Below are 113,117 nucleotides of genomic sequence, written 5' to 3' on the forward strand. Positions count from 1 at the left end.
AGCTGCCAGAACCTTACCCATGTTGACTCTAAAGGTAAGACAATGCAGGCACATCTTCTGGACAGGTGGCCCAACACTGAACTAACTGGTATAGTATACCTATGATGCATGCCGTTTTGCTTCCCCTCCCCGACTACTTTGGTGCTGGGTATCTGCTGGGCAAGTATGCTGAGCTATAACCACAGTACCACAGTAAAGGAAAAGTTTAGTGAATATATTCTAGCCCAAACCTTTGTGATTATAGTGAGATTAATATGTAAATGTTAAATCTGAATGTCATATCTTCACATTAACTCAAAGCCTGGAAACCAGACTACTAGTATGCTTTGAAAAGTATGACTAATAACAAGACAGTAAAGTATTATCTTATTGAACACCCTTAGTAATTTATCTGCATCAGCAAAACCAGTTTTCAGGTATTTTTTAAAGTTGATTTGAAGTGCTAGGGATTTGTGTATTCTAGGCACGTGTTTTGCCACCAAGCATTCCTTAACATGAGTTGCCAGGTTTTGTTGGGATAAATTAGTTGGCTGCTTTCTGAAGTGTGAGTAGGGTGTGCTAGCTTTGTCCTTCCTGACTGTCTGCTGTTCCTGATCATCCCAGGCCAGAATGTAAACGCTCCTTTAAAATAAAAGTTTACCTCTATGTATCCATTAAGTCATGCTACTCTTAAAACAATCTGTCACTTTAATCCAAAGTGTGGGGTTGGGTACAGTGTTTATCTGGTAGCCACTTAACTTGCCCATAGTCAAAAAACTATAGAGGCAATTTTTTTTTTTTTTTAAAGATTTATGTGTGTGAGAGAGAAGAGTGGTGTGTGTGTCTGTGTGTCTTTGAGCATGTGAGACTGCAGCTGCCCATTTAGTCCAGAAGAGGACATTAGATCCCCTAGAGCTGTAATTAGAACTCTAGCCTCTGATTTTGTTATTTTAAAACAATATATTATAGCTTGCATTAGTTGAATTGGTTTTCATTACAATACTTGGTTTACAGTTATTTCTAAAATTTAGTAGTGTCTAATTTGTAGAAATTTATTTACATACACATAAAAATCTGTGAACTCCAGATTAATTTATTTGACTAGGATTTTCTTTGGGCCTAAATGCTTCTAGTCACTACTAAATGAGACAATTTTTTTATTTTTATTTAATTTTTCACTAAATTTTAGAGCACATACAAAGGTTCTTTTTATACCTGCAATCCACAGAGACCTAATGTTCGGTTTGGATGCCAGTTTCTGTGGGAAGTTCTTGACAGGGCTCTTTTAGTAATTCAGTATTTAGTAATGAATTCAAAAAATAGGTTCAAGAAGATGTTTTAGTGTTCTCCCATCACATACATGAACATGCTTAAGTCTCCATGATGTGAAGTTAAATGTATTTTTAGAGACAGGCAGTTGGGTGGGATTTTAGTGTTTTGTTTATCTAGAGGCAGTGCTTTGCTCAGCATTGCAAGCTAGCCTGAAACTGGGATCTCCAGCTTGGGTTTTCTGAGTGGGTTATAGATAGGCATTACCGTGCCTGGCAGTTCTTTTGCATATTCTTCCCGGTTTTCAGAATTTCTACTAGCTTCGACTTTATTCTATATACCTTTTTAAGTGTTTTCTTTATATATTCATGAAGGGTTTACCTGGGTGTTAACAACTAACATCAAGCAAGACAACTTTGCTATGTGGGAGACCTGGGTAGTTCATTGCCTCCTTATCAGTGTGCGGTGGTGAATCCATATTCTTAGTTACGTAGTATGTGCCTCACATTAATTTTTTCTCTTAACAGTATACTTACTATGCCGTTAAAAGCAGATGACATTTTGTCACTATATCAGAAAGATCTAGGTTAATTTTTCTATTAGTGATAGGCCTAGCTTCCATGAATCTCATTTTAAGAGTTGAGAAGTAGAGGTAGTTTTTCCTGAAGTGGAGGATGTTGCCAGTAAACTAGCACTTCCTAGTTACAGGAGAGCATGGACGCTTTCTTTTTTTCAACTTCATCAATCAGTCTCTTGATATTTAGAGTTTATTGCAGTTTTAAAGTATCACTTTCCTGAGAAAGGCACTTTTCTATTGTTTACAGGAATTGAAAAGAATAAAAATTGAGTTGTCCAATGTTGAGGGAAATTAGTGTTTTATTACAGTTTTAGGTAAAGAAAACAGATGGTCAGTAGTCTTTAATTTGTTGTGATGGAATAAAAGTTGTAACTTCTGTTTCTAAGTGAAATCTTAGAGTCCCATGTATTAGTGAAAGGTTTGATTAAATCTGAAGTTTAGCAAGTGAATAATGAACAGGGTTTTTGTTGCTTATATTCAGTTTTGAAGGTATTTTTATAGTTTTTAAAACCAGGAACTGTGTAGACGAAGACGAAGCTGGCCTTGAGTGGTGGCATTGAAAGCATGAGCCACTGCACTGGATTTAGTGAAAATATTCTGGATGATTTTTGATAAGTTAATGAGAATCAGTCTTCATAATGTTACCTTGTTACCCATTTTTTCTGGAAACGTTACTGCAAAGTATAGCCCGTGATATCTAGAGTGAAGTAAAAGACATTTTTTTTTTTTTTTTACTGACTTTGAAAAAATTATTCATGGCACAAGATTCAGGCATCTTTTTTGACTTAAATAACTTAAGCCACACTTCAAAATGTATAAATTGGGTAGAATTAGGAGGTGGAAGATTATTCTCAGTTAGTGTTTAAAAGGCATGCTAGGCTTGGTGGTTCTTGAGGCTGAGTTTAAAGTTACAAGCTGAAGGTCAGTCTTCTTGCATAGAAGGAGATCTACCTCAAAACCCAGGTCTCTACACCTCCCAAGAAAAAGCATGGTTTATTTTGTTTATCAGTGTGATAGGTTTTTTGGTTTTGTCAAATTGTCACAATCAGAGTTGTCTGAGAAAAGGGGAATTGAACCTATTAAATTGGCCTGTGTGTAGTCAAATCTATGGGGACATTGTCCTAATCTACAGGAAGAGGTGCAACCCCTGTATCTCTGGGTTGTATTACAAAAAGCAAGCTAAGCATGCCAGTGAACAGTTTTCGTGGTGTCTTGCTTTAGTTCCTGCCTCCAGGTTCCTGTTGTGACTTTTCTTCGTAATGGATGAACAGTGATTGAAATGTGTATGACAAATCATGTACTCTCCATTTACTCTCCAGTCTGCTTTTAGGGTTTTACCATAACAATAAAGTAAACTAGGATGCAAGTTGGTACCAGGAGTGGAATAATGCTGTGACAGACAGACCTGGCCTTGTTGCTTTGAGGAAGACTGTAGACATGGCTCAAAGCTAAATGGGCTATTGTGTGGGAGCTTGGAAGTGCTGAGAAAAAGCCCAGAAAGCAGTGTTCCTTCATAGTCTCCACTTCCATTCCTGCCATGGCTTCTCAGTAGTGGTCCATGATGTTTTATCATACCAATAGAAAGCAATCATACAGCAGTTGGTACCAGTAGTAGAGTTTGAATCTACACAGACAGGTCCAATGTACTTGTATGGGCATGTTCACTTCAGTGTGGAAAGCAGGGGCATTGCATTGTGCTCCCCCACCCCCCAGCCAGACTTAACAGGCAGTTTTAAGCCATCCTGTGTGGATGCTGCGAATTAAACTCTGGTCCCCTGCAGCAGCACTCCATGCTTTAATAAAGACTTTTCATTTTATGTGTATGAGTATTTGCATTTTAAGTGTGCACTGTGTGTGCTGTAGCCATGGAGAAACAGCTACCAACTTGGTGTTGGGAGTGGAACCTGTATCCTTTGTAAGAGCAAATTGCTCTAAGCCACTGAGTTGTCTTCTTTATTCTTTATAGTATAGTATGGTATGGTATCCTTATATCAGTTTTATGCCCTGTCTTAATTTTAGGGATATCAAAATGTGAAAGGCTAAGTCCTACGTGCCTCTGGCATGCACAAGGCCAGTTTTATTCTTAGCAGCACTAAAAAGAAAACACCGAGACCAGTGGCACAATGCAGTTTAATTAGGGTTTTGTTTAGAATTCAGAATCAATTCAGATCATGTAGAGTCGAATTCCTTGAACTCCACAGTATTTTTATTGTACAGATAGGCACTGCTAGTTTTTGAAGGGCCACCATTTCAATTTACTGATGAGAAATCCTGTATTCCTAAGATACTAAGCTGCTCTTGGCTATGTTGATGAGAATTGAGTTGGTTATTAGAATTTTGTTGAACATTGTCTAGTTGCCCCTCAGAATTGTCTACTAACATCAATTTCTCTTGATTAATACTGGCTAATTTGCTCTGTAATCGCTGCTAAACTGGTGGAATTACTTAGATAGTACTTAGTTTGCATTTCTTCAATTACAGTTGACCACAGTTAATTATGTACTTTGTGTCATTGAAGTGCAGTCTTTCAGACGTACTTGTTCAAGTGCCTTATTAAGGAACTCGTTTTATTAGGAATTTATTTTGGTATAAGCTATAAATTCCAACTTCTTTCAATCACTCAGATTGAAAAGTTCTACCACATATAAGAACTTGGGAATTCAAGTGGTAGGCTATTGCTTCTCATAGAGCTATGCCTTTTAGTCTGAATTGCTTTTCTATTTGAGGGAAGAAGGAAGGTCTTTATCTGAAGCTCTTTGAAAGTGCTTTGTTCTGGAAGTTTTAAAGTGGACAATGCAGGCTAGAAGAAAAACCTTGAGAGGGCTTGATCTTTGATATTGGACTGGAGGCAAGTTTCAGGTGACTCAAGAACAGACCCTACTTAGAAGAATGGAACACAGAGTAGCTAGTGGAATTTTTCCCCCCTGGCTTCAGGACATGGGTGAGCTGTGGTTGTAGCTATTAATGGGAGATGTAAAGTGATGACAGGGTTAGGACTGGGGGGTTCGGTGTGAGAGAATGAGAGATTAAGTTTGATATCCCACCTGCCTGCGAGAGGACTAGGAAAAACAAACAGAAACTCCTGGCTTCTGGGAAAGGACATTTTCAGGGCAGTGTGAGAATCCCTACCTGAACTTGAGGTCTGGACACAGTAGAGTTTGTATAACAGAATCATGGATCCTACCCCCACACCTTCAAAACAAACCCAAGATTTCTCTGACCTTTAGTGTTGTACACTATGGTATTTAGGTTCCAGAGAATTGTGGAAATTTATGAGTTAGGAAGTAGATTTAGTTGGTGTTGATGGAATATATTTTAGACTTTAAAAATACCAAGGAATGAAAGACTTAACTCTTTGGAGTTTTACTTGGGGAAGAAGAACTACTTGTAGTAGTGGGCAAAAGTTACCTGTTTCTTTGACATTCATCAAGATCTGTCAAATCGAACAGGCAAAGAGAGACATGCTTAATGTACCTGAAAAGTAATGTAAGTCCCTTAATGTGATTTTTTTTTTGTAAAGCTTGTGCTATAATAGCTGGTGGGTGGGAAGCAAGCAAGTTGGGCCAACAGAAGTGTTGACAGGTGACATGACCAGGAACTATACTTGGAAGACCTTGCCAAGTAGGTTGTAGATTAAAGTAACATGAAAATCTTGAGGGAAAAGCATGGAAGAGACGGTCAGCCTTACATAGAACCTTGTCATGGCAATCAACTAAGGGCACTTGATGGGTGCAGAGATGCCAAAACTACACAGTAGTTAGGGTAGAATAGAAATGTAATGGAAAGCCTCATACTTTGAAAAGGACTGCAGATTAAGTCTGGAATAGCAGCAGGAAATGATGTTTATGAGCAAACTGACCAGATACGTTCAGTTTCTAGAGCTGCATAGGAAACAGACTGAGAACAGTTTACAAGACTAGGCTATACGACACATTGCTAATTTAGTAGGTTAGAAAAGGAAGTACAAATTTACAATAGATAAGCAAAACAGCAAGGTTCAGGTTCTTGTGGCTTGAGCTTTTTAGACCCAGAGGGAATTGGTGTTAAAGGCAGCAAGTTCCTATGGTGAAACTAACAGTCCAGAGACAGCTGGCTGGTCTGCAGTTTCTGAAGCTACAGCCAGGTCTGATACTACCAAGGATGGTGACCACTGGAGTAGGAACTGGGTAACTAGATATGTTGTGGTGCTCTTGTGATTATAGTTAATGGGCACACTGACTTTCTAGGTATCAAGCCTCATTACTCATGAGGGAGTCATACCCCATCTTTAACTGATCTAGAGTCAGCCTCTCGCCACAGAAGGTGAGTGGGCGAAGAGAACTTGATGCAAAAATGGAAAGAGAGATGTGTTGGTGCTCCAGTTCTCTAGAATCAGTTGAAGGAGCCTCATGTGGAGAGAAGTCTTCTATGTTGGAGGGTAAATAGCCTTCATGGCTGGGAAGGTAGTCCACTGGGGTGACTGTCAAGGAATTGGTCAGGTTGCCCAGTTTTGAGTCAGGTTCCCTGCTTCCCAGTACCTTGTATAGATGAACTAGTCTTGTGTCAGCTGTGAGAGTTCCTGTAGGTTGTAGACTGGAGGCAATGTATATTGTGTCTTCCTTGGGGGTAGAGTGATCTTGGAACCTTTGTCTTCTTTTGGGGCAATAGGGTTGTCTGAAGATTGGGGTCATTTGGTAAAGGACCTCATTGATGATTAGTGGCTCAGGCTCTTCGGGAGTTGGCCAGGCCATCAGGAGACTGTCCATGGCCTGGGAGAAGAAAGAATGGGTATGTAGGTCACTTTGACAACCTGTATCTCTGAGTTTCCAAAACTTTGCACCCTGCCCTGTCTCAGCCTCAGATGAGAAGCTGGGCCTTTAAATTTTGGAGGTACCAGAGCCAGATATCCATGCCCTACTCATCATTGCCAATCTCCAACCAAGGGCAGATTGATGAGCTTAACCTTCAGTCTCTGAATCAAGCTATACCATTTGCTTTTTCTAGTGGCATAGGCTTGGAGACAGAATGGGAAGGCTAGAGTAGAGTCTGGAGAGATGGAGTATTTTCCAGGTTGGAGGTGGTAGAGGGAAATTAGTGTATTGAGCCTGCTGGTTTGTTGTCTTCCACCATTCATTGCTGAGAATCAAATCCAGGGGATTATACGTGCTAAGGCAAGTGCTTTACTATTGAGTCACATCCCTAACCCTGTTATTTGTTAGTACTGGGGAAAAAACAAAAACAACAGAGTTTAGAAATGGGCGAGACTACTCATGAAGGGCTTCTACTAAAGACCGCATCATCACTATGTAGCCCTGGCTAGCCTGGATCTCTGCCTCCTGAGTGCTGGATTAAAGGTGTGCATCATGTCATTAAGGCCCTTTAACAGCATGCTAAGGGGTTTGGGCTTTGATGGAATTAGATGATTTCAGATAAGGCAATGTTCTTGTCAGTTGGCATTTAAAGAAGTATTTGAATAGCTTTTCTGTAACATTTTCATCTTCCCCTTTAGCTAGTCTTGATAATGCATTACTAAATTTTTCTGTTAACTTTTTCAGCATTTCTTTGGTCATCAGCTCTACCATGTCTTCTTAATAAGTTTACTGCCAGTTCTCAAGTTCAAGTCCTTGGCACTTGATTAACATTTCTTTTACCAGGCTTTAGTTGAGTTCTTCTTACATCTTATTCTGTTGCACAGTTTGTCTGGGCTTCCCAAGGTAGAGCTGTTAACAACTAGGCTTATATGAAAAGATTTCAGCCCCTAGTCTGCTCCTTTCTGCATCTATTTCCCATTTTACTTCCACATAGTTTCTCAGTGGCAGCAACACATCTGTTTGGCACCTGACATTTCCATTAGTTCCCTACTTGCACTCCACTCAAGCAGTGCATTCAGACCACCCAGGAGGATCTGAATATGTAACTTAGAGAATGGGAAAATTCTGAGGATGAGTTCCAGCCTTGATAGTCTTTGGGAAATTTTGATCAATCTCTGCCTTGTTTTTCTCATTTATTAAATGACAAGTTGCACAAGAGGGTCTTGGTATAATTAGCCTCTGATATGGTCACCTTTTGAGGGCATGACAAGTGTCAAGAAAGGAATGATGACAATGTCAAGAATTCATGAAAGGCTTCCATTGTTCTCTTTTAAAAGTTGGTTCTCCCATGGTCATCCTCAAGCTGGTCCTGGCATGTATGTTTGTCTTGGAACATGCATGGCAGCTGTGTCAAAGCAAGGCTACCATGTGGGAGAGATTAACAGGATGGGAGAAGTTGTTTTTTTTCACTAGGTGAGCTGTTCTGCCTCCGTGGGACAGTACTGACAGACTACTCTCCAACACTTCCTTAGGGCTGGCTTCTAGAAAGCCCCAGGGTTCCTTTAGCCTTATGGTTCAGGAATACCATGGGCACCGATTTTAGTGATCCTCTGTGTAGTTTGGCCTTTTCCTTCAGAGTTTTAAGGTATATCTTTATTTCTAATCTATTTTCTGCCTCAATTGGGCACAAAGTGCATTATATAGTTTTTTAGAAACAGACTACCTATGTACTTTAGAAGTCAAACCATCCAGGCTGTGGGACTGCATCAAAGTCTTCATCAACTAAATTTTTAAAGGCTATTTATGGAGATGGCTCAGAGGTTAAGAGCACTGGCAGCTCTTCCAGAGGTCCTGAGTTCAATTCCCAGCAACCACATGGTGGTTCACAACCATCTAATGAAATATAGTGCCCTCTTCTGGTGTGCAGACATAAATGCAGACAGAACACTACACATAACAAATAAATTAAAAAAACAAACCCTTAAAGGCTATTTATTCTTTGTGTATATGAGTGTTTTGCCTTCATGTATGTTCTGTTCCACATGTGTGAAGTACCTGCAGAAGTCAGAAGAGGACATTGGACCCCAGAGGTGGTTGTGAGCCAACTTTTGGGTGCCAGTAACAACCCAGGTCCTCCTAAGCAAAAATGTGTGCTTTTGACCATTGAGCCATCTTTCCAGCCACTAAAAGCTACTTAATTTTTTCCCCAATGGACTATTTTTACAAAGTAATAATTCAGAGGTCAAAAAGAATATGCAATAAAAATCAAAAGGCTTCCTATTCTCAACTTCTCTTCAGAAGCAGCCACCATAATGGGCTTATGTATTTGGCAGGCTTCTGTAAAAGCTATCTCAAGCACTTGTTAGAAACTTTCTGACTTTTTTGTGAGACTTCTGATAGCTCACATTGCTCCTCCTGCTTTAGCCTCCCCAGTACAGAGATATGCATGTACCTTTTACCTCCCACTTGTAAGTGGGTTAAAAAATCTTTAAGCACATACTTTTCTCACTTTTCTTTATGCGTGTTGTTTTATTGCTATGACTAGTGTACTTCTGCCATGTGGCTTTGGGCATCTATTTATATGACAGTTTTTGCTACTGTACTATCTCTAAACTTTTGTGCATCTTAATTTGATGTTTTGTCCAGCCTGTAGCATCTCTGTGTTGCCTCTATTTCCTGGTTAGAGTCCATGGTTACAGTGTGAAGGACAGTGTTTTCACCCAGCACAGAGCTGCCTTCCACTGTGTTTTAGCCTTAGATTGTCAAGCTCAATTGGTTCAAATCCTGGTACTTGAATACTCTCTTATGCCAGCAAGGCAACTTCTAAGGCCTTGTGGCTCATTGTATACTCCGTAGATTATGGTCATCCAGTGAGGACCAGTGTGTGGATACCTCCCTAGTGAGTGTTCAGCTCTGCAGTATGGGACACTAGAAACACTCGTCATACTGTACTTAAAGGTCTGTTGTAAGGTGTAATGTCTTCATATCCTGCTTGGAAATGAATTTAGGATCCATTGTTTATCACTAGTATTGGGCAAATTATTTGGTTCTCTGCTTTAGTTTCCTCATCTGAAAAATCAAGATAATACTATGTCTTATAGCTGCCAATAAATTGCTGATACATGAAATTAAAAGTGCCTGCTACATAGGAAGTAATATGTAGGTTATATATAAATATAATATGTTGATGTACTCTAATTATGTACTTGACTAGTACATAGTATAGTATATGGTGTATAAACATCTATCATTGTCACTACTCTTGCTATTGTAAACAAAAATCCCTCAGTAGAGAGAAGTCTCCAAGTATGGTTGTTCTTGGGAAGAAATGAAAACTGAAAAGAAGTGAACATGGTGGGTGATGCCTATAATCCCAGCATCATGGGAGTCTGAGGCAGGAAGATATTTGTGAGTTTGAGGTCAATCTGAGCTATAGAGTGAAAAGCTATCTCAAAAAACAAACTGCAACAAAAAAGTAAAAAGCATTTGCTTCACATGGCATCTTATTTACACTTCAGTAATAAAATGTGAAACGACGGCACTTGGTACTCAGATAGTTGGGCAAGTTATCCAAGATGCACACATGGTAAACAACAGCAGCAGGCTCTTCCAGAACCAGTTGCGAAGATGCTAAACTGCAGTGATTGAAATTCCTAAAGCAGAGGTGGCTAGGAGCAGTTTCTCTAAGCAGAGGCTGGGCCACTGGCTTTTGGCTTAAGGAGGTGAATCAAAAGAATCTTGAAAAAAGGCTTTCAGGACTCACAGCAGCAAGAAAGATTGGCATGTGGCTTCCTTTCCCTCTTGTTCTTCAGATGCCACAACTTTCCGACCTCCAGAGATATCCCACCTTGCTCCCTCCCGTAAACAGTGGCAAAGTCCCTTTGCTGCTTTATCCCCAGTGCTCTCTCACTTGTATGTTGAGCCATCTCTTCCATAAAGCCTTTTCTTTACATACATAATGACTTCCCACAAAATTCAAAACTAAGGGTTGCTTTTACTTTGTTCTGTCCTCCAACAGGATTGGGAAAGTTAAATTCAATTGCCTGAATTTGGATCAGTTAATTATCAGGGTACTATTCCAAATGACAAAAAACAACCAAAAGTACATACTTTCTTTTGAAATAAGTTGAAGTGAGGGGCATGAAAGCTCCTGGAGTCATAAAGCTTGGTAGGTCTTATGTTCATGGGCTTCAGAAGTTCTCATGCATGGACTGCTCTTGACTCCAGAAGAAAACTGATAACTCATTATCAACTCTGCTCATCTACAGTATCTTATTCCTGGGAGGATTTCTTTAGATGTGGTCATTTACTAGCACTATACTAGCTGCAATGTGACTTTGTACCTTACCTCTGCAATGGGGTACTTCTTTACCCATGTGCTATTTGATGGATCTGGAATGGTTCTGCTGTACCATTGAGGTCTGAGAGTAGAAAGGAAAGCAAATAACCTATAAATAAGAAAACAGTGACGAATAGTTAAAAGTGTGTACAAAGGCACAGTCTCACAGGCTCTCAGTGCAGTTATTTTAGGGGAGAGGATTCTTTTGTATGAAACGAGTAAAAGACAAACACTGAAAGAAACATTGTCCAAGGCAGGAGTTCTTTGGATTGATGACAATAAATCATGATACAACCACTTAGAGTTTGCTAAATAAACTAGAAATTTTTGTTCCATTTAATTTTTAGTAGTCCCTCACTATTTAGCCATGCATTAATTCAGCAAGTAACATTAAACTAAGTATGTGATCAGTACAGTGGCACATGCTGGGAATAGAAGAGCAAAGCAGAAGATCTTGTTCATATGCTTGGGGATCTTGCTAGTGAGCTAATTAAAATATTAATACATTATTATAATGAAGATTTAAAATAGGATATAGAATAGTGTAATATCTTGATTATAATCATGTTTAAAATACCAAGGAAAGGGTATTTTAGAGAAATATCTGTTAACGGTGATTACACTTTGTGATCAGAGGAAATTGGAGGTCTTGTGATGAGAAAAAAATTCAAGAAGCTTATTAAGTACACATGACTTAAAACTATTGGCCGTTAAAGAATCAAAACCAGTCAGGCAGTGGTGGCACATGCCTTTAATTGCAGCACTTGGGAGGCAGGGGCAGGTGGATCTCTGAGTTTGAGGCCAGCCTGGTCTACAGAGTGAGTTCTAGGACAGCCATGGTGGTTACACAGAAAACCCTGTCTCAAAAAACAAAAAAAGAAAAAAGAAAAAAAAATCAAACCCGATATAAAGTATTGTTCAAAGACTGATAAGCTTTGATGAAGAAAGGCCAGCTATGATTTAACTGTTAAATCAGGGATTCTCAACCTTTCTAATGCTGTAGCCCTTCCATATAGTTGCTCATGTTGTGATAACTTCAACCATAAAATTATTTTCATCGCTACTTCATAACTAATTTTGCTACTGTTATGAACCATAATGTAAATATCTGATATGCAGGATATTTGATAAGCAACTTCTGTGAAAGGGTTGCTAACTCACAGGTTGAGGACCACTATGTTAGATGACTAGCTATGCTGTGTGGCAATGGTGGGTAGTGATAGCTTGGATATGATTCTCTTTTACTCCTGAGATAAACTTTATCAAAGTATTTTTTAAAGTTATTTGTTTTTGTCTTTTTATGTGTATGAATGTTTTGCCTGGTGCCCACAGAGGCCAGAAGAGGGCACTGGATCCCCTGGAACTAGAGTAACAGACAGTTGTGAGCCACCATGTGGGTGCTAGGAAATGAACCTGAGCCTACTATAAGAGCAACTGGTGCTTTTACCTGCTAAACCATGTCTCCAGCCCCTTACAAAGTCTAAAGAGCTCTGCTCTGGTGATCTTTGGGTAGATCTGCCAGACAAAATGCACTGTCTGGCAGAATGTCAAGTTTGTTATATTTGAATGCCAATTTGTATTGCTTGGCATCTAAGGAAAGCTTTGTGTTGAAAAATGAACTGATTATTTTTCCTTTGCAAAATAGTATATTTTAAAATTAATTTTTTAAAAAAGATTTAAAATATTATTTTGTATTGGTGTGGGTGCACATGTGTTATCATGCATGGGAAGTCAAAGGACAGCTTGGTGTAGTGGGTTCTAGGGATCAATCTGTCATCAGACTTGGTGACAAGTGCCTAACCCACTGAGACATCTGTCTTGTTGGCCCAATTTTTATAAAATAAGTAGAAATAAATTCACCTATGGTTCCCAAATATAACCACCATTTAATACTGTGTTGTGTATCTTTGGAGCAGTGTTCATTGCCACTTAATATTTTATTTCCTCCTTTTTCCGCAATTCAGGATCTTGATTTATTGAGATGACAGTGAATGCAGCTAAAAGACCATAATGTTAATCACTCTTGCCTCACTGAGTTAAGTCTTTTGAGATAAAACTGAAAGTATCATATGTATGTGACTTTCAAGCTCCTTAAAAGGAAAGAATTGATACCGTTTCCTTTTTCCCCCATTGTAGAATACAATACTGGTAGTTCCCACAGCTGTGAGATCACAGGGTGAAAGGTCATGAAGAAGCTGTAGGATAATAGAGTGCAATATATCATCCAAATCAGGATAGAAAATTTGTTGCTGTCAACTGTGGAGCTACCAAAGTAGCCCTTTACCCAGGTGAGAACATGCTACACAGCTTATATAGATCCAAGCTAATGGAGTACACACAACCAACTGTTTATTGAGAGCTTATTTGGAGGTTCTAACAGGAACACAACTACTCACATACCCTTGATGGAAGAACAGTCCTCTACCTTGGAAAATGACTCGGTGTGTTCTTTTGGGAGGCACTGCATAGAGTGATGAGGAAAGAAGGGGACCTCTTCCTAGTTAGTCAGATGAGCTGAGTCACCTTGGTGACTAGTGGGGTGTCAGATGTAATCAGATTGCCTGCTCACCTCAACTATGTATGTGACATGTTTCTGTGTATTATTTTGAAATATAAATACGGTTTGCAAAATTTAAAAACTAATAGCATTCATTACCTCTTAACTTCAATATTATCTTTAGGGGATAAATAGTAAGACACCCAACATCCTTCTCTGCCCTCCACATACCTATGCATAGTTTCCCTGTATGTACATACACATATGTATAACACACACACACACACACACACACACACACACACACGTATTAAATTGGGGGATGTAACAAACTCAACTCACTTTTGCCGGAAGGAACGGATTGAGAAAAGACCCACCGTGATGATAGCAATGCAAATACTTGATGCCACAAATGCTTTCCAGTTGGCTTTGCCTGCAAAGTTAGCAAATTTTGTTATGGTGTTATCGTCAGTAAAGACTTCAAAAGTCTGACTTTTGTGAATCCTCTGGACCTTAACCCACAGTGCCTGGGTAGTTGGGTTTAGGAACAAAGTCAACTCACTTCTGACTATTCATTTAGAAGGACACTATGGGGACCCAGCTGTATATATTCTAAGAGGCATCCAGCCCTGCAAGGGCTCCCCCAGCTCACAGGTGTGGAAGGAGTATTCAGTGGTGGATATAAGCCTCACAGGGCTTCCTGGATGAGGGGTAATATTTCTACTGCATTTTGAAAACTGAGTTGACAAGTCTTCAAGTAGACAGTGTGGTGGGAGGGCAACATATAGGTTAATGGCAAGTGTGAAGTGCCTGCAAGAAAGTCAGCAGTGAGGTAAGAAAAGTTGAGTAGGAATGTGTCTATGTTAGAGTCCACAGTGGACTGGCTGTCTTCATTTTCTTACCCTGGGGACAAAATTCCCTTTCGTTTCCTTGGGGACTTTCACCAGCAGCAGTCAGAGCTGTCATCCATAGGACGTATGTCACTCCAGGCTGCAGGCTGCTTATTGGATATGAATTTTGGGAGTGTCTGTATGGGATTTCTGAAAGGAAGACAAGGGAAAACAAGGCTGTGTAAAGAAAATAAGCAATGTAGGTACTCACCTATTTTTATTTTTAATGCATCTTTTAATTTGAGAGAAAAGCATATTTGCCTCCTATGTACAATCTCCTGGGTTGCATCCTCAGCATCTGTCAAGCTAGAATGTGAATAGCAGTAGCTGCTGGCTCACTCAGCCAGCCTGTGCCTATGCTGAGGACAATAGTGGAAACGAACTGAGGACTGGATCCAACTTCATCAACGGCCCATGAACAGTCACAGATTAGTGTTGCCCGCTCTGAACACACAGCATCACCTCAGAGAATTCACCATGTAACAGGAAGAACAGACTTTGTCCACTCTTCTGTTCTACTTAACTATGGGTAAATAGTAAGAAGGAGCACTGGAAAATTCCCTCTGCCCCACTAAAAAGGGTTGAGGCATGAGCAGATCATTTCATAGGCTATATTTTACAACTTTTTTTTTTTTTGTATTTTACACACTGTATTTTACAACGTGTTGAGAAAAATATCTTGTGGAAAATTCCAAGGTCTGCTAAAATTGCTTACACAGACTTAAGCAATATGATTAAGTGGGTGTGTGGGGATGCCTATTCCTAAAGGAGGGGATTTAAAAAAAAAAACAAAAAACTTTCTTTTAGGAAGCACTTCTGTTCATCTTGCAGGCACCAGGGAATCAGCTGTCCAACTGTGTGAGGTGTTCTGCGCTGAGGAAGCAAGATGAGACATTGGAACAGAAAGGAAGGGATTTCTATGGTTTGCTGGGCTGGTTCGCACATGCCTATTTGAAGAACAAAAATAGCAGCTGATGTGGGGAGGTGAGAGTGGCAGAGTCAGCAGTTTTATTGGCAAAATAGGCTGAGTTGTGTAATGAGACAAGTCAAGCAAGAAAGACTGGTCCTGCTGCCTCTGGGCTGTGATCCCAGGAGAGATAAAGGGGTCCCTTCAAACCTCAGTGGATGGAAATTTAAACTCAGGTTGTTCAGTAATAAAGGGATGAATTTAGAAGGATGTGATCGCTGCCAACTCTCAAAGAATGTGGCTATGAAGGTCAAGAAGAGTAGACTTGAACAGTTACACTGATTCTGGGAATGAATTCAACCATTTGTTATTCAATGGATACCCTGCTTACTTAGTAAGTACACCTACCATCTCTCTGGTTGTGTTCTAGATAGAGGAAAGAAATGGTGATTGAATTGCTATAGCTTGTGTCCTTGAATGCTCAGAACTCGTTCGAAAAAACAGGCAGGCAGAGGCAAGTGTCCTGCAGAAGGGAGGTTTTTGCTGTTGGAGCACCAGTGCATGTGGCCATGACAGCAGATATCCCGACAGCAGGCTGTGCACTGATGCCAGGGCACTCTTAATTCTTCACCTCACCTGTCCCTGTAAAGCTAGTGTAGTGACAAAGAACTGATACTTCCACATGCATTTGCATTGCTCTATGGGACTGAGTAATGTATTGATATTTGCTCCGCCCATGACCTTGGGCTGTAGGGCCTGAAGAAGGTGGTGTTTCCTGCCCTTGTACATGACCTCTTAAAAGGAGAGGGAGAAGGGTCACATGTTCTTTAACTCTGGCATGATCAGACACCAGCAGGCCTGGGAACTGAATCTGGGTCCTCTGCAACATCAGTCAGTGCTCTTAACCACAGAGCCATCTCTTGTACAATGCACCCATAGCCCAAGGTCATGGGTGGAGCAAATACCACTAGACTTTTCTAGTTCCTCGGCACACTGAAGGCTCTGAGGCTAGGGAATGGGGCTTAGTCACTAATGTGTGCTTACTGGAATAAGTGGGAATTTAATCTAGACTAGTAAAAAGTCAGACTGTGAATCTTGCCTTTTAGCTTATTTAAAAATACCCTTGTGTAGGCTCTACATGCATCAGATCTGTGGGAAAATATAGTAGGTTATTTTCAACATCTACAGCAACAGCTACAAGGACCAACTAACCACACGGATCTTTGTGGTTTTAAATGGGCATTGGCTTAGATTTTGCCAAAAAGAAAATCATTTCTGGGGCAAATATTACAGGAAGGATCCCAAATACCCCATGAAAAGGCCAGTTGATTGGCCAGCCTTTAGGAGGCGTCTCAGAACTGTCTTACCCTGACAGGCCTGGTGACAGATTAGCTAGCAAATGACAGAAAGTCTACAGAGCTGTTAATTAAGAATGAATCAACTCACAGAGACAGATGTGGGGAGATCATCCAAAGTGCAGGTCCATATAGAAAAAGATCCCAAGCACATTTTTGTGTGTGCGTTAACCCCCACCACCACCAGAGGAATATACACAGAACAGCCTGAGAACTTTTATTTTCTCTGAAAACTAATGTAAAAATTAATAGTGAGAGTCATAACTGAGAGAAAGGTCAACAGAGAAGCAACTCTTCTTAAGGTTCCTAGGCAAAAAGCTCTCCTGTGGCAACACTCTGGAGCCTACCACTCAAGTAGTCTTATATTTCTCAGCCAATAATTCCAATGAAGGGATGAAAATGCCCCTTCTTTCTAACAAATGCTCCTGAAAGAAAGCCAGCTGCTTATGAAACAGAGAGGGCCAACCCAAGAAACAACAAAAAATAAAAACAAAGCAGCTCTGATTAGATCAAAGAACTGAAGAGCAGAACTCAAGTGACTAGTTACTTCAAGGAATGATTCATGAAACCATTTGAGATAATGCTGCAGCCAGAATTTATTGTAATTGTTTGCTTTTCCAGCTGTAGAACAATTATAGGTCAAAAAGAGTTATCTAAATTATGCTGTATTTTATCTATTCCAAGAAGAAGAAAATATGGTAATTACAAATGTGAAGAGTTAAGAAGTATCTGAATGTTTTGAGCCTCAAGGACGTATATGATTAGCACTGATGTGCCTTTACTGTTTGTTTCATTAAATTGCCAGCTCTACTTTGACAATCAACATCATCAATGACATTATAATTCTGAGCTTTCTTGAGTGTCATATTCCTCTTGTTTAAAAACTCAGGATAAACCAGGAGTTTGGGGTTGTAAAACTGGATTTTTTTTTTTTTTATCTTTTACCTGTCTTTATGTTGTTTTTTTTTTTTTTTTTTAACCAGTTCAACAAATGCACAAGTGTTATTATTTGTCATCTGCTTTGAGACAGAGTCTCACTGTGTAGCCCTGGCTTACCTTGTCTTGCCTTAGCTATCCTAGTTTGGTCTTTGTGAGCAGGCCCTGTGAGAGCCTAGTCCACTCATTTCATTTCTATATTTTAAACAATTTGCTTAGCATGTAACACATATTCAATATCTTTTCATGTGTGCATTTAGGTGTCTTTTATTTTTCATAATTCAGCTCATTTCACAAGTGCTGACTTAGTGCTAGCACTTGTGTAGAGTGGAGACATGCCTAATCTGTGCTTTTCCAACATCTAAACAGGAGGCCCCACAGCACTTGGTTTTCACACATACCACAGAGCTCAGGCTGGCCAGTAGAGTTTCGTTCTTTCCAGTATATTCTGTAATGGAGGATGCAGCCCACTGACTCCTGGACTGGGATATGGGACCAGGAAATCAAAAGGCTCTCCTTTTTCTCTATGATGTCAGTGATCTGAGGGCCAGTCAGTGGTGCTGGGGAAAAGGACACAAGAGGTTTCTGTCACCCTCCAAATCCAAACCACTAACCGAAGCTTGAGTGAAAGATCCTAAAGGTCACCTTTGTGGCTGGAGTCACCCAGGGTGGAGCTGCAACCCCCTTGGTCCTCTGACAGTGCATGCACCCGGATTTCATAACAGGTGTAGGGACAGATGTTCTCTGCACGAGAAAAAGTCATGTTAATACCTGCATCTAAGTCATTTTTAGTTTTCCTTAGTTTGAAGATTGAAGAGCAGTCTGGACTGAGAATAAAGGGATGGCCTAAGTTAGAATTTCCCAGCATCTTACATCCATGATGCAAGCTTCTAGGTACCACTTCCAAGAAACATAAGGGATTTTATTTATTTTTGTAATAAATTCTTTTTATGTAGCCCAAACTGTCTTCAAATCCACAGCAGTCGCCCTGCCTTAGCCTTCTTAGGCCAAGAGTTCAGGCATACATTACTATGCCTAGTTTCTTCATTTAAGTGACCAGAGTAACTGTTCTTTTTTTTTTTTTTTAATTAATTTTATTTTATTTTACAATTCCATTCAGTTCTACATATCAGCCACGGGTTCCCCTATTCTCCCCCCTCTCACCCCCTCCCCTTACCCCCAGCCCACCCCCCATTCCCACCTCCTCCAGGGCAAATCCTCCCCCGAGGACTGCGATCAACCTGGTAGACTCACTCAGTCCAGGCAGGTCCAGTCCCTTCCTCCCAGCCTGAGCCAAGTGTCCCTGCATAAGTCCCAGGTTTCAAACAGCCAACTCATGCAATGAGCACAGGACTTGGTCCCACTGCCTAGTTGCCTCCCAAACAGATCAAGCCAATCAACTGTCTCACCTATTCAGAGGGACTGATCCAGCTGGGGGCCCCTCAGGAGCAACTGTTCTTAAAAAGGAGATAAAGGCCTTTAAAAAGCTCTAATGAGGATTTAAACATATCCATACAAATACAAGCATACCGAATATTGGATTCGACAAATGAGTCACTTGTTTATATGGAGTTGTTGGAGTTTTACAGGTATAGCACCTCAGTGGCTTTCATATGGTACACTGGTTTGTGACTAAGGGGTGTTTGCAATGCAATCCAGCCCCTGGTTCCTGCTCTCGGCTCCCCTCCAGTTAGATCTCAGTTGTCTTACAGCCTCAAATATTAAGGTGATTTCTAGGAATGTTAATGCTTCTTTCTAGCTTTGAAATGCTATACTTTGCAATTTTTTTTTTTTTTTTTTTTTTTTTTTTTTTTTTTTTTTTTTTTTTTTTTTGTCAGTCAGTGCCTCTTTCCCACCCAAAGTCCTTATTGTACTGCCTGTGAAGGATGGTAAAGTCCTTATAACACTGCCCATGATGTGCCTTTAAAATTCCAAATCTTGCTGGGCCTGGTAGCACACACCCTTAATTCCAGCACTGGGGAGGCAGAGGCAGATGGGTCCCTGTGAGTTCGAGGCCAGCCTGGTCTACAAAGCGAGTTCCAGTATAGCTAGGGCTACACAGAGAAACCCTGTCTTGAAAAAACAAACCAACCAACCAAACAACCCCCAAATTTGCTGGGTGGTGGTGGTGCACACCTTTAATCCCAACACTCGGGAGGCAGAAGCAGGTGGATCTCTGTGAGTTAGAGGCCAGCCTGGGCTACAGAATGAGTTCCAGGAAGGGATCCAAAGCTACAGAGAACCCTGTCTCAAAAACAAAAACAAAAAAAACCCCAGAAAACCAAAAAAAAAAAACCAAAAAACAAAAAAACAAAAAACCAACCAAACAAAAAAAGACCCCCAAACTCCAAATCTCCCCCCATCTTATTTTTAGGTGTGTGTGTGTGGGGGGGGTGGCTTGGTGTGTCCAAGGAAGCCAGAATAAGAAAGGCATCAGATCCCTTAGAGCTAGAGTTATAGGCTGTTGTGAACTGCATGATGTGGTTCCTTTGGGAGAGCAGGAAGTGCTCTTAACTTTTGAGCTATCTCTAGCCCCTAAACTCCAAATCTTGAAGGCACAAGAGAGATGATTCTCACTAGGTAACTATAGTATCAGGTGCTTAGTGCTGCCTGATGGCTTACTTGCGTACTGCTACACTGATAATTGACTAGGACCTAATGTCTTCTTGGGGTGCAGAGGAATTTTACTTCACACAATTATTGATCAAATTGTGTGTGTGTGTTTACATGAAAGCCCATTAAATCATCACACAACCAATGTTGGAAGAGAGCCTGACAAGATAAGATTCACACGAGAGTGGGTGCCAACTGGAGTTTATAAAGCAGAGAAAGTTGGAGAAGACACTTGCCACCTTAGTCTGTAGAGTGCCATGGAATCCATGCTGAAGGCAACGGAGGATATGGAATCACACTTCCTTGGGAAGGGTCTGGCAAGTGGCTCTTATTTCCAGTGTTTGGTTTACTTTCCTGTCCCATGTCTTGAGAAGAGCCAACTGACCCACTGCCCTGTGGAGATCTGTGAGTTCCTGATGAGCCTTGCAAAGCAAAATGTGAGTGAGGGCACTACTATACTGATCAGAAGCTGGGTTTTTTTCCCCCTGTGAATTGCCTGTCCTTAGTCAAGGAGGAAAGATAACGTGGCTATGTGTCTTCATTGACATTTTCTCTTTCAAGAAGAGCAGAGCCTTCCTACCAAACTTTTTACTGATTTTGGCCTTAAGGAGACACATTTTTTTTTTTTTTGGATCATTTTGTATGAACACTCTCTACCCCCCACCCCACCCCCATGGGTATCTACTTCCCACCTTAAGAACCTTTAGTGGAGGAAGCCCACCTGCAGAAGACTCTCATTTCCTTTGCAATATGGCCCAGTTTCCAAGCTCATTTCATGTTACTATGCTGACCTATATGCACAACACCCTTGGGCAAAGGCCTTGTCTTTGTTTATAAGCTATTCTACAAACTTTTTTTTCTCTGTAGAGATTTAGTTTCACGTCAGGTGTGGGAGAATATAGGCAACTCTTCCATGAATAATGTACTCAAGAGTCATTCTGTACACACCAAGACTAGCTTGTGAGGGACACAGCTACCCTAGGTCTCAGGGGGAAAACTTCCAGACACTGAGATACAGTGGGCAGACAGGATGGGTCTGGTAGTCTCTAGCTCCACCGTCCCACAGTCTAGGAAACAGGTTTATTCTGACTCATTCCAGGACATCTGACACTGTCCATACAGCCAGAGTCAGAAAAAGCTTGTAAGGATCCAGTGGCATTAGAAATAACATTTGAATTCATGGTAAGTAGCAATTAGTGAAATTTTCAATTCAACAGAAAGTGATAGCAAACTAAATATTTCCCAAGTGGCAGAACAATCATAATCAGTTATTTTGCAACTTTATTAAGTGGGTTTTATTCAAATGCATAATTCAAAAGTGACTCAGAATATTTTCTTTTACTAAGTATGGAGAACATGCTTGTCATCTACTTTATGGTATTTGTATAGAATTATCTGATTTCCAAAAGAAAGGCAAGGTTCAAATTGTCCATGAGGGATGAATTTTGATATTACCTCCCAGATGAATTACTGCTTTTCCTGTCTGTATGCCATTTAATTTGGTGGGTGTGATATCACCCCCTCACCCTCCCAGGGAGGATGGTACTACTGCAAAGCCTCCAGCTATCCCAGAAGAAAGTCACAAAACTGCTCTCAAATTTGATGCCTCCTTCTGGGGTGTAGTAATGAATACATGTCTTCAATTCCACCACTCAGCAGTCAGAGGCAGGAGGATTTCTGTGAGTTCTATGGTAGTCAGGACTAGAGTGAGACCCTGTTTCAAACAACAACAAAACTTGATGCTTTCTTTTCTTACCAATCTTGCTTTCTTGAGCAACCAAGGAAATACACACATTCTTTTGGGTGTATATATATTGAAACCAGCAACAATAATCAAACTGCTGCCTCATCCCTTCTAAAATCTCTTCTATGGGCTAAATGGTTTCCAAATGAAAAGTTCTAGATTCTCTGTGTCTTGCTTTTCTTTTCCTGGATGCTCAATTTATTTGGCCTCCTCCTTAAGGGTTAGTAAGGAGATCATAACCCGTTAAAGTTTGGGCAGGCAGGCCATAGAAGAGGCACACAGTTAAGGATCAGCCCATATGTTATTGTATAATACATTTTTCTCCAAGTAAAGCTTATCTTAAGCAGATTGTATACATCCCCCTGGAGAGGTGGAATGATTTTCATGGTGGAACAATAATATAGTTTAATGTTTGGAGCTTGTAAACCTATTCAATTCTTATTTCTGACACATTTAATAATAATCACCTGTTAGCTAAATTATTCAGTACTTGAAATATGCTAAGCACTGTTCAGAACATCTTCCATATATTAATGCAGTCAGTCTTCATAGCCACTCAGATGAAAAAAGAGAGGTATAGCAGAAATCTGCCTAAGATCTCTCACAAGTGTTAGTGAGGGAGTCATGACTCAGACCTGCGTAGGTATAGCCAGACAACCACAATGCTGAGCTTACATTTAATATGACATTACGTTCGCTAGTCCTTTTAATATGTTTTCAGATACTTTCTCTCACTTTATTGCAACCCCTGACAGAAACCTCACTTAGGAATAGAGATCTCAATTATGATATAATAGTTCAAATATCAAATAGCAGGATTGGGAATGAGAATCTCCTGGTTTTGTTATCTGTATCATGGGTTTAAAATAATGACTCAATGCACAAAATTATTTTGAGTTAAATGACTTTATAAAGATAAAGGTATTTGTTTCATTGACAAGTTAATTTAGGTTTCTGCCATACTTATTTGGTTCAATTATTATTTCATCTTACTGGGTATGGTACTAGGGGACATAATTCTTCCACAAACATAAGACTTCTTAAGTTAGTTGGTCCTCACATTAGTCCTAAGGACAGTCTTTGCTTTTTCAAGACAAAGTCTCACTATATAGCTCTTGCTGTTTTGGAATTCACTCTAGACCAGTCTGGCCTTGAACTCACAGAGATTTGCCTGCCTCTGCCTCCCAAGTGCTGGGATTAAGGGCGTGCACCACCACATCTGCCTTACAGGGCAGTCTTGATGGACTCCAGGTTCCCACTGTGTAGGACGATAACCCTCTGTAACTGAAGGCAAAATTTCTTGAAATCTCCCCACATGTCTTAGGGTTTCTATGACTGTGATGAAACACCATGGCCAAGGGCAACACGGAGCGGAAAGGGCTTGCTTCATCTTATAGCTTCCACCATCCAAGGAAGTCAGGGCGGGACTCAAGGTGTGATTCTCAAAGCAGTATCCGACTGACGCAGGGGCCGTGAAGAAACGCTGCGCATTAGCTTGCTCCCTACAGCTTGCTCAGCCTGCTTTCTTACAGCAACAGAACCATGTGCCCAGGGGTGCCACCACCCTCTGTGGGATAGGACCTCCCACATCAATTGTTAAGACATAGTCTTGCCTACAGGCCAATCTTATGGAGGCTTTTTCTCAATTGTGGTTTCCTCTTCTCAGATAACTCTTGTTATCGGGTTAACACAAAAAAAAAAAAAAAAAAAAAAAAAACAACTTAGTGGCTCTCTAGAAGGAATGTGAGCAGTGAGGTACCTGAAATCAGAGCAGACATGTTGTAGGGAGGGATCCGCAACCAGTGTGGGGGAGACCTCCTGGTGTTTCCTGGCTGTAGAGCCCTCCACTCCACTATGAACTCCTGAACAGCAGAGGCAGCTTTCTGGGGAGGCTGCCAGGTCACCACAATGTTGTTCATGTCCTCTGACCTTGCAGATACCCAGGAAGGAGCCAGCAACCCTTTGGGGGTGAGGAAGAGGAAGGACAAAATGAGAATGGATAAAGATGAAAACAGGAACTGGGGGGACATCTCAGTCGGTCAAGTTTTTGAGGACACAAGTTCAGTCCCCATATCCCACTGGGCTAGACAGGGTTGGCATGGTGGTGCACGTTGGTCTCCTAGTCCTGGGGAAGTGGGCCAGGAAGATCCCTGGGGCTCTCCAGCCAGGCAGACTAGCCTACTTAGTAAGCTCCAGCCAGTGAGAGACTTTTTTTTTTTTTTTTTACAACAAACAAAAAACAAGGTAGATAGTGCCTGAGGAATGACATCTACCTAAGGTTATCCTGTGGCTGTATATGCACACATGCATCTGTTCATGCATGAACACACACACACACACACACACATACCACACACACACACACACACACACACACACACACACACACACACACACACACGACAGCTTATCCCAGCTCAGTCTTAGAAACCATCAATCTCTCTTTTGGGACTTCCAGGTCAAGGATTAAGTTTATGTTTTTCAGTTCATGGAGGATTAGCCTCAGCAGCTTGTCCTATAATCCTGTGTAGCTTTCTTTGTGGGTTTATTTCCTCTTTGTCTTCACTTACTTCATTCCCTCAAAGTGCTTACTCCGTTAAATGTGATCTATACCCTTTTAATGACCACCCATCTGTCTCCTTAGACGGAAATGTGTCACTGAAATGCAGTGTGGCCCTTTGCTTGGCTGTGGTGTTTTCCCACAACAGACTATTTTGTCAGACCTTTTCACTTAGCTTTCTGTTTCTGGGATAGATTCCTCCTCCTTCTCTGTAAAGCTAGCTCACTCCCTCACACCTCTGCCTATGCCCTTTCCTCATCTGCTTTCCAGTGGCCAGCAGGAGTGTGCTGACACAAAGACATGGGGACCGGTCTCTGCAGGCCCTCTTGGGCATGTACAAGACCATTCTGGATGAACGCATGCAAAACTGCTTGCTTAGGGAGTGTCCTTCTGCTTGATCTCCAAAACAGATGGATGAGAGGAGGATGTAGCTCTTGCCCAGCCTGAGGAAGGCACTGGACACATGCACAGAAGGTAAAAAAATTAACAGCATGTTGACACTTCACCAAAAGTAGCTAGCCCGAGGACTCTCACTCCACCTACACTTTGTATTTCCCTACTTTCTATGTTTATCAATTTGATATACATAAAATGATATGTGATTAGAGGTTTGATTTTCATGTTTGTGAAAGTTTCATAAGGCCAAGCTTCTCATTGACTTTTCTTCTGTGACAATTTGTGGACTTGGCTCATTTTTCTCTGTGATTCTGCCTTTTTATGATTGACAGGTAGCTTTGATGATCCTAATTACTTTTCAGTTTTCTACTCTTAGTACAGTCAGTTAGTTTTCTGACAACTTTATTATCTGCAGTGGTGCTGGTAAATTTACCTCAGTTTTGATTTTGAGTCTTGTTTGTAAAATTCTACCACCCCGGGGCTATAAACACATTCAACTACATTGTCTTCTATTGGCCTTTACTTCTGCTTCTTATGCTTAGGTTTTCAGTCTGAAGCATAAGCTAAAAGGGTTATTTTTTTTTAAAGGGAAATGATACTATTTCTTTATGATTTCCAGGGCCTGTGAGTCTGTGTGGTAAACTGCACAGACATACCTCACCTGCTAGTCCTTAGATATTCGCTTTTCCTTTCAATTCTGGGGGTAGTGGCTTCCCTGGGGTTTTACTTCTCCGAGGGGTAAAAGAAGAATTGGGTAATGGGAAGAGTATGATGAAAGTACATGGTAAATATGTATGAAAATGTCACAATGAAACCTATGAATATACACTAATAAAAATAGCAGAAAAATTCTTCTTAAGTAGAAAGGAAAGAAAGATATTTTATGCTAGCCCTCTAGTTACAAGTAGAAATATTACTAGCTAGAAAAAAAAAAGCCTTCATACCCTAAGAATGAAGCATTTACTTGAAGAACAATAGAAAATTATAAAGCAAAAGGCACTTAATGACAACGAAAGAAGTTTCCTAGGTGCAGACGTTTATTTCTATCTGCAGTGGGGGTCAGGAAGGAGGGAGGGAGGAAGAGGATTATTGCCTTTTTAGTTTGTCTATTCTTTACTGTTTGAGGACAGAGTAATACTTTTCAAATGCTGCATATGCTTACCTGGAAGTTGGAACTATTGGCACTAATTTTTAATATGTGTCTATATAGATTTAAATTGCCAATAATTAATTTAGATTTTGTGTCTGTATGCACAAATGATTTAAACAATAATCTTTCCTGTACTGTCTTTATTTGCCTTTATTAATAAAATAAAATTGATCATAAAACAATTTATCCTATAAAACAGATTGGACAGCTTTCCTTATTTTCTATTTTCTACAGGAATTTTAATAAAATAAGGTTATGTATTTTTTCAGGGTTCAGTTGTAAAGTAGTTTGTGCCTGGGCATATTTTAAAAAGCATAGAGGTGGGGGTAAGGTAGCTCTTGTTTTCAAAATGGTTACCATGGCTGCCTTTATTTTATGTGTGTGTTTTATTTTGTATGTGTGTGTGTGTATTTACACGCTAGTGTCGAAGCATATGCATGAAGGGGAGAGGACACCTTGCAGGAGCTGGGTCTCTCCTTTCACCATGTGATCTCAGGCCTAGAACTCAGGTGGTCAGGCTTGACAGCATAAGCCCTTTCCTGTGACTCATCTTGTCAGCCCGAGGGTATTTTTTTAGAATGAAATTTATTCATTCCATAGATACTGAGTGCTACAGTTTGCAAGACCCTTTGTCTGAGGTTGTGTTAAAATCTCCAAAAAGCCCTTTTCATCTCTACTTTATCCGGAATTTGCCAAGCAAATCAGCTTGCACCTTTCAGGACTCCTTCAGCCTCTAGGTCGCTGTTCTTGCCAGGTACCAGTCTGGAATTTCCTTCTTGAGGATGTCTGCCAGACCACATTCTTCCCTTCAGGACCCTGCTAATAATGCACCTTTTCTCAGTCACCTTTCAGAATCCTCCCTTTGTGATGCATACCTTTAATCCCATGGTGATGCATACCTTTAATCCCAGCACTTGGGAGGCAGAAGCAGGTGGAGCTCTGTGAGTTCGAGGACAGCTTGGGCTACAGAGTGAGCCCTTGTCTGAGAAAACAAAAACAAAACAAAATTACTTTTTCAGCTTCAATCAGAATATCCTATCTCCTTGTTTCCTGAGAACCACTCTGTGGAGTTCTGATGCTTGTAAGGTACCACCTAAGAGAAAGGAGGCTACCTTTTCCATTCTGCTCTGTTGCTTACTGGATGTCTGATCTTGGATTGCTCGGATTATTCTCATTAGTGGTTCACTTTGAGTCACCAGTAATGCATCAGTATCGAACTAAGGAAAGAAATAAAACACTTCCTCTTGGAGTCATTTAACCAAGAGAACGGATTTGAATTCTCTACTTTATGTTCTCTGTCTTCAGTCCTCTGTCTGTCTCTGTGTGTCTGTTTGTCTTGTACGTTTTGTGTGTGTCTGTCACATGAGCTGAATGTGTCTCTGTGTCTGTCTGCTGCATGCCTTGTATGTGTCTGTATGTACTGTCTGTGTCTCTGTGTGTGAATGGTGTCTATCTGACTGTATCTGTATGTGTGTCTGTCCCTTGGGGTGTGCATACATATGTATGTTTTACATAGGTAAAACACATATTCAAGTAAAATAAAAGTAAGTCTTTAAAAAGTCTATGTGTAATACTCATCCACAAAGAAGAAATATTAAATAAAAATAACCAGGAGGTTGTAGGATGGCTGAGCATGTAAGATGCTGGCTGTTAAGCCTGAGTTTGATCCGTAAGATCACTTGGGAGAAGCAGAGAATTTACTTCCCAAATTTGTCCTCTGACCTACAGGCACACTGTGACATGAACATAAATACACATACTAAATCAATAAATGGAAAAAATAAAATAAAATATTTATTTATTCTTTTTGGTTTTTCAAGGCAAGTTTTTTCTGTGGTGCTCTGGCTGTACTGGATCTCACTCTGTAGATCGGGTTGGTTCAGAGATCCTTCTAAGAGCTGGGATTAAAGGCATGGATCACGATGCCCATCTTAAATAAGATTTTTTTAAAGGAAAGAATGTACCAAAAAGTGTGTTTGGGGGGTTGAAGAAAAATCACCTGTAATTCACATGAGGCAAAGATGATCTCTGCTAATATTTCCATGGCTTCTACTAGTCTTTTTGTTTTTAACTATAGAAAAAAAATTCTGCTCACATAAATATAGATTTAAATGGAATTATCCAATATATCTTTTAAAAATTATTTATTTATTTATTTATTTATTTATTTATTTATTTATTTATTGGTGTGTGTGAGGTATCTCTCTATGTATTCCTGAGTGGCCTAGAGTTCCCTGTGTGGACCAGGCTGACTTTGAACTCATGAGGTTCTGCTTGCCTCTGCCTCCCAAATGCTGGGACCAAGTATACTTTTAAAGACTACTTTGTTGCTTATAATGTAAATCTTCCCACTGAACAGTTAATGGCATGCTAGTGTGTGATTAAGACAGGCAAAGGTCAGACGTATTTAAGAGTCTGTTCTCTGTTGGACATTTAGGTCAGCTATAGTGTTATATTGCTTCAAGAAAAATTTTCTTTTTACAAAACATATTTATTTATTTATTTGTGCATATGTGTGTACCATAGCACAGGTTTGAAGGTCAGAGGACACGATGAGGGAGTCACTTCTCTCCTTCTACCTTGTAGTAGATTGAACTCAGGTTATCAGGCTTGGGGCAAGTCCTTTACCTGCTGAGCTACCTCGCCAACCCTCAAGCACTTATTCAACAAACATCTGAATTTACATTTCTAATATTTATTCTATTATTTCCTGAATATACACTTCTCCTTCCTTCCTTCCTTCCTTCCTTCCTTCCTTCCTTCCTTCCTTCCTTCCTCCCTCCCTCCCTCCCTCCCTCCTTTCCTTCTTATTTATTTTTGAGGTTAGTCTTACTCTGTATCCCAGGCTGGTCTGGGATTCACTATGTAGCCCAGACTGGCCTTGAATGCTGAGATTACAGGCAGGAAACAACACACCTGGCCTGACAATACACACTGAATTGTGAAATTCTATGGACAAAAGGCATGATCATATTTAGCATTTTTTTATATATTACCAAATAGTTTTCCAGAAAGTTGTACCAATTTACATACCTACCAACAACACATAAAAACAGTTTCACTGACATGGAGCACACTCATTCTTCTCATTCCATCAGACTGACTTGATTTTTTCATGCTTTTTCAAAATTTACATCTCATTAATTGCTAGCTAAGTTAAACATTTTCATATCTGTATTGCTTCTCTCATAACTGGTCGGTGGGGTCATGGAGATGCCATGGGGGTCAACCTTAGGGTCTTATGTATATTATAAAGCACTCTCTGAGCTATAGCTCAGCCTGTATACTGGTCTCTCATAGTTTCTTTTTTTGAATTGTGTGTTCATATCCCCGATATCCCATGTATTTGAAGAAAAAGTACAGATTAATTAAAAATTAATTTAAAAAGATTAACATAGACATAGGCAATATCAACTCTCTTTATACTAAAATGTGATATATATATATACCACACAATTATATAATATATGATACAAATATATAATATATGATATGATATCATATAATATAGGATACATATATATATATTTAAGCTCTTATTTGTATTTTAAACTTTGCTTGCATTTTTTCTTCTTTTTGAGATAGCATCTTACTACAGAGCCTACACTGGCTTCTAGCTTGCAAACATCTTGCCTAGACCTCCTGTTTGGGTTACAGGTGTGCACTGTCACATCTACCACTAATTAATAGGTTTTTTCGAGACAGGGTTTCTCTGTGTAGTTTTGGTGCCTGTCCTGAAACTCACTCTGTAGCCTAGGCTGGCCTTGAACTCACAGAGATCCGCCTGGCTCTGCCTCCCGAGTGCTGGGATTAAAGGCATGCACCACCACTGACCGGCCACTTATAGTGTTTTTAAGATAAAATTATTTCACAGTGTGTGAACTTGGAAGTGTTTCCCCATAGTTAGAGAATCTATCTTATCCTTCATGTTTCTCCCTTGGTGCTTTTCCCACAGGAGGAAGGCATTATCCATTGCCTAGCAAAGAACTTTTCATCTTCTCCAGGAAGGGAACGTCATTGCCAGAAATGTGGTTCTTGAGCCCTTTTTGCAGCTGAGTGTGTCAGTGTGTGTGTCACAATCTTTGGTTTTATTGTTGAGATTATTTCTGCTCTCTTGTCCTGCTGACGAGAGGCTAACTAACTGAGCCACAGTAGTCAGACTTTCGGTCAGACTGACTCTGCGGAGCAATTCCTAACTCAGAGGCTAACTCAATTCCTAAATCGAGGTGATACCCATGTTTACTGGTATTTTCTTCTAGCTGTTTTCATCATGTGCTCTTAAAATATAACCAAAATTTAATGGTGCATCTAAAACAATAATGTTTTGGGACTGGAGAGATGACTCAGTCATTAAAAGTACTGGCTGTTCTTCCAGAGGACCATGTTAGATGGGTCTCAGCCCCCACATGGCAGCTTACAACCATTAGTAACCCTATTTCTAGGGGATCTGATGCCCTCTTCCAGCCTCCAAAGAAACTGCATGCAAATGGTACATAGACATCCATGCAGGCAAAAGACCTATACACATAAAATAATAAATCAATCTTAAAAACAACAGTCTTTTGGCAGAAATTTCTTCAAATTGATGATTGCTGGACTCATGTATATACAATATTATGACACTAAGTTATAAGAGAGGGTCCAATTACAGTGTTTTACCTTGCTTAGACTTTTTTTAAAAATAGTTCAGACCTTGAGACATAAGCATAAGATCCATTTTCTTAGCTAATTATGGTCTTTTCTTTGAGGAGTTTATTTTAGAAGATATGATTATAAATGTGAGACTTTACATTTAGTTGGGATTATTTTACTGAAGACAATTAGATACATATTTAAATGTGTGTAATAAAGAAAAATTTATCACAGTTTCACTAAGGTCAGAATTTCATTTTAATACTCAGCTTTTAAATATAAGTCTAAATTTTTTGTCTAGAATTTAACAATGTATATTATTATTGAATCTGTAAAAGTTAGTCTAATTGGAAAACATTACTCTAATGTAACTTTACTAATACTTATATGTAAGATTATAATCTTATGGTGATTTGCAAGACAGTAACTATAATTTCCATCTTATAAAGTAATTGAAGCACAGAAGGTTCATTTTAATTCACTTGCTCAAGGTCATCTCCAGGGTAACAGGAAAAGAGAGCTGTTGACTCCAAAGTCTAAACTCTTGGTTATTCACACCAGGCTCTGGCCTGCACCTGCCAGAGAAAAAAGGCGAGGGAGACAGTTTCCCACAGGCAGTGTTAAGGTGACTGGGTACTTACCGGTGCCGCACAGGTCCACTATGTTAATGCGAGTGGGCGCAGAAGTGCCTTTCGAATTGGTTGCAGACAGGGATGCAGTCCAAGCCCCGGTTCTGGGAATGACCCCAGTCCAGGAGGTGTGATTTGTACTATTTTCCAGTGTCATTTCCCTGTCACCTCCTGTAGGGTCACCTGATAGCAGAGGATTCCCCCCTTGCCTCTGATGGACTCAGACTCTGCAAGAAAGCATATGCACATACCCTTACTCCCAGACAAGATCTTGGATGCTCTTTATGCCTGGACCACCTGTCCCGGCTGCAGGTCACTCTATCTTAATGAGTTTTTAATTTATGTCTTCCCATCTCCGCTCCACACTTTCAGTGATTCATCCTCATGCCTTCTATTTAGTTTTTTAAAAAAGGTTAACACCTTAAAAAGATAACTCTTTCTTTATTTATTTTTCAAGACAGGGTTTCTCTGTGTAGCTTTGCACCTTTCCTGGATCTCGCTCTGTGGACCAGGCTGGCCTTGAACTCACAAAGATTCACCTGCCTCTGCCTCCCGAGTGCTGGGATTAAAGGCATGCGCCACCACCGCCCGGCATGCTAACTCTTTAAAACACATTGATTTTCCTTTCTTCAGAATGAAGCTTACCCGTGGTAAACAAAACTAATGAGAGAACTGTGGAATCTGACTGTAGAAGCGCTGGCTTTGAGCTTTGAATTTACCATCACTCAGATCTTGGGACAAGCACTCAGTTCCTCTGGGTTTTTGTTTTTAAATTTCTGAGATATACTCATAGAGAGACACGTCACAGAAACCTAGTCACAGAGACACTCAGAGGGACACAGAGAGAGACACTTTCCCACAGAGAGACTCACAGAGAGACACACAGAGAAGGCTTGGGCATAGGTGGGAGGAGAGGGAGAGGGTGCCTTTTTGTTTGTTTTTTTGAGACAGGGTTTCTCTGTGTAGCCCTAGACTGGCCCCAAACTCAGAGATCCACCTGTCTCTGTCCCCTGAATGCTGGGATTAAAGATGTGTTTCACTACCACCTGGTGAGGGTGCCTTTTTAAATATAGAAAGTGCAAGGCTGCTTAAAACATCAAAACTACCACTTTCAGGAGCTAAACTAGTAAAATGATCCTTAGGGACTTGAATTAGGCATCTGTGCTAGGAACCTAGTTCCAAACTGCCAAATTCTGATTGGGATCATTTGGGAACAAAGCCACAAAGTAAGCAGAAACTGTTGTTTTCCTCTTGTTTTGTACAATGGCCATGGCAAATGCAAGCACAGACCTGAAGAGTTGTGAAGCCGAGCCCTGGCCGTGCCCATCCCTGCCTACTGCAGGAAGAAGGCTTGGCTAACATATTTAAGTGGCATAGTTTTCTGGGCACAGCCATTTGTTCACGGCAGGAAACTGTTTACTGGGAGATCCCCTGAGGACCAGCAAGTGCCCTTGTTCTGGTTCCTTGATTACCAAGAGGCTGAATAATTTGGTTTCCTATGTGGTTTATCTGTCAGAAGAATTTGGACATGAACATCTGGCACACTTCAATTCTTTAACTTTAAGTGAATAAGCTGCCTTCCTGATTATAATTTGGATTCTGAGACAGTACAAGAGAGAGACTGTTCTGATTCGCTGAGTCAAGTCTTCTGATTGGACCAGTAGCTACATTCTTACTGTAGTTAATCAATGAGCTCTCAGCTCTGTATGTTGCCACTTCTAGAGCTTAGTTAATGCAAATCTGTTGGAGGACACTTTTGGTCCACAAGTCCTAAACTAGATCTTAGCCTGGTCCAGGGTACCAGGTGAGAGGTGGTGCTGCTGCAAACCTTTGGAGAATATTCAGCAACTCCCTGAAGTTATCTTTTCAGGTGTCCATTACATTCATCACAATCAATCTCATTGACTGTTGTGAGGATTACTTAAGTATTTGTTTGTTTGTTTATTTATTTTTTATTATGTTCCCCTTTTTTTGTTGTTGTTTTGTTTTTTGTTTTTTTTTGAGGCAGGATCTCACTGTGAAGCTCCAGCTGACTTAGAACTAATTACATAAACCAGGCTGACCTCAAACTTTGGTTAGTGCCCCTGAGTCTGGGACTGTAGGCACGTGCCACTACACCCAGCTACACAAATGTTTTTTCAAGTCTGATGTTCTAACCAACACCATATTAATAAACGTGGCCTTTGTCAAAGGAGAAAGGCAACATAGATGGAACAAACGCTTGTCAGGGAAGCCATCCTCCGGCAGGAATGGGGAGCTATGTGAGCAGTTAACTTCTGAGGAGTGCCTCGGTGGGGAGAACTTGGGACAGTCTATGTTAGATCCATTTATCGCTGAACCAATAGGGCCGTCAGGGAAAGACGGAGTGAGAGACAGCTGAGGGGATGCCTTTCTGTAACCAGCACCTGCTTTCATCTATGGTGTTTTTCTCCCTTTGCTGTGATGTGTGTTACTCCTCAGGCCTGAGGCAGGGAGGAGGTTTGGGCTGCTGCAATTTACAGATGGAATCCCAGTCACCCTCTCAGCCCAAAGTTGCAAAGCACCTTCTCCAGCTGTGGGGTTATGATGCATTCTGACACACAGCGTCAACAGAAGGCATGACTTTAGCAATTTGGGAAGGGTGGGGACAGGAGTTTTTCTCCAAGAGCCAGAAGGCTCTGAGTCACGGGAGACAAGCCGTGAACTCTGAAGATAGCCATCCTGAACAAACAGACTGACTCTGCAGATAAACAGTCATAGGCCAGTGCTACTCATTTGAGAAGGTGATAAGGGAGAAAATAACAGTTAGTTAATCATGAGGTTTACATTCCTTGTCATGTGTAGCTCTTCTCTCTTCACTTTCTGAGGTGTGAGCCCAGTCTTTGAGCAGCTGAGTAACTAGCTAGCTCAAGCCATACCCGGAGAGAAGACGGATGAGTTTATAGAGCGCCCCCTGGGGGATGTCAGGGAGGGGTGTTATCTGGAAGGTACAGTTGCCGATCCTGGTAGGGTTTCTGACACTTGGATCCCTTCTAGTAGCACTGAGTACAAACAATGAAAAGAAGAACTACTAGGTGGCTATGTGGTACAGCAGCCAGAACACTGCCTCTAATGACAGAAAGGGAAGGCCATTAGAGTTTTGCTTATGTCAAAGAAGAGCAGCCGTCATCAAGACCTCTTTGGAAGCTCAGGCATTGAATGCGTTCGTCACAGCTCTCCTTTCCTTTCATTTCAGCTTTGGATTGTGCCTGGTTTGTGCATGGTTGATGCTGGGGATTGAATACAGGCCCTGTGCACGCTACTACGTGCTTTTTGCACTCAACTGTATCCCCACCCTCGATTCTTAGTAGGAAGGACCTTTGATTTTCTCACTTCTCTGTGTAACATCTATTGCACAGAGATATTTTATCACTCTGAGACATAATATCTCTATTTTCAAAATAAGGATAATAAAAACTCCTGGCTTATCCTTTAGCTCTCTATGAAATTCTAATGTCCAGCCTGATCACAAAGTCCATATAATTTGTGAGTTGAAAACTGAATACTGGGCTGGCAGGATGGCTCAGTGGTAAAGGCATTTGCTGGAAAGCCTGATGACTTGAGTTCAATTTTTGAAATGCACATGGTGGAAGGAGAGAACAGATATCCATACTGTCAATGTCACATGCACATGACAAAAAATAAATAAATGCAAAACAAAAACAAAACAACAACCCCTCCCTCGACACACAAACTGAGTATTTCGTTTTGGAATCATGACTTACAGTACAAAGTGGAGAAATAGCAAGAAGTGCTCATTGTTTGTTTGCTTTCCTGAGATGGTCTCTCTACGTTACCGAGGCTAGCCTTAACTTCTGAGGCTTAATGATCCCCCTACTTCAGACTCATTAGTAGTTGGGACTACAGGCACATGCCAACTGTGTTCTAATTTTGATTTCAAGTTTTAAGCATCACTCCACTGAAATCTTTGATTTTTTTTTATTTTCCCCTCCCATGAAGACGATCAGTTCACCTTTGTATCCTTACGGGTTTGCACAATGCTTGTCTTGTAACAGGAATGTGGCCCTGACCTCCATAATTACCTTGTGAATCTTTATGGTAGCCTCATGTGCTATACACTAGTATTATCTTGAGTTTGCTTATGAGGAAAGTATGTCCAGGGAGGCTAAACACCTTGCCCAAGAACACGTGAGGTACCCCACCATGCAGCTGCAACAGAACCACACAGAGAGTCCTGCTTGCTCGTGAGGTCAGAGGTGAGCACTCCTGCCAGCCCTGGCATGCCCCTCAACTGCCACAGAACTGAGCGGAGAACCTAGCCCATTAGGTCAGCAGCCAACACCCTTGTTCCCAGAACCCCAACCCCCAGCCATGCGAAACTGTGTAGAGAAGCCATGTGCTTGTCTGGTCAGTGGCCAATGCCCCTTCTGACCTGAAACTTCACCATCTCCCCAGCCACCACATGGAGATCTGGCCTGCTTTTCAGGTCAGAAGCTGACACTCTAGCGCCTCATCCCCAGCTGCCCTAGAACCGTGTAGCGAGTGAACTTGTTCATCAGATCAAAGGCCAGCACTTCTGATGACCCTGACAGCCCACCACCCTACCACAGGACTGCATAGAGATCCCATGGGTTCATTAGGTGAAAGGCTAGCATCACAGCTGACTGGCACCCTGTCTCTTTGATACTGCAGAATCACATTGAGTGCTAGCTCACGAGGTCAGAGGTCACTTCCACTGCTCAGGCATCTCCCTTGCCAGCTTACACAGGTTATCCACTTATGAGGTCAGAGATTGTGCCCTTCCAGACAAGCTGGTGCCACCTCAGCTACCCTACCACATACCAGTACTGTGTGTTTCCATGAATGAACTTGAAGCAGCACAGCTGACCCCAAACCGGAGAAGCTGGGTTAATTCCAAGCATAGATCCAAAGAGTCACCCAACACAGGTAGGCTAGACACTCAGACAAAAAGACAACCAGTGAACAGTTCCAGATGTAGAAATCCCAGCTCAGAAAAACCAAGACACTATATCTCCTCTCCAAATGGCCAATCCCACAGTGGTGGTCCCTAGTGAGAGCAACCTAGGTGAAATTCTAGACAAAGTGGTCCAAAGAATTATAAATATGTTCAAAGAATTCAAAGAGGACATAACAAACTCCAAAATTAATTTGAAGAGGACTGAAATAAACTCCTAAATGAATTCCAAGAGAACTTGTTTGTACAAAGAGCTTAAATAAAATAAAGAAGTCAAATCAGTATGCAAAAATAAGTGCAAAGAAGAAATAGAAATACTGGGAAAGAAGCAACCTGAAATGTATAAAAAACGAAAAGTTAAGTAAGTCAGATAAAAAGAAACTCAGTGGAAAAACCTCACCAGTAAAATGGACCGTGCAGAGAATGGAGTATCAGGGTTAGAAGACAATGAAAGGACTGGATCCTTCAATTAAGGAAATCAATGACATTTTAAAGACTTGTTGATTTATTTTACTATGAGTGTTTGCTTGCATGTGTGTACGTACACTCTGTATATCACATGCATGTCTGGTGCCCAGGGAGGTCAGAAGAGGGTATGGATCCCCTGAAACTGTAGTTACAGATGGTTGTAAGCCACCACGTGGGTGCTGGGAACTGAACCCATTTCCTCTGCAAGATCAACGAGTACTCTTAAAAACACTGAACCATCTCTTCAGCCCTATTGGTAAACTTTTACAAACATAAGAATAGACATGTGAGATCTTTGTGACACTTCCAGATGGCCAAATTATGCACTATGGGAATAAAGGAAGGAGAAGAATGCTGTGCCAAAGGCATAGGAAACATAGAAACTTTAAAAACCAGAAACAAGAGCCAGGCAGTGGTGGTACACGCCTTTAATCCCAGCACTTGGGAATCAGAGGCTGGAAGATCTGGGCTTGAGGTTAGGCTGGTCTACAGAGCGAGTTCCAGGACAGCCAGGGCTAAACAGAAACTTTGTCTTTTTTTTTTTTTTAAATCTAACTGATATATATATATATAATATATAATAAAACAACACACACAAAATAAAAAAAAAAAATAAACAAAACAAAAAAATAAAAATATAAAAAAAACAACACACACAAAAAAAACAAATATATCCTGCATGTGTGCCTACAAGCCAGAAGAGGGCACCAGATCTCATTATAGATGACTGTGAGCCACCATGTGATTGCTGGGAATTGAACTCAGGACCTTTGGAAGAGCAGCCAGTGCCCTTAACCACTAGCCATCTCTCCAGCCCAAAAGCCTGTCTTGAAACAAAACAAAACAAGAACAAAAAGCCTGAAACACTTATAAAGATATATTTCAAATTATAGAAGAGATTTCATAGGTGGACTTGGAGTGGGTGGAGATGGGAGCACAAGGGATCAGGTAGGGTGGGATGAGAGGAGAATACTGAAAGAGTCAACTGGAAAGGGGAGCATTTCAGGGTGAAGTAGAAACCTGGTGCAAGGGAAACTCCCAGAAGTCTACAAGGGTGACCCCAGCTAAGACTCCTAGCAGTAGAGGATACATAGCCCAAACTGGCCATCTCCTGTGACCAGGAAAGACTTCCATTGGAGGGACTGGGACACCCGCCCAGCCACATAGCCTTCCCACATAGCCTTCGACCTACAGTCTGTCCTGCCTATGGGGTGTGCTGGGGTAACAGTGGTGCAGACTGGTCCACCCTGAGACCCATGCCACAAGAGTAAGATCACCCCTGACACTGCCTGCAGCACCAGGACCCAAAGGCTGGATGACCCAGAGACCTAGGATAGAACCAACCATGACTAGAGAAAAAAAGTCAATGTAATGATGCCTCATGGTACTCTGCTATACTCGTAGATTAGTGCCTAACCCAATAGTCTTCAGAGAGGCTTCATCCAGCAACCGATGGAATCAGATGCAGAGATCCACAGCCAGACATTAAGCTGAACTTGGGGAATTCTGCTGAAGAGAGGAAGGAAGGATTGTGGGAACCAGAGGAGTTAAGGACATCATAAGAAAACCCACAGTTTCAACTAATCTGAGCTCACAGGAGCTCACAGAGACTGAACCAATGACCAGGAAGGCTGCATGGGACAAGCCCAGGTCCTCTGCGTTGTGTAGCTTTGTCTTCTTGTGGGACTCCTAACTGGGAGCAGGAACTGTCTCTGACTCTTTTGCTGACTTTTGGGACCCTAGTCCTCATACTGCCTTGCCCAGCCTTAATAAAAGGTGAGGTGCTTAGTCTAACTGCAACTTGATATGATATCTTTTGTCGATATCTATGGGATATCTGCCCTTTTCTGAATAGAAACAGAGGAGGAGTGGATGGTGGGTGCAGAGAGGAGGTGGGGGAGGAGAGACAGAAAAGAGAGGAGGGAGAGGAAACTGGTTGGGATGTAAAATAAATAAATAAATATTAAAACAAAACAATAAGAAATATATACATGCATACACACACACACATATATATGTATACACACACACACAAATAAAACACACCAAAATGTATAGAATACAATGAAGGTGATCCCAAGAGGGAAGTTTGTAGTTTTAAATGCCTACATTAAAAAATCAGAGAAATTCAAATACACAATTTAACAAGAACAAACCAAACCTCAAGCAGCTGACAGGAAGAAATAATTCTTTCTTTCTGGAGTAGTGCAAAAGTTTAAAATAAAAACAAAAAGCACAATACAAAGAAACTATGTTGCAAATCAAATTCAAGAACATATAAAAAAAAAGAGCATTCACCTTGATCAAGTACAATTTATTCCAGAAATGCAGGAATGGTTCAATAAATGTTATAAATTATATAAAAGGAGTTGAGGACAGAAACCACAAGGTCACTTCCATAAAGGCAAAAAAAAAAAAGTGTTGACAAAATCTAGCATCCTTTCATGTTAGAAGCTCTGAAGAAATTTGAAATGGAACCAACATATCTAACATAATGCAAGGTTTATGTAAGACATACCCATAGACAGCATTGTATTTGAAGTGAGAAAGATCCAAAGTTTCCCACTAACAGGAACATGTAAGCGTGTCTACTTAATCTGCTCTTATTTGGCATAGTACTAGAAGTGCTAGCTAAAACAATAAGACAAGAGTAGGAAATAAAGGGTACAAATAGGAAAGGAAGAAGTCAAGGCATCTCTATTTGCAGATGATACGACTGTTTGCATAGAGACCCTAAAGATCTTACCAGAAGACATTCAGAACTGATAAACACTTATCTGTAGCATGAATCTTAAAAGTTCTTATTAATAAAATCAAAGCTGAGGCTAGTTATTGGGGTGAATGCTGGAAGATCAGAGAAGCAGAACAAGCCACAGCTACCTCACCTCGCCAGTTCCTCAGCTGGTCCTGTTTCCTCAGACTGGAAGCCTCTGAGTCTTCATCCAGAATGAATCTCAGCTGCACTGCTGCTAGAAGCCCGAAAGCTTAACCAGCCAAATGCTTAACTAGCTCTGGTTCCTGTTTTCACGCCTTATATACCTTTCTGCCTCCTGCCATCACTCCCTAGGATTAAAGGCATGAGTCACCATGCTTGGCTGTTTCCAGTGTGGCCTTGAACCCACAGAAATCCAGAGGGATTTCTGCTTCTGGAATGCTAGGATTAAAGGTGTGAATGCCACCATTTTCTAGCCTCTGTATCTAGTGGCTGTTCTGTGCCCTGACCCCAGATAAGTTTATTAGGGTGCACAATATTTTGGGGAACACAATACCACCACACTCATCAAATTGGCAGGATACAAAAGTAGCACACAAAAGTCATTAGATTTCCTCTGTATCAAAGACAAGTAAACTGAAAAGAAATAATGACAATAATCTCGCCCACAATATTCTAAAACTAAGGAATAAACTAAGGATATGAAAGATTTCTATAATGAAAACCTTAATTTTTTCCCTTGATATTTTTTAAACAGGGTTTCTCTGTGTAGCAGCCCTGAATGTCCAGGAACTAGCTCTGTAGACCAGGCTGGCCTCGAACTCTTAGAGATCTGCCTGCCTCTGCCTCCCAAGTGTTAGGGTTAAAGGTGTGTGCCACCATTGCTCGGCTACATTTTTTTTTAGATTACATTTTATTTATTCATTGTGTGTCTGTGTATGTACAAGCCTGTGTAGTATTGGTTGAACATACCACAGTTTATGTGTGGTGGCCAGAGATGACTTGTAGATGTCAGTTTTTTCTCTAACATGGGGTCCCAGGGATCAAACTAAAGCCATCAGACTTAGCAATAGGCACCTTCTAAAGCTACCTCATTGGCCCCATAGAAGAAACTTTAAAACACTTAAGAAAGGGATTGAAAAGGACACTGGAGCAGTGGTTCTCAACACATGGTTCATGACCCCTTGAGACCAAAAGACCCTTTCACATGGGTTACATATCAGATATCTTGCATATCAGATATTTACATTATGATACATAACAGTAGCAAAATTGCAGTTGTGAAATAGCAACAAAAATAATTTAATGGTTGGGGGTCACCACAACGTTAGAAATTGTATTAAAGGGTCACAGCCTTAGGAAGGTTGAGAACCACTGATCTAGAAGATGGATAGGTTTCCCATGCTCATGAGTTAGAAGACCCAATGATGTAAAAATGGTCATCTTCCCAAAAGCAACCTACAGATTAAATGCAACCCCAATAAAAATTCCGTTCACATTCTTCACAGATATAAAAAAAAAAAATCTTGGAATTCTTATGGAAGTACAAGAGACCTTGGACAGCCAAAACAATCCTAGGCAAAAAGAAGACTGCTCGAAGCATCACTGTATCTGATTTTAAGCTATATTATGGAGCCATACTAATAAAAATAGCATGGTGTTGACACAAAACCAGGCATGTATATCAACAGAATAGAATAGAGGATCCGAGTAGATGCTAGTAGATAATAGCACCTACTTATCTTGCAAAGGACCCAAGTTCTATTTCTAGCACTCATGTGGGTAGCTTACAACCACCTGTAACTCTAGCTCCAAGGGATCTGAAGCTTTTTTTCTGGCCTCTGTGAACATTGTAGTTCTCTCTCTCTCTCTCTCTCTCTCTCTCTCTCTCTCTCTCTCTCTCTCTCTCTCTCTCTCTCTCACACACACACACACACACACACACAAATAATTAAAAATAAAAATATTTTTATAAGAAAAAGAATAGCGGACCCAGGCACAAATCCATGTAAGTATAATCACCTAGATTTTGACTAAGATGCCAAAAATACATACACATTGGAAAAAAAGACAGCCTCTTCAATAGTCTAAGAAAACTGGATGTGCAGAAGAAAACCAACTAAATTCTTGTCTCACCTTGTACAAATATTAATATCAAATGGATCAAGGACCTCAAGACCTAAAACTCTGAAAATATTAGAGGAGAAAATAAGAAACAAACTTCAAGATAGTTTTTCCGAGTAAGACTCCAGTTGCCCAGGAGATATGGCCAATGATAAATAACTAGGATTTCATGAAATTAAAAAGATTTGTGAGGCTGTCAAAAAAGTGAAAATGCAGCTCATCTAATTGGAGAAAATGTTTGCTAGACATATGTCTCACAGAAGATTAGTACCTAGAATATACAAAAAAAAAAAAAACTCAAGAAACTCAACATTGAATGGGGTATGGTATCACACCCCTTTAACTCTAACATTTGGAAGGCAGGGGCAGGTGGATCTCTATGAATTTGAGGCCAGCCTGGTCTACAGAGCAAGTTACAGGCTAGCCAAGGCTCCATAGAGAGACTCTACCTAAAAAACCAAAACAAACCAAAATAAAACAAAAAGAAACTAAGCATTAAGAAAATGAACAACTTAACAATAGAACCATGAGAGTTCTTAAAAGAAGATAAACAAATGGCTACTAAGCATTAAAAATATTTAATATCATTGGCTATCAGGGAAATGCCAACTAAAAGTACTGTGTGATTTTATCCCTTTTACTCAGAATGGCTGTGATCATGAAAACAACAACAGTCATAAACTTGACCAATGCTGGGGGGGATGTGGGTAAAAGGGATGCTTATTCACTGATGGTGGAGTGTAAATTTGTCCAGCTACTATGGAAGTCTACATGGAGGTTTCTCAAAAAGCTAAAAATATAGAACTACTATACCATCCAGTAGTACCACTCCTGGACACAGATTCAAAAGGTTCTGTGTCCTATGGAGAAACTTGCACATACATGTTCATTGCTGTGCTATTTAAAATAGCTAGAAAATGGAATGAAACTAGATGTCTATTAACTGATGAATGGATAATGAAAATGTGGTACAAAGGCATAACAGAATTTTATTCAGCTATAAAGAGAAATGAAATTGGTAGGAAAATGGATGGAGCTAAAAAAATATACTAAGTAAAGTAAGCCCAGAGAGACAAATGCTGCATATTACCTCTTATATGTGAATCTTAGCTTTGAATTTTTAGACTTATATGCTTAGTCTGGAGTATCTGTAGAACTCCAGAAGCTGAAAAGGGTCTATGTGAGGGAGAGGGGAAGAGTAGAACATATGTGATCTAGAGGCAGAAGGGAGAATACTGGGGTTAAAGATTTAAGCAGGGATAGTACCAGAGGGACAGAGGAGAACAGCGAGTTTGTGCAGGTTAGCTAAAACTAAAGATGTATGAAGAGCTCTCATGGAAGCCCACTACTTTGTGGGCAATTGAAAAATATAGTAATTTATGATGATATTTTATTTGTGCTGAAATGTGATTTTATTTGTATACTAATTAATAAAGTTGCATGGGGGGTCAGAGCTAAGAGCAAGCCATAGCAGAAGCCGGCGGTGGTGGTGCACGCCCTTGATCCAATCACATGGCAGGCAGAGTCTGTGTGTTCAAGGGAACAGCCAGCATGGAGACACACACCTTTAATCTCAATACCAACCATAGAGACCTGGAGGTCTGTATAGACAGGCAGTGACGAGGAGGTCATGTGGTTGGGTTTACAACCAATGAGAAGGCAGAACAGAAAGTCAATAAAAAGACAGACATACTGGTCGGTGGTGGCGCACGCCTTTAATCCCAGCACTCGGGAGGCAGAGCCAGGCGGATCTCTGTGAGTTCGAGGCCAGCCTGGGCTACCAAGTGAGTTCCAGGAAAGGCGCAAAGCTACACAGAGAAACCCTGTCTCAAAAAACAAACAAACAAACAAACAAACAAAAGACAGACACACAGGAAGTAGGTCTCTTTCTCAGGGGAAGGACGGCAGCAGCAGCGAAGGGTAAGAAGGCGGTTTTAGTCTCAGCTCTCAGCTACTGCTCTGACCTCTTAGGTTTTTAACTCTGCATTTGGCTCTGTGTTTCTTATTTAGTAAGATCATTACATCTACAGTAATTTTTAAAAGGAGCTTGAACACAGGTGCCCTGCATGGGTGGCAATGCTTCCATAGAAGACATTTATTAAATGAAAATCTCAGTGCCAGTTATAGGGTTTTTCCCTATGAGTTCTTGGATAGGGAGGCCCCAGATGTTTCCAAAGCAACGAAAGCTGTTGTCACTGCTCTTGGTTGCCCACCAGGACTAAATGGGAAGACATAAAACACTTTGATTATGGGACACAGAGAAATCAAGCTGGAATTGACTTGAAAACTTTCTCTCTGTTGGCTAGTGTTCTAGTATTGGAAGGTGCTAAGCACGCAGCTTAGGAGAAAAGTCATCCATGCTGTTGACTTATGACAAACCCTGCATGTTACAATGCTGACCTGCTGGTGTAACATGTTCCCTGATGAAACAGTGACTTGAAGTTTATGAGGTGACCAACCACTTGAGGATTTGATTTGAAGCTGCTCCATGGGAGTGAATTTACGCCTGGTACTGTTAACCTGGTCAAAAGCCCATGGTTAAGGGAGGTCAAAGGCCCTAGAGGGACTCTACTACTGTTGTCTTGATAAATGAATGTGTTGTTAAACTGGCTTCTAAATATTTATATACAGATTAGTGCTATCTCAGCCTTGTCTAGGAAAGCATCTCTCTGCAGTGGTCATTAGCTAAAGCAAAGATTCATAACTGGTCAAAGTACTGAAAATATTGAGTACTCAGATCTAAGTGGGACATCTGTATCAACCACATGCTCAAGACTCAGTAAATATTGCAAAAGAGGAGGTAGAAAGAATGTAAGAGCTAGAAGATGGGAATAAATACTGTGAAATGCTATCTTCTGACTACAACATGGCCATTGAACTCATTGTAGTGATCTGCACAAGACCTGCACAAGATCAAGCCAACAATGTCAGTCAATAGTGGATTCATTGGGTTATTAAAAAAAAAAAGGAGAGGACATGAAGTGGGGAGGGAGATGTGATGGGTGCCTGGGGGAAGGAGGAAAGGGGACTTGAGGACAGATAAAATCAAGATACACTGTTTACATGTATCTTAGTCAGGGTTTCTATTGATGTGAAGAGATACCGTGACCACAGAAACTCTTATAAAGGAAAACACTTAATTGGGGCTGACTTACAGTTCAGAGGTTTAGTCCATTGTCATCATGGTGGGAAGATGGTGCTGGAGAGGTCGCTGAGAGTTTTATATCCAGATCTGAAGGCAGCAGGAAGAGACTGCCATACCTGGCCTGGCTTGAGCATCTGAGACCTCAAAGCCTGCCATCTAGTGACACACCTCCTCCAACAAAGTCACACCTACTCCAAAGAGGCTACACCTCCTAATAGTGCCACCCCCTGTGCATTCAAGCACATAAGTCTATGGGGGCCATTCCTATTTAAGCCACCACATTACCCTCCTTGACCCCCATAAGCTTGTAGCCATAACATAATGTAGAATGTATTCAGTTCAACTTCAAAAGTCTCCATCATCTATACCAGTCTCAAACTTGTTTTAAAGTCCAAAGTTCAAAGACTTCTGAGATTCATGCAATTTTTTTTTTACTGTAATCTCTGTAAAAGCAAAATAAAAAAGCGGATCACATACTTCCAACATATAATGGTACAGGATATATATTGTCATTCCAAAAGGGAGCACAGTGAGGAAATACTGGACCAAAATAAGACCAAAAAACCAGCTGGGCAAACTTCAAACCCTGCATCTCCATGTCTGGTGTCAAAGAGCTCTTTGAATCTCCAACTGCTTTCAGCTTTGTTGACAGCAACACACTTCTTTCTCTTGGGCTGGTTCCACTCCCTGTTAGCAACATTCCTTAGCAGGTATCCCACAGTTCTGGCATCTCCAATATCTTGGGGTCTTTGAACACAATCAAGCTTCACCTTCACAGTTTCACTTATGGCCTCTCTATGCCTCCATGCAGGGACACCCCTGAAACATTCCTAGCCTCAGTGGCTTTCCTTAGTTGCAGAGGGAGATTCCACAACCCTTTTCTTCTATCCTTGTCTCTAAACTCAGAAACACATGGCCAAAGCTGTTGCTGCTTTGCTGGGGCTGGAACGTGGTCCCCTCATTCAATTATGTCTTCACCAGCTTTTTGTTTCTGATGGTTTCCTTTATTGCCTAAGCATGGCTGTCCTGGAACTCACTCTGTAGACCTGGCTGGCCTTGAATGTAGAGATCCACTTGCCTCTGCTTCTGGAGTGCTGGGATTAAGGGTCTGGACCATCTGACCTGGCCCTAAGTTTTTCTTTAATTCCTTTTCACAAGTTGTAAACTTAGTTGGGTGGGGTCTTGCCCTAAAGTCACAACTCCCTTTATTATATCTAATATCAGGATTTTCTTTCATCTGTTTATCTCCTTGAACATAGGATTTAGCTCCATTTCACTTTCTGGTGCCCCCTTTCCCTTTGAACTGTCCATTTTGTATTTGTACTTGCTCAGCTTGCTCTTTTCCATTATAGATCTTTGTAAGAGTGAACACTAGTAACCACATGACAGAGTAAACAATAGGCTGTTTTGAAATTTCATCTGCTAATGGAACTAATCCAGAATTCTTCACTTTAGCCTCAGGCAGACTTTTGGAACAAGGGCAAAAAGTAGCCACATTCTTTGCCAAAATATCACAAGAATATCTCTAGGCCACACACTAAAGTTCTTCTTCTCTGAAACCTCTTGAGCCAGGTTGCCAGAGTTCAAGTCACCCTCAGCACCACTGTCTTCCATGCTCTTATTATTTTGACCCATTAAGTCCCAGTTAAAGTGTTCAACTGCTTTTCTAATCAAAAGTCCCCCAAATCCACATTCCTCCAAAACAAAAGCATGGTCAGGCATATCACAATAATACCCCAGTCCCTGGTACCAACTTGTCTTAGGATTTCTATTGTTGTAAAGCAATAAAATGGCCAGAGCAACACTTATAAAGGAAGACATTTAACTGGACTGGCTTACAGTTCAGAGTCCATTGTCTTCATGATGGGAAGCATGGTGGCATGCAGGCAGACATGGTGCTGGAGAGGTAGTTGAGAGTTCTATGTCCAGATGTGAAGTCAGCAGGAAGAGACTGCCAAATTGGCCCTGGCTTGAGACCTCAAAGCCTGTTGCATAGTGATACACCTCCTCCAACAAAGAAACATCTACTCTAATAAGGCTACACCTCCTAATAGTTCTATTCCCTATGACTAACCATTTAATCACATCAGTTAATGGGGACCATTCCTATTCAAACAACCACAACATCTAAGAAGTTTTCAAAGTATAAATAAAAAAATATTCTATTAAAAAAAGGAAAATTGGTGAGATTAATCTTAAACTGTATTATCTTTAGCCTAATATAGTCAACTATTACTTCAACATCTAACAAATTTTAAAATTGAGATATTAAGAAAATAAATCAGTAGAACAGGTTAGTTGAAAACATAAGCAATATTAACAAATCATTAGCTAAATTAACCAAAAGAAAGAAAAGAAATAATAACATTGGAGAAGAAAGGAAGACATTGCAAGAAATACTGATGAAATGCATAAAATCATAAGGACATATCTTTAAAAGTTATATTCTACTAGATTGGAAAAACCTAAGGGAAATGGATGAATTTCTAGATTTCTATGACCTACAAAAGTTAAACCAAGATGAGAGAATTAAGTTAAACAGACCTATAACAAGCAATGAAATTGGAGCAGTAATAAAAAAAGCCCAGGTCCATATGGACTCATTGCAGAATTCTACAGTACCTTAAAAGAAGAACTACAATCAATGTTTCTTAAATTATTCTGAAAAATGGAAGAGAAAGGAGGATTTCAAACTCTTTACAAAGCCAGTTTACTCTAATACCCAAAAGCAGATAAAAACAACAAAAGAAAAGTATATGCCAACTATAGACCAGTCTCTCTGATGAACATAAATGAACAAAATTTTCAACAAAATATTTGCAAACAGAATTCAGGGACACAATAAAAATATCATTCTTAATGATCAAGTTGGCTTTACACCAGTGGTACAGGGATTGTTCAACACATGCAAAGGAAAGAAATCACATGGTCATTGCAATAGATACAGAAATGGCCTTAAAAGTCCAGGAGAATATTGGGATGGAGAAAAAAAAAATCTCTCAACATAACAAAGGCTATATATGCAAACCTATTAAGATCATGAACAATACAAGGGTGTCATTTACCCACCCTTATTCAATATAAGGTCATAGCTAGAGTAATAAGACAAGAGAAGGAAATGAAAGTAAAATTGAATAGGAAAAAAAGAATTTGGTTTCCCTATTTGCAGATAATATGATTTAGTGCATAAGATAAAGACTCTACCAGAAAAACTCCAGGAGCTGATAAGCGTTTTCAACCAAGTGGCAACATATGAAATAAAATATATAATAATCAGTCCTACAGAGTGGGAGAGCAATGAAAAAGATATCTTGATAGAGGGAGATATCATGGGGATAGGGAGAAACCGGGTGCTAGGGAATTCCCAGGAATCCACAAGGACAACCCCAGCTTAGACTAGTAGCAATAGTGGAGGGTGCCTGAGCTGGCCTACACCAGTAATCAGATTGGTGAATATCCTAACTGCCATCACAGAGCCTTCATCCAGTAACTGGTGGAAGCAGATGCAGAGATCCACAGCCAAGCACCAGGCCGAGTTCCAGGAGTCCAATTGAAGAGAGGGAAGAAGGATTTTATGAGCTGGAGGCATCAAGATCATGATGGGGAAATTTACAGAGACAAACGAACCAAGCTCCTAGGAACTCACAAACTTTAGACCAACAGCTGTGGAGCCTACATGGGACTAGACTAGGCCTTCTGCATAGGCGAGGCATTTGTGTAGCTTGGTCTGTTTAACGGCACCCTGGCAGTGGGATCAGGATCTATCCCTGGTGTATGAGCTGGCTTTTTGGAGTCAATTACCTATGGTCAGATACCTTGCTCACCCTTGATGCAGAGGGGAGGGGCTTGGACCTGCCTCAACTGAATGTACCAGGTTTTGCTTTTTTGGAGGAGGGGATGAGGGGTGGTTTGGGAGGAAGGCTGTGAGGGAGCAGGAGGAGGGATGAGAGGGGCATCTGTGGTTGGTATGTAAAACGAATAAAAATTTTCTTAATAAAAAATGAAAATAAAAGAAATCAGTTTTAAACAGGACAGCTATATCATTCCCTTCAAGGCCCAGTGAAAATGGGGAAGAGGGAGCAGAAAGAATGTAGGATGAGGGAGAGTGATGTAAAACACTGGAATGACATGGCAATTGTGATCATGAGGCAGTAGCTGTGGTTACCTGAACAAGATTTGTGTGAGATTGGGCCCATCAACATTCCCCCAAGGACAAGGCAGGGACTCATGAGTACTTACCCCTCCTTAAGGAGCAGTTGATAGTTAGTGGGTTGCTGTGGCAGGGAGCCATTTTCCTTAGTGGTGTAGCCACTGGGAAATTGCTCAACCTTCAGTAAATAACACTACACATGCTTATGCATGCAACCTCAGTTAAATCCAGTGGGTCACATACATATGAAAAAAGGAGTTTAGCAGGGTGGGTGGGCAACAGACAATAATGGGTGTGAGTCTCAGCATGATACAGTGTGTGCATATATGACATAAAAACACCCACATTAAATATTTGTATGAAATTTTCAAAAATAAATTAAAAATTATAACACAAACATACACACATGCACCACACACACACACACACACACACACACACACTCATACACATGCAAGTTCATACAGACACATATAGATGGACACACAAAAACACATGGATCACATGATAGAAACAGAACTTGAACCAGGCAGCACAGCTCTATCTAGACTAGAGTGTGGACTCTTAGCTGGACCAGTTTGCACTTACCTGAGCTCTTCCCTAGAGGCTCTGCTTCTGTGCTGATTGAACCAAGAATGAAATCTCATGGGTGTTTCCCTGGAATAATAATTTCTATCTCAATTTGCAACCAGAAATGCTGTAAAATAAGGGAGCCTTTTATGAAAGCAAAACTCTATTTTCCCTTCTGTTTCTGCTTTCTAATTTGGTAACTCTCTTCCCCTGATTCTCTCTTTTCTGTCATTGGCTACATTCTGCTCCTTAACCAGGACCCTCTCTCTACCTTTCAGATGAAATAATAGATAATTAGCAGTTGGGGAAGAGCAACCTTTCTTCCCACAAATAACTGTCTTTGGAAATGCTGTGTCTGTCTGTGATAGGGCAAGGACTGGAAAGGAAAGAAGACAGCATGGAATCTTACAACAAACCATCAATATTTTACTGTTGTTTTTTGTACTGGCTAGTTTTATGTGTCAACTTGACATAAGCTAGAGTCATCAGAGAGGAAGGGGCCTCAGTTGAGAGAATGCCTCATGAGATCCAACTGTAAGGCATTTTCTCAGTTAGTGATCAGGGGAGAGGGCCCAGCCCATGGTGAGTGGTGCCACCCCTGCACTGGTGGTTCTGAGTTCTATAAGAAGGCAGGCTGAGCAAGGCAGGGAAGCAAGCCAGTAAGCAGTATTCCTCCCTATCCTCTGCATCAGCTCCTGCCTCCAGGATCCTGCCTTGTTTGAGTTCTTGTTCTGACTTCCTTCAGTGATGAACAACAATGTGGAAGTATAAGTCAAACAAACACTTTCTTCTCCAACTTGCTTTTCAGTCATTGTGTTTTGTAGCACCAATAGAAACCCTAAGACAATTTGGTACCAGGAGTGGGGTATTGCTGTGACAGACCTAACCATGTTTTAGGGAAGATTGTGGAAGGACTTTGTGACTTTGTACTAGAAGAACCATTGAGTGTTAAAAATTGTCTGGGATGTCTTTAGGAGCTTGAAAGGTAAGACGCTGAGAGCAGTGCAGAAGATGGAGACCTGGATTGTGAAGTTTCAGAGGGAAGTCTAAAGACTCTTTCAGGGTCATTTGTTATTTTTAATTAAGATCCTGTGGTTCCAGTTAGCTGGAGCTGAAGAAATCAGCTGTGATCAACAAGATACCAGAATTACTAAAGCAATTTTTGCTTTGCTGGGATACTTGATGCTGGTTGGCTGGAGCTAAGAAATTGGTGGTGATTAAGAAGAGACCAGCATCACTGAGGTGAAATCTGAGAAGTGTTTCCTGAGAGCACAGAGAAGCTGTGTTCCAGAGGTGGCCAAGGTGGTATCTTGTGCTGGCAGCTGGACTTGGTAATATACAGAAGTCAAAAGTGGTACTAGTTTTAAAGGTATGAAGGGGTCATTGGAGAGCTGCTGAGGCTTTGTCCTGTGAGAGGCCAGGAGAGGCCTTTGGTGAAGGTGCAGCCTCGATGGCAGTTGAAGGCCCAGAACATTGAGGCTTGGCACCATGAGGAAAGCCTATGAGAGGCTATTGGTGAAAGTGCAGCTCAGTTGCATCAGAAGACCCCAGTGTTTTGGAGATGCCAGCACCATGGGATGACCACTAAGAACAATAGCAGCAGTGGAGTGGAGCCAGCAGGAACCTAGAAGACAACCTGTGTGTGCTGCAGAGGGTAGAGCCAGAGAGGTGACCATAGCCTTTTCAGGAGTCTAGAAGATCATGAGTGAATCCAGATAATTGGACATTGAGTTATTTATACTGTTGGAGTTTGATTTGACTTGATTCAGATTGTGATGGTGCCCTGGTTCTTCCTTCTTGAAGAAGGTATTTAATTTAATTTTGACTTTTAAAGGAGCTCACAGCTGAAAGACTTGAACTCTTAAAAGACATTGTATATTTTAAAGAGACTAAAATTTTAATGTGTTTGAATTTGTGGGACTTTAAAAATTATTTATGATTTTTAATGTGAGAACTTGGGGATAAATAAGAAAGGAAGAGTTGTGGCTCAATAGTGATGGATTTGTGTGTCAAGTTGACAAGGGGCCAGTTGTCCTGCCTGGTTTTATGTGTCAACTTGAAACAAGCTAGAGCCATCAGAGAGGAAGGAGCCTCAGTTGAGGGATTGCCCCCATGTGATCCAGATGTAAGGCATTTTCTCAATTAGTGATCAGTGGGGGAGGGTCCAACTTATGGTGGGTGATGCCATTCCTGGGCTGGTGGTCCTAGGTTCTATAAGAAAGCAGGCTAAGCAAGTCAGGGGGAAGCAAGCTAATAAGCAGCACTTCCCATGGCCTCTGCATCAGCTGCTGCCTCCAGGATCTGCTCTGTTTGAGTTCCTGTCCCATTCTTCAGTAATGAAGAGCAATGTTGAAATGTAAGCCAAATAAATCTTGTCCTCCCCAACTTGTCTTTTGGTCATTGTGTTTGTAGCAGCAATGGAAACCCCAAGGCACACTTGTTGCTGCTTTTTGTTTGTTGTCATTGTTTTGAGAAGGTCTGTAATCTCAGCACCTAGGAACCTGAGGCAGGTGGATTGCTACAAGTTCTAAGCTGCCTGGACTCCAGAGTGAGTTCAAAGTCAACCTGAGATACATAGTGAAACCTTGCCTCAAATAATGAACAATTATACAATCCCTGAAACTAAAAACAATTTCAACATAACTCCCCCCCACCCATCCCCAATATTTACATAAGTTAAGTGGCTTGTTTCACCAAGGTGGTGCTTTCCATAATGAAGTTTCAGTTCCAGGTCTCCCAACAAATGTCCTCTCATCCTTGTCCTGTGAACTCATGCTTCTGGGTCTAGCTCTAGTCTTACTGGCTGTGACATCCTTTCCCTGCTACTCACTGTTTATTCCTGACCTATTGGGTGATGGACCAGAATGCCTTTCTGTTCACACCTGAACTCTTCCTTAACCCACAAGTATCCTTATCACCCTGCTCCTATGTCTGTTCCCATGATGGCCTGTGAACTTTGGGATGCAAGGCCTGGGTGGGGCTTCCATATCCTACCAGGCAGCAAATGTCTAGCTCTGAGTTGTTTGCTCACTTGTTTGGATGGCAGAGTGGATGAGCTCCTGAGCAAGCAGAGCTTTGTCATGGGCTATGACATAAGTACAACAGATGGCAATCAGTAATTCAGGTGTCAACCCACTAGATGAGTAACTCTCTGATGGAGGATCCTCTGAAAACTGATTGCTTCTGTCTTTTTTTTTTTTTCATGTGCCACTACATTTCTTCCCTAAAAACAACTATGGTTATTTTCCCCACTGCCTGTGTGTTTATCTCATATACATGTTCCATCTACTGGGCACACATATATCTGTGGATGGTCAGGAAGATTATTTCTTCTTAAGCTGCATAATTTTGATGAATAGAAATAATACCAGGATATTTTTCATAGCTCAGAGTGACATAGGAAAATGACAATATTCTTAGCTACAAAGACAGTTGTAGATTTTACACAATTAGCTGATTTAAGACCTCAGAGCAAATTCAAAGCAGACTAGTTGCCCCTGCAAATGAAATGCACAAGGACAAGTTCCCAGGTGTCTAATTGTTGAACCAAGGTCAGGCATGAAACAACTTTAGTGCCATTTCTTTGCTTGCAAAAGCCTGGCTGATAACATTAATGACATAACTCCCTGCACAGATTCTCTCAGCAACTGACACTCTCTGCACACACTCCTAATCTCATTTTTGTGATATAAGGCTCAAGGTTCAGCCAACTAACTGTTTATTGTTTAGGTCCCAAATTTCAATGTCCCTCTCTGTTGAGGAATGCTGATCACTCAGAGCTACATGCTTGCTTTACAGAGTACACATAGGGAACTTGGTGGATAGCCGAGAGTTGCCATGGTTACTCATCATGCCCAGTCAGTGTGACTTCTCTAGCCTGTGATTTCTCACATGTTACCAAAATGGCTCTGTTTCTTTATTGTTTACTCAAAAAATGTTATTTAACCCTCAAAATGTAACTCATATATTTGTACAGAGTTTTTCCTGTGAGAGAGATGAAGATAGATGTGTAGGAGAGAGATGTGTAGAATCGAGATGTGTGAAGAGAGGTGTGTAGCTGTGTAGAAGAGAGATGTAGCCGTGTGGAGACAGAGAGATCGTCAGGAGAGAAGAGAAGATTTTTTTCAAGATGAACTAGAAGAGACAGTTACCACCAGAAAGAGTGTGTTTTCTTTCTTATTATCCCCTCAGATAGAAAAATTTAGCTCTCACCATATTCATGATTTTTTTTTTTTGCATACCCTGTGCTACCCTCCAGGCGGCGATAGAGCTTCATTTGGACACAGATGTTGCTCTCCCATATATATCAGTGGGTCTCAACCGTAACTTTTGAGGAAATTAAGAGGCAAGTACAAAGGCCAATGTGATTTTAACACATTGCCATGTTTCTTTCAGTCTCCATCTAAACCCACACACTGAAGACAGCTTTCCCTTAAAGGATGTGTGCTCTGGGAGAAAGGCACACAGGAGTCATGGGTTCAAACAGGTGTGCAGTCAGAGCAAATGGCATGAAGCCTTGGACAGTAGGAAGTGGCTTACAGGATGCTCCTGGTGAAATGGCCACACAAGTGCAGAACCTGCCGCAGATTCTACAGCATTTCTTCTGTACTGCATTTCTTCTATTTCTTAGATTACCTAAAACTTTTGGGCTTCATGATAGGGCCTACTTTTAAAAATAGTTATGAATAATAAAAAAAAAGTACAGGCTATTGGACCAGTGAGATGGTGAAAGCAGAAAAAGACACTACCACCACAGCTGATGAACTGAGTTTGATCCCTGTGACACACATGGTGGAAGGGAAGAACTGATTTCCCCAAGTCTCTGACTTCTATACACACATCTGTGCATGTGCACACATGCAACAATACTAAAAATATTACAAAGTACAGGTATTTTTTAAGGAAGTGGAGTTTTCAGGAGAAAGTGAAATACGAGAAAATGATGAACTGTGGAAACATAACAGTGAAATAAGTCTTTTTCATCTTAGCACCCCACACATTCACATAGACATACATCCACACACTTTATGCCACCTTCTACCCACATATGGAAACCTTCTACCCACTCATCCTCACTCACTCATATACACTTACCTGTATACACACATTCATTCCTACACATAGGTTCACAAGTCACTCCCTTATATATACAAACTTCTATGTACATACTCATCCTTATATCCATACAAACACATTCACACATACGTGACACAATCTCATAATGCACCCACCCACAAATATTCATGGGAGCACACTTACACCTGCACCCACACACACACTCTCTCTCTCCAGGGGTTGCACCCACTCAACATAAACACCCTACAAAAGTGTAAGACCAATTTCACATTTTCTTTCATTCAAGAATAGCACTCTGTCATTGTCTTCACAGGCTGGTGGAATTCTACTTTGGATTTCCTCTTTGCAGTTATGGGGTGTTCCAGTGTTGTAAAAGAACACTCATATGCATGTCCTCGAGCCCTCCCTGCAGTGCAGTATTATTATAAAACATCCTTATTATAAAACATTCAATCTGGATTTTTCATTTACAAATTATGGCTCTCAGCATATCTTACTTTGAACATTGTTCTTGGAAGCAGCTTCATTTTGAACTGCAATGTTAGTTTCAACGTGAAGGCCTTGGTCATGATGCAACACATTATTTTTAAGAGATTCTCTTGTACCAGACATGAGTGGTGTGTGTGTGTGGGTGGTGGTGGGGGGTGGGTGGGAAGGAGCTTTGAGAAATAAAATATAGTACACCTCACCTGGAAACCTTGTCCTGTGAGCACACAGTCATAGCTGAATTCAAACAGTATTTTGACTCAACAGAGATGACTCATCAAGTTGTAGAAAAAGATTTAGAGAGGCTCTCAAGTCTCCATCTCCACCTAGTGACTGGATGACACTAGGCATGTGCTACCATTTTCTGTTTTTTTTTTTTTAGATATTCCTATCTAGTGCCTAACCCACGGGGGTTGAGGGAATTAAATGAGGTAGTGATACTGGCTTTCAGCCCAGATGCAACTTTTTTTTTCATAAGAAAGGCAGGTTCTAGTGTTCTGTTGTTCCTGCTGAAGAGGGTCGCTTTCCATTACCTTTTAGGTTATTTTCAACTTTTAAAAACCTTTTCTCTTTGAATAACTGTGGGAAAATTTCCTAAACATCCACACTCTCAATTTTCTCGTCTTCTCTTCCCTGAGGATGACTCAATAAGACAGAAGGTCTCTGCAGAGCACAGTTTTGGAGGAGCGGTGGCTAAGGGGAGGGTATAGTTTAGAGACAGAAATGCTGGTCATGGAAGTGGGATGAAGTAGGATGTGAACATTAGAAGAGGGAACTCAAATGGAGTGCTGATGACATTAAGTCAGGTATCACAGAATCGTCTGAGCTCCCACGTCCCTAAAGTGCCATATCAAAGCCACAATGGAAGCAGAAGGACATGTTCTCATACTCTGTTAAGTATATACTCTCCTTGAGTTTTAAATTGAAGGCTTACCTTCCAGAAAAGAGAGATCTGTTGTTTGTTGGAGCCGATGTTCTGTTTCATGAACCAGATGTCTAATGTCCCAACAGGCTCTGATGGAGGGAGAGGTGAAAAGCACACATTCACATAAATATATATATATACACAGTAGAAAACCTTTAGAAGTCAATAGATAATTCTGGAAATAGGATTATAGGCTAATTTCAATTTTCACTGTAATCTAGTATTTCCTGTTTTATTTAAAAGCAAACGTGTATACCTTTGGCACAAAAGTAAAAAAAGAAAAGATGGATACTTTGAAGAGAAAAAAATTAAAAATACTAGGAAAATTTATTTCCTCACTTACCTTTAAAATGTATTAACTCACATTTCATTTGTTCATAAGTATTTAAACTAAAAAACTCAAGGTATGTGTGATTCTTTTTTTTTTTTTATTGGAATGTGGAAAGCAAGGATGTAAAGGAAACCAAGGTATTGTAAGAACACAAAACACAAGTACAAATAGCAAGCCTTGTCTTTACTCCAGTCCTAAACTTAGACCGAAGTGTGGTTATTTGGTGTGATCTACTTGGAGTAAAGGCATATCTCCTTTACTTAGAAGCCACAATGCTGAGTAGAGTATCTAGGATGTAGTAAGTGTTCTTCAGTGATGAAGGAACAAACCAGGCAATGTTATTCATTTGATGTCAAAACACAAGCTGAACAAATAGAAGAAATAAACATCAAGCTACAAGACAATGGTTGAATACAGTACAACTGAACTTGAGAAAGGCAAACACACTTGAAAAGGAGAATAGTCAGCCCTGTGCAGGGTGTGTGCGTGTGTGTGTGTGTGTGTGCGTGTGCGTGCGTGCGTGCGTGTATGTGTGTGTGTGTGTGTACATGTGTATGTGTGTATGTATGTGTGTGTTTGTGTGTACGTGTGTGTGTACATGTGTATGTGTGTGTTTGTGTGTACGTGTGTGTGTATGTGTGTGTGTGTACGTGTGTGTGTGTGTGTGTGTGTGTTTTCTCTCCTACTTGACAGATTTGCTTTTAGCCAGGAGTACAACCAGTACAAACAACCACTGAAGTTATCTGCTGTCACCCCAACCCATCTTCCTTCACAGGGAACTTTCAGGGTGTTTGAGGTGAGGCCGCACTGGGGTTCCTTCTGGGGTAAAGTTCCTCTCAAGCAGAACAAACTTTCTAGCATAGTAACACCTACTACCTGGGTAACAAAAGCTAAACAGCTGGGGAGGGACTAGCCATGGGAAAGGGAAGGCAAAGTGGGGCAGCCCTGTGCCAGCGCCCTTCAAGGGCCTACTGGGCTCTTTGCAGCACCACCTTCCTCATGTCCTGCTGGGACTGTAGATGGAGTGCAAGGGGTACCAAGGAGCCAGGCTGTCTACCACAGAACCCTGCTGTGGGATCTTTAACAGACACGCCCTTTAGCCGGTTTCCTCAGCTGTCAAAGGGCGTTGATAGCTCTCTCTCGTGGGGGCTGTCTTGAGGATTTAGATGAAGAGTGCTGCCACAGGGTGTTTGGCTGTTGCTATTTTTCTCATTTGAAGGCTGAGCGGCTGAGTGGCTGAGTGGTTAAGAAACTTACCAATTAATAGTTATGGAAGTCAGGCTTTGAGCATGGGTCTATTTGATCCTATCGCCTGGTCTGGGCTTTGCAGCTTGCAGTGACTTGGCTCTGAAAAAACCTGTGACTTCTCTATGAAATTCACATTCCCTATCGGGTGGACCTCTTCTGTGGTTCTTCTCTCTCTCTTCTGTCTTCTACTTGCGCGTGCGTGCGTGCGTGCGTGCGTGCGTGTGTGTGTGTGTGTGTGTGTGTGTGTTGTGTGTGTTGTGTGTGTTGTGTGTTGTGTTTTGCTTTTTAAAAATTTATCTAAAGCCCTTTTCTCCCTTCTCTCTTCCTATGAGGGGTAACATTGCTCTTTCAGCAAAAACAACAAGATGAGATGAGAAAAGCTTTCATAAAGCATTCTGAAATGCTTTCAGTTCTTCAGGGCATGAAAGTGTGACACAGGAACTGAGCCTGGGCCTTTGTATCTGAGAGTTCATGTCCCAAGAATTAAAAAGTACAGGCAACTGACACTAACCACTGGGAAGTGCAAGGGAAAGTGCAGACACTGCCATGTACATGGTCTCACTGAGCCCTCTTCTGATATAGAAGACTCACATGATGACATCTGCTGTCGACAAAAGACTCAGAGCTGACACCTGGCAAAACTGAGAGCTGTGGCCAGCTCTTGCTATCTCCAAAGAGCCTGCTTTCCCCCTTGCAGTTTGCTATAGTGAACAAAGATCTATACTGAACATTCCACAGATTACATCGTCCAGGCATTGACCATGTAATTAGGATTGGGTGTGTTCAGTATCAAATCAGTTGGCTTGTTCACAGCAATAACACCTTCAACTAATTACATATTGGCAACAGATTTAAAGGTATTGCTCACTAGATTGCTTGTTAAAGATCCAGCACCTAACAGATTATTACAGACTGGGAATCAAATTCTGCACTGACACTCCCTCTACAAACTCCGGAACAAATGTAAGTGAAGTTTTAGTGGTGCTCTCCAGCACAGGACTCAGACTGCCTTCCCTGGATCACCAGTGGCCCCTCCTCAGACCCTCATCATTCTCTTGCAAATGTACTGCATTGGGTCTGATCCCCAAGAGACAAACAAGGAATTTCTTAATAGCATATGCTTTTCTGCTACTGCCCCCATCTCTGTCTTTCACAGAACCTTTTGGAAAGAGTTGAACATTGTGGCTGCCTTCATTCCCGCACTCCACTTGCACTCTCCATCCACGTTATGTGACATCCCTTCCTCCATGCACACTGATCGCACAGCTACAGGCTGTCCCAGTCACCAGGTCTAGTGGATACTTCTCCGCTCTTATTTCGACGCACTTCTTACATCCCAAGTCAAGAAGTTGTTTCTATTCTATTTTTCCGATGCAAGGATTTTTCTGGAGACATGATTATGTGTGAGAAAGTGGTGAGGGAACCAAGATTTCGAGTTCTCTCCTGCTGCTTAATCCACTCAACAATGAAGGGATTAGAGTAATGATGGGAAAAGTGGGTTGTGGGTTATACAGGGAGTGCAACTTTCAGAAAGCTCAAACAAGGTACTCTAGGTGTTGTTTAGAGACACATGGATGAGAAATACACAGCCCGGGACAGTGCAACCAGTGGGAGGACATGACAGGAAAAGAACATGTTGGTAATGTGACAGAATTTAAGACAAGTGTTGAATCTGGAAGTGCTAATGTTATCCTACTTGTGATGAGATCACGGATGAGAACGGGGAAGAGAAAGATAGCGCAAGAGACCAACAAAAAGCCAAGACCATGAGATTTCTGAGAACTCAAGCACATTACACATTTCAAGAGGGCAATCACTCCTTTCCTCACTGCAAGACCTTGAAGACTCTAAATCCCAGACAAAGTACCTTACGTCAGACTGCTGTTAACCAAATCTATAGAATGGATGGCTTGAACAACACACATCTGTTTTTATGGCTCTAGAGGCTGGGAAGTGAAAATCAAGGTGCTGTTAGATCTGAGCCTAGTGAGAGCCTGCTTGGTGTGGCTGCCTTCTTGCTGAATCCTCATGTAGGAAGTGGGCGAGTAGGAGACAGAGCCGTTTTCCTCTCCTTTTGATGACTTCATACTCATAATCCAGTTACTGGCAAAAGTCTCACCTCCTAATTCTATCATATCATGGATCAGAGCGTCATTATATGAATTTTATGGGAACACAAACTTTAGTTTTTAGCAGTGAAGAAATGTAAAAAGGCTCCCAGATTCCTCTTTGGGGTTATGCTTAACCTTGGCGTTGCCTCCCCCAGGAATTTTGCTATATCCTTTCAAGATAAATTGCAATTGCTGGAGTCTGAAGTTCCGACTGGTTGTCATTATGTCCAAGCACAAGCTGTAGCACCTGATGCAAACACATTCCTTGTAGACCATGCTTTCTATTACAACAGAAAGCACTTTCCAGTACTGGGGTGGCCATCGTGTGTCAAATAACTGAGCACAGGCATTTATTTCCTTAGAGACAGGGACAACCTTAGGGAAGACTGAAGAAGAGGCAAAGGCCTGGACTCCCGCTAGATCAAAAATGACTTCCCCCAATGAAATGTTTGTATGCGAATCCTTTTAGTAGTATACGAAGACCTTCATTCTCATTTTCTCCAGCCTTAGGCAAAGAGATAGAAGCATGATAATCTCTGAGCTTATTCTAGGGGTTGACAACTATGGCTTGTGAGCCAATTCCAGTCTGATTCTCATTTTTGTAAAGTTGTAAACAATAATAGTTGCTTGGCATTTTTAAATGGTTATAACATCAGAAATATCAATTTACATGGAAATTATGTAAAATTCAAATGTTGGTACTCATATATGGAGTTTTTTTCAAACCCAGTCATATCTGTGGTCAATGCCAATGGCTGCTTAGCTACTTCAAGAACAACTTTTAATAATTGCAGAGACTACATGGTCTACAAAGCTACAAGTATTTACTTCTTGGATCTGCAGATAAACCGATTGCTAACTCCCAAGCTTCACTGTGATGAAAGGCTTGTTTTCTAAGATGTCAGAATAACTCTGGTATTTAATTGTCACATCTACCCTAATGGTGATAATAGTTTAGTATAACATATGAATGAATGAATGAATTTCCTGGCTTCTCAATGTGAGGAAGGGTGGCTGTAATGGGCTGCTGAATCTCTCTTTCTTGGGCATCTTTCACTCATCTGTGCTGTCAGAACGACATGAGGCACTCCTTTGCCACTCTGATCTGAAGATAAGCATGCCATGCCTCCATAATTGATTCCCCAAATTCACTGAGGCGAGTAGCACTCAAACCTGGAAACAGAGAGTCACATACATAAAAGGAGGCCTATTCATCTTAGTGGAGCCTTCTGCTAGGTGTTGTGAGTGTTGAGTGTGCACAGGTCTGCATACTTTTGAGCTCAAATTTATGAGTGTTCTCTTACTAGAAAGAAAATACGGCTTCAAGTCCCCAGAGTCAACACTGCTTTTGATGGATGCTGAATTAGAAACTGTTTCTCAGAAAGCGACATGGTTTCCTTCCTCCTCCCCTTCCTTAGTGGTCATTTCTCTGAAGACCAGGACAGGAGTCAAATTTAACACCGAAGGAAGGGGCCCACGTGCAGTGAAGAGAGTCTTCACTCAGTTGGAACGACACAAATAGCCACACCTGGGCCACCAGGGGCCACCATGCTCCTCCCAGGTTTTAGAAGTTTAGCCTACAGAAAAAGAACCCTCTCACAAATCATTCACAGTTTCAGGGAGTAAAGCGAGTTATGTATGACTAGACACTTAGAAGGGTTAAAAGCAGGAAGTGTTAAAAAAATTTTCACACGTTTAGGTTTACGTCAGTTGATGTTTCAAAAAGAAACGGATGACAGAAAAGAGTGGTAAGGGGTGTCAACCACAGAGCTTAAAGTAAGAGCAGCGAGTACCCACAGAAAGATCAAACGCAGAGAAGCAAGATGCAGACATGGAAAGGAAGCCTCCAGGCCGAGGTAAAGCACGCCTCAGTTCTCTGAGTGTCTGCCCTGCTCTGAACACACATAAGCCTCACAGTGACTGGTGGCTTATTTATAGCATATTAGAGTCACTAGCTTGCCTGGAGAAGTCTGAATTTATCAGGCAAGTGCTAAAAAAAAATGAATAAATAAATCCTTTTCAATACATCGAAGTAAGCCATTAATCTGTGTATAAATGACAAGGATTCATAAGCCTTGAATTTCTGTAGTTTATAGCTCGGACCCCTGTGATGTAATAATGTAGCTTACAGATGTCTAGACCCATATATTCTTTTGGATTTGAATATCAAATATGACCCATTTGAAAAATCTTATCTGCATTGTCCAAACAAAATCAAGTCCACGATTTGAAATATTACTTCACACTGAGGGAGTGGCGCTTGCCTTTAATCGCAGCACTCAGGAGGCAGAGGCAGATGGATCTCTGAGTTTGAGGCCAGCCTGGTCAACAGAGTGAGTTCCAGGACAGCCAGGACCACATGGGGAAACTGTGTCTTGAAACGAACGAACAAACAAACAAACATTACTCCAACTACATTAAAGAGTGCAAAGAAAAATCTCTGGACTACAGAGGGGCATGTGGGTCACTAATGTAATCTTTAGTCAGAAAACCAGGTATTTAATCATCACTCACTAGATAAATCCATTTTAAATATTTTCTTTACATGGAGAAATGCAATTACCAAAAGACATGAAGATTATTATCCAAACTCTATATTGGGTGTAATAGTCTCATAGTAGGTATCAGGCCTCTCTGGGGCCTTGGATGCCACCAGCTCATCACTGACAAGTCATCAATTACCAAAAGACTATTAAGAAATTGGTTGTGGTGGCACATACCTTTAATCCTAACACTCAGAGGGAGTGGGGTGGTCTCTGAGTTCGAGGTCAGCCTGGTCTACATATTGAGTTCCAGGCTAGACAGAACTACAGAGTGAGACCCTGTCTTCAAACAAACAAAACCAACAAAACTCTCAACTATTAGGAACTCAGAGTGCAGCTAAATCACAAGGCTGCTTCCCATATACACATACTCCCACCTTCGTAAATAATCATAGATGTTCACATCAGTATTATAAAAACTCCAGCTGGGCATGGCAGTGCACATTTTTAATCCTAGCACTTGGGAAGCAGAAGGCAGATTTCTGTGAGTTCAAGGCCACCCAGGTCTATACAGTGAGTTCCAAGCCATCCAGTAAGAATTTGTCTCACAAAACTCTAGATAGTAGTAGGCAATTGATTACATTCCTGTAATTTTTTCTTTGATTTAAATTTACATGAAGTATCATAACAGTGCCTCAGACCTGATTAGGCCCCCAAACTTTAGCACAACTGACTTCATGATGGAAGTACCATTCAGGCTGTAAAACTCTGCATGTAGACAGCACCACTGGCCACAACTAAAACAAAGACCTAATCCATCAAAGCCCATATAGTTCTGGGAAAGTATCAAAATGTTTTGACCTTGCTTTTTAGCTTCTGTAGTTCTGCTTCTGGCTAACTGTTCATGTTAACTATGTCAACCCAGAACATGGTTTTTGTGCTTAAAAGCTCACCCTGAGAAAGGCTCAGGGCTTCACTGGGATCCTGAACTCCCAGTGTAGTCACTGACTGGCTAATAGAGTTTCTCATGGCTTAAACCTGTGTCCAAGCATTCTCTGGTGAATGAATACCCCACAAGAGTATGAAAAGTTCTATACTATGCCGCTACTGAGTGCTTAAAGAAACAAAACAAAACAGGATTCTTGTGTATTCAAGCGTTGTTACTATTGGGAAGGAAGTGTTTTCCAGACACAGCAGAGCAGGTGCCCATTTGAATTCACAGTGGTTGAGACAATGAGCACAAGACAAGCCAAAGTTCCAGCATGGAGAGGGGAGGCAAGCATGGAGTCCGCCTCCTGCTGAGGAGTTCTTGCCAATTGATAACTGCTCGGAGAGGAGAGTCAGGTTTCTCTAAAGGTGTGTGTTGACCACCCTCCAGTGAAGGCCACACATCCTAGAGTATATGGGCAGCATGAATCGAGCTTCATGGGTTTTTAAAACAAACAAACAAACAAACAAACAGGAAAAAAAAGACAAAATTGTGTGGGTTAGTTATGAATCTGGAAGGAGTTGGGGGAGGGAGTGAATATGATCAAAATATATTACACAAAACTCTTAAGGAACTAATAAAAATGAGAACAATTTTTTAATATGACAGAAAGATTATATAAGAATTTCTGTTTCAATAAATGTTTGCTCATGTTTCAATGAAATTGACTTCTCAATAATGATCAAAAGGAAAAGCCCATTAATTAGATAAGACTTGAACTGGTTATGCTGCTCCTAGTCCTGGCACAAGGGGGCTCCTTTAAGCAGGATAACATCATAGGCTTGAAGAAGTGCAGTGCAGCATTTGAAGAAAGAGGATTGTTGGACATTCCTTTTATTTTGGGATACTATCTTCAGAAATTCTTTCAAACTTTTAGTATGGCTTATAGTTTTTAAATAATTGTTTATAATTTTCAAAGAACCAAAGAGATAAAATACATCAAAGAAATGAGCTCGATTACTGGCTACAGCTTTGGGGAATAACAGGCACTGAGACAGAGGAATAAGAACACATTTAATTGGACACTAACAAAGCCATGGTTTGACTGATGGAGAACGGGCAGGACCGGCCACATGCTCAAATTCTTAGCACCATAAATGTACCTTCCTGGGCAGTTTCTGTAGCTCATGCCCTGGAAGAGTCAACTCCAAGTGAGACTTTGCCTCTTCCCACACCCTTTTTCTGCTTCCTCCACCTTGTTTTTGGCTGGATGCCTACCTTCCTCAGGTGTTCGTGTTGTCAGTGACTTACTCCAGTCGCTCCAGCTTCCTTTAGAGAGATGTAGCTTGGAGGAAATCTGAAATTCATAGTCTGTAAACGGTGTCAGATCTTGTAGGCTGTGTCTTCCTTTGGTATTTGTAGTGTTAACCTTGAATCAGATGAAATTTGTTTCACTGAGAGACAATGCTTGTGCATTTTTAGAGAGTGGATTGTGTATTGTGCCAGTCCAGTGTGGGCAGAGGGTATGCAACGGCCAAGGCAAGGAGATAAGGCTCCTCACAAAACAGTAAGCATCGAGACCTGAGAGATGGCTCGGTGATTAAGAGCACTGGCTGCTCTTGCGGGAGGGGAGGGGGGAGACGGGACCTGGTTTCCATTCCCAGGATTCGCATGAAAGCTCACAACCATCTATATAACTCCAGTTCCTGGAGATCCAATCAGATGCCCTCTTCTGGCCTCTGTAGGCACCAAACAAGCATGTGGTACACAGAAATAAATTATGCTCAACAACCATAGGCATTAAAAAAAATCTGAAAATAGTAAGCATTTTCATACTCTTTTGATTGCTTTGAAGTGCATCATAGGTTACTTCAGCTGTTTAGGTGTTAATGTGCTAAGGGCGAGACTGATGTCACTCCTTTCCTCAATCTCCTCCTTCCACTCTACCCTCCACAGGCTCTAGTGACAAATACATGCTCTTACTCATTAAGGCAATCTTGTAGGACAGAATGGAACAGCAGGACAGACAAGGCCACTAAAGTGCCCATTAGTAGTAAAGGGACGTAAAGAGGAGACAGCTCGGCGGTGCAGCGTGTCCTCAGCAAGTACAAAGCTCATATACAGAAAGGATAATACAAAGAATTTTTAGAAGATTGACTTATGTATGTGCGCGTGTGCCTTAGTGTTTGGATGTGCACCATGTGTGTACAGGAGGTCCGAGGAGGCCAGTCAGAAGAGGGCATCAGATCCCTTGGAACTGACATTACATGCAGTTGTAAGCTGGGAACCAAAGCCAGGTCCTCTGCTGCTGAGGTATTTCCCCAGCCTGATACAGAGAATTTCAACTTGAAAGGACAATCTAGATGAGATGACCTTTTAATTCTCTGGATCTACCATTCAATGAGAATGAACAATTGTAAGGTTATTGAATATGAGATGTTAATCTAATATAGTAGTTTCTCTTAAAAAAAAATCTCTAGAGATTAAGAGCCTGTCTGTTGGGTGCTGGGGAGATGTCTCACTGGTTAAGAGCATTGGCTATTCTTGCAGATGACCAGGGTCCAATTCCCAGTACCACATGGTGGCTCACAACTGTCTGTAACTCCAGTCTCATGGGATCCTCCCTCTTCTGGCTTCCATGGGCAACAGGCACACATAGTACACAGCGTGGACAAGCCTAGAACTCTATCCTTTCTCTCAGCCTTCAGAGTACTGGGATTATAGGTATGTGCCATCACACTAGTCCAAAATCTATCAGTTTTTAAATCCACATGGAGAATTTCTACACCATGGACATAAAACTGGTTTCAGGAAAAAAATGTTAGTCCTGTTCTCTCTCTCTCTCTCTCTCTCTCTCTCTCTCTCTCTCTCTCTCTCTCTCTCTCTCTCTCTCTCTCTCTTTGTTTTTTTTTGAGACAGGGTTTCTCTGTGTAATAGTCCTAGCTATCCTGGAACTCACTTTGTAGGCCAGGCTGGCCTTGAACTCACTGAGATCCACCTGCCTCTGCCTCCTAATGCTGGGATTGAAGGCATGCACCACCACCGCCTGGCTTAGTCATGTTCTCTTGAGTCTCAACTATATGTGGAGCCAGTTCTTTAGTATTATCATAAGCCACTGTACTTCACAAAAATTCTTGAAGGAATCATAATCCTACTTTTTTTTTATTATAAAAAAATGGTAGTGCCAGGTTGGGAAAACGGCTCAGTGGGTAAAGTTATGCTGATCAAATGTGAGGGCCTGAGTCAAATTTCCAGGACATGTGTAAATCCAGGCACAGGCACAGGCACAGGCACAGGCACAGGCACTTGTAATACGAGACTCCATCAGTGAGGTAGTTCAGGAGACCGGAGAGTGCTACAAGCTCATGGGCCACTCACCTGTTGTATGCATCTGAGAACCAGAAACACACCCTGTCTCAAATGAGGTGTAATTGAAAGGTGGGGACTGACACTCAAGGTCATTCTCTGACCTCCACGTGACACATATGCACTCCCAACACCCCCCCTCGCAACACACACACACACACACACACACACACACACACACACACACACACATAGTGTAGTGCGTAATATATCAAACTGCAATCCTTTCCTTGGGAATATCTAGTTCCATATAAGCCTTTGAGTACATATTCTAATATTTCTTTCCAATATGTTGTTAATGTTAAAAAAGAAAAATGAAAAAGGGGATAGAAGAATAAGGAGAAACAAATTATTTATTAAAAATAGGTTTATAAAAGCCCTTGGCTTAAAACAGTCAGAACAAGGGCCTGCGAGATCACTCAACAGGTAAAGGTGCTTGCTGGGTATGCCTCATGACCTGAGTTCCACACCCAGGACCCACAGTGGGAGGAGAGGATGGACTCCCAAAAGTTGACCTCTGACCTCCACATATACACTGCGGCACACATGTACCTGCACACACTCACACCAACAACAGTAAAATAAAATGTAAGGGTTGGGAAGTAGCACAGTGGCAGAACACCTGTCTGATACAGGCAAGGCCTTGGGTTCAATTCCCAGCACGCCTAAAACCAACCAACCAATCAACCGACCAATCCTGCTGTTTAAAGAAAAGACTTTAAGGATGTCATGAGATTGCTCAGTGGGTAAAGGGGCTTGCTGACAAGTCTGACATCTTGATTTTGATCCCCAAGAGCTCTATGGTGGAGCCAACTCCCATCAGCTGTCCTCTGGCCTCTACGTGCTTCCCACTCCTTGTTCCATGACCCTCCTTCTCTCTCTCTCTCTCTCTCTCTCTCTCTCACACACATACACACACATATACATACACCACCACATAAATAAGTAAATAAACAAACATGAACAATGAAAATAAAATTCAGGATCAGGGATCAAGATATTTTGTGTGTGTGTGTGTGTGTGTGTGTGTGTGTGTGTGTGTGTGTGTGTACTTGTTCATAAGTGTGCATGTATGTGTGGGGCACATACGTGTCTTTGCATGTGTATGTACACATGAGACCCGAGGTCATTGTTAAGTGTCTTCCTCAACTGCTTCTCCACCGTATTTCTTTCTTTCTTTCTTTTCTCCTGTGAGGAAAGTTTCTCACTGACTGACTGGGATAGCTGACCAGTGCCCTCCAGAGGTCCCATCTCTATCTGTCAGTGCTAGGATCACGTGCACATGCTGCCACGCTCCACTTTTTAGTAAGGGTTCCGAGGATCCAAAGTCAGGTCCTCATGCTTGCTCAGCAAGCTCTTTACTCACGGACCCATCTCCCCTACCCTAATCTTTCTTTCTTTCTTTCTTTCTTTTTTTTTTAATTTGTTTCAAGACAGGGTTTCTCTGTGTAGCCTGGCTGTCTTGGAACTCACTATATAGACCAGGCTGGCCTTGAACTCACAGAGATCCCCCTGCCTCTGCCTCCCAAGTGCTGGGATTAAAGGCATGTGCCACCACTGCTTGGCTCATACTCTCTCTTTTCCTCTCTCCCTCCCTCCCTCCCTCCCTTCCTTCCTTTCTTTCTTTCTTAGAATTTATCAAAATTTAATGATTTATTTTTATTTTATATACAGTGGTATTTTGCCTGCATGTATGTCTGTGCAAGGGTGTCAGATCCTCCGGACCTGGAGTTACAGACAGTTGTGAGCTGCCATATGGTTGCTTGGGAATTGAACCAAGGTCCTTTGGAAGAGCAGCCAATGCCCTCAACCACTGAGCCATCTCTCCAGCCCCTCCAATGTTTCTAAATAAACAGAGAGATGGCTCAGTGATGAAGAGCACATGCTGCCTTTGCAGAGGACCAAGTTTTGGTTTCTAGCACCCATATGGTGTCTCAGAACAACCTGCAACTCCAGCCTCAGGGGATCTGATGCTCTCTTCAGGTCTCTGGGGGCACAAGTGCACATATATGCAAGGGAAACACTTGTACACACAAAATTTTTTAAAAAGCACACAGAAGTATGAAAAACTTTCTGATGGATTTCCAATATGTGTTTCCATGCTAAACGCTCTTAAACTCCCTGCTTTGTTGACATGACAAGTCTGTGCAGCAATGTCGAGGCCCTTACTGATTCTCTCCCTTTGCTCTGAACACTTACCATATTCCAGGACCTGCTGTTCCGAGGCCGGTATCTGAGTCGATTGCGCACCACCTGCTGCTCATCTTTCCACTGCAGGATACATCTGCTCCCAGAAGCATTTAGAAAATTGATTCTGACGTCCCATGGAGGAAGAGGCCTCACTGGTAACCGAGACAAACCAAACTGTTCAAGTCAGCCTTTATGATCGGCAATTGCTTTAAGTACTGACATGAGCTATTTAAAAATGTTGGTTTCACTTCTCAGCCATTGAGATAATTGCCCTTAACCCAACCTCATCTTTACCAAGTAGTGGATGTGTTGACCCCACTTCCTGGATTTAAAGAAAACCAGTATGCCAAGGACTGCAATGGCAGGGGTGGCGAGTTGTGACCACTTCAGGAAAAAAAATGTTAGGAAAATTCAAAACAAAGCAAAAATACAGGAAAACCAGAAAGGCACAGGGAAAGATGGTGGTGTAAACACAAACAGTTTTTCAAGAGACAAAAGGTGGATGAGGAGAATGGTGGAGAGCAAATAGGTATGCAAATAGCAAGGAGATACCATAGGTAGGGAGAGAGACACACGGTGTGAGTAGGAACTATAGGCAGGACAGACACGCAGGTCCATCTGGATCGTTGCCAGTTGGGATGCTTGAGCTTGGCCTCTAATTTAGCTAGGCCAGTTTTAGTGTTCACACATGTGCTGGGACTGGTGCGTTACAGTTTCCAGGGACCAGCACTAGAGGCTAGCATTCTCAGAGCAGATACATCTGTATATTGGAACATTGTATGCACAGTGTGCACAATGAGGGTAGCCAATGGGATAAAAGGACATCTGTAAGACCTCCTGGGACACTCTTCCATTAGTGGTGTCACTGGCAGCTGCTTATGTCATGGGAAGAAGTCAGAAACTCTTGACTTCTCTAAGAGAATGAAGTTGAAGGTCCCATTCTGCAGCCACCTCTACATGGCCACAGGCCATTCCTTCTTTCACATGCATCAAAAAAGCCACGAACTTTGTCTGTACCCATTGGTTGCTTTCCATCAGCTCCTGTCTCCTTTAAAACAACTACACATAGAAGATTTGAGTGAGCTTTAAGGTACTTTTCACATGCCAGTAAACAAACCTGAGAAACTGCAAATTTACCTATGTCCAAGAACGTGAATGTAAATGGAAATGAAGAAGAGTTTCCAAGGTCATTGATGGCAGTGACACTGACTGTGAACGTGGATTCAGCTAAATCAGAAGTTAGAGTGATTCCAAGATTCAAACGACTACAATTCTGACTGCTGCATAGGCCCTGGCAGGTCACATTGTTTGGTCCAGTTAACCTGTAACCCAAACACAAGGCTGTTTAGCAATATACTTTACATTCTGCTTCCTGAAGTCACTACAAAAGAATACAATGTTCTAAGATCAAAATTTTCAGACACATTTCAAGGCTGGTCTTATTACTAGGGGATATACTTGAATCCTGTTCTCATGTATAAGGCCATGTCTCCTCCTTCCCCCTTTTTTTGGTACAACTGAAATCTTTTTAAATGAATGCTCTTGTAGAGGGGTATTGCCTACACTGTTCAATTCCCCCAAAACTGGCTGTCATCTCAGCTCCTCAAAGCAGGTCCAACCTTTATCCAAAGAACCTTTGAGCATCTGACCTCCATTGGATGGAAGTACAGTGTGAGCTCACAGTACAGTGGTAGGAAGACTCCAGTCCTAGTCCCATTGTCTTTTCTATCTCTTGCCCACCTAGACACAGCTGGACTTGTGATGGGATTATGGGATATATTCCAGGAAGGGAGGCTTCCCATATCCCCTCTTGTGGACTCTCACACCAGCCAACTGTATTTTAAAATGCAATTCCTCCAAGGAGGAGTCCATTTCTGTATCATGATGCCCAAGAGTGTTAGATTGCAGAGGAGGTGGGGTTTTACACAGCCAGATTAACCCAAATGCAGGGAGACCATCTTAACCAAGGCCTTAGATGACCCAAAGAAAACCTTGAATGAGAATGTGGGGCCAAGATATCAGGTCTCATAGTTCAAATGACTGGGGCAGCTCTCACTGACAGGCACTGGGAACAGTATTTAAACTCTAGGTGAGGAAGCCATTGCTGTTTCTACTTGGCATATAACAAAAATGTTTGATACTGATGAAAGCCATGTAAGATAGAACATATACAAAACAGCCACATAGTCCCTTACTCACTGTAAAGTGTAGTGGGTTTTCAGATGCGTATACTGTCCAGGGTCCCAGGTGCAGGTCACAGTCCCATGTTCTCCTTTCTGGATGCATGATATGTTTCGAGGTGGCTCTGGAGCAACTTTAAGAAGGAAGAGCAAGACTTGGAGTTTGAAATATTCTGTAGGTGATCTCAAGATCACATTATTATTATTTGCAGTATATTGATAATGCCTTCCACATGCCCACAAATCTACATGAAATCATATTCTAACATGTTCACATTTGCTTCCAAGGCATGAATTTTCTCTAATAATTAAAGCAATAGTGATGAATATTGATCACTTCTTATAGCCTAAGCCCTGTGCCAAGTGTCTTATAGGCAGTTCCCTATAAAGCTCTCCATAAAATAGGTAAGATTATTTTTCACTTTATCAAAGAAGAAACTAAGACTTAGGCAAAACATCTGGCCCAGACTACAAAACTATGAAGGGCAGAATCAGGGGTCCAGTTCAGGTGTGGCTGGTAAGCTATAATTCTACCTTTTTTTGTGTAAAGGCAAACATCTATTATCCCAGGGAGACCCACAATGCCAGAGGAATAGCAACTCATTATAAGAAAATTTAAGCCAGGCGTGGTGGCACACACCTATAATTTCCTCACTCAGGAGACTGATGCAGGAGGACTGTGAATTTGAGAGCAGCCTGAGCTATATAGATCAACCCTGTCTCAACAAAGAAACAAAAACAAACAAACAAAAATAAATCTCTACTCCCAGTGACAAATTAAAAGACAACAACAACAACAATTGTCTTTGTCTCCACGCACATGAAATGGGCTGCTGAGACACTGTATTGCTTGGAGAACTTTATGAGCAGGTAGGTATAGCTTATGCATACAGATGTTTACAGCTTCCAGTCTCCAGACACAGGCCTGGCTGTTGAAACAAAGATATACAAGGCAAAGGGGATCTATTTTCAAACAATGTATTTTTAAAGTGAGCATGAGTGTTTTGCCTGTGTTTGTATCCAGGCACCGTTTGCATGCCACAGAGTGCAGAAGAGGGCATCAAATTCCTTGGCACTGGAGTTATAGATAGTTAGGAACCTCCATGTGGGTGCTGCGAATTGCACCAGGTCCTCTGCAAGAATAGAATTAATGGAGGGCTTTAAGAAAACACTTAGTTGCGCAGCCATCCTATTCTAATACTGTGCTGAGACTCTCATGCAGATAGATGTGCTTTTGGCAAGATTAAAAAGTGCACACTACAAAATCCCCCCATCTCTTCCAAAGCTGTAACTGATGGGATATATATATATATATATGTATATGTATATATATATATATATATATATATATGTTGCTAGCATTCACAGATACATACACAGTAGTGTTCATTGTGTGGTTTTGGGCAAGTTAACATCTCAGCATTTAGTTCTGTCTATTGACTAGGTATAATGATATATAACTCTCATGGTTCTATTTAATAAAATAATAAATTATTCCTTTTGCTAAAATAATAAGCATTTCCTTGCATACATGCATTTAGGCATATATACCTCCAGAACAATGGAGGCTAAAGAGCTATAGAATCCTTCAGTGCCCAACCACGTTCAGCAGCTTGCCTAGCTGGACCCGAGAAGCTGTGGGCTGCTGGCTGGGAACTGCAGGCAGGAGTCTGCTGGCTTCCCTGTGCTCATGCAGTAGAGGCCAGTTGTGATGTTTGAGTTTTTTCCTCTTAGCAGTTGCCTGGAGTGTCAAACTATACAAGCCAGTAGCGTAAAAGAGTTCCTATGGGGAAAACTGGACCGATTAGGAGCTAGGTAAAGGCTTTTCCCCTTTTCTTGCTAGTGTGTTTCCATATGCTTTTCCTGGAAATATCCTTAAGCGACCAAAGTTAGCAGTATTTTCTGCCAAGGCCTTGTCAGCTTAGTAACATCACCATGATGTACCATCATGTACACATAATGGTGTTTCAGTCACAGACCACATTTGTAACAGTGTTTCTGTGAGATGTTGTCACCTGCGATGCCATTTTAGCTTAAGATTACTTTATGTTGTTTGCACAATGGTGAAATTAATGACACTTTTCTAGAACCATTCCAATACTAAATGATGCATTAACTGTATTTCCTAGCTCCTTTCCTCACTCTCAGCTCCCTTCTTGAAGTATTAGCCTATCAGTTTTGCACTGGGAAAATTTCCAGGAAAGGCCCCTAAGTATGGTGGTAGTTTCCTGTTGTTCTCGCGTGACAGCCACTCCTCATGGGTGAGTGGAGATGGAAAAACTACTTGCTGTGCAATAAGTGAGGGAAGAGGAGGTGCTCCCAGTGTGCTGCCAGTCTGGGATGCAAGTTGGAAGAGACACTCTTCCATCTCTTCAGGAGCTTGTAGCTTTGAACCAGTTTCCCTAAATCAAGAGGGTGTGGCAATCCAGCTCCAGAGCCAAGGGCAGAGAGTAAGCAAATTCTCCCAATGGTCAGAGAAAGAGAAAAGGAAGAAAGAGAAGAAGTGAGAGAGAGTGAAGGTCCAGAGCTGGGGAGAGACTGTGAGCTGCTAAATAAGATCCTAATTCTGTTGATTTCTGGCCTCTTCACACCAAGATTCTCATGCTGCTCTCACAATAAAATACTTAATGTTATGGAAGAACAAAGAAATCTGTCTGATGTTTGGGTTCTATTTATGTCATGTCAAATACACACACACACACACACACACACACACACACACACTCACTCACTCACTCTCTCACACACAACTTACTAAGAGTTCAGAAAGGAGTGCTCACCACCAACTGAGATCTCCACCCCACACACTGGGTACCAACTCCCGGAACATTTCCATTTGCAGACAAATAAGGTCACACCAAGGGGAAGGTTGGTGACTTCAAAAGTGAAGGAGTTACCAGAGTGTAAATGGACCTCTTTTTCCAACTTCAAGAGGGTTAAAGTTTGAGAACTGGAAGGAGGAGAACAGCTATGTTTGGGATTCAAAGAGCAGGAAATATTGGCAGCTGACCCAAGGGGAATCACAGGGGAAGGCTTCACAGTCACTGTGCCTCGCTTGCACACATCTGCAGGAAGAGACAAATGCAAAAATCAGCTAGGAGGAAGACATCCATTTCGAGATGGAGGGTTTGTTCAACCCCCACAGCAGGGTGAAATCAAAACTCATCAGATCACAGAACTATTAATAACCTACATTGCTCCAGTAGCATTGGCGATGCTGGAGAACAAAAGAAAGCCATATTAACATGTGTTTGAATTAAATATATATTCTTCTCAAGACATCCATGCTAATAACCACAAGATAATAATAATAATAATATATATTATATATAATAATAACCACAAGAGGAAAATATCAAGAAAGCAGCATTGAAAGAACATTCTGGAATGCAGTTCCTAAATCTCTCATGGGACTTTTTCACATGCAGATTTCACACTAGAGCACTTAAAGAGAGCTTCCCATGATAAATTGCATCTTTATCATTGTCTTTGTAATTTAAAATGCTTATTTTAATACTCATATTAAGAAAAAAGAAAGACAATGTTACAAGACTTTAGAGTCATATCTAGAAATAATTTCTTCTCTTAATTTATCAGTTGTATTAAATAAGTATAACTTGTAACATCATTTTATAATCAAGATAAAATGTTCCAAGGTTCAAAGGTGCTTTTAATTGCATCAGGGTGAAAATCAGAAGCCAGGTGTAACCGGTTCTATGATCCCAGCACTTAGGAGGCTGAGATGAGGCATTACGAATTAGAGGACAGACCAGGCTACATAGTCAGAGAATGTACCAAAGAAACAAACAAAAACCAAAGCAGAGTGGGTCCAATAATCTGCATTTTGGTATTTCTTCAAGTTGTAGGACCCTGGGTAGTGTGGTTGAAGTAAATGACATGTGTGTGCCTCCTTGAACTGCCATTTAACTCACTCCCAAAGCCTTCCATTGACACACTTCAGTAAAAGGAACTACAAAATCCAGATTCATTCTCACTCTCAGAGGTGATGTAAAGTTCCCACTGGAAGTCTTCTTTGGGGATAATTCTGTGATAAGATCAATGTGCATCAGGAGGAACTGGCAGAGAAACTATTTACATCAAGTAGATGAAATGCTGAACAATTCTTTAAAATAAAATACTCCTTTTTATTTTCAAAGCTAAATGGAGCCTATCACCCTCTCCTATTTTTCTTCTATGTTTTGTCTTGGTTTCTTTGATTTTTTAAATATAATAGGCCAGAAAGCCAAAATCAAACTCTTAGTCATAAAGCCAGGAAAATGTAGACACACACAATACATATGTATGTATTTGTGTGTGTGTGTGTGTGTGTGTGTGTGTGTGTGTATGATAGCTGAATTCAACCATGAATACCCCTGCTAAAATACACTGTACCTTTTTATTTTATGAATTATTTATGTGTGTGTGCACATCTGCCATAGCACACATATGGAGGCTAGAGTGTGAGCTCACAGGATCAACCTCAAGTGGTCAGGTTTGGACAGCAAGTGCCTTTACCTGCTGAGCATTCTTTCTGGTCCTAAGATGCACTTTAATGTGAAGTATGCTTCCATTACACTTCATGTTTCTTAGCCAGTTTCTCAAGAGTAAATACATGAGTATATCCTTATATTAATTATTAAAATAAATAAGGGAATACTACAGAGCCTGACTTACCCATTAAATGGTAAAAGACTGACTATAAAATTCACTTACAATACTTACCACAATGCATGGTTCATTTGTACCTGAGAATTTAAACTACAATTCCTTCCACAGACTAGTTTACAGAAATATCTTACCTATTTTTGCTTTAACCAACAGCCACATGAATAAAAAAATAAGTCCCAACAAGCATTCTCTAACAGTGTGTGCCATGAGTCATCAACTCCAGAATACAACTGAAGTTCTCCTTGTAAAAGAAGACAAATTCATTTATGTTAAGTACATTCAGAAAATCCCAGAACCACCACTTTCCAGAACAATTCAAGCACTACTGTTTGCCCATGTTGTTAAGACTGTTAAACTAGAAAACTGAAGAATCATAGCCACTTTCCGAGGCCCCCTCTGCTGACCCCCATCTCAGTGAACCACCTTGGTTCTGCCATAATTTCTTTCAATGATGAATTGTGATGTGCAAGTGTAAGATACAATGGGCAGACACTGGGAAGGGGCTGTCTCTCTTCATTGTGTTCAGGCTACTGCAACAGCTCCAGAGTGACACTGAGGAGCAACTGGAAGCATAAGATCAAGAAGGCAGAAGCTTCAGTGTCTGATGAGGACCTGCTTCTCAGTTCATAGACAACACTTCTGGGCTTGCTTTCCCATGGTATAGGAGCAAGGCAGCTGGGGCACTAATCCTATCCATGTGTGCTGAGTTCTAGGATATGATCATCTCCCAAAGGCTCCATCTCCCCAACCATTGGGGATTAACATTTAAACACATGGATTTTGAGGGGACACGAACAAAGCAAACTCTGAAGTCATTTAAAAATACGGGCTTAAATACTTTGTGACCATATGGAAATTACTTAGCCTGTCTATACTCTACCATACATAAAAATTTGTTTTTCTATTAAAAAGGGGCTGCATCATCACAATGAAATGGAGCTTTTGATTGGGGGAGAATTTCTAATCTCATTGTAGCTCTGAAAACAGATTAAAAATGGCTCACATTGGTGTGATAGCATTAACACTGCATTATATTTTATTCTGCTTATTTTTGCTACACTGTGATTGGCATCTTTAATGGGTTTTCATTATTGTAGTTAAAAGGTTAAATAAAATACACTATCATAAGACATTAGCCATCAATACTACAAGCACTGGAAAGATGTCAGTGACAAGAAGGTCGTTTTTGTACTGAATATGGTGGCACAAGTGGGCAGCCCCAGCACTCTGGAGCCTGAGGCAGGAGTTCCACAGGTTTGAAGCCAGCCTGGGCAAACCCCTGTCTCAAAATACCAACACCAACAGGGCGTCATTTTGATTTTGTCTTGGTTAGTTTTATGTCAACTTAGCATACACTAGAGTCATTTGAGGAGAGGGAATTTCAATTGAGAAAATGCCCCCATAAGATCTGTCTGTAGGTGACTCTATGGGGACATTTTCTTAATTCATGATTGGTGTAGGTGGTCCAAGCTCATTGGGAGCAGGCTACTTCTGAGTAGGTGGTTCTGGGTGCTATTGGGAAAAAAACAAAAACAAAAACAGGCTGAGCAAGCCAAGTGGAGAAAGCCAGCAAACATTATTCTTTCATGGTTCCTGCTCCAGTTTCTGCCATAGCTTATTTCAGTAATAGACTGTGATGTGCAAGTGTAAGATGAAACAAATCTGTCCCTCCCCAAATTGCTTTTAGTCATGGTGTTTTTTTCACAGCAATAGAAATCCTAACTAAGATAAAAATTGGGAACAGAAGCAGGATATTGCTCCAACAGACCTGACCATGTTGTTTTGGGGAGGATTGTGGAAGGATTTTGGAACTTTGTACTGGAAAAGTCACTGAGTATCTAGAGTTTAGACAACTATTGTGGGAGCTAAGAAGATAAACCTGAAGGCAGTCCAGATGATGAAGACTTAGTTTGTGAAGGTTCGGAGGGAAGGAAAGACTCTATCAGTATTGTTTGAATGATATTTTGAATTAAGAACCAGTAAGAGGAAACCTTTGCTTTGTTGGGACAATCAGTACAATCAGCTGTGATTAAGAAGAGGCCAACATCATTTAGGTGAAATCTTCTGGGAGTATTTCTTCAGGATAAGCACACAGAAGCTGTGGTCCAGAGGCTGTATCTCATGCTGGCATCTGAACTTGATAATACGTAAGAGTCACCTAGGTGGTACTGGTTTTGAAGGCATGAAGAGGTCACAGTGAACATCTGAGACTTGTCACTGTGTGGCAGAGCAGGGGTCCCTGAAGAGAGGCAGAAGAGTTCATTAGTGAAGGTGCCCTCAGTTGCAATCTAAGCCCTAGGGTTGAAGGGGTCATGGAGAAAAATTGAGGCTTGACATAGGGTCTCTGAAGAGGCTGTTGGTGAAGGTGTAGCCCAGTTTCAGTGGAGATGCTAGCACCATGGGATGATGAGCAAGGACAGCAGGGACTGTGTGTGAAGTCAGCCTGAATCTATAGGGCACAGTGTGTCCTGTGGCAAGTCCTTTAAAGCCTGGAAGACTGTGAGTCCCAGAGTCTGACGCTGTGATTTACACTGTTGGATTTTGGTTTTGCTTTGATCTGATTGGCACTGCCCTGATTTTTCACTCAGAGTAAGAAAATATTAAACTTATTTTTGATTTTACAGGAGCTCACAACAAAGAGACTTTGGAATTTTACACAGTTTGGATACTTTAAAGAGACTTAACTTTTAAGTGTTTGAATTTTTAGACTGTGAGATTTTTAAAGTTTTATATTGTAATATGAATATTGAGATAATCTGGAGGAGCAAGAAAAGGAAGGTTATGGTTTAACAGTGAAGTGTTTATTTATGAAGTTGACTGGGGTCAATTGTCCTGGTTAGTTTTATGTTGACTTGAGACAGGCTAGTATGGTGATATTTTATTTGTGCTGATTTTATTTGTATGTTAATAAAGTTGCCTGGAGATCAGAGCTAAGAGCAAGCCATTAAGCAGAAGTCTGGTAGTGGTAGCACACGCCCTTAATCCCAATCACATGACAGACAGAATCTCTGCGTATTCAAGGACACAGCCAGCATGGAGATACATGCCTTTCATCTCAGTACCAATCCTAGAGACCTGGAGGTCTGCATAGACAAGCAATGACGAGGAGGTCATGTGGTTGGGTTTACAGCCAATGAGAAGGCAGAACAGAAAGTCAATAAAAAGACAGATACACAGGAAGTAGTTCTCTTTCTGAGGGGAAGGACGACAGCGATGGGTAAGAAGGTGGTCTTAGCTCTTGGCTGCTGCTTGATCTCTGGCCTTTAACTCTGCATTTGGCTCTGTGTTTCTTATTTAATAAGACCATTCAGAATTACATCTACAGGCTAGAGTCATTTGGAAAGAGAGACTCTCAATTGAGAAAATTCCCCCATAACACAGCTCATATTGGCAAGGATGTAGGGAAGGGGGACATTTATCCATTGCAGGTGGGAGTGCAAACTTGAGCAGCTTCAGTTCCTCAAGAAACTAGGACTATATCTACCTCAAGATCCACCTACACTATTCTTGGGCCTATACACAAGGGGCTCCACATCCTACTACAGAGACACTTGCTTATCCGTGTGCTCTATCCATAGTAGCCAAATACTGGAAATGGCCTAGATGTCCATCAACTAATGAATGAATAAAGAAAATGTGATACATTTACACAGTGAAATTATTATTCAGCTGTTAAAAATAAAAGCATAAATTTCACAGGTAAATGGATGGAGTTAGAAAAATTCATACAGAGTGAGGTAACCCAGACTCCAAAACACAAATATAGTATATATTCTCTTAAAAGTGGATTTTGGCTTTTAAGTCTTCACCAGGCATCCTACAGTTCACATACCCACAGAGGCTAGGTAACTAGTAAGGGACTTGGGGGGCAGAGGAGGGTTTCCCAAGGAAGAGGAAATAAAATATATAGTTATGGAGAGAGAGTGGGAAGAATGGAACATGAAGATTAAATGGGGAGGAGGGGAGAAGAGGGGGTAAGGAGGGGGATAGTGAAAGGTCAACACTAAGGGCTATTCGATGGAGTATATGGAAACCTACTGTATATAAGTTTCTTAAATGATATACACACATAAAGTAACTCTAAAGAGAGTCACCAAATAACAGGGAAGACAATGCACCAACTACACACCTTTTGACACCAAGTGTAACTCAAGTGACAGGAATGGGTTACATCTAATTGAGTTGTTGGCCAAAGGGGCCCCATGGGAACACTCAAACAACTCAGGCCAAGGCTCCTGGTGGCTCTCCACAAGCTAATTGTAAGGCTTTATTGCTGAAGACAACACTTACATATCTCATTAAACATGAAGAAGTAGAACTGGTGTCTAACTATAGACTTTACCCCTACTCTCTGGTATTCAGGGTACTAGAAGGTATTCTGCATGGTACCAGAGGAGAAAAGGGTAAACCACAACCCAGTTACAAACCCTGCAATCACAATGGTGACCTGACTGCAAAATATTCTTGTGCAATAAGGGTGCAAATGTTATGAGAGAAAACAACCACTCTGTGTTTGGATTTAAGGCCCACTCCATGAGATGGAACCCATGCCCAACACTGCTTGGGATGCAAAGACCTGATATTAGATAGGGTATGTACCTAGGGGAAAACAGCATACTATTGCTTGTGGTTGGTATATTGTGCACCCCAATAAACTTATCTGGGGGTCAGAGAACAGAACAGCCACTATATTAAACATAGGTTTAGGCAGTGATAGCACATGCCTCTAATCCTGTCATTTGGGAGGCAGAGATTTATCAGGATCTCTTCGAGTTCCAGGCCACACTGAAAACTGCCAGGCATGGTGACACACACCTTTAATCTCAGGAAGTAATGGCAGGAAGCAGAAAGGTATATAACACGTGAGGACCAGGAACTAGGCTTGGTGAGCAATTCAGCTGAGATCCATTTGGATGAGGACACAGAGGCTTCTAGTTTGAGGAAACAAGATCAGCTGAGAAGTTGGCAATGTGAGGTTTGCTGTGGTTTGTTCTGCTTCTCTGATCTTTCAGCGTTCACCCCAATTCCTGGCTCCGGGTTTGTTTTTATTAATAAGACCTTTTAAGATTCGTGTTACAGTTGTTCTGTTAAAGGAAAACAACAATAAAATGACTTCTAATGACATTTTGCTGTACCTGTAGATCAGTGCCCTGCTCAGTCATTGTCAGAGAAGGTTTCTCTTTCAGTAGATGGAAACTAATACAGAGACCCACAATTGGACAATGTGCAAAGAGTGAGAGACTGAGGAACACTCACTCCTAAATGAAATGTCTTCACCAATCCCTTTCCCCTAAGGGCTCTGGGGCTGAGGAAGAGGAGGTAAATGATTGTAAGCGTGATGGAGACAGAAAGGAGACAGTGTCTTCTAGACACAGAAGGAAGGATGCACATATGAACTCACAGAGGGCCAGCACAGGTTCAAGCTGGACAAGGTTCCAATGCTGAGACGGGGAAGTGGACATCACTTCCCATCCCTACTCAAGAAGTGATCCCCAACTGACCCCATTTGCAAAGGACAGACTTATTTTCTCCAAAGGAACCTCACTGGGTATATAAGGGTAGACTGCATGCCCAGCATGGCTAACACAAAATGAACTCAAAGGTGTTTTTGTAGATTTGTTTGTTTGTTTGTTTCATGTTGCTTTGTTTGAGCATTAAAAAAATTTTTATTGGCCTTTTGCTTGTATGTTATGGATTCTGATTATATATTAATTTTTTTGTATCTGTGTGTTTCTTATGATTTTTCATTTTTTAAAATTCTGGTTTTTTTTTTTTTGTTTGCCTGTTTGTTTTCTGGTCAGAAAAAGAAGGTGCTGAATTGGATGGGTAGGAGGGTGGGGAGGGTCTGGGAAGAGATGAGGAAGGGGAAATTGTGATCAGAATATATTGTATAAATTTTCAGTGAACAAAAGAAAAAAGAAAAAATTTGTCTGTAGGCAAGTCTGTGGAGCTTCTTCTTGATTAATGGTTAATATAGGTTGTTCCAGGTCACTGGGGGCAGTGCTAATTCTGGGCAGGAGGTCATGAATGGTATAATGATTAATGTAGGGGGTCCCAAGGTCACTGAGGGTAGTGCCACTCCTGGGCAAGTGGTATTGGATGGTATAAGAAAACAAGCTAAGCAAGTCAGGGGGAACAATCGAGTAAGCAGTATAACACAGTGATGTAAACTTAAGCATTGATTGTCCCTGAAAGCTACGTGAAAACCCCTCAACAACCTTCAAGTAAATGAGGCATCTTCCAATAAAACGAAACCTCATACAGGCTGTAAACATCCTTCACATAGCCTGCCTCTAAGGTCAATATCAAAACTACAGCTCTATCATGAATCACAGAATGACAGACTCTGTCCCTGACTCCTCACTCCACAGCCTCCAGACAGTGAAAACAATGCACAGAGGGAGGCCAGGGAAGGACCCCAAGCAGCACCACCCTGCAGAGGCAGGAAGGTACAGCAGCTACTCCCAGCCAATCTCTGCCCAGTCACCTCAGAGACAAACACCAAACAGGCTACTTCTTTGAAGCTGTCCTTCAGCAGACTATGAAAAAACCCCAAACGCTTGGTCTTCCACAGGTGATAATTTCACCCAGACAGGGACACTTTGTATGTCCACATTTGTTTTCCTCTGCAGCACTGTAGTAAGCTGAAGGAAAAAGGTGGTATTGTGAGGGAAAAAAGGCTAGTACATCTCAGTTCTGTTGTGGGCTGCTATGTGTGAGAGCCTCATTTCCTCATCCCTGCGGTGGGCATTCGTAATGCCTGCCCAAACAAAGGTGTTATGACTTACCAAGTGAGCTGTCCACCGAGGCCACTGTCTATTTCATTTTCTCTTTAGTCCTGGGTTGTGTTGCTTTCCGAATCACTTTCAGTGTAGGGGAATTGTACATTTTTTCTGAACAAGGTAAAATATTGTATGTTAGGCATTGAAAGAAGGCCTCTCAAAGGTTGACAGATAACTGTTATGGGCTTCTGTCTGCCCCCCCACCACCTTCTTGATAGGTGACATTTCTGTTTACCACCAAACTGTCTCTGAATGTGCATGGGGCTTGCTGTGTTACAAAGTCATGCTGTAAATTAACAGTAGAGTCAAGGAAGCTTGTCATGAAAAAATAAAAACAAAACCAAATCTTTTATAACTTTCAAGGTTCTAATACTTTTGTATTAGAACCAAGCTAGTTTTATACTCTCTATACATTGAGGATGATCTTGGACTCTTTGTTTAACCTTTAAAATTCTATCTATCTATCTATCTATCTATCTATCTATCTATCTATCTATCTATCTATCTATCTATCTATCTATCTATCATTTGTCTGTCTGTCTACCTATCATCATCTACTTATCTATTTGTGCAGGTGCACCTGTGCCATGGTAATTGTGTGGAGGTCAGAGGACTACTTGTGGAAGTTGGTTCTCTTCTCCCAGTTTGTGGCTCTCAGGGACTGAACTCAGGTGGCCAGGCTTGGTGGCAAGTTCCTTAACCCACTGATCCATCTCATCAGTCCTGATTTTGAACTCTTTATCTTCTTACCTCCCTCTTCCAAGTGCTAGGATTATAGGCATGAGTCACTACATCATACTCTAGTTGTGTGCTTTTAAATAATCAAAATACTACACCTTTTATAAAACCAATACTTAAATAGCTTAGAAAAAAAAAAGAAGGAAAGACAATGAGAAATCTTAGCATGCTAACCAATCAGTAAAATTTAATATCTAAATAAGAATTAAATAACTAGAAAATTATGCTTAAAAAAGGAGGAAGTTAGAAAGGAAAGAAAGCTATGTCAAAAGTTTTTCCATAATAGAAACATATGTTAATGAAACATATGTTCAGTTCCAAGATATTCCCAGATTAAAAAAAACTTTTTTTTGAGGCAGGGTTTCTCAGTGTAGGCCTAGCTGTCCTGGAACTCACTTTGTAGACCAGGCTGGCCTCAAACTCATAAAGATCTCCCTGCCTCTGCCTCCCAAGTGATGGGATTAAAGGCATGTGCCATGCCTGGCCTCCCATAAAATAATTTTTTTTGTTTGTTTTTTGAGACAGGGTTTCTCTGTGTAGCCCTGGCTGTCCTGGAACTCACTCTACAGTCCAGGCTGGCTTCAAACCCACAGAGATCCATCACCTGCCTCTGCTTCCCGAGTGCTGGGATTAAAGGCGTGTGCCACCACCTCCTGGCCTAAATTTTTTTTTTTTTTTTTTTTTTTTTTTTTTTTTTTTTTTTTTTTTTTTTTTTTTACCAACATTAAAATTATCAATTTGGGGCAAGAGAGATGATTCAGCAGTTAAGAGTACTGGCTGTTTTTCTAGAGGACTTGGATTTGATTCCCGGAATCCACATGGTGGCTCACAATCATCTATAACTCCAATTCCAGGGGATCTCACACCATCTTCTGGCCTTCACAGGCCCCGGGCATGGATATGATGCACAGGCATACATGCAGGCAAAACATCCATACACATAAAGTAATGAAATAATCAAATCACACAACTGAAAAAGAAACACATACAGATATGATACTATCCAGGTGCATTGTGCTGCAAGTCACCCACTTTCAGCCCTTCCTCTGGCTGCTGCCTTCTTTTCAGTCCGTCCCTCTCCTCCTGCATATATAATCCAAAAGTTGAGATTCTCGAAAGTTCTCTGATATTCTTCTTTCAACATTTGCAGATACTGAAGGTTGAACGTTGGTAGTGTAGAATTTTCTCTAGTCACTACTGAAAAAAATATATATCTCTTCTTTGGAGGAGAAGATAGAGATGATATCATTTTCATATCACTAGAAGAAAGTGATGGGAGCAGGGATCTTTCTATTACAGGTACTAAAAATTACCGTCACCTGTGTTCTCTTTGCTTGCCTTTCAAAGGCTTTCAAGCCGTGGGAGGTTGCTCTAGCATTTTGTTTCACCTCTGCTGTAACAGCAGGAGGATGGTGAACATTTCCTGCTGGGAACTGGAACCAATCTGTGCAGCTTCATCTAAGTTTGCAATTTGTGTGTCATCCCTGCCTCTTACCTGGCAAAAGCTGGACACCCGGGGAACCTTCTTTGTTATGTTCTTGTCTGGCACAGAAATATCGCATTAAAAAGCTGATCTGGCCTTTTCTTTGCGGCAATAGCTCCTGTTTGACACACCCTTGGGGCCTTTTGCGAAGGGTATGTAGGCCTGCACTGTTTGATGAGGGTGGTCTGCTCCAATCACATGATAGTTAACTGCTGTGATACCCCTACATCTATTCTTTTAGTGTGTTCTTTTATAATTTTCCATATGGTGTCACAAGCTTTAGCAAACCAAGCTTTTCAGCTAAGTAAAATTGAGAGAGCAAGACTTTCCTACCTTCTTCTGAAATTAGTAGGCAGTTTCTAAAACCACCATATAGCCAGCAACCCTTCTTCAGAGTTTTCTCTTTCTACCCAATAGCTGAAACACCACTGATGTGAACCAAATTTGGCACACACACCTGTCTTCTATCTGTGTGCGGCTGCTGAGGCATCACTGGATTCCTGCTCATCTCGCTGTTTCCAGTTCTGTGCTTCTCCTTAGCTTTTACCCAAGGATAGGGACTTTCCTTTCTTGCTTGAGTTTAGGACTCCGTACTGTTTGCTTTTTATTTGTTTGTTTGCTTCCTTGCTTATTTTCAGCCCCTTTAGGATCTCTTTATCATTTATCCTTAAAAAAAATCTTGCCAATTCATTCCTGTGATATACAGATGGCTTACCACACACAAGTCAATAAATGTAATACAGCACATTAATGAACTCAAGGACAGAAATCACTTGATCTTTTCAACAGATACATAAAAGGCGTTTAAACAAAATCCAACATCCTTTCATGATAAAAATCCTTGACGAGATTAGAAATGGAAGGAATATATTTCAACATAATAAAGGCTATATACAACAAACTTATTGCCAACATTATGCTAAATTAAAAAAAGATTCAAAGCATTTCCTTTAAGATCAGGAATAAGACAAGGGTTTTTACTGTCTCCATTCTTACTCAATAAAGTATTTAAAGTCTTAACTAGAGCAATAAGACATGAGAAGGAAATAAGAGGGAAGCAAATAAGACAGCAAGAAGTCAAGGCATATTTGTTTGCAGAAGACTTCTTTCTATACTTAAGGGAATGTAGCTCAGTGGGACAGTCCTCACACTGGGGAGGCATAGACAGGCTGATTTGTGTGAGTTAGAGGTCAGCCTGGTCTACTTGACAGTTACAGCCCAGTCAGGACTAAACAGTGAGACCTTGTCTCAAACCAACCAGTCAACCAACCAACCAACCAACCAACCAACCAACCAACCAACCAACCAAAGACTCCACCAGACAGCTCAGAACTGATGAATACCTTCAGCAATCTGGCAGGATACAAAATTAACATACAAAAATTAGTAATCTTCCTATACACCTGTGGCAAACATACAAAGAAATTGGGGGAAACAATCCCATTCAACACACACACACACACACACACACACACACACACACACACACAACCAAAACAAAACAAAATAAACACCTTAGAATAAGCCCAAGTAAAGAGGTGAAAGACCTCGTCAATGAAAACCTTAAAACACTCAAGAAAGAACCACGAGAAGATGGGAAGACATCCCATGTTCATGAACTAGAAGAATCAATATTGGGAAAATGGCGAAACTTCCAAAAGCAAGCTTCAGATTCAACAAAGCCACGAATCAAATTCCATTGACATTCTTCAAAGAACAGAAAAAAAAAAAAATCTTGAAATTAGTTTGTAAGCACAGGAGATCCCAGATAGCCAAAGTAATCCTGAGCAAAAAAGAATAATGCTAGCTGTGCCACACACCTGATTTCAAGTTGTACTACAGGACTATGTAACTAAAAGAGCACAGTATTCACGCAAAACAGACACCTATGGAGCTAAAGACATAGATTATAACTCACATAGCTACAGCCACCTATTTTTTTTTTCTTTTAACAAAGATGCTAAAAGTACATAATGTCGAAAAGACAGCGTTTTCAACAAGTGGTCCTGGGAAAACTGGATATCCACATGTTGAAGAATGAAACTAGGACCTATAAAAAAATCACCTCCAAACAGAGCCAAGGCCTGAATGAAAGACCAGGAGCTTTTTAATTGTGAAGGAAAAGGTAAGAAGCATACTTCTAGACATAGGTATAGACAGGGACTTCCTCAACTGGATTCTAGTCATGCAAGAAATAACCTTAATTGACAAATTGGACCTAATGAAATGTAAAAGCTTCTGCATAGAAAAAGAAATAGTTAATCAACTGAAGAGATAGTCTCAAAAAAAAAAAAAATAAAAAGAAAAAAAAAAAAAAAATAAATAATCAACTGAAGAGATAGTCCTCAGAATCTTTGCCAATCATACACCAGAGGATTAGTATGTAGAATATATAAAGATAAAAAGAAACCTAAACAACAAGAAATCAAACAACCCAGCCAATAAATGGGCTAATGAAAAGAACAGACAGTTCTGAAAAGATGAAGTATAAATAGCTAACAAGCACATACAAGTGCCTAACATTTCCAGATACCAGTTAAATGCAAATAAAAACCACATTGAGATTCCGTCATCACTGAGCCAGGATGGCATAAGGAAAAAACAAACAAACAAAACCAAAACCAAACAACAAGGAGGGCTAGCAAGTTGTGCAGAGGTTAAAAGTACTTGTTGTGCAAGCCTGATGACCTGAGTTTGATTCTTGGGTCCCAAAGTGGAAGCCAACAACTGACGCCTACACATTTCCCCTGACCTCCACATGCTAACTGTGGCAGGTGTGCACATGGGTACACATAAACACATACTACAACGACTAAAAGATTTAGATGGCCAAACTAGGTAAGGTGGTATAGACATGTAACTTCAGCACTCAGGAAGCTGAAATTGGCTGATCATTACAGCGTAGGAGTTCAAGGCCAGCCTGGGAAACACAGCCAAGAAGCCCATCTTTAAAAAAAAGGTAAATGAAATGATTTCTAATGACAACCTGCTATACTCATAGATAGGTGCCTAGCCAAGCTATCATCAGATGAGGCTTCACCCAGAAGCTGATGGAAACCGATGCAGAGACCCACAGTCAAACATTAGGCAGAGCTTGGGGAATCCTGTGGAAGAGGGGGAAGAACGGTTGTAGAACCAAGAGGTGCCAAGGGCATCACAAGAAAATCCACAGAACCAACTAATCTGGCTAGTTAGTCCCTAACAGGGGCTCACAGAGACCGAGCTGACAACCAGGGGGCCTGTGTGGGACTGACCTAGACCCCTCTGCATATATGTTACGTTTGTGTAACTTGGTCTTCATGTGAGACTCCTAACAGTGAGAGGAGGGACTGTTTGTGACCCTGTTGTCTGCTTTTGGGACCCGTTCCTCCTACTGGATTGCCTTGCTCAGCCTTAATAGAAGAGGAGGTGCCTAGTCTCATTGCAACTTGATATGCCATGGCTGGCTGATATTCATGGGGTGCCCACCTGTATCTGAAGAGAAACAAAGGATGGGTGGGGGAGGTGAGGGGAGGAACTGGGAAGAAGGGAGGGAGGGGAAACTTTGGTTTGGGTGTAAAAATAACAAACAGACAAACAAGGTGAAACGAATCAAACAAAACAGAAGAAAACCAAAAACGCAAAGAATACAAAACAAAGGAAAAAGGAAAATGACCCCAAATGAAACCAAATGCAACCAACATTTATTGAGATAATTAAACCATAAGGCTGGGGAAATGGCTTAATGGTTAAGAGTGGGAATCACTCTTGCAGTGAACCTGAGTTCAGTTCCCAGCACCCACCTCAGGCAGCTCACAACAACCTGGAACTCTATCTAGTTCCAGGGTACTGAACACGTCTGGCCTCCATGGGCATCTGCACTCCTGTGTGCATACCCACTCCTCACCACCACCTATACACATAATTAAAAACAGTAATAATAAATCCTTCCTAAAAAGAACATCAAATCTCCTGCAAGATGTTTCTTCCTCAGTTTATGGGACAGGCCTCTATCTGATACCTCAGTGCTGATGTCTCTGTGTGTGATCAGTGCGTGGAGGCAGGAGGTTTATTTCTGCCTCTTGAGCACTGGGAAATCCTGACAAGTTTGCTTCATCTTGCGACATCACCCTCTGCCTTTTCATAAAATAAGGCGAACTCAAAACGAACAGCCATCCTACAGGGTTTCTCATATAGAGAGTTCAGCTGAAGTTTCTGCCCTCACAACCCACATGTCAATATCTCTGCCTGATGTTTGCTTAACCAGTTCCTTTCCTTGACATTGTAATGACAAAACACATTCTGATTAATCTAAAGTTGATCATCTTTTGTGGCCTTGGTTAACATTTTTTACAGAACGCAGAGTGTATAATTTAGTTATTAATCCTTGCTTGACTATACAAAGTAACTATTGTCATTTCTAGACTGTGGTGAAACGTGTAGTGATCAGGATGGCACGGGAAACTTAGGGGCAGATTCAGAGCCACATTGAGCATGTTCCATGCTTTCCTCTCACTCCTCCATCACTCTGGATGCTTGCTAGCCAGCAGCATTTCCTCTTAGGCTGCCTCTTCCAGTTCTGTGGGAACTGGCCTATATAGCTCATCTATTTTCAGTGATCCTCAATGCTCCCAAGTCAATGCCACAAAGTAGCTAATTCACAGCTGCATTGGGATGTTTGCTCTTCACACTTTAATCAAGCTTTCAAAAGAGGCCCCTGAACAACTGGGCTAGTCAAGAATTGAGCAGCAGACCTGGGAAAAAGCAGCAGTCCCAGCTGATGATTCTAGCTGTGAGGCCTATCTATGGAATGAGAAATAAAATGGTCTCTGCTTAGTCACGAGACTATTTTGGGGTTAAAATGAGATGCTCTTAAACACTGGACCCAGCATACAGCAAGTGCTCAGTAAATAACCCTCCTGTTCCGATGCTGAAAAGGAAAAGAACACCAATTTTTTTTTTCAAGGACGTTGTTAAAATTCAGGTAGTGCTTAGTCTGAACTTCTGATTTCTCTCTTTAAGCATTCATCTAGTGTCACTGAAAGATTAATTTGATTAAAACTAGATGCCATCTCTTCGTTTGCTATCCTCTTAACTATATCTCTAGTTTTAACTTTGAAGGAATGAAGTAGATCTTCTACTGGTTACAGTGGCCACAAATGCAGTGAGAAAAACGGACATTCAATTAATATTTTTATCATTAATTCATATTTTTATCTTAAAAACCAACAAAAAATGTTGTTGCCGTATGCGAAGAGTACTAGAAATTTCCAAGAGCAAAGGAAACCGTTGTTCCAGATCTCTTCTGAGATTTGGTGGTTACATTTTAAAAGCAGTGACGGCAAAAATTTGCTAGAGAACAAGCCAGGTGCAGCAGCAGGAAAGCCAGCCCATTACTGAAAAACTATTTGCGACACTTACTTAGACGATTCTTCTCTAAAGCCAGACTGAGGTTCAGTTTGTCAGCCTATCTATCTAACCACGGTGACAACTGAAGAGCCATGAGGCACAAATCTGAGCGTACTGCTGTGCCTAGCAACGGGGTAGAGGAGGACTCACTGATCAGGAGTGGGGGATGCACAGGGAAAGGGGCGCTGTACCCATTCCTCACAGATGGAGAACAGGGAACCCAATCTCTCTTTCCCTCTCTTCTCTACTTTTAAGACAGCACCTCACTCTGTAAGGAAGCCGTGATGTCCTGCCTCAGTCTCCCAAGTGTGGGCCAGGGTCACGGCTGACCCCGAGGTGTGGCTCCCCTCCAGACCTTCGTCAAGGGCGCCAACACTATTCTTATCCCAGGGAAGCCTGCGAGGCTCAGTCTGAGGAACAGCCAGAGCCCGAGGGTGAAGGGAAGTCCGACAATGAACCCCGGAGTCGCGAGGCCGCTTTACCGGGTTGCTCGGTACTCGCCCGGTACCGCTACTCACCAGTTATTTCCGCGCACAGGACGCGGAGAGGGATTCCGGCCCCCGCTGGCCGCGCCGCGCCACCCGCGGGAGCCCGCGCGACAGTGTGGTCCTCCCTTGCTGTGGCCACGACAAGAGCCCAGGCGGGGGTGCCCGACCCTTGGGGAAATACCTCCTGCGCTCTCACCACGCCCTCCCGAGCCGCAGAGGGAGGGTTTAAAACTAAGTGAGAAAGGAACCTGGGCGTGTGACCCCAGCAGCCAGCGCCCCTGTGCTTAGTGCGGTTCTGAGAACAGAGGAAACCACCCAGTGCGGGGCGGCGGCATGTGCCAGAAAATGACAAGGCTGACGCGCGACCCGACCCAGGGCGACTTAGCAACTCATTAACTAACATCCCATTTATTTAAACGTCCCTTTAAGGACACACAAAGCAGAAGTGGGGGCTCAAAACAAAATACACCGGGTAAAATATTTTTTTTATCTGTGTTCACATTGAGACTCTAACACGCCTAACTAAAGTTTTTTCTTTCACTCAGTATCAGCGGATGAACAAAGCAGAACTTCAGAAGCACGTGTGTGTGTGTGTGTGTGTGTGTGTGTGTGTGTGTGTGTGTGTATGTGCTGCTGTCTCAGTGTGGTCCCCAGCCCCCTGCTCCCCCACCTCCCGCCCCACCCAGGCCACTAGCCGATCTAGGACTTCAGCTTTTCTGCCTTCTACTTTGCCCGGAGTTAAAGCTGGGAAAGGTGCACATCTAGAATCCACGACTGCAAATAGATTGTGCCGCATGTGATTTACATTCTCTAGTAAGTTATGCGAGGGCTACAAATAAAGCTTTTAAATTTCAGAATCAACACTGCTTTGTACCAAGATGGCTCCGAGTTGTGGAAATCTTTTGTAACAAGGCTAACGGAATTGTCTCGGTCTAAAGTAGGTAATGTAAACCAGGTGTAGCGTTTCTCAGCTGTGATCCTAGGCAGCAGGGCTTCAGTAAATTCCAGGCCCGCCTGAGCGATAGAATGAAATCACTATTATTTTTTTACAGAAATAAATATTTCAAATTTGCTCACTTCTCTGTAAGATTGTCCATAATATGGTACCTGTTTTTTTTCTTCAAAACATTAAAAAGCCCAAATTTATAAGTTTTGTTAACACCAAGTGAGAATAAGCTAAATTAATAATGAATAAAAAAGTATACAGTAGCTTCTGGCTAGTTGAAAGGACGGCTGGTGATATCAGAGATGATATGATATAAAAGCTATGGTGGCCAAATATTGATGATAAACTCTGTGCTTTCTGGGTAAGGTTGTTTTTCAATAATTTTATTTAGCTTATTAATTATTCCCCTATGCATACAAAATGAAAAGCAGCTGAATATATATTGAAACTGAGGTCTTAGAAATCCCTTTCTCTTTTCTGAAGGAATATAGTCTAAAATGCCCAAAGACCACTGGTTACTGACCTCCATCTACCTTACAGCATTACTATCAGATGCTCATTGCTTTAAATGCCCCTGAGACATTTTATTTACCTCAGAGTAAGACATGAGAGTTTAAGAGGCAAGTTTAAAGACTGTGAAGCAAGTACATCAAATTGTGACAATACAACTTTCTTTGGTTTTTCTCTTTCTCCAGAGGCAAATCCATCAGACAGCCTTTCTTACATAGCTTAGAAGAATGTTCCCTGTCTATGTCTGTCATTTAACTCAGGGTTCAGGTCAGCTAGAACTTGTGCTACTAGTTGTACATAAGAGTGCTTCTCTCATCCTACTCGCACACTAGGTTTTAAGTTCCTAGAGCCCACCTGCTTGCTCTCTTGCCTCTAGCACATGGCACAATGGAGGGCAGAGGACAGGAAGCTCAATAAAGTTTTATTGAGTTGAATCAGCCCTTTTCCGAAAGAGCTCACTCTCTTTGGCCAACCAAAACGACAGGTATTTAGAATTTTCAAAACTTTCACCAGAGTTACAAAGTTGTTGGAAAATGACAATATTCTTGGGGAGTCTGGGGCCCTTTCGTCAGTGCAGAGCTTTCTCTTTGTCTCCCTCCATTCTCCTCCTCTCCCTCCTCATTGTAGGTGGCTGCCTGTCTAGTTAGAGAGGAGAGGGAGGCTTGCTGGTGTGCTTTCTAAAGAGCAAGCCTAAGACAGAGGAGGCGGTTTGTGCAAGGCAGCAGGAGCCCAACATGTGAACCAAAATGTCAGCCTATGCCTGTGACATGGCCTTCTGCAAATGAGAAACTCAGTCAGCTATGGGCATAACCACAGTGACACCATCAGAGGCTTTTCTAGGAAACACTAGCTCAGTTTCCATTTCTGGTGCATTTTTATTCCTTCAAGCGTCTACTTTGGCTCACGGTTGACACTAAGCTTCTTGAATGTCCTTACTTGGGCATTCTAAGAGTAATGGAGTCCTCTGCTTAAAATGCCCCTCGGATAAATATTAAGAAGTGCCTGCCAACATGGAGAGTGTGGGTATTAGAGAGTGTGGCTGTTAGGTAAACAAGGTAAGACATCTTAGCCAGTGCTGCTACTCACGAACTAAGTGTGGTGGTTTGAATGAGAATGCCCCCTTAGGAACCAAACATTCAATTATGTAAGCCTATGATAAGAGGCCATTCCCATGCAAACCACCAGAGAAGGTGTGAACACCAGTTTAACATTTTACAAACAGTGAGACCCAGATCTAAAACTAACCACTCCTCCTTGTTGCCTTGCTTTCAAAAAGTTTTATTTTTAACAGCACTCATTCAATTATTGGTTTCACTCACCATAACACCTCAATATGCTTGTGGTTATCAAATGTTGGAAAGGCAAAATATATATAATCTCTCTCTCTCTCTCTCTCTCTCTCTCTCTCTCTCTCTCTTCCTTCCTATTTATTTCTTTATTATTTATTTATTTATTTGAGACAGGGTTTCTTTGGCTGTCCAGGAACTCACTCTGTAGACCAGTCTGGCCTCAAACTCACAGAGATCTGCCTGCCTCTGCCTCCCAAGTGCTGGGTTTAAAGGTGTGCACCACTAATGCCCGGCTAATATATGCAATCTTACATATACATACATGAACAACCTTAGATTCTAATAAGTTCCATTCTTAAAATATAGTCATAACTTTCTATTTGTTTATTTGTTTACTTTTCATTTATTCTTCTCTCATATCTCCTGACAGCAGTTTCCTCTTTTCCTCTACCCCAGCAACTCCTGCCCCTGCCTTCCCTAATCCCCAGAGCCACTCCTCTTCTGTTTTCCTCCAGAAAAGAGCAGGCTTCCCACAGATATCAGCCAAACTCAGAAAAACAAGATACAGTAAGACTGGGCACAAATCCTCATATCAAAGCTGGGCAAGACAATCCAGTAAGAGGAAAAGGGTCCCAAGAGCAGGCAAAAGAGTCAGAGACACCTCCACTCCCACTGTTAGGAGTCCCACAAAGCCACTAAGCTAACAACCCTAACTAACATATAAACAAAGGACCTAGTGCAGACCCGTGTAGGCTCTGGTTGTCGCTTCAGTCTCTGTGAGCCCCTATGAGCCCTGCTTAGTTGATTCTGTGGGCCATGTTCTCCTGGTGTCCTTGAGTCCTCTGGCTCCTACAATTCTTCCTCCCCTTCTTCCCTGGGGTTTCCCAAGCTCCAAGGTCTCTGGCTATTCAGTTCCCACTCCCATTCCTGGTCATCCAGGCACAGTAGAGCATGGGCTCTCACTCATGTCTGGGCCTCAAATTAGATTAGTCATTGGTTGGTCACCCTCACAAGTTCTGAAGCTCCATTTCCCCACCACATCTTGCAGACAGCAGGATAGATTGTAGGAGGAAGGTTTTGTGGCTGGGTTAGTGTTCCAGTCCCACCACTGGAAGCTTTGTCTGGTTACAGAAGATGGCCGGTTCAGTCTCTGTATCCTTTATTAGGACTCTGTGGTGGTTTAAATAGGAATGGCTCCCATAGACTCATGTGTTTGAATGCTTGGTCCATGGGAGTGGCACTATTAGGAGGTGTGGCCTTGTTGGAGGAAGTGTGTCATTGTGGAGGCAGGATTTGAAATCTCATATGCTCAAGCTATGCCTAGTGTGGCACATAGTCTCCTTCTGCTGCCTGTGGATCAATATGTAGAGCTCTCAGCTGCCTCTCTAGCACCATATCTGCCTGCATGTTGCCATGTTTCCCACCATGATGATAATGGACTAAACCTCTGAACTGTAAGACAGCCCCAATCAAACGTTTTCCTTTATAAGAGTTGCCATGGTCATGGTGTCTCTTCACAGCAATAGAAATCCAAAGTAAGACAGAGTCCTCGATAGGGTCATCCTCATAGAATCCTGGGTGTTTCTACTGCACTAGGTTTCCACATTGCCTCCCCGATGTCCTCCAGTTCCAATCATCTCTCCCCATACCATCTACTTCCATCCCCCCCCAAACCTGATCCCTCTTGGGAATGATCCCATTCCCACCCACCCTCAGTCTACCTACAAGCGAAATCTATTCTATTTCTCCTTCCCAGGGAGATTCTTGCATCCCCCACTTAAGCCCTTGTTACTTAGCCTTTCTGGGTTTGTGGATTGTAGCGTGATTATCATTTACTTAACAGTTAATATCGACTTGTTAATGACTACATACCATGTTTGTCTTTCTGGGTCTGGGTAACCTCATTCAGGATGATTTTTTCTAGTTCTAGATATATGCAAATTTCACAATATCTTTGTTTTTAACAGCTAAGTAATACTCCATTGTGTAAATGCACCACTTTTTTTTTTTTAATTGATTCTTTGGTTGAAGGACATCTATGTTGTTTACAGTTTTGGGCTATTATGAATAAACATTGAACATATGTCATTATGAACATAATTGAGCAAGTTTCCTTGTGGTAGGATGGAGTGTCCTTTGGGTATATGCCTAAGAGTGGTATAAGCTAGGTCTTGAAGTAGATTGATTCCCAATTTTCTGAGGAACCACCATATTGATTTCCATAGTGGCTCAACTAGATTGCATTCCCACCAGCAATGAAGGAGTATTCTCCTTGCTCCACATCCTCCCCAGCATGAGTTTCCACTTGTGTTATTGATCTTAGTCATTCTGACAGGTATAAGATGGCATCTAGAAGTAATTTTGATTTACATTTCCCTAATGGATAAGGATATTGAACATTTCTTGAAGTGTTTCTCAGCTATCTGAGATTCCTGTATTGAGAATTCTCTGTTTAGATCTGTACCCGTTTTCAAATTGGATTATTTGGTTTATTGATGTCTAGTTTCTTAAGTTTTTTAAAAAATATATTTTGCATATTAACCTTCTATGGGATGGAGTTGGTGAAAATCTTTCCCCATTCTGTAGGCTGCTGTTTTTGTCCTATTGACAGTGTTCTTGGCCTTACAGAAGCTTTTCAGTTTCATGAGATCTCACTTATTAATTGTCCATCTTAGTGCTATTGGTGTTCTGTTCAGGAAGTCATCTCCTGTGCCAATGCATTCAAGGTTGTTCCCCATTTTCTCTTCTGTCAGGTTCAGTGTATCTGATTTTATGTTGAGGTCTTTGATCCACTTGAACTTGAGTTTTGGATAGGGTGATAAATATGGCTCTATTTGCATTCTTCTATATGCAGACAGCCAGTTAAACCAGTACCATTTGTTGAAGATGCTATCTTTTTTCCCATTGTGTCTTTCTGGCTCCTTTATAAAAACAATCAGATATTCATTGATATGTGGATTTATGTCTGGGTCTTTGATTCAATTCCTTTGATGAATGTATTTATTTTTATGCTAATGCTATGCCGTTTTTATTAGTACAGCTCTGTAGTACAGCTTGAAATCAGGGTGGTGATACCTCTGGAAGTTCTTTTATTGTCCAGGATTGTTATAGTTATTTTGCTTTTCTGTGTGTGTGTCTGTGTGTTTCCATGTGAAGCAGAAAATTGTCCTTTTAAGATCTATGAAGAATTGTGTTGGAATTTTGATGGAGATTTCATTGAATCTGTGGATTGGTTTTGGTACGATGATGATTTTTACTATGTTGATTCTACTGATCCATGAGCATGGAAGATCTTCTGATGTCTTCTTTAATTCTTTCTCCAAAGACTTGAAGCTTTTATCATAGAAGTCTTTCCTTTGCTTTGTTAAAGTTACCCCAAGATAATTTATGTTATTTGTGGCTGTTGTGAAGAGGGTTATTTCCATAATTTCTTTTTCAGTTCATTTGCCATCTGTATACAAGTAGGCTACTGATTTTTTGAGTTTATCTTGTATCTAGCCACTTCACTGAAGATGTTTATTAGCTGTAGGAGTTCCCTGATAGAATTTTTGGGGTCACTTATGATAGTATTATCATATCATCTGCAAATAATGATACTTTGACTTCTTCCTTTCCAATTTGTATGTTTTTATGGGTGTAGTTAACCTTCTTGGGTTAGAGTTTTCCTTCTAGTACCTTCTGTAGGGCTGGATTTGTGGATAGATATTGTTTAAATTTGATTTTATCATGGAATATCTTGTTTTCTCCATTGGTGATTGAAAGTTTTGTTGGGTATAGTAGTTTGGGCTGGCATCTGTGGTCTCTTAGAGTATGTAGGACATCAGTCCAGATCCTTTTGACTTTTAGAGTCTCCACTGAAAAGTCAGGTATAATTCTAATAGGTCTGCCTTTATATGTTACTTGATCTTTTTCCCATGCAGCTTTTTGCTGTGGAATGTCATTCTGTATGCTGTGAATGTGTGTTGTTCTGATTGGTTGATAAATAAAATGCTGATTGGCCAGTAACCAGGCAGGAAGTATAGGTGGGATAAGCAGATAAGAAGAATTCTGGGAAGAGGAAGGCAGAGTCAGGAGTCACCAGTCAGACAAAGAGGAAGCAAGATGTGAAGACAGAACTGAGAAAAGATACCAAGCCACAGGACTAAACATAAATAAGAATTATGGGTTAATTTAAATGTAAGAGCTAGTCAGTAATAAGCTTGAGGTAATGGCCATATAGTTCGTAAATAGTATAAGCCTCTGTATGTTTACTTGGGTCTGAGCAGCTGAGGAACTGGTGGGTGAGAGAGATTTGTCCTGACCATGGGCCAGGTGGGACACAGGAAAACTTCAGCTACAGCTTTTAGTATTCTTTCCTTGTTTGGTATGTTTAGTGTTTTGATAATTATGTATTATGGGACTTTCTTTTCTGGTCCAATTTAATTGGTGTTCTGTAAACTCTTTGTACTTTGATAGGCAGCTTCTTTAGGTTAGGAAAATTTTCTTCTACGATTTTGTTGAATGTATTTTCTGGGTCTGTGAGCTGGGATTTTTCTCTTGCTTCTATCCCTATTATTCTTAGGTTTTGTCTTAACATAGTGTCCCAGGTTTCTTGAATGTTTCATTTTGGGAATTTTTTAGATTTAACATTTTCTTTGACCAATGTATCATTTCTCCTATCATATCTTCAGTGTCTGAGATTCTGTCTTGCATTCTGTTGGTGATGTTTGTCTCTTGCAATTCTTCTTTTCTTGTCTAGATTTTTTATTTCAATAATTACCTATTTGTGTTTTTTAATTGCTTCTATTTCCATTACCATGTCTTGAACAATTTTATTACTTTCTTTTAACAGTTTGTTCATTTTTCTTGGTTTTCTTTAAGGGATTTATTCATTTCCTCTTTAAGGAACTTTATCATCTTCATAAAGTTGGTGTTAAGGTGTTTTTCTTGTGCTTCAGCTGTGTTGGAATATTCAGGGCTTCCCGTAGTACCAAAGCTGGTTTTAGTGGTGACATATTGCCTTGGCTGTTGTTGATTACCTTCTTATGTTGGCAAATAGAAAACTGGGTTTGGGGTGATTTTAGGTCTAGGTGCCAATTTCTGAGTTTGTCTTCTTGGTTGGGTGTTTTGTTCCTTGGTTTCTGTTTCATCTATTGTCTTCTGACTTGTGTGGCCTCTGGTTGAGCAGGGGGTCTTCATTCAAGTTGGGGGTTGGGACATAGTGCCTAGGAGGGGAGGGGGAATTGGAGTAGGGTAGGTGGCCACCAAGAGAGTGAGGGAGGGCCATGGGAGGGCTTGATTTCTGGTAGCTGGTGTGGCCTCAAATAGTGAGTGTGGCCTCTTGCCATAACTTCTCTTAAAAATGTATTTAGTATTGTATTCTTATTTGTGTTTGGGGTGGGGGATGGGGCTTGCATGTCACGGTGTAAGTGTGAAAGTCAGCAGGACAATTTTGCAGAGTTAGTTTTCCTCTTCTGCCTTTATCTGAGTCCTGGGAACTGAACTCAGGTCTTCAGATTTACACTGCCTCAAGTGGCAAGTTCTTTTACCTGCTGAGTCATCTCACCACCCCAAGTTATAACTTCCCACAAGAGAATAACCCCAGCATCATGACATTTAGCAAGAATAGACATTGTCAATGGATGAACAAACCACATAGAAAATTTATGGCTTAGAGAGAAGCAGTGGTTGTCTAGAGGTGTTTAGATTACTAAAGGCCACACTGAATGAAATTAGAAGTTAAAGAGTAAACTGAGATTAAGACCAATTTCAACCCTGATGGCACAAGGTCCTATACAGTAGAAACTTTGTTTACACACTGGCTCTGCTAGTCTCAACAGTTAAGTCTAGACATAGGAATTACTGGATGTGTGCCCCTTCACTCCCCCCCCCATATAAAGGCTGCTTACTCAGTCCTCAGGAGTAGACATGTTGGTGACATAAAACATTTAGAAGTTTTTATGAAGAGGAGAGGTAACCAGTGACATAAAAGGAAAAATTTTCACAAACATTGGATATAATGGTGCCTGCCTTTAATCCCAACACTCAGGGGACAGAGACTGGTGGATCTCTGTGAGTTCAAGGCCAGCCTGGTCTACAAATAGAGTTCCAGGACAGCCTGGGCTGCTACACAGAGAAACCTTGTATCAGAAAACTAAAAAGAAATTTTTAAAAAAGTATGTTCTATATATGTTGGCTTTGTTTGTATAGTTTTCTAGTGCTGAAGATCAAACCTAGGGCCCAGTGCTGCTAGGCATGTTTTCTACTACTGACCTGTATCCCCTGTTTAGGTCCCCCCGCCACTTTCCTTCTCTCTCACCTTTCTTCCTCTTCCCTCCCTGTCCTCCCCTTCCCCTTCCATTACCTTCTTTTATATTCCCTTGTCCCTTCTGGTCTCCTCTCTCCTTCCCTTTCCCTTCTCTTCTTCCCTCCCTGTTCATTTCTCCCCTCTCAGAACAGTTTGATGAGCATTGACATTCTTTTCTGCATTTTGTTTTTCTTTTTTTCAGTGTGTATTTCTGGTTTCCTTATAAAAAAAATCAGATGTTCATAGATGGTGTGTGGATTAATGTCTGAGTCTCCAGTTTGATTCCATTGACCAAGTTGTCTGTTTTTTTTGTGTGTGTCAATACCATTCAGTTTTCATTACTATAGCTCTGTAGTACAACCTGAAGGGGATGATAATACTTCCTGCAGTTATTTTATAACTCAGGATTGTTTCAGCTATCCTGTTTTTTTTTGTGTTTCCATATGATGCTGAAAATTGTCCTTTCAATATCTGAAGAATTGTGTTGGAATTTTGATGAGGATTGCATTGAATCTGTATATTGCTTTTGGTAGGATGGCCATTTTTATTATTTTAATCCTACTGATCCATGAGCATGAGAGAGATCCATTTTTTTTATGTAGTTATTTAGTGCTATAAACTTTTTTCAGCACTGCTTTTATTGTGTCCCGTAAGTTTGGGTATGCTGTGTATTTATTTTCATTGAATCCTAGAAAGTCTTTAATTTCTTTCTTTATTTTTGTCTTGATCAATTTTTCATTCAGTAGAGAACTGTCCAGTTTTTAGGAGTTTGTAAACTTTCTTTTGTTTCTGTTGTTGTTGATATCTGGTTTTAATCTGTGATGGTCTGATAGTATGCAGGGAGTTATTTTGATTTTCTTGTATTTTTTGAGACTTGCTTTGTGAATGAGTATGTGGTCAATTTTGGGGAAAGTTCCATGAGGTGCAGAGAATAAGGTATATTCTTTTGTGTTTGGGTGAAATGTTCTGTAAATATTTGTTTTCACTGCCTGGGAGACCAGCCTCCAGCAATGCAGGGCTCAAAGGGGAATCCATGGAGTCAGCATACTACCACTTTTTTATCTGAGAGGTAAGGAAAAAAACACTCACACACTCTCTTGATGGTTTCCTTCTTTTGTATTCTTTATTCTGTGTTCTATATTCTCTTTTCTTATCCCTATCCAGAAATGTCCCTGCTGTCTCTCTTGATGCTTTCCTTCTAACTCTATCTTTTTGTTGTTGTTTGTTTTTCGAGAAAGGGTTTCTCTGTGTAGCTTTGGTACCTGTCCTGGATCTCCCTCTGTAGACCAGGCTGGCCTTGAACTCACAGAGATCCGACTGGCTTTGCCTCCCAAGTGCTGGGATTAAAGGTGTGAACCACTACCCAACCTAACTCCATCTTTATTCTTCCTTATTCTCTCATTCTTCATGTTTTCCTTCTAATTCTATTTTTATTCTTCCTTTACAGCTTACATATCCCAGCAAAATCTTTCAAACAATATAGTTACATTCTATTTTACAAGTAAATGATTATAAATGAATATGGGTAAAAGCATGTTTTTCACTTCTCTTATATGATTAAAATAAAGTGATCTCAAGAACCCATATAAATTTACATCTAAGTAACTTGTTATAGATTAGCAGAGTGTGAGCAATCAGGGTATTTTCCTCAGCCATTTCTTTTACTGGCAGGCTGCATATTGTGGTTATAAGGAAAGAGTCATTCCTTTTATTGCTATTTTTGAAAGGTAATCTTATAAGGAATCTTAAAGGAATCACAAACCTAAACTTTCATACATGAAAAACAATTAGTCAGCTTATATTAAATCTTTAGGGTACATACCCACTCATCAATAGTTTTTTTATATCAGGAGATTGAGAGCAAAAATGGGTATAAGGAATTAATCATCGTCTTTGATCATCAACCAATCCTAACAAGAAAAATACATTAGCTAGTATCAGACTGCTTTGTATTTTTGACCCTAACCTAATGAATCCATAACTCAGCTATGGATCCTTGTGAACTTTAAATTGTTTTCTAGGGTTTTTCCATCTCAAAGCTATTATCAAAAACATCTAATCGAACTTGGTGTTATTTTGAGGCTTTGTTTCAACCATGATGCACACTGAAACCTGCGAATGCATCTTTTAACATTAAAAGAATTTGTGCCCGTCTGGCTCCTGGGACTCAATTGTTTTCCTTAATCATTAACCTGAACTATGATTCATTCAGCTCCTTAGGTGAAACTCACAGACCCTAGCTGTGTAACAATTCCTTATATATATCTTTAATCATAAAAAATTAGACAGTACAAACCGGGCGGTAGTGGTGCACACCTTTAATCACAGCACTTGGGAAGCAGAACCAGGCGGATCTTTGTGAGTTCAAGGCTAGCCTGGTCTACAGAGTGAGTTCCAGGAAAGGCACAAAGCTATACAGAGAAACACTGTCTCGAAAAACAAAACAAAACAAAACAAAACAAAAAAAGTTAGACAGTACAGCTTAGGAAGAAATCATCTTCACACTAATCCACAGGTAAAAATGCCCAGTAGAACATGATGTTTCCATGAGATAAACACACTACTTTACAGGCAGTGGGGATCTCCCCATACCCATTCACACCATGCTAGGTACTAGAGACAGATGGCAGCAGCAAGTAAAGGCACAGCAGAAGCAAAAGACATTCTGGAGTATGTGCTCTCGGGGGCCTTGCCTATCTGAGATTCACCCATCAGGGATTTGCCCCCTGGTGGGCTGACACCTTGAACTTCAATTGCCAGCTGGTGCTCCTCTGACATGGACACCAGCAACTTATCAGATCCATTTGGTTTACGATGTTGTTTAGTGCCAGAATTTCTCTGTTTAGTTTTTATCTGAGTAACATGTCTACTGGTGAAACTGTACTGAAGTCACACACTATCACTGTGTGAGGATCAGTATGTGTGGAAGCTGTAACAGTGTTTCTTTCAATGAAACACTGGATGCCCTTGTGTTCAGTGCATGATTGTTTAGAATTACAATATCCTTTTGGGGGATTTTTTTTCCCTTTGATCAGTACATAGTAGCCTTCCCTATCTTTTCTGATTAGCTTTATTTTGAAGTCTATTTTGTCATATATGAAAGTGGCTATTCAAGCTTGCTTCCTGGGTCTATCTGATTGGAATACTTTTTTCATCCTTTTATGCTTAGGTGATGTCTATCCTTGATGTTAAGGTGTGTATATTGGATGCAGCAGAAAGATAGATCCTGTTTTAGTGTTCAGTCTGTTAATTTGTGACTTTTTATTGGGAGTTGAGACCACTGATATTGAGGATTATCAAAGAACGGTATTTGTTGACTCCTGATATTTTGTTGTTACAGTGTGGGCCCCCCACCCTTTTGATATGCTGCTCTGAGATTATTTATTCCTTGTGTTTTCTTGGGTATGGTTAACTTCTTCAGGTTGAAGTTTCCGTATAGCATCTTCTGTAGAGCTGGCTTTATAGATAGATACTGTTTAAATTTGCTGTTATTATGGATTTTTTCTTCCATCCATTGTGATCAAAAGTCTTGCTGAATAAAGAGATCTGAGCTGGCCTATGTGGTCTCTTAGAGTTTGTAGAATATCCATTTCAGCCCCTTCTGGCTTTCAGAGTATCCATTGAGAAGTCAGGTGTTATTCTAATGGGTCTGCCTTTATGTAATACTTGGTCTTTTTCCCTTGCAGCTTTTAATATTTTTCTTTGTTCTGTATGTTTAGTGTTTTGATTCTTACATGCCAAGGGGACTTTCTTTTTGGGTCCAGCCTATTTGGTGTTCTGTATGCTTTTTGGACCTTGATAGGCATCTTTTTATTTAGGTTGGAGAGATTTTCTTTCATTTTGTTGAAAATATTTTCTGTACCATTAATCTGGGTTTCTTCTCCTTCCTCTCTTTTCTATTATTCATAGATTTTTTTTCTTTTCATAGTATCCCATATTTCCTGGATGTTTTGTGCATGAAATTTTGAAGGTTTAATATTTTCTTTGACTGAAGTATCTATTTCTTCTATCTTGTCTTCAATGCCTAAGTTTCTCTCTTCCCTCTCTGGTATTCATCATTTCATTCCACTGTTCATTTGTATTTTCACAGACTTCATTAATGGATCTATTCGTATTCTCTTTAAATTCTTGAATGTTGATGGGTATTTATTTTTCTAACTCTTTTTACTCTTTGCTTTTTGGGGGCCACTACCCAGCTCCCAAATAAATACACAGAGACTTATTTTTACTTATGAATGCCTGGCCTTAGCTTTGCTTATTTCTAGCTACCTTTTCTTAAATTATCCCATCTATATTTTGTCTCTGGGCTTTTACCTTTCTTTATTCTATATGTCTTTTATTCCTTCTTACTCTGTGGCTGGTTGTATAGCTGGGTGGCTGGCCTTTGGTGTCTTCCTCTCCTTTTCTCATTTCCTCCTCTTCTCTCTTTTTATTCTCTTTGTTTGACAGCCCTATTTCTCTCTCCTGTCTAGCTATTGGCCATTTAGCTCTTTATTAGCCCAATCAGGTGTTTCAGACAGGCAAAGTAACACAGCTTAACAGAGTTAAACAAATGCAATATCAAAGAATGCAACACATCTTTTCATCATTAAATCAATATTTCACAGCATAAAAGAATGTAACATCTTTAACTAATATTCCATAACACTTGAACATATTCATAATAGCTTTTAAGTCCCCTTTTTTTTTTTAGGATTTTTTAAAAAAGATTTATTTATTTATTATGTATACAATGTTCTGTCTGTACATATTCCTGCAAGCCACAAGAGGGCACCAGATCTGATTACAGATGGTTGCGAGCCACCATGTGGTTGCTGGGAATTGAACTCAGGACCTTTGGAAGAACAAGCAGTGCTCTTAACCTCTGAGCCATCTCTCCAGCCCTTAAGTCCCTTTCTTGAGCTTCAGCTGTACTGCATTTCTCAGGGCCTACTGTGTTAAGATTGCTTGGTTCTGATGGAGCCATATTGTCTTAGGTGTAATTGTGTTTTTGCACTGGTATCTAGGCATCTGGGTTTGGATGATTCTAATTTTAGATGTTGATATATGGTCTTGTTTTTGTTGGGTAGACGCTATGTTCCTTGGTTTCTGTTGCTTTCTCTGGATCTTAGGAATGTGTGGTGGCTGTGGGTTGCCTGAAAAGGAGTGCTTCTGAGTCCCTGCCAGGTGTGTCCCCCAAAGTTCTGGGGTAGAATGTTTTCTAGGTATTGGGGGTTGACATGAAGGAATGGAGATAGGCTAGAAGAAGAGACTGAGAGGTTCCATAGGAAGGGGGAAAGTTGAGTCTGTCATGAGGTTTGGTGAAGTTCCAGGGAATGATGGCAGAGAGGGAGGACAGCCTCCTGCAAGTAGTCTTCTACAGGGCTGGGAATGACACTGGAGATTTAGTAATGGAGGACAGGAAGGAGAGTCCAGATCACCTACCTGATTCCCAGGCTAGTGTGTCTAGTGGGTTTCCAGGTACAGAATGCCTCTAGGTCTTGGTGGCTGATACAAAGGGATGGTGTGAAGGAGGAGGACTGAGTATACCGAGAAAGGCTATCCTTATTTATTTATTTATTTTTTTGAAAGACACAGACATTCACAGGGAATCTTGTGAACATGGAGGAAGAGTGCAGCCATTTGGATGTCAAAGAGTGCTCAGACATCTTGATGTCTGACTTCCAACCTCCAGAACTGGGGGAAAAATAAATTTCTGCTGTTTCAGCCACCCCATTTGTGGTAGGACTTTGTTGTGACAACCTACCACCCCAACTTCCAGGGTTTCCTAAAGGCCAACAGTACATGAAAAGGTACTCATTAGTCATCGGAAAAATGCAAATTAAAACCACAACAAGCTACCATTCCCCACCTACTACAATGGTTATAATTAAAATATCTGATGGTGCAAAAAAATTTAGCTTCTACTATAATTATTGCTATGCTCAATAGATACTTACAATAGGTTGTCTTTGGCACTGTTCTAGAGAACTGCATCACAGAGATAAAGAAAACAAAGGCTGCCCTACCTTCCTTGAACTTATGGATCCTGAAGGAGGAAAGGCGAGTAGACCAGTCAAAAGAAATAATCTGATCTAAGCACTGTCATTGTGAAGGTCACTTTGAGAACACACAGCAATATGATCTAGCCTAGATTAAAGGCAATATCAATGATAATTAAAGAGAAGAGAGAGCATGGCAGGCCTTTTCTGACAGAATAGGATTGAGACACATGGCTTTGCAAACAGATGAGTAACTGGTGTTACTGCGGAGATGCTGCTCAAATAACTGATTGACGTTACTGAAAGGTGAGACCCAATGTGTTTGAAAAGACAGAAGGCCCTCTGGGGTATTCTCCTTTCTTCCCCTTCAGGGTGATCCAGTTCTGGCCCCAACTCAAGCTCAGCAACACGGAAGGCTGCAGTCCAGGTTGGCTTCATGCGAAAGCTGCCAGCTCCCGGCTTCCGGGAACACCATGCTCATTTTAATGCTCCACTACCACCTTCCTGAAACTGGAAATAATTTTTACACAGAGTCCCCCATTTTCATGGTGCATGTATTACATAGAAGATCCACTCTGCTGCTACGAGTAGTCATAATCCTCACCAATTTAATGAGCTCCTTAAGGAATCTCACCTGAATACTCTGTAGGTGACTCAATACCCTGTACAAAGAGGTTTATTTGCATAATAGAATGACAAGTCACAGTTCAAAAAAAGGTATGTATTTGATGTCCAGAGAGGGACGGTCCAAAGAGGTTATATGGAAGAACAAACATGACTCTTAGGTTTCTATTGATGTGAAGAGACACCATGACCATGGCAACTCTTATAGGGGAAACATTTAATTCTCCACATGATTCGATGGGGGCCATTTTCATTTCGACCATTATACATATCATAGAGGGATGATGAGAAATCTGAACCTGAAACCAGGGTCCCTGGGTTAGCCAAGCATAATCATCATATATTTGAAATAATTCAAATAGCCAGAACCAATGTGAAGGCCATGTAAATAATTTATGCATTTCCTCCAGATTACCTGTTTTTTTTTCTTTCTTATTTTTTTTTTCAAGATTTTGTCACATTTGCTTCATCCTGTGTACCAGAATTCTGGAAAAGAAGCTCTGTCCACAAATATTTACTAAAACTTCAGTGACTATGGAGAGTTTGGACTACTGCAGCTCCCAGAGTATAATTACAATTTCTCTATCTTTAGCCCCCCAAAGAGCCATTCCTTGCCCACATCAGTGTCAGATCTAATATCCTGATAAACATATTAAAAAAAAAAACCCCTTGGGATGTATTTGCTTAAAAAAGCCTTATCTTCTACCGAGGAAAGGGCAGGGAAGGGTGAAGAATGCCAGGAGAGAACATCTAAGGCCTATAGTTGAGATTCTCCCATTTTGCAGAAATTACCTCCCAGGTGCTTCTACCAATACACTAAAAATAAATAAATAAATAAATAAATAAATAAATGCCTTGATTTATAACTTTCTTCCTTCTGTTACCATAAAACTTCACGAAACTGCTTCCATTTGGAACATTGTGTCCCAGGGCATGGTTATTTAAATTTTGGTTCTAGAATAAACTTTCTCTTAATCCTTTTGAGTTGAGAGCTGTATTTTTGTGTGGATGATTCCTTATTATTCTCTGTCTTTCTTTTCTTCCCCCCTGAACCTCCAAGAGGCTGCTTGCAGACATAGCAGCCTATTACAGTCAGCTGTAAAACCTGTATGTGTTTTAATATAAATAAAAATGTGCCTTTGAATGCTCACAGTATAGCATCAATGAAACAAACTTAACATTGTTCTACACTTCTTTTTATAATCTAAGGCATCAAAATTTTGGTGACTGTCCCAAAAAGCACCTGACAGAAAAGTCTGTCATGCTTCCTTGTGTGCAGGATTTGGTCCCAATTCAAGTGTTTTATTCAGTGGTGGACTCTGTTTTTCTTTTTAATGATTTATTGTGGCTGGATCTGGATATGTGCCACAGGTGAGCCTTTAGTAACTTTTCCAGGACATGCTCTCTCTCTCTCTCTCTCTCTCTCTCTCTCTCTCTCTCTCTCTCTCTCTCTCTCTCTCTCTCTCTCCTGCTGATGTTCATGTTGTCTTGGTATAAGTTTCTTATTTTTTGTAATCTATTTATTAGTACTACTAGAAAGAAGGATCCAGATTTGCATGCCTACTTAAAGAAACAATTTAAACAGCAGCCCCTGAGATTCACCAAGGAACTTCTAGTGCACTGCTGAATTAGGCACATGGGTAGGAATGAAGGGACATGTCTTCAAAAGCCGTATCTATCTGTTACTACACCCCAGTAGGTGATGCTGGGTTGCCTTAGCCATCAAATGGTGGTGATAACACATACCTCAGAGGTTGTTAGGAAGAGTAATTAAACAATGGAGGTGAAGAATCTGGTGTGAATGAACGTGTGCACTGAGATTTAGTTTCTGTCAAAATTATGTATTAATGATAATGACCCTTGGTACCCCAGTAAGCCTATTTACACCAGGGGGTGCAGGAGCTGACACTTAGATAATTTCTTCCTCAGTTTGTGGGAAGAGTTACCTGGTTTCTGTGCAAATACAATGCTTTCTCTTTTATGTGCTACACCACATCAAACTCAGTATCATGCAAACGATTTTTGCTTATGTAGTCACAGGAAAGAAAACTTGCATCAGTTGGCTTGACAATTTTGTTTAGCCATACTTTATCTACATTCTGAAAGTTAGCTGTGTGTTTTAGGGGTGGTGGTGGTTTCCTCTTACTTGATACTTGATATCTTTATCCAAGAACAGTGTTTTAATCAAAGACATAAAGGTCTGAGTAGGACCATTTATAACCATAAAAACAACAGGACTTTTAGTCTGTTTCAGATTTCCAAGCAGGATGTTCAGTGAGTTGCTAACATGAGCTAGTGTCTTCTCAAGGGCCTTTAAGACTGTGGTTTTTTCGTTGCTTTTCAGTGTGATTTCACTTGTTCAATTGCAAAGATGTCAATGGAAGAGGAGATGTGACGGTAGCTTCAGGTTTAACCCCCAGCATCCCGTTTCCTTAGGTTGTGGTCCCTGTTCAAGTTCAGGCACTTTAGCGTACAAGGCAAAGCGAACACTGCAAATTATTGCTAACCATTATTAATACAAAATCATGTACATTCTAGAAGACAAACACGAAGTTTCTCTTTAATTCTTTTTCCCTGGGAAATGGGAAATGGCTGAGAATCTCACTTGTAAATAACAGAAGCTGGATTCTAAGTAGCAAAGGAAAATAAACCGTATGATGGAAGGATGAACCGTCAGTTATGAGCGTGATTGAACTTGAAGGAAGTATTTATAGCTGACCTCCAATCCCAGCACTTGATGGGTAGAGGCAGGAGGGTTTGTGTGAACTCAAGGGTAGCTTGGTCTACACAGCAAGCTCCAGGCTAGCCATGGATACACAGTGAGATATTGTCTCAAAAATTTATGTGTTTGTTTTTATGAATATGGGTGATCTATCTACATGTCTGTCTATGCACCATGTGTGTAAAGTACCCACAGAGGCTGGAGGACGGTGTCAGATCCTTGGGGCTGGAGTTACAAATGGTTGTTAACTGCCATGTGGATGTTGGCATTCAAACCCCTGTCCTCTAGAAGAGCATCAAGTACTCCTAACTGCTGAGCCATCTCTCCAGTCCTGTAATCAAACTTTGTTTTATTTTATTTTTTTATGTAATAAAAATAATATGTTTTCTCAGTGAGGATTACTTCACATGCTTAGAGATGAAGGAAAAGTTCTTTACTTTAGGCCTTGACCAACTGGGGCTAACAACCAAATAAGAGCCCCAACAGAAGATTTCATTAGTTTTTATCCACTTTAGGCTTAGATATTTTACACATGTTGTCATTTTAAATTTCTTTCTGGCTTGGCCCCAGGTTATACTTCCAAACAATTTAAATAGGGACAGGAGACTGCAAGTCTGGCCGCTTAGGCAGATTTACACCACAAAGACTTTACATATTGACAGAATTATTTTAAGTATGCCAGTGTAACAACCAATAGTTGTTACCCAGGGTCACCTGGCAGAGTCGTGTTTTTCCTGATAAGAGTACAGCAGTCTTAATGGCAGACCTGAACTTATTGATGACTGTGACTCTACACGGCCTGCCCCCTGAGCTGACCTTTAGAGGTATTCCTTTGTATAGAAATCAGGGCCTAATGGCTGGTCAATCCTGGTGAACATTTACATCCTAGCATCCCAAATTTCCCTTGTTGCCAATAGACCTGGTTAGCCTAGTACTTAATTTTGGGATATTTTTGAGACAGTGCTCTCTTAGCTAAATTCCACTTGTGAGACTTCATGTCTCTAAACAAATAAAATAAATAAAATATAAAGCCTTTATAACATCAATTTCATTACCTTTGGGTTTCTTCTACATCAGGGAGATGTTCTGTGTATGTAAGTTCTGGTGTTCATGAAGGCTAGAGGCATTGGATACCCTTGGAGTTGAAGTTACTGATGACTATGGGCTCCCACGGGTGCCAGGAACCAAACTCAGGAACTATGAAAGAACAGTACACACTTTCAATTGCTGAGCCATCTCTTCAGCCCCATGATGGCACTTAATTTTAATTCCCTAGCATGAAGGCCCACTCTCCAAATTTCTCATATAGGAAGTTAGAGCTTCAGTGTATGCATTCAAGAGAAGCAGTTCTGTCCACAATACTGGTGATGTGCTGTTTCTATAGTTCCCCTTTTCTGGTTCCCTCCTACCTACCCACATTCCCACCAGTGTAGGCCAATCAGCTAGCTTCTGTTGACTGGCACAGGGTATACACATGCTTCAAGATAAGCTTATCAAAGCCCTCCCCCAGTACTTTCATTAACAATTGTGTACATTTGCCCCATGCTAGATGCATCAAAGGCTCTCTTTAGAAAGTTTGGAGTCCGGTGTGTGAGAGAGAATCTCCCCAATGACACACTAGAGATCTAGTTCCAAAGCTGTTGTCAGTCTTGTTTTTATTCATATGGCCAGAATAGAAGAAGTAGGCCCTGCAATTACCAAGCAAGGATAAACAGATATATAGAAAATGTGAAAAAAGAATAAAGGCTCTAAATGGCTTGAGTCTTTAGTTTTTTTTAATTATCGATGGGTATAGTGGCTTATTTGTGTAATTCTAGAACTCCTAAGGCTGAGGCAGGAGAATCATAAGTTTGAGGCTAGCACAGACCATTTAGAAAATTGGTCTCAATGATGTAGAAGAAACCCAAAGTAATAAAATTGATGTTACAAAATATTTTCTAATAGATTTGTTTGGGAGACATGAAATCACACAAGTAGAATTTAACAAAAAGACCACTGCCTCCAAAATATCCCAATGGTAAGAACTATGCTAGTCAGGCTTGTTAGAGACAAGCAAATATTAGGCTGTTAGGATGTAAATGTTCACCAGAATTGACCAGCCCTATGGAAGGAAGATTCCCTTCCCATAACAAAGACAATTTGCATTTAAGCCACTGTGGCAATCTGAATAAGAATGGCTCCTATAGGCTCATATATTTGAAAGCTTAGTCACCAGGGGGTGGAACTGTTTGTGAAGGATTAGGAGGTGTAGCTGTTGGAGGAGATATATCATTAGGGGTGGGCTTTGAGGTTTCAAAAGCCCACACCAGGCCCAGTCTCTCTCTCTCTCTCTCTCTCTCTCTCTCTCTCTCTCTCTCTCTCTCTCTCTCTCTCTGCTATATGTGGAGTGGATCAGGATGTAAACCTCTCACTTATTGCTCCAGCACCATGCCTGTCTGCTTTGTGCCATGATGATAATGGACTAACCTTCTAAAATTGTAAGCAAGCTCCAATTAAATGCTTTAAAAAAAATAAGAGTTTCCTTGGTCATGATGTCTCTTCACAGCAATAGAACAGTAACTAAGACAGCCACAAAGTGGGCATGGATGAAGGAAAGTAAGCAAATCTCCAAGATGTGACACTGTGACTACTGCAGCCACTGGGTAGAGCACTTTTTGATGAGCATGTGCTACATCCCTTTATAAAAGGCAAGTCCTTCTCCCACTTTCTCTCTTCCTTCTGTTCTTGCTCAGAGGCCACCTTTGCACTCCTTCCCTGACCCCAAATAAACCTCTTATATGAGCTCTGCTGCATGGTGTGGCTTTGTGGTGCCTCTTGGCTCCAACCTGCCAATGTCACAACATGTACACACACACACACACACACACACACACACACACACACACACGGTGCACAGAGGTAAATAAAAAGAAACAAAAGGAATTTTTAAAAAAATTGAAGTTCAAAATATTAGTTAGGGCTAAGGGAGTTGGTTCAGAGAAATTCCTTATATAGTTGGCTATTTCTTTTCGTCCCACCACCTTAAAATTTGTTAGTGTGTGTGTGTGTGTGTGTGTGTGTGTGTGTGTATGTGTGTGTGTACCATTGCATGTATGGTATGTTAAGTCAAAAGATAACTTGCAGGAGTCAATTCTTTCCCTCCACCAAGTGGTTTTGGGGATCAAACTCATGTTATCAGGCTTGGCAACAACTCCATTTACCTACTGTGCCATCTCATTACCCCTGCTCAACTAACTATCTTTGGTGTATGGCTTCTAATTTCCAAGTCACCTTATGGATTTAGATGATGGTTGTAGTTGTAGCTGTCCTGCCAACTTCCCAGTCAGCAAAAATGATAAAGGGAAAAGAATGGTTTTTTTGTCTATCCCCATACCTCTCCACTGCTTTAACAACATTTCCTAGAACTTTCTCAGTAGTTTCTATGCATATCCCATTATGGCCAAACCTAGCTGCAAGAGAGGCTGGGCACTGTATCTTTTAACTGAGTGTGTCACTCCCATTAGATAGAATATTGACAGAAACTTAACAGTCAGTCCCTGTTATAGTTAATCAGAATCCAATACTGTGGTAAATTCTGGGAGCATGGTAAGTGTATCATAAACACATGATCACAGGCAGTCTCTGCAGAGGACCAGATGTAGAGAGAGTTCAGGGCAGATGGAGATAAAATTTGATGGCAGGGTGTGCTTCTTATGCTTTATGGAAGGCAAGAAGGTACAGGGAGTTGAGTTTGTAGAAGGACTGGTGGTGGCATGATAAAACCCTCATGACTTGTCATCTGTAACTTTGATAAGGAAGGCACTGACAAACAATAGTCAATAAAGGTAAAAAAGCCCCTTCTCATGAGGCAGAAACTTAGTTCCTGGAAGTGTATAAAATACCTCTAGGGGTCGGGGATTTAGCTCAGTAGTAGAGTGCTTGCCTAGCAAGCGTGAGGCCCTGGGTTCAGTCCTCAGCTCTGAAAAAAACAAAAAAACAAAAAAACAAAAAAACACCTCTGGCAAACCTTTAGAAAGTTCCAACAGAGCTCCCAGGAGCTCAACTTCAGCCGTTTTGGGAAAAATCAAGGTTTTTCCCCCTATTTTTTTCTGAAATGGATTCTGGGTAATTGAAACAGAATGAGAACCACAGATCTATTTGTGAGCACATTAATCTGGTGTGAGTTGTAGTAGAGCCCTGGACTGGAGTGAGGGAGAGGGTCTGGCCCATCAAACCATATGTAAGTCATCAGGCTAAGCTCAGTTTCATTCAGAAAATGAATAAACTGAATCTAAACAAATTAGATGTCATCTATAATAGTATCTTAGTAAATAAAATCTTAATAAAACCCTTGGTCTTAGTAAAACTCTTAGGTTTTTTTTTTTGTTTGTTTGTTTTTGTTTGTTTTTTTGTCTTTTTTCCAAGACAGGTTTCTCTTGTGTAGTTTTGGTGCCTGTCTTGGATCTCGCTCTGTAGACCAGGCTGAACTGGAACTCACAGAGATCCGCCTGGCTCTGCCTCC

At 41.0% G+C, this 113,117-nt stretch overlaps 1 protein-coding gene across 1 annotated transcript; it reads right to left on the bottom strand.

The window, feature by feature from the left end:
- Positions 1 to 3,937: 3,937 nt before the first annotated feature.
- Il12rb2 (interleukin 12 receptor subunit beta 2) lies at positions 3,938 to 90,573 on the bottom strand. The gene is given in 20 exon segments (XM_037203798.1): positions 3,938 to 6,573; positions 10,964 to 11,063; positions 13,794 to 13,884; positions 14,354 to 14,491; positions 17,941 to 18,099; positions 18,185 to 18,283; positions 23,656 to 23,856; positions 31,276 to 31,419; positions 31,422 to 31,463; positions 31,466 to 31,490; positions 55,884 to 55,963; positions 64,254 to 64,404; positions 68,541 to 68,683; positions 69,669 to 69,853; positions 70,731 to 70,845; positions 73,609 to 73,776; positions 75,511 to 75,620; positions 77,371 to 77,618; positions 82,168 to 82,272; positions 90,289 to 90,573. Coding segments are annotated over 17 exon segments (2,436 nt in total). The 5' UTR covers positions 75,587 to 75,620; positions 77,371 to 77,618; positions 82,168 to 82,272; positions 90,289 to 90,573; the 3' UTR covers positions 3,938 to 6,054.
- Between the last annotated feature and the right edge of the window lie 22,544 nt (positions 90,574 to 113,117).

The sequence above is a fragment of the Peromyscus leucopus genome, chromosome 3 (genome assembly GCF_004664715.2).
Source record: "Peromyscus leucopus breed LL Stock chromosome 3, UCI_PerLeu_2.1, whole genome shotgun sequence".
NCBI classification, from domain to species: Eukaryota; Metazoa; Chordata; class Mammalia; order Rodentia; family Cricetidae; genus Peromyscus; species Peromyscus leucopus.